A 129,342-nucleotide genomic window follows, 5' to 3' on the forward strand; every position below is an offset into this window, starting at 1 on the left:
AAAACAAAAAAAAACACACTTGGGTAGTTTCCAGAATGCTCTTTGGAAACATGGCATACAAATATCACATATTGTGAGAATAGAAATTGATATTTGGCCTCACTCCTTCACTGAACGTGGGACTCTGACACGTAGCACAAGGTTAAAGGGGCTCCCATGTGCCCCATTTGCAGGAAGGTTTTTAAAGAGCTGCTTGCCACACATGGTCCACGCTACGCATCCGCAGGGGCACCTCAAACCGCTTGGGAAGGAGATAAGGAACTAGTCAGGCAACTAGCAGCACCTAACGCAGCCCAGGGCCCGCGCCGAGGAAGGAGGTGAAGGCGGTGCAGGCAGTTTCCCAGGTGGGGTGCGAGGAGCGCAGTGGGGCCTTGCAGGGAGCCCCTGCTCTGCTGAAGGATTCCCCATGGCCCTTGGGGTCATCACTTCACCATGCCTCAATTTTCCCCTTTTTAAGTCAGAACTAAAAAAAATTTACTATATAATAGGCACCAAAAAATCCAGTGTTGTCTCCATTACCACCATCAGTGAATGATGGACACTCCCCTTTTCCCACCACCTTATCTGATCTCTATCACCTCACGGCTCAACCAGTTCTCCATCACCCTCCAAACACCACTCAGAGAAGACAAAACCTGTCCCAGATACCGCGGGGAGCCCCGGAGCACCCGCTGTGGGGACAAGCAGGCCACCAGTGCAGGCCTTGGTGCTTCACACCCTTGAGGCTTTCAGTAGTCAGCATCTCCAGAGCGCTAGGAAAGGCACGAGCAGCATTTCTGGACAAAGCCAGGGAAGTGGTGCCAGTTTAGGAGGTTTTCGCATGGGCACGCAGGAAGGCTGCAGTATGGTGAGCACACAAGCTGAAGCCAAAGGGCAGCAGCTTCGGAGAGGCCGCCGGAGCAAGCCTACGTCGCTGCCTCGGCCCAACAAAGCTGATGACAGAGCGGGGAGCAGCTACAGCGGCGGCACACTTGTCGTGAGCGCTAGAGAGGCCGCGTGCCACAGACAGATTGCTCTATCCCCATAAAAGAGGAAAAGCTTCTTTTGAAGTTGGGGGCAGCCGGGGAAGCACCAAGCAGAGAGATGCAGAAGCCCTCGGGTTCATGCAGAGTTTTATGAGGAGAGCGGGAGTGCACTCAGCCTGTAAAACGGCGCAGTGGGGACGGCAGGCCGCGGCTTGACGCACTGTCTAGGCAGAGGTATCTCCTGACAGCATATAATCAGGAGACACCGCGAGTTTTATGAGAGGGATACCGCTGTCAACAGGTGATTGAATAGCTCTTCACACAAGGAGCAAACAACGGACCTTGCCAGGGAGCAGCAAGGGGAGAGACAGAGGCTGCCATTTACCTTGACATGTATCTTCCACACGAGCTAAGCTAATTGCACATGTCAAAAGGAAAAAGCAACGCATGGCTTTCGTCCGCTCCAGATAACGATCAGATAGGGCCCTTCCTGTCTTCTCCAGCAGGCCCTTTCTCCAGCATAGCATGTGGAGATGGAAGAATATACAGCTTTTGAAGGTTAGGTAATGGCCCAATTAAAGCAGAATCCCAACTCCAGCTCTGCCCTTTTAAAACGCAGTGCTGGGTCAGGCTGTCAATTCTAGTTTAGCGCACGCGTGCTGCTAGCGCGCCCCTCGCAATATGCTCTTTGGCTTAATGCAGATCATTTTACATGCAGGCTGTAAATAACTTCAGCAAGTGCAAAGAGATACATGTCAACTTAAAAACCTGCTGCCTCGGGAAGGGGCAGCTGGAAGCAGCCCCTCTAGAGAAGCAGAGGGCTCGCTAGGGCCACAACCTGAGTCTGCCTTCAAGAAAAGCATCCGCAAGGCAGATGGTTGGGATGGGGACGTTACAGCAACCTTGGGGCAAGTGGTGGGGTAGAGTTTAGATCTTTTGCTTGCCCCGAGGCTGCAAAAGCGCACAGCAATCCTGCGTGCCCGGACAGGCAGCTGTGCTGTCTCCGGCAGGGGCAGCGCCCCAGGGCCCTCGGCTTGCACGGTCACGTACTGATGGCACAGCAGTACTGTTTAGAAGGTAGGAGAAAGCAGAACGTTCCTCCTGACTGTGTAACTGCACAGCCAGGGCACAGGTGCTCTGGAGCATCATCTTTTTGGTTAAGCAGAGGCTTTGAATACATAGCATAAAGTTTCTTGGGCATGATTTCAGTACAAAATCCATGTACTTTCCTTTTCTATGGCTATCTTTTTTTCCCCTGTGTTTTTTGAGGAAGTTATAGCAAACACACAGAACTGCTACAAACTCCCATCGCACAGAACCGCAGAGGCAGGGATCAGGCGTGGGAGAGAAAAACAGGCGCAATCGCCACCCTAACTCCCCGGCACTGCCTGCACATACAGCTGTGCCTTTGCTCTCCCTTCGCCAAATGAGCCAAGGAGCTGGTTCCAACTTTCAGAGAGTTGCCATTTGTTGCTTTATTCCGCACTTCAGGGGCTCAAATTCAACCGTCAGCCTTAGAGAACAACTTCTCGAACCCTGATACAGCTTCAGCCAAGAGCACAAAGTTCAAGAAGGGATTTATAACTCGTGAGCAAACAGAGAGCTGCAAACACGGTGCTCCTCAGACAGCCTCACCTGCTCTTTGACCCATTCCTGTGCCTGGAACATGGCAGGCAAGTACAAAAATTAAATTCCATATCAGAACATAAATTATAGTGTTCCTATATTAAAATGCTAGAGGTTAGCACATGTTAATTGGGAGCATTAGTCATGCCAAGGTAGAAAGTTACAGGGGGAAAAGATTGCTGAAAAGACCTAGGAGGAGCCCCTGCAGGACTCAGGAGACCCCCCTCCCTCCCCTTTAATTCCGTGCTCCTCCACAATGTTCCTGCAGGACTGTAGTCAACTCGCCTGCACCACCGGCTTTGCTGCAGCTCTGGGGACCGCACTGCTGGCTAAAGAGTACAGTGAAAAATCTGTTCCCCAAATCACACTTATTTCAGACTGAGTCAATATGAAAACACTTGATCAAAACACTATCCACCAGGCCAAGACCTTGCTTGTTCCTCAAAGCGCCTCTGCAGCCGTGCCCGGCGGTCTGTGGAAACGGGAACGCAGCGGGGCTGTCGCCCTCGCGGCCCGGTGCCGTCCTGCCGCGGCTCCGGCGGCCACTCTTCACCGGGCTCATTGAACCCGCACGCGGGTGACAGCCAAGATCAAGGGGTGCAGCTCTCAAGACAGATAAATCCCACTAGTGTCTCCCCTCTGGTACACGATAACAGTACCAGCTCTTCTAACAGCAGCATTGCAAGGAAGAAATACGTTCTATTAGATATTATCTGGTAATAGTCAGATATGAGGGCAGCGACATGCCAATATCAATTACAGATTTCATTTGATCTACTGATTTACGTACTAATATCAGGACTGATAGAGGCAGGACGCTGTGAATATCAGCAACAACTACACAAAGTCATCTACCAAGAACAAGCTTTGCTTGCACTTTGCTCCCAAGCTCTGCTTTCTGCTCACTGCTCTTTTGCTCTGACCGCTCTTCGCTCTGCTGCTCCCAAGGAGGTGAAAAAAGCCCTTACCTGACACAGAAGCTTCTCTGCAGCAGCAGATGGTGATGATCATAGGTGCTCAGAGGTGGCCAGAAGGACAAGGAGTGCAAGATGCAGGGATTCACCTCACGTGTCTCTGTTTGGCTGCTTGTTTCACATGTGCTGGCTGATCCTCCGTCTCCAATGAGTAGCAGCAGGGAAGGAGCCTAAACTTCTGAGTTAGGCTCCATGACATCCGATAGACTGGAAAAATCATTCCTAAATGAGACACTGGTTCTCCACTATGAAGTCCTTTCGACAGGCAAGTTTTTGTCCCGCAGCCAGTTTTTGCCCATCACTTACAGGTCTTCTGTGGAACTCAGGAATCAGAGAAAGGAAGAAATACAGCTAATTAAATTTGTGATTTGAAACATATCCCTAGGAGAAGAAATGTAGAGGCAGTAGAAGCCTAGAAACTGATCCTAAAAAAATCTAATCTGGACAGACACTTTCAGAAACTTGAATTACACTGCTTTGGAAGTGTTGTGGGGATCTTCTGTGTTTCTCCTTCATTCAGAGGAGCAGGGGGTTATTTTGTTCCCCCCTCACCAAATTTGCATGTCTGAAACAAAGAATTTGACTTTGTTTCTCATTCATTTTGCTTCAACAGTGTTTCTCAACATTCTTAAAGATTTTGTTGCCTTTTTTTTTTTTTAATAGCTGTGACATCATAGGAAAAATAGCTATTTATTCCTTGCGGGTTTGCCCTCCCCCGCTGCCTGATTTGGGAAGAACAGCAGTATGGGTTTTTTTTGATTTATGTGGAAAGAGGAAACCACCCTGGGCAAAAAGTCTGCAGTCAGCAGAAGCAGCACTTTGTCTTCAAAGAGTTATATGCAAGACTCCCAAATGATTAATGCTGCTAACTCGCATTTTTCTTGCGGATACGATTACAAAAGAGAATATCAAGAGGAAAAGATTTTTTTAAGTGATGTATTTTCATAAGAAGCAGCAACTCTGTAGAAGAAAACAACTTTCTGGGTGATTTTAGAAAAATAACGTCAAGAATTTCAAACTCTGATGCCAGACTGTAGACACATGTTAGGCACCAAAACCACATTTTCTACCTTCCTAGATACATACCTTGATATTTGCTTAATTTGGAAAGATACAAAAAACATTACATAACTATATATTAACATATATTAGCCTAAACTCACACTCCAGCTTCGAAACATTGACAGCTGCTATAGCACCCAATTCACATTGCTCTCAGCCATGGAGCACCTCAGATTCAAAGAAATTTTAGAATTCCTTGAATAGCTGCGATATCCATGTCCCCATTTCCTAGTTTCCTGCAGGATCTCTAGGACTAGGCAGTTAGAATCCAGTTACCAGTCATTTGTATTTGGATGAAGATGATGAAATTTGTAGTAAGGAAGAGCCAACTAAAAACTGAAAATATCAGCACAACATATGGAAAAAAAAATCTTGTTTCAGATATTGAATTTTTTTCAGTGAATGTGATAAAACACAAGAAAAAGAATGAATTTAAATCAACATGCATAAGCAGAACATTAAAAAAAATATATATTTGAACAAACATCTCAACATCTACCATAAACGAAGATACCAAGATTTCTCCCTCCTCTCTTAGCCATACGGTCTATGGTTGACTTAGGATACTCTTCTTGCTAAGGGAGCAATTAGATCTAATATAGAGATTTTTCACTGGAGAAAGGTCTTTTAAATTTCTTTCCTGGATATTAGAAGCGAGCAAATCTAGAACTGCCCTGCTCAACAGTGCTTTTGGAAGGGAGCCTGGGCTTGTTTCACTCCCTCTGACTGCTGACAAGGTTTTCAAGGTGGGTTCCCGAAAATGTCTTCAAATCTGACTTTTTAGCTTTGTAACTAGCTCCCCCATTATCTTGGCATGACCAAATGATACGACTCACGACCTACATTCACACACATCTGTAAGATGCCATTCCCAGCCACGTGAGCTGAGGAGAGGTGTGAGGAGCCATAGCAGTGCTTAAACTGCACACGAGCAGCCTAGAGAGTTGTTGTGAATAGGGCTTGGTCATTGCAGGCTCATGTTCTCATGCAGGTGACCTGCAGAAGAATATAAAATGTGCAGGGGGAAGCTAAAAATCCTCACCACAGTAAGTGGCTGCCAGATCCGCAAGGTCTGGGTACCCAGGCTGCTCTGTGCATATTCACTGCTTCAGCACGACACGTGAGCATCGCTGCCGCCGCACAGGCCCGGAGCTCCGGGACCCCCTGCTCTCCAAGGTGATCCTGAGCAAACACCGAGTTCGATAAACTCCGCACTGGATCATGATCTCATGTCTTACAACAATACCCGCAAGATAAGACTTGTTCTCTACAAGGCTGGAGAAGGAATGAAGCGTATTACATTATCTCCCAGAACCAGCTGAGAAAAGGGAGAGGCGGAATACAGATGTCATACACGTATTTTTCCATCTGCTTAGAAGAAAAAAAAAAAAATGTCATTAGCAAAGGGTATTTCCAAGATTCGGGGGGTGGGGGTAGTGACATTTTCCTGTTTGCTGTTTTTAAGGGAAATGTTCCCTGGTCTTATCTTCATTAAGAGGGAAAAAAAATCATTTTTTTCCAACAAAGTTTCCTGTAAAGACAGTATTTTCCTGTGATTTTTGCAGCATGTAAAGCTCAGATTTCCAATCAACTCCCAGAAGTAGGATGTAGCGTTAACAGAAGCCTGTCTGGGACCTGCCTGAGCCAGGGAACTTGTTCAGCACAGACACACACAGAGACACAAAATCCACAATTTTTGCTGCATTCAATGTGAGCTGTTTTCCTCCCATACTTCATTGTTTGGCTTCCATCATGCCATGACCGACCACATTATCTTCCAGAAGCAGGATCTGAAGTGCAGAGCAGAGAAGCCTCCTGGTCAGTGTAATTTGCTTTTTCGGATCCACAGCTCAGCTCCCTCCAGCACTTTGCTCAGAAGCTGTTTGTTTGGAGTTTGAAAGCAAGAGAACTCTCACGTGTTGGTGTGCAGGCCTTGCTTGTAACAGCTGTGGAAGAGACCTTGAATTTATTAACTCAGGCTAGGTAAGGAGGAATATCCAAAGCAGGCAACCAAGACCAAAATAAAATAAAATGGAGACACACACAGAGGCACATCACATAGTGACTTATATTTCTGCATTTCTGTATTTGCTACCTACTGTCTTCAGAGATGCAGACGTACACCTTACAGATGGTGCTGACTGCTTTATAGAAGTGAGTTTTGCCCATATATTCACTCATTATTGCACGCCGCAGTGAGCTGGTCTTAACGCCAGCTATTAACACAAGTCTTCAACAGCAAAGCATTCCTTATGCCCGTGCCAATTTGCAATGTCACACAACATTTTAAAAGTTATTAAATTCTAAATAAAGGAGCTTAAGGAAGCCAAATCCTATTCTGCGCTAAAAATGACAATCCATATGTGTCAAGACAATAATGTCTTTAGGCCCGATCATTATTCTCTAGACTCATTTTTTTTCTTTTTTTGGTAAAGAGACACTTCATAATATATTCCAACCACCACTGGATCAAAACAAGAAGCTCTGGTTGCATTAGAGCATTTACAATACCAGACCAAATTAGGCATGTTGCTCTCTCAAAACAGAACAGAGTTTTCCTCATTAACACTGAATTTATGTTTGAAATGCAATACTTTTTCAGTCAAAACACAAATGAGTTTAAACCAGCAAGGGGGAGAAACAATCCACGACCACATACAACCACGGAGTCAACCCTGTACAAAAATATCAGGTGAATGCGACACCTGTATGCTTGAGCTGTGATCACAGCTCCCAAGAATCACCATTTTGTTGTGGGATCCTACTGTTTAAATGAAGATAGGTGGTTCTTTGTGCAATTACTTATGTTTGTTATGAGAAGTTAATGCCTATGCGCACAGCAAACCTGAGACTGTTATTCAGGATAAGCCTTGTAAACACTTAGAAAAGGGGCAGAAAATGTTTATCACCATATTTTCCATTTTTATGAGAATGTAGTTGGTTATTATGACAAGGTGAAAGGTCTCAAAGCCTTCATTTTAGGCCACAGGTGTTCTTTGTAGAGTTTTTTTTTTTTTTTTTTTAATAACAAGTATTATTAGTCCTTTAAATTAGCTCTTATTGAAAATTGCCACATCTGTGTTATGTGGTAATGGAGCTGGGGGGAAGTCATAGCAGGGGACTTGTGCACGAAGAAAACACCTGGACATTGCTTTGACATACACTAGCAACTTCTTGTATTTGATTAAGTAGCAAGGAAATTATACTGAAATCAAATGCAAGATTTACGCAATAAATAATAAAACAAAAATGTGAAAGATCTGCAAAAAAACCTTAGATTTGAAAAAATAACTTCCCTTCCTCATTCCTCCCCTTAATTGCTACGGAAGAGATTGATTACCTGTGCTATGGCAGCATCAGTTAAAAAAAAAAAAAAAAGATTCCACTACTAATTAACACTTATGGGTAACAGTGCCAGCACTTTCCCTTTCACAGTGGAAGCAACTGTCATTTTAATAGGACATTTTCAGCCCTGTAACTTTTCCGGCTGCCGCTTTGCTCACAGCAGCGTTTCGGCAGGCGGCACGCGGCCTTCCCGAAGCCTCCTGCACCCCTTCCACAGGCCGTGCGTTGTTCTCCTCATCCCCCTCGGCTATTTCAAGCAGAGGGACTTGGCGTCCGTACCCACCACTCGCACCCATCCCGCCTGCCTGCCAGGGAGAGGGGTTTAGGGACCAGCCCAGCCTCACGTGGAGGTTGCTGAAGATCCGCACGTGGTTCTAAACCGCCACGGCCGGCACCGACCGCGCGAGGAGCTGCCTGCTCCGCGCCAGCATCGCCGGGCATTGTATTACTTTAGGCTCTCACTCACAACAACTGCAAACCACATTTCTATTCCACTCAAGCTCTTACACCACACTCGTCACGAGTAACAGAGCATTTTCCAGTACCACAGTAATGTGTCACATGTCATTTGTTCTCTCAGGCAGACACGTGTGCATAGCGATTCATTGTTTTAAGGCCGATTTTTCATTCTTACAAATCTTAGTTTTAATATTAAAAAACATTTTCTCCTCCTCAACACTTCCAGTACAGTGTATACACACTGTAAATATATTACATTTCTGTCTAGAAAGCCCAATGCAAATTCTAGAGGCTTATAAATTGTGTTTGGTTATAGCTCTTTGAAATCATTACAGAAGAATCACACTGCAACTCACCTCCCCTCCACAAACACAATAGCTGCAAATGAAGTTCAGAATATTGCATATCAACATCTTCTAGCAAAAGATCATTTAATGTGAATGTGACATGCAAATATTAAGACAGGACACCAGACTCTTTTTTCCCCTTCCCACTGGGTGTTTTATTTTATAGCATTTGCATTAGGTAATCAACTAAAACACTTCAACAACAGAAAGCTGGCAGCAGAGTAAGGAAGAATGGAGATTATTTCTCAAACAGCTGTGACAAAATGGTTTCAAATTGGAATAGTATTGCACAAACGAATCAATTTACGGAGGGTGAGTGGGAGCGAGCATCTTCAACATGGATTGTGAGGAAAAAAGGCACTATTTAGCTGTGTGTGTGTGTGTTTAAAAAGAAAGAGTCATGAAGCACAATCCATGTTTTTCAAAATTACATTCAGTACTGCTTTAGAAATGCTCACAAACCTGTCTCTCTCTACAGAAAGCTGATGTAAGTGTAAAACAGTACAAGTGTCTAAACATTTATAGTTATGTTCCAGTAAAGTGTTCACAAAGATGCCTCTTCTTAGAAATACCGCTGCAAAGGTTACATAGTTGCATAGGCTTGCAGTAAAGGATGTATCCATGCAACTAAGCATCCATTACAGTTGCCTTAAATCCAATCTCTAGTAGTCATAAAATATGCTCCAATTCTGAAGAGCTAAATTGGCAGTGCACTTGAGTGAGGTTTTTCAATGGACAGCTTAAACAGCACAGCATAGACAGCATCATCCATACGCCTTTTATCATATAGCAACACCAGGTAAGCTTAATGGAAACTTTCAACAGAATTATATCAGAAAATAACTGAATTTTCCCTGATTTGAAACAAAACAGATCTGAAATCATAAACAAGCAAACACATATTCCTTGAAAGCAGAGTAGCAAAGTACCTTTAGAAATGCTAAGTATCCAGACAAGGCTTTTTAAGTGACAAGGATGGACTGCTTCTACCTTTGCCATATTCTACAGCTTCAAATTGTCATCCCTGTTTAAAAATCAAGCCGCGGCCTGGGTACCATTAATGAGGAGACTGTGTGAAATTCAAGGCAGCGCAAGCCGAAAGGCCCAGGCGGGCTGCACGCCCTGGCACCGGGGCCGCTCACGGAACACGTCACCCAAGTGAGAGCAAAGGGCTCGGCGTGAGGATGAGAACCGGCCCGGGAAGGAGCCGCGAGCGCTGCCTGGGGCGCCCCGGGCTCTGCAGAAGCCTTGGTGTTAATTCTGTGCAAGAGAGAAACGGGGTGCCAAAACCTACCCCCAGCTGTGGGTATGAGCATTTCAGCACCTTTCGGACTAGCGTACCCCACCAAAAAGCAAATCTTTCTGCCACGGGTCTCCTCTGCAGACACTACAGTGACTTCGGCTGCAAGATCGGTGTTCAGGTGCTATATAGTAAGTTTACTGATCACACCACCTGCAACAACAAAATCCCATGTATTGCTGCTTTTCAGGAGTACTCATTAAGGGAAAATACACAGGACAAATTTTGTTTATATACTGTAAAATACTTTTAATGCCAACAATTTGGATTGTTTCCATTTCTTAATAGAAGATAAATAGAAGATGAATTGAGCAGGTCTTTAAAAATTGTATAGCTCCTTTTCCTAAGCTTTCTGCTTTTAGGAAATCAAAATTGGATAGTTCTTAATTCAAATGATTTCAAAAATGTTCACAGTTGACTTAATGGTTGCACTAGATATAAAAGCAGACAGGCTTATTCCTTCCATTTGCAGATTACACGTAGAACAAATCTTTCTCCACTTGAAACAGGCCTTTTAAATGTTTTTCTATACTGTTTTTCATTGGTATAACCAATTTCAACCCAGCCAGTTCACAACAAAGAACATAAACTGCTATTATCTGTTGAATTTTTCTTCTCCTATATGAACTATGAAAAATATATTGCTCTTCTGAAGTTTAAAAATGCATTTTTCTGTATTTTTGTTACTGAAGACTTGCCTATGTTTCAGAAGTTTTAAATCCTGGCCAAAAATAAAAGAAACATAGTTTTAAAAATTGCTTACAAAATAGAAAAGGTTTCTTGTAGGTCGTACTGAAATCAGTAGATGTTTCACTCTTGGCAATACAGAAGCATTTAAGTCTAGATTCTTACTTCATTAGCTAGATAAATATTTTGAAGGAAATTCAAGGAATATAAATGGATCCAAATTATACTGAAGAAAGACAATATAGCAAAATAAAATCTAACATAAAATCTAGTAGAGAATCTTTATTGGGATTATAAATATTCATTTTATTTTCAAAAAAGAGTAATGTTTTGTTAAAGACATTTTTAGAACTCCTAAAGGTAGTTCCTTCTTGTATACAGCTCTACAAACTTCTTCAGCTAGAAGACATGTCCTCAAATGTGAGCTAGCACATCCTATTCCCAAATGTGCTGGCATCATTAATGATGTCAATAGAAAAAAAAAAGGAAAAAAAAGAAAAAACGAGAACAGGAAATCTTATGTGTGGTCCATGCTATATAAACAGTGAGCTACCAGAAGGAAATTCCCTGATTATTCAAGAAGAACAGAGCAAGATCTATTTTTAAAATTCAAAGAGGCAGGTCAAAAAACCCAAAGAAAACGCAAGATGTACTTGATAGTCTCTCATTATCCTGTCTGTAACTGGACTGTTGCTTTTGGCTGCAAACATCCAGTTCACAGACCATTTCCCATTTCCTCTGTTTTCATTACAAGAACAAGCTAGTTAAAAAAAAAATTCACTTGGCAATTTTAAACTAAGCCTTCAACATCATTCCTTAGGAATTTAAGCCTTTACCAGCATTCTTTACTTGGTCTCTTCAGTGACTTCCCCCGCATCAAACCTTGTGAAAAGCACTTTAAGAAAGGCAGGTGTAAGATGTGTAACTACTCAGATCCTGAAGAAAATTCAATAGGAAACAAATTCTTGGAGTTCTCCACTGCCAGCTGCTATAAGGCAGTGGCTCCAAACATCTGTTCTCAAATCGCAATTTACTTAATCTACCAGGTGTTTCACATTGTTAATAATGGCAACTCACAAATTTACAATAGTCACATAAGGCAGTTACATAAATACAATTATGTCAAGCTCACTGCATCTTTCTCAATCAGACTACACATTTTTCTTCTTTTCCTCTTAAGATAATAAAAGGATGATGACTACATTTCTGTAAAGAGAATCCCTGGACAGTATTCTAGTATAAAGTCACTGAGGTCACTGAAGTGCTTTTCAGCCATGTCCGACAGCTAACTCAACCAGGAAGTTGATGTGATGTTTTCTTACTTCACATGTAACAAAAGTGGTGCAAAAAACACTTTAAACTAGTTACTTTAAACCTTTTGGTCCAAATACGTAAAATAAGCAATATTTACAGCATTTTTCTTTTGTAAATGCAATGCTTTAAAACACATTATAAAGCACCTTAGTAAAAATATTCTACAGGTAAAAGTAGAGTAGAAGTAGGAAAACCCTAACCATACCACAGCTCACTAATGGAGTCATAATATGGATTCACCAATATCTCAGCTTACAATTATTAAAAAGAATCCATGGAGAAACTTGGTACTGAATTTGCTATCTTTATGCTGATGTGTAAGCACCAACTAAAACCACAGACAATCCCAACTTTCTTTGTAGAGTTTTCCCAACCTCAGTCAGTGGTCATGGGGATAATGAAAACAAAAACTATTTCTTTTAACTTTTTACAATACTACTGTGCAAATGATGTTTTAACACTAATGATCAGTTGTAGCTTTCTAATAAAACCACATATATATAAACACGGGCAATTCCAGCAGCAGCAGCATTTCTCAGCAAAACATGATTAACCATCACAATTAATATCATGTAACATGACATTTTCAAAAACAAAGCATAGATGTCAACCAGTTATTAACACTACTCATTGTATACAACCAAAATTTCCATGTTGAAAGCTGGGAAAAATGATTTCCTCTTCATAGAAGTATAAAAGAAAATAAATTGCTCCAAAACTTAAAAAGAGCATTAAGAGAAGCATTTTTGTTTGTTTATATTTTCAACTAGAACTGCTGTGTGGTTAATTGCTGCAAATTAAGGTGTAGTTTTCTTCAGGTAAGGGGTATTAACTTCCACTGAAAATATTAGTTTGATAAAAGGAAGCTTTTGCTTCTGGATTACCAACATAGTTAATCAGTATCCAACTCCCTGGACGTGGTCCACAGCCCCCTTCGATCTATAGAGAAATGTCTTGGAGGCCTACAGCAATTTAGCTTCCAGAGCTGAGGACTAACATGATGATGTGACCACAGGTTTAGGTCCATTGAGCTAACAGTAGTGTGTTCTTAGATTGATTTAGGATAAATCTTTTCATAGAAAAAGTTTTGAGCCAGAATATACAACTCGCCATCTTTTTCCCGAACTGCATGTGCTCTGACAAACTGAAATTGCTCCAGTGCAAATTCATAGAACTCGTTCTCCATTTTCCAGATTTCAGACTGTTGTAGCTTGGCAATAGTTTCTTTTGTGGGAAGTTTTTTCTCGGTTGTTTTCCTAAGATGAGACTTCTTTCCTGAATATAAAATGAAAACAATAACTTCATTTTAAAGTTCATGTGATTAAAAAACATGTGCAATTCTTTTATTTATTTTTTTCTTACTTTCAGCATTCTGATAAATTGCATTAAAAGTGACAGAACTTAATCTGAAATTTATTAATGTAACATGTGGGATTGGAAAACTGCAGCCTCTCTCACGAAATGTTAATGCATTTTGCATCAGTTCTTGCAATTCTTCCTCCTTACTCTAATAAACCCACAGAATGAACACTTCATTTAAGGAACAAATTACTTCACATAATGTACTTGGAGTTAGACTGCTCTTTCAAAATTAATTATTTAGATGTTAATCTGGATATTAAATGTTAAGAATTTTATAAACTGCAGGACCAGCAACTTCTTTCACAAGATACAGACAACCCAAGGGATGACAACATCTTCCCTTCCTAAGGCATGATACCTAGTGCTTTTATACCAAACGTGTCAGCATTACATATGTAGCCTTCATACATCAGCCCCATTTCTCCTGCTTGCAGATAGAACTTTGCTACTATGAAGGACCTTAGCCTCATCACAGGTTGCATATCCAGCTCCTAGAAATTGAGCTATTATTTATATGACAGATATGTTATGAGCCCAGAATGATAGCCATGTATGTGGACCTTGGGATCCCAAATAATCCAATGGTTTGTAGAAGACAGAAGACCTCTCAGAGGTCCTCACTGAAGTGTAGGAAGCAAGAAAACTGGACTTTTGTTGAACAAAGACAAAACCTCCAAGCTAAAAAAAAAACTACGAGGTTGCATGTCTCATAACGATTTTAATGTGCTTCCAAGGTAACACACTTGCAGACCTTTTCGCCTACAAAGGTAGCATTTAGATTTAGCATACTGAAATTGTATGCTTGTAGGAGAAGGGAAGACTTCTATCTTTGAAAAATAATTTCTTGGCAGCTATTACAGGCAAACCAGCAAACATCTGCAGGAAAGGAAGTGAAAATAAGAAAACAGAAAATAACATAATATCACCAAATAAGCCCACAGTGAACCTGAATGCGCAAAGGCGCAAAGGACAGCGCCCCGGGTGCTAGAAAAGGAACAGAGAAAGGCAGTAAGGGTGATCAGAGATTCCATAGCCCAGAAAACAAGTGATAAAAGGTGAACATAATGCAGTCTGTAAGATAACAGTAGCTTGAAAAAGATTGATTGAAATTTAATGTTCTCAAATTCTTAGTAGAAGAATCAGGGTACTTAAATGAAACTGGATGACAGGCTCAAGACAGAAGCATGTTATTTTCATACTGGAATATATGCTTTTTTCAACTTCACTGTGGAACTTCTTAGCATAGGATGATGTGGCAATTTTATGCAAAATTTTTAAAAGTCGAGGAATGGAAGAAAATTAGAGGTTATCCATTAAAGTGTACTTCATTCACTCTTGGGACCTGCTGATGCACAGTTCTGACTACCATATACTTGCCCTACACCTACACGCTTTTGCTGACACCTGCCATTGGCCACTGTTAGATAGCAGATGTAGATCCTTCTGTCTGCCCCTAAATCACTACAATCCCCACAGTTCTACAAAAAACACCATTCCCTTCATGAGAAGACCTCCTCTCTCCTCCATCCCATCATCCCAAGACTTAAATTTTGTGCAGGCACTGAAGTGCCTGCAAGTGCAGACAAGCTGAGCAATCAAAATTGATTTTGCACAGCCAAGCTTTTTTTTTTTTTTTTTTTGTATCAAGCAGTGCTTCAGAAGGAAAAGAAATCTACCCACTATCAGCCACTATACAGAACTGTAGCCCTTAACATAACTTTCTAAAGCGTTTTGATAAAGACCAGTCCAATTTGCTGAACATATACCATAAGCTCAAAATGTAAGTGTGGCATACCTGCCTTTGCCACAGCCTTAGAAGTCTGCAATTTTTGGAGGACAATAACATCCTTGGGCTGCCCTCCAAAATTGGTATGAAGACTACTTTAGAGAGCTTGTTCCTTCCACAATAATCTCAGTCACCTGACAGGCAAATTTGGCAAAGACTCAGAACTAGCCATCTAGGTATACAGAACTCACTTTAAAAGATGTGGATGAAGAGGAAAAAGGTTAGCAGAGATCAGCTATTTAGGTACCTGTTCGATACAGCTCTGTAGCACCCCTGAAGAACCGGGGCAACGCAGCCTCCAGTAACATGATAAAGTCTTCAAGCTCTTCAGTAACTCCTACTAGGAAGTACTCATTAATTAGATTGTACTTGGCTTGGTCCAAAGCCCATCTGCTTCCCACATTCCTAAAGTGAGAGAACACAATTAAAGTAAATTCTGATGTCAGTCAACAAACCTTGCTCCCTGGACAGAGATTACTTTGCAACATGACCCTTGCATAAAAAAGTCAAGGTTCTTTTTAAGTTATAACTGTTTCTAGATTAGCTTACTACTCCAATTTCTGTCATTTGTATTTGTATCTAATATCTTGTCTCTTCAAGGCTACTCAAAGCCACTTTGTATTAGTAACTTATTGACAAAACAAACAAAAGTAGCACTTATGGTTACATGTATATGATTCCTGCCTTTATTAATGCAGTTTCTGGAGGGTATGTTTTCTCTGTGTCCATTCTGAGATTCTCTACTTTCATATTAGATATCTGAAAGGGTGCTGGTGAGACTACATTTTCTTCTTGTGTCCCCTACAAGAATAATTCCATGTTATGAAGTCATTGTACTTGGGAAGACTGCCCTGATCAAAGAAATATAGAAATTTTTCTTCTGCTTTTTAATAGCTTTAGACAGGGTGAGGAGATGCATTCAGAGTTCTCTGCTTCTCTGCCTAGCCCAGGTGTGAGTAGGTCTGAAACAGAAGCTCCCAAGTGATCATTTGCTTTGTTTATGCTTAATTTAATTACTGCTTATCTGATGAAAGTTTAAGATGAACTTATCCTGATCTCAAATATTTTATTTGCCCCAGAAACTGTAGGAGCTTCAATGAAATATCTCCATTCAGACAAATATCATAGCCTGTCTTAACAAAAAATGTCAAGACTCTGAATCCACAAAAAATATTTTTAAAAGTGAAAGCATCTGTTTTCTCTCAGAGCACTCTCAGCACACGTGCGCAGCACCCTGCCGTACTGCCTGGCTAAACAACTGTGAGACTGCTTCAATACAGTGTTTTTCAAACCAATCTCCCAAAAATACTTATTAGTAAAGCACTGGCTGCTGCCTTTCATTCAGGCTCTCACACTTGTTAATAGAGTATATTATTACCGAGACGTAAATTTAACAATTTAACCCAAACCTCTCTCCCTACCAGCATTCTGAGCTGTGGCCACAGAAGAATGGAATTTGAAGCCAAAGTTTCTCTGGAGCACAGTCCGAGCCTCCGGCCGCTACACATTCATCAAAGGTCTGCAACATAGACAAAATGGAGCTGAGCTTTGAAGTCCAACCTACGTATCCAACATCTTAACCTGGTTCGTTGTTAAATGTAGTGAGAACAGAAAAATGCACGATGTGAGAAAAAAAGGTACTTTTTTCAAGCTTTGTCTTCACAAGGTTTTATTAGAAGAACTTATTTGTCTTAACTAAAATAGTACTTAGTCCTTTATGGCAAAAACTAACCTACAGTTTCATCTTAGACAAGGGTTATATTAAAATAAGAAAAAGACAGTCAAAGAGTGCTGGTATCATTGTTCTTGCCTTAAAAAGAGTGGTCATCACTACCCACAGTGTCAAATGCCATTAACACTTGTGCAGTACTGGGACAACTGGATCTTTCCCAAAGAACATTATGCATTTTGTTCTGGATAAATCAAGTTTCTACTACCTTTTAAATATTACAACAAAGAAATACCATTTCAGAGGCTAATTTGTTTTTGGCTTCCAGTCAGTAGACAGAAAAGCAAGTTCACTAACAGGCTATTTCATAAAACGTCATTCTACGTGCACAGATAGCTGCAGTAACACACAGTTTCAACTGCAGTGATACAGTAACAGTAAGACCTCCTCTAGCATGGAACAGAATTTACAAATATTTTATCCAGCTTAATGGCATTCAACCTAAAAGACAACTTCTAATTATACAGAAGACATTCTAAAAAGCTTCTGTTCAAACCAAAGTGAAAATATATTTGTCTAATTATTCCGTGTTAGACCAAGGACAACAGGATTGGCTTCTATTCCTGATAAGATGAATTATTCCTGAGATATGCTGAAAAATGTATAGATAACAGGATCAATGCAGGGATTAAGTCATGGTATCTTGTTCCACACTATACTTTTACTGTAGCTCATGTTACTTAACCCAGCTATACAGATCACACAGCCTACAAATGTCTAGTTTCTGTAGCTCTCTAGAGAAATTCTACACTGGTCCACCATGAGTATTTTATGGCATCAACATTTACCTAAGACCTAAGTTGTTCTGAATGTATGTGGCTATATTTATAGTTACTCTTAATTTATAAAAATATGTACTAATATAAATGGATATTTGTCAAAGAAAAGACTTCTGTGAGGGAAATTTACAGATAGAGCACCTAAAAAAGGAAGTGATTTTCCATGTAAGATGAAATGGAACAAGTTTTCTTCCCCATTTCCTCTACCACAGGTATCTCAATGGCTCCATCCAGGGATTTTGGCTGGATTTTTTTAATACAAAAAACTCTTTGTCTTTACAGATCCTGTTCTTGGAGCAAAGTTGTCTGTAACTTCGAGAGTAGAGACATAGACTAGGAAAAAGGTACTCTTCCACAAATGCACTATAGTATGGGTGTAGGCATTTGGGTATAAGGAACATCGAGATTCCGCTCCATTCAGTAAGGGCAAAACTGATTTTTTTTTCATAAGATCGCAATATTTTACCTTCCCTGCTTTTTATTCAAAGCACTGTTGTGGTACCTAGTATAACGCAGTCTCGAGTGAGTGCTACAAGACACCATCTAGATAGAAACAATTTTATAGAAAAACACAATAAATACAGAAACATTAAATTATTAATGCAATGCATTAAGACACTATAAATTGGAATGAATTTCAACTTCTTCCAGGAAATTAGAGCTACTACCTAAAGTGCCATCTACTGAGCAGCAGCATTGGTTTGTTTTGGCTTAATACTTCCCCGTAATTATCTAACAAGTCTGTCCAGATTATACTGAAAATTGAAATGGCACTTTTTATTATTATTTAAATAGTAAGCCCTATAAATAGCTTGGACTTAGAAGCCTGCTGAGATCCCTAACTGAAGAGAATTCCACTGGCCAGGTAAAGCTCTTCATGAAAAAGGATGGCATAAGTCTCCAAAGGAAAAATCTCTGCCTTTACGGTACCCACTGCATCACATCAGCTCTGTAGCCAGTCTGTGGAGAGAGGTGTTTACCCACATTCTCAGGTACTGCTCTGCTTGACGTTTTCCCCTACCTCAACAGGAGGACATCTGGATAAGCTGGAGTGCAGGAGCAGAAGATGGCGCCAAAACCTCACTAACACAGAAGGGTATAAGCCGTGGAGAAGAGAAAATGGTCTCTTTTGGGTATTTGAAAAAAAAAAAAAAAAAATCACCCTTTTGGGGAGGTGGTGGGGCGGGGAGGCAAAGGGGAAAATCATTAGCCAATTTTTTACTCATTATGGTGTTGTTTATAGACTTGCACAAGATGCATTTGGTGTGATTTTTGTACCTAAATTTTCATTGTCTCTTGCTATTAGCACAATGTTATGTTAAGTTTCAAATATTTTTTAAATGAAAGAGTTTAAGAAAACATATTTCTATTGAAATTTAAGAATAGTGTTTTTACTGCTGTTAAGAACAAAAAACCCTTATTGTTCTAAAATTCTGCATCAACTAAACTCATTTAAACTCTACTTATATACACAACACCCTACTTTTCTTCTTGATTTAAGCAACAGTGAATGTCTTACTGGAAACCATTACAATGAATGTGTACCCCCCCTAAAATGAATATATTATAGTACTCAGATGAGGTTGCAGCTCTGAAACTGTAGTGTTACAAGGGTATAACAGGCTAAACTCAACTACGCGTAAACTCCTTAACTTATACAAGAAGCACAGAAGTTAATCATTCATATTCCATTGTTTTCAAGACACTTCATATGTTATAGTCACATCGCAATATTTATATTTAAGAAAATGAAAGAAGGTGGGTTAATAAATAAAGCAGATATAAAAGCTAAAACATCAGCAATCTTAGAGGATTTGGTGTAAACTGTATCCACCTTAGTTTTCAACACAAATACAGATTCCTAACACAGAATGATAAGCTTAGCTGGATACTAACATCTTCAGTATATAAAAAAACATATTTTAAACAATTTTTTAAAACATAAAATTAATTTATGCAGTTACAAAAGAGACAGAGTTCATATTTAATTTTGGTCCAGTACTGACACCAAGCCAAGAATATCACCTATGAAGTCACCATCATCATGAGTACTGATACAAGAACTATTCAGTTTTTATCAGGACATATTTTTAAAATTGTTTTAGCATTACCTTCACCATGAACAGCACATAAAACAAAGTCTACTTTACCTTTTTATCCCCCTGTTTTCGCCTTCGCAGCCCTGGTCTGTAATCATCTCCAAAGCGCAAAAAGTAGTAGTAAGAAACCAGTCGTTCTATAGGATCTCTTATGACGTTTATGTAAATTGGTTTCTTTTTAACACCAAATCTAAAATAAAAGGGGGGGAGGGGGGGAGGAACACACACACAAATCAAGGTCAAATCAGAGTTGCTCATCCAGTACTCTCACACCTATCTCTAAAACTAAAACCTGCAGAGAAAGAAGTTGTTGGTGGGAAGAAGGTTACTGCCTGCTTTAATGCACTGCCATATGCATCCATGCAATGAACTGGGTAAGTCAGTTCAAACTCAGTATTTCTAGCACTGTTTTTTTTGTTTAGGGAAACAAAATATCAGCATGTGCTTAAAACATTCTGCTTGTGTGTAAACTGTATGTCACACAATGGATACAAGCAGCGCTGAAACAATTCTCCTGACCATAGAAACGTCTTCAACAGTTTAGCAGGCACTTACTGACACCAAGGGGGTACCCCAGAACGCGCGGTGTCCCGCTCCCGCTCCCAACGCTGTGCTCTGCAGGGTGGCACGTGCCTTTCCTGCCAGGTCCCCAGAAGTCAGGCACGAAGCACAAGGAAGCCCAAGCTCGGGGCACACTCAGCTCTTGCACTGCTCCACCATGACTGTGTGTGCTGACCAGGACACAATATCTGGGACCATACTCATTTGTCTATCTAAATGTGTAAAACACTCAGGTTTAGGCACTTTGCAGGTCAGCAATTTCTCCTTAGACATTTACCTAAGGAAACATTAATTTACTGTGGTGCAAACTGGAAGCCTGATTAAAAAAACGTTTTGATAAGCTCACAGAACACACATGAAAGACTTAAGCAGCTAAAACTGTTCTGTACAAATGCTGCCTTTCAATGGTTCATGTTTAAGGCAGCTTTTGCAATAGATTTGAGGGTTTTTTTCCTGCTCCCTTTGAGACATTTTTGTGGCAAATTAATAAATACGGCATTCAAAAATTAAAGGCAGGATATCACAATGGAGATTACTGCAATAACATAGAGAACCCTGAAAACAGAAATGAATCATAATAAAATAATAATAATAAAGATCTCTTAGGTTTACATGCAGTCAAACTGTGAAAGAGTCCTGAATTGACAAAAGACTAAGCCTCCTAGCTGAGCTAAAATGGAGCACTCATGGTTTCAAGATGCAATATGGCTATTGCTCAAGTAGCATTTGCTAATTTATAATACCATGTACTGCTCATGAGGAATCTTTGGTTAAAAAAAGTAAAGAAGAGAAACATAATAAGCAAGCTAAACAGCAGGAATGAGGAAGTTGAGCAAAATGTACTTAAAAGGTATTACTTTGGCAAAAGACCTGCACTACAGGTATCAAAGTCGGATAAGAAACAAGTGAGTCTTGAGGTGTTAGAGCTGCAGTTACTCACGCTATAGCAGTTACAGTCATTGCTCTCAGCTGCCTCTGTGACAGCTGTTACCCTCAAAAGGCTTTAAATGGAGTTCCTGAATACTTGAATCAGTTTGACACAAGGTCCAGAACCTCCGAGCTGTATACACCGCCTTTCAGGCTCACTGAAATGTGCCCCTCTCTACAGACACTACAGTAAGTGCAGCAGAAAGCTGTAACAAATCATTTAGAAATAGTCAGAGCCTCAATATGTATCTGTGGGTTAAGGAAACATAAAGCCCTTGAAATATTTGTGCAGGGTTGTATATTCATGTGGAATTGCATACTAGCTCACACCACTAGCTTCAATTATGATAATATAAATCACTTGTTGGAATAATGCAACCATAATGATTCAGCAATTGCATTATGTCAGATGAAGATTTTTTTTCCAAATGATCATGAATGAGAAGATTATGAAATGAAGGTGGATCAGAAATGGGGAGGGGATAGGAGGAGAGGAAATCAAATTTTTTACTGCTATTTCTAGGTTGATGGACTGTTGTAACCTGCCTTTCATGCCATAGCTCACTGATTGAATTCAGTATTTCTAGTCTGAGCATAATTTAAAAAACATTTATCATATATCACAGTGATTCTAAGTCTGATGTCTGCATATAACAAGCCGGAATAGACTTTTATAAAATATTTTACACTTCAGAACTACAAGAATATTCACTTCAAGCAGGCTGTGTTTGACCTCACAGCTCAAACAGTAGGTCATGCCAAATGCAACCAGAGCATGCAATATATTACTTTAATAATGAAAACCACAAGTATGACAAAAAATAAGCTGCTGCAAGGAAAAAATAAGTCATTTAGGCAAAAGGATAACAAACACAAGGATAAAACAGCCCTAAAGGGAAGTATGCAGATGAGTGAAACCTGTAAAATTGCTTAGATGCCTTTGTAGAAGCAAAATAATTGTATTAGTTTAAAAAGTTCCACTGTGCAAAAATATTTTCAGCTTTATAAAATGAATAATGTATAAAATAACATTCATCTTGGCTGTTCCAGAGAGCTGTTATTCCAGCAGGGGTTCAGTTCAGTGGTTTATTAATGCAGCATTTTAACTTTAAAAAGCAGATGGGAAGCTGATAAAATTTGATACATTTGTTTACTTATTTGCAATTAGGATCTTTTGTCTGTTACTTAGTGCCATTGGAAACTTCTGGTTTACATAATCTACTCTGGAAATCTATAAAATTCTCACTTCCTCTTTTAATTCTTTAAAATAGAAAGCTAAAATTAGCACATACAACAGAATGGGAAGGTTTCACAATGCTGAACTACGGAGGATGTATTCCGAGTTTTGTGCGCTTAACTGCCAGTCAAATGAATAGTAAGTCAGAAAAGTCTTTTAAAATAACTTGTAGTATTTTGATAAAGCATAAAGAGATATTCTTAAAGTGAAGAACTACATAAGAGATAGGTGGTATGACTTTTAGATGCAGCATATTTGAGCTAAGACTCCAGACAGAAAAGCCAATGACTAACAATGAGTGTGCAATAAAAAGAAAAAGGAATATTCAGGTAGAGGAATCTTGTAATTCAGCCACAGAATACTAATCTTGTAATCTGCACCTTGTTGTGCAAAAAGTCATGACAAAACTCCACTGAAAAGTGAAACTAAATACCACTCATCTGAAGGAAAAATCCAGTAGTGAAATTTTTCTTAGCAGAAACTGTCGGATTGTTATCGCTAGAGGGCAGTAATATCCCATATGGACCCAGGCAGCAGCATATTTAAAACTCCTATACTACTCAACAAATAAATCCACGGGCAACATACTTTGCAAAATCCAAATAGGAAACATGTCCATGGTAAAATCCTGGTTTCATTTCCTTCCAGGAAGTCACATTCTTCACGAATCGGACCTGTAAAGGTAGACGGCAGAAAATGTTTCTGAACAGCCAGAACACATCGGGCTATGGTGCTTTCTGTTCAATAAGTAAAACCTGACACTGCATTAGGAGAAAGTCTAATATTATTACAAATATTACCAAAGAATTTTCTCCAACTGAAGCAGGTTCTTTTGAAAGCATGCAGACAACTCACATTACATCATTATAGCTTAATGATCAGCAACTAATAAAAAGTATAATACGGAAATCAGACAGGCAATTCAAGGAAAACTGCCACGAAAATGCCATCAATACAAACATTTAATTTTTTATTCATCTTCAGTTCATCTTATTTGTAATTTGAAAGCAATGTATAATTCTGTCTGCAACAAGCAGAAATGCAAGTACGCTTTTGAAGAAATTCTCTAACTTGTATTTAGTCTCTCAGATTAAAGTGTACCAGATTTGCAAGTATATTTACAGACCTATTTTACTGGGACATAAGAAACAAATAAGAGGTTTCATTTGTTCCCTTTTTCCAAAAGGCAATGTAAATTTTAGAAAATGTATACAGTGTAAATTAGTTACACAGTTTATCACTTTGAACAGTTACTTTTAAGCCAAACATCCACTCAGTACAACTTCCAGAAGATCATGTTGAAGCATGAAGTAGTCCTTAGACAAGAGCTGATAAAGCATCTACTGGCAAACTTCACAAAAAATAGCAATAGTTTTACATTTCAAAGATAACAAAAACAAACAGACTCACTCCCCAAACCAGAAAGTATGAAGAAATTAAGTGGGACATGCAAATGCTGATCTTGCTGGGCTTCATTAGATGAATAGAATATTTTAACATCAAAGCATTTAGCTCTGAAAGTTACTTCAAAACTAGTGAGTTGGATAATAAAGAAAAGATGATAAATTTGTACTGCTTGAGCTGTATGGCGATGATATGCCATTTCTGAAGCCAAGAATGAGAAGATAGTTTATTTACATAATAGGAAAGCACACTTAAAAGTCATTTAAAAATCACTTGGAAAACAAGCAAGATACTACAACTGAAGCACAGAAACTGCAAAACACCATGCCATAACAAACCTCTGTTCAACATTTTGGCAATACAAATTCATGGAAGTATCACAGAATACTTGGATTTCACAGTGCACAGAGAAAAACAAATAACTGCCATTTTAGCCTTATGACAAGTATAGCTCTACAAAGAACAGATAGCCTCTTTAATTAACTTAAATAGTTAATTTAATTTTAAAGAGTAGAACACACATGACAGGTTTATTTACAACTGCTCTCTAACAGTCTCTGCACATCTACAATATCTTATAGATGTGCCTTATAACATATATGTGCCTTATAACAGATAACTAGAAAGACATTGAGGCAAGACAGAAGAGTCAAAAAAGTCTTGGAGCTCAAGCCAAACAGTAATATTTTGTAAAGTGTAATGGATTGAGAGTATCCTGAGAGCTGAATTTTTAAAGCTTGATTTTTATTTGCAAGACTAGCCTGCTACTGTTTATACAAATGTACAAAATTTGCTGCCTGTTATCGGAAGAGGTTCATCATCTTTACCTCCATGAACACTGGCTTTTGGATGCTCGGGTAAAAGAAAACGAGACTACTTTTTAAAAACCGGCAGCAGTCATTCTTTCAGTGATACAAAATACAACAGTCTGTGGCACTTCGCAATTTAAATTATATATTGCACATGAAAATTGACAAATCTGAGAAACACTCCAAAAATGTTTTACAATTGTTTTGCAAACTGTGTTGGTTTCCTGTCTCTTTCTGGGTATAACGCGAAGTGATAATGCATCGAGATGACTTGGAATCCAGTTGTACTACCTACACTGTTCAAACAAACTACACTTTCACTGACTATACCTTTCAAAGGTTATTTACAAGACATGTTCAGTGAAGAGCCTCAGCTATGAACATATTTTTTCCCCCGTTAAAGAAGTTCTCTAAATACGAGTGTATATTCTCCTTCATCTCCACTCCACCCAATTCTGACTTAAAACACCTTTGTCTTCTAAGGAAGAATCACCATTTAAAAACATAGGATTGGTATATATGAAGCTAAAATTTAAATTATATACCAGAGACTTAATGTGATGTCTACCCTTTTATTAGCTTACCTGGTTTGACTGATAAGGCTCAGACAAGGCTAGGAAGGTTTTGTGACAGCCATGACATTTACATCTACTCTAAGAAATAGGACAGCAACAAGCTGCACCACTGAGAATTTCTTAACTTTTTAACGCCTGTACCTAGCCTGCATGCTAGAATGTTTTTCTTCCCATACTTTGCAGCATTCTAAAAGTCAAAATTGTTCTGGTCACAGACAGCCTCACGAGTCAGGATTCGCACATTTTAGGGCAGATGAATCCTGCATGCTGGTTCTTACTGTTAAATATGACCAATGTCACCTTTCTTTTCCGGGCTCAGTGAATACTGGAGCTTTCAAGAGAACGAGCAAGCTTCTGCATCTGAACTCACCTGAACAAAACCGGAGGTTATTTTAAAAGTTCAGATAAATGCGAATGGGATTCCTGTGAAGCTGCTTCATGGTGCTTTTAAATAATCAGCTACAAAGTTGCTTCATAATCTATAGTGAGAAATCAACTGAGCTTCACTGAATTAAAAAGACAGATGAAATGTACTTAGACTATAATAAGTCTGAGAAAGGTAGTTTAAATACATTCAATTTTTAGGACAATTAGAATTTAAAACAAGTCCCCATGATCCCAAAGGAGGAAAAGAAACGAACAAAAAACAAAGCAAACAAAAAAGCACACAAAAAAAACACCAAAAAGACCTAGTACGAGCAAAACGCCTGGGGAACCCAGGCAGGCAAACCGAAGTGATGTTCTGACCTGTCACTTTTCCTCTGGCCACCAATTACACCAGTTAGCAAAGGTGATGTGGTCCTTGTCCTTCTGGATACTGAAAAAACCCCACTTTTATATTATAGGTTTGATTGTCAGCTGCTGAATCTCCAACTTAAAACTATAAATAGACTTTGCCCCTCTATCAGGAACAAGCAATGAAATGAAAGCAGTTTGATGAGCAGTGGTTGTGTTCAAGCTGCTAGTCAGAAGAGGCCATGAAGGTTGTCCTTTCTTTAGGCTGTATGTTAGTGACATGATTAGTGTTTCACACCACATCATTCAAAGCACCATTGTGGCCTGAAAATTGTGAGAGCGCCTTTGGAAACAAGATGGTTAAAGTAGGATCCCACAATTTGTTTTCTCACCCTTGGGGCAAGATGAGGGAATACATACCACGAGTGCCGTGTGGAGAGGATGCATAAGAATTTTCCATTTTGAACTACAAAAAAAACAACTCTGGAGCTTTCAAGAAAGACAGCAAGTCACCAATGCCCTCATTCAAATAAAATCCAGATTCAGATTTAATTTCCAAGCACAAGGGGATGATTGAATCTAAATCCCTCCACAGAAATCCCCTGGTAACTTAGCTACACAAATTGTCACCCAAGCTAATAGTTACCTCTAAATTACAGGATCAGGGCTGCTGGAAACAGGCTAGCAGCACAGCTTCGGCTTCGTGCCATGAGAAGCCACAGGAAAGCCCAAACCAAGGCAGCAGAGAAGCAATTTTGTGAGATGGTGACAGGACTAAGTCTACCAGTTCAGTCAACCTAGATCCCTGTCTGGTATCAACATTTCTTTCTCTGGAGGAAAAATACAACTGGCACAGGTATGGAGGCGGACACCATTACACACCAGGATACCTAACTCAGAGAAAAAAGTTCTTAAATGCTAAACACTGTTAAACAGTACTCTTACTTCTAACAGGGTTGCTCTAAAGTCTTTCTAGTTAATTTTTCTACAGACAGTGCAGTCTCCAATCAGTTGACAAAATTTGTATTATTCAAGACAGTATGAGAGTGCTCCCTGGCAGACCACTGCTCTAGAAGAGATTTCAAGTTGCTCTTCTGAGAAAAATGGAACAAGACATTGGGTGAGAAGAAAATAAGAAAGAACAGATATTCACAGGAACAGTATGCAGCATGTGTTCTCATATCCTCTTTTCTAATATTTTATCAAGAATATATACTGCAAGATAGAATATTAATTTGCTTTGACATGCGTTAATGACACAAATGCACAATGCAACAAAGGTTTATGTGGCTAGAATGCTATCCAAGCAGCCGTCCACAAAGGCATACTTGTATGGACAAAAAATATCAGTACTGAAACACACAGGCAACAACTAAAATCCTGTCAAACGTCTACTTTATTTCAATTGAAGCATTTCTGTTATTCTAGGTCAGAAATGCAATATGGTCAACAGGGTACTCAGCTTGCTACAAGAAAAGGCCAATCTGTGAAAAGAGAGGCAGTTACTAAGATGCTGCTGTACTGTGCAGAGAAGAGCAGTAAAAGAAAGGAGTGCTACTGGAAAAATCTCCATCTGAAACTAAATTGGATGTGTTAGGGACTTTTATTGGATTATCTAAAAGCAGATGCAGTTTATATTTGGAATGGATTTTCAGTAGGCTTTTTTTTTTTTTTTTAGATTACATCCAAGATATAAAGGTTTCACATATGGGCTAAGAACTTGAAATCCATTACAAGATTAGAAGAGTTTGGAAAAAACACAGTAGAAATAGCATTTAGCAGAGGGATGGCTATTTTAAAAAGTTATCTATGTATTCTCAGCTTGCTTGGAGAGATTTTTTTTTTAAGAAACAGTATCACTGAAAAAAAAATTTGCCTTTATGATTTGTTTACATATTTTATTCCTGGTATATATACACTTAACACACAACTTGGCTGTACTAATGAAGGTGGTACTGAGAATACCACCTAATCATCTAGTTAAATAACACTATTTACCACCTTGAACAACAGCAAAGCACCAAATGAAGCTAGGACTGCCAGTATCATAGACATGCCCAGAATTGGTAGATTTTCATTTTTCAGTAGGAAATTGTTGAGGGAAGAGGGAGGAGTAGAGGTTCTCCAGACAAAACCAATTCAGTAAAGAATGAATTTGATTTGAATGAAACAGACATTTAAGGCGAAGTTGTGAGAAAAGCACCTATGTTCAGTCTACACCATCAATCTCTCCTACGTCTAATACACCCATCAAGGTCTATCCTTCTGGAGAGACCGTTACTATTCAAAGACACCTCTACAGAAACAGAATCAGTGGTTGCATGGGCAGTAGGATTAAACTGAACAGGATTTTTAATTAAAAGATAATGGCCTATTAAATCTTTTGGAAATGGCTCTGCATGGCTTTTTAGTACTTGCTTTCCCAATGGACAGGATTATAGGGATGGTTACCCTATTTACTCCTTAACAAACTCAGCAAACAAGCCCAGTTTCTGGCAAAACATACAGTATCCAGAATGACGGGACCTAAAGTTTAATCCAAACACAGACAACACCATACCATAACTCATCTGAAAATTAAAATAGGGCTAAGAAGTTATTTCCAGCTACCACTGTTGAGAGAGAAATAATAATAATAATAAAAGAATAAAAGAGACAGTTGGCTCCTCATGTGTACCCCATTGCCTTCTCAGATACTTACGTTACTAATGTTATCTGCATATTTAAGAGGGCATTTTGTGATACCAAAAAACTAATAGTGCCGCAGGTCTACTATCAAATAACAGGTCCCAAATGCCACCACAAGACCGTACCCCTCCTCTGAGATTCCTACCTCACTCACACCTTGAACTGCAAGCAAAGGTCCAGGTAATATTTGCCAGGCAATATTTCCACCCCTGCCCCAGACTACTCCAGCTGTGCTGGGCTGCTTCTGCCTGTAGGCACAGAGCAGGAGGAGCTGGGAGCCTCCGTGCAGATGTGCTGCAGTGCAGAACAGCTCCTGCCTCTGCTGCATATCCTCTTAAGATGATCTGCTTGCAGCCAAAAGTCTGGCAACATCTGCTTTATAGCCAGCGGACACAAAGATGTTTTAGACCTGACTTTCTACTTGGTTTCTGTGTCTGTACTCTCCAAGAGCAGAGGCTTATTATAAAAAACAACAACAACATTTCACACAGGACCCAAGGGAAACGGAGCACTGACCACTCATCGCGTTTGGTACCCAGGACAGCAGTACAGCCCTGATGGCATGGTGCACTAGCTATACGCTACGGAGAAGCGAGCAAGCAAGGCTGCAGACACTTCAAAGGGAAATGCCAGACAAACGTTATTGCACAGCCAAGAGATGTGCAATAAAACCACAGACAGATGACAGTACAACAGACCTTTGCATACACTTTTAACAGAGGTAATTTCTGCCCTAATTGTGTCGTTTTTAAGCTTAGTTTTAAGCCTATCATCAGGTATTTACCACTTGCTGTAGCACAGCAAGCCCTAAACCTGTTATTATCTAATGAAACAATATCCAGTCTCCTCACAAAAAGAAAGGGCAAACATTATGTTGAAATCCATTCATTCTGGAAAACATAAAATAAAGGAATAAAAACCACTCCCATCAGATCATGCATGCTTACAATTGCATACAACCACTCTTTTTTCCCTCCCATTGTTCAATGAAAACATCCCAAATGCAGCAGCTTACCTGATCTTGCAGAGACATAACAGGATTGTTTTTGGTTGTATTGATATGTAGAACATGATATTTGTTCTTTGCACAAAGATCATAGGCAATATTTGTGAAGGATGTGCTTGCAGTTTTAGGTACTCTATTGTAAATAATCACCACATCGTCTTCTTCATCCAGGGTCACATCTTGTCGGGGGCCATCTACTGTGTGGCGTTGTTCTATTTCTCTGACTTCGTGCCTTGCAATAGCCCTTTCTGTTAAGAGAAAAAAAAATAGTGCCCATTTTGAAAATCAAACCTCAGAATGCACATGACAAGTTGGCAAAAAGCAACACCTCACCAATAAAGGAAGCACTTGCTGTTACATAATTCTGACACATATAGAGCAAGACTTGACTTAATTTATAAAGTTCATGAATAATAAAAGGTAAGTTAGTCTGACAGAACTCAATGGCTATGGAACAATGTATTTAGAGAACACATATGACATTTAGGGAACACTATGACTCATGATAACACTACTGAAAGCCATTATCACTAAAGAAAACTCTCTACTGCAGGTAGTGACTTCTTTCCAAATAAATCCCAATTAACTTCAATGAAATACTCACTGTTTAACAATTACGAAAGGAATAACTCATGAAAATTAGAGTACAGAATATGAATTTTCCAAAACCAGTAGAATCACTAATAGTATGGGTTTAGTTGATTAATTTTGTCAGAGGCACTGCAATTCAGACAAAATTAATATTGTTCTTATTCCAGTTAAGACAAGTACCAAGCGTAAAGCATCACAATAAACAGTTTTCCAAAAAATTTAATTAGATTTATTAATTTGAAGTTTGATATGAACAGAAGCAAGAGATGCTTATAAAACAGTCAACGTTAAAATGAAAAGTTACCTCCGAAAGCTGATACATAAGCAGTTTAAAGTATGGAAAAAACAAGCTATGAAAAAGATATATTTTGCCAGTGTGAGTACTTTATAAACAAACCATTTTCCCGTTTGTATAAAAGGTGATATTCTGAGTAGTTGAACTCTCCTTTAAGTGCAAAAAAATCTACTTGAAAATAAGAAGCAGACTATTGCAAGATTACTTTTTTTCCCCCCTCTTTTGCTGTGGAATACCAAATACTTTGTGCCGAGTCAGACAAATCTTTGTTCTTTTTTAGGTAAGCTCAATTCAATTTAAGAGAGATGCCAAAGCATCTTTCCCAATTCCCTTGATGACACTACTTTTAATAACGTACTTAAAGAAATCCATGTTGGCCAACAGTGCAAGCTGAAGTTGGCACTGTGAGGCTAACCTGCCATTCTCCGTATCAGGTTCTCACACAGGCTCTGACACTCTGCATTACAGAGCAGCTGTTGGTCTTCCCATCTCTCACTTCCCGTAATTCAGTTCCTTCTGTACTCTCTATTCACATCACTCATTCAAATATAAAATCACTTTTAAAACAGAATCATTAAGCTGTGAATACCACTAGCCTATAATTCCACAGAAGTTGTCTTCATCCACAAACTTCCATCTGTCTGAAACGCTTCAAAACTTAAACTCTCTCTCTCTCTCATATGCTTCTATCTCACACCCCATAGCTAAGTTACACCAGTATGAAAATGTTTGTAGAAGAGGCTTATTGAGTACATCGCAATTTTCCATATGACATCTGGTGCTCCCCACTACATCAGACACAGTTTTTGCTCCTTCCTTTCCCATTTGCTACCACTCCCATCACTGCTGGCAAGCCTCCTGTTTTGGAAAGGGATGAGGCAACTGGCTCAGGTTTCAGATAACTAAAGGTGGCTACAACCAAATGTAAGCAGTGACACTCGCCACGACCTGCTCACCAGCTTAAACTTATTGCCCAGTAGAAGAAAAGGAGACAGATTGAAACATCACTCACACTGACTTGATGGAAAGGACCTGGAGAGCTGGACCCGAACAAGCACAGCAGCTACCACCTAACCAGCCTGTGACACCAGGAAGCCCCTTCAAGCCTTCAGCTGCTTCCTCGCACGGGAAGGGTGTCCCAGCCGCTGCCTTCGCAGCCCCTTCGCGTGGGCTGTGCTCAGGCCAGGCCTGGCGCAGCCGGCAGCCTGGGGCAGGGCGGCTCTCAGGCTGCCTCCCTGCCCGCGAGCTGCGCTGAGCATGTGAGCGGCCTAAATACCCAACTCCACCGGGCTGAACACCTACTCAATACTGACTCTATTCTCCTCGGATGGGGAATGAAAACTGAAGAGCAGATTAAAAGCTAGCCATAATTTTGTAGCAATGCTCCACCTCACTTTTCAAATCACATATACGTGCTGCAAACACGGCCCTCATCCACTACCGAAACGCAGCCTCTGCCGGCAGCTGTTTTGCAGCATCCAGCAGCACTGCTCTGGCTGACAAGCAGTGCGCGGGTAAGAACATTGTGGGGATGGACAGGAAGAAAGAACCACAGGTGCTACAACAGTTTATCTACAGAGGACGTGTATCACTACAACCAATTGAAACAGCAGGAAAAACAGATAGACAGAACATAAAAACCCAAAGCTGAAATTCGTGGTGAGTATTCTGAAAGGAAGAGCTAATTTCTCAGCAAACTGGAGAAACTGGCCGATTTCAACCCTTTCAGACACCTTTAAGATGAACACCTCTGCCGTCCTTTGGTTTTATGCCTCATTCAAGGCCAAGTGTCACATTAACAGCACAACCACTACATTGGTTCTTTAGCAACTTTATGATTTAAAATCCAACATAGATTTTGACCAAGTCTTTACTTTCCCTTTCTTTCTCCTCCCCATTTAAAAGCACTTCAACACGTTTGCTCTTTACTGCTGATTAACCAAGTTCACTGCTTTCAAAGACAATTCTGGGTGAGCCCCTGGGGCGCAGCAAAATCTTTCTTCATACTTCTCTAACTAAAGTGCTCTGACACTTGTCCAAGGGACTTTGGTGCTGATCATCTTGAGTGACTCCCTGCAGCTGTCTTAAGTGACCATCCTTAACACTGTAATTAACTAATCTGATCCTCATTTACATATGTAAATATGTTGCAATCAATACTAAAGTAAAGAAAGCAGAACATTATTCCTGTGTAAAAGAAGAAACACTGTTGGTCAGGCAAAGACAAAAAATGGTTGCTTTAGTACTAGAGGATTCTAATAACTAATCTAATAACTAATTTTACAAATTTAATTCCAGCTTGCTTTTTCCCACTGAGGCATGAACAGGTATAAAAGACTTTAAGATTTTCTCCTATGAAAAGCTTAGCCTAGTGAACAATTAGAACTTGCTAACATTGCCAAACATTATCTTTAATAACGGTTAATGCACCTGCAGAACAGCAGGAAAAAAATAGTCCAGACAAAATAATTATTTTCAAACTTCAACAAATGCACTTGGTGCTTCATGCATCTGTTTAGAGAAAAGAAAAAATAAAACACACACGCACACAAAACAACAACAAAAAACAAGAAACAGCAAGGAGGCAACTACAGCTAGACATTGAGATCATTAACTAAAATCTAATGCAGCAGCTGTCTGAAAATTAGAAGTAGTGAAACTGAAAAAACTGCCACAGTTTTATTAGCATTTGATACTCATTATTTCATTTCAAGACAAATTTTTTGCTAAGTCTTTATTTAGAACATGAAGGTAAAATTGTATTAATGCATGATACTGTTAAGAGTTTGATATTAAATGAAAAAAATGTTTACCCAACAGTAAAATCACTATCTTACATATACCTACATATATTCTGAGCAGATTTTACATTGCTCAGTTTTCTCCCTATTTCTGAGAGTCAACTACATTTGTAAGGAACACAGTATTTCCAGATTAAGTTCTGATCATGTATTTCCCAGTATTTTTTTTTCTTACTATAGCTGATGTGCAAACTTAAGCATTTTCCTAACAGTTTTCTGTTGAGCAGAGTAGTTGAAAGATGAAATCCGCATGCTATGCCAAAGCTTTTGCTGTTCCCAGTCACCTTCCTACCCTTCATGTGCTTAGAAAGAGCACCCAAAAAACATTTATTCGTAAGGTTCCCAGGACTGAGGCTAGGCTACATGTTTAATATCTTCTTTCCCCTACTTGAGTGGAAAAAGTCCTCAGACATCTTCATCAAATACACTGCTACGTCACCACAACTTTTCAAAGCCCTTAAACATGGTCCTTACAGTGGTATCAACCAGCTTGCTCACTGCTCCTTAAGGCATCCTGTCTACATCCCGTCTTTTGGAGAGCTTCTTAACTTTGCAATCTTCTGCACAGGACAAAGCTTCCCTCTCATATTTGTGCTGCTGGCTCAGGGACCTGGGAGATCTGATGGCAAAACTCACCAGTAAAAAATGTTACCTCAACCTTTCCCGAACACTTTGCCACACAGAGCAGCATGCCCACATTTTTCTTAGCCTCCCTTCTGACTGCTATTGAAGTCCTTCTGATCCTCTTATGGTTCAATTCTAGCTGAGTTTTGCTTTCCTAATTTCACCTCCGCACGTTCATGCAGTTCTTCTGTTATCAGTAGCTCATCCCTGATTCCGCCTTTCACAGCCTTTCACAGCTGCTTGTTCACCCACACTGGCCTTCTTTCACATTTGTTTGACTTTGAAGCATCAGCGTGGGTTGCTTCTGTGCTCGAAGGACATGGTTCTGGATAATCATTAAGCTGAGCCCCTTTGACTTCTTGTTCAGGCCAGCACAGGACAGTAACAAGAAGGTTACTCCTGACACCTGCTCTCCTGAAGGCCAGAGCTGTGATCTGTCTTACTCAACACTGTAATAAAAATTGTCCTTGACATTCAAATTCCCAACCAATTCTTCCTTCCCATCACTAGCGGGTCCAGTAAAACACACCCCATGTAGGTGATGTAATCACCTACACTGATCACCATCAACATACTCCAAAAGTGTCCTGGATTGCTCATATCCAGCCACATTGCTCCAGGATAGTTAAACACCAGTACAAACACTTATCTTTTACGCAACAGAATATCATGCAAATCTTGAAAACGGGTAATTACTTAAAAGGAAACAAAATACATCACAGACCTTTAAAATGAAAGGATCAGATCAAATTTTGCGTCTATAGTAGTCATCCGAGTTTATCAGAGGGACTAGCACAGAAAAGAGGAAAGTTAAAAGGCAGTGATATTCAACGTGCTAGGAAGACAACCTTATAGTTTATTTTCATGAAAGATATGCTGCATCTCTTCTAATATGTGACCAGACACCCCATGCATGTTGCATAAAGTCAATCTCTGTGTTAGCTATATGACACACATGCCCAGGTAAAGAGCCACCTCTCAGTTTGCCCCAGTATTGGCCAAAGTAACCAGGAAAAAAAAAAAAAAAAAAAAAGGCTCAGGCCAGAGGAACTGCATTTATAGAGCAGAGTTTAAGTACTCCAGCAAGTGAGATTTCTCCTGGAAATAGTCCTTTTAGCAGTCCTTTTGCATAAAACCGTCAAACCAACTAAAAAGAAAAAATGATTTCCTTCTTCTAAACACAAGTTTTTGAAAAATTCATAAATGTTTGAAAACAAAAGGTCCATATTAAAAGCATATCTTTAGCTACACTTACAGAATCACTATATCACAAATAATATTCATTAAAGTTGCATAAAAACTACAGATATATTTTAGACTGCTTAATGTAGTGGAAAGATTTATTATTTTAAAAACAACCAGATGTCAAATAGCTTCATAAACTCCCCAACATCAGACTGACCTTTTTAGTTTGATACAAGCAAGTGTCAAATTCAAGTCAATGAATTAGCATGACAGCAAGTGCAATAGACACCATTCATCCCCCCCTGCCCCACACTCGTAATTTCAGGATTCTTTAAGATGACAAATCTTGGATAATAGATGCACATAAAAGAGAAAGACATAACCACAGAGAAAAAGCATTTGAGGTTTTTGAAAATAGCACATGCTCTTTATGGTGAACTGTTACAAGGGATTGTAATGGCAAAAACGGCAATGAAAAATACTAGCAAATCAGGGATTTGTACTCTAAATAAACCACAGTTTAGTATATAATAGAAGGGCTTCCTCTTACTTATTATACTATCTACACAGTGTTGTAATACAGGCATTTAGGTGTTAGCAAAAAAAGTTAATGGAATTGTTTTATACATGGATACAGTTGTCACAAGTGTTCCACTATACAAATGTGCATGTCACTCCCTCAAGCAAAATCCAATTTCAAATAATGAAAGCAAGCAAGATCAATATAAATCATCTGACTCCATTTAGTAAGAAAGGCTGGAGACAGAGTTTCTACAAGCTTTCTCCAGACATACCCTTCTAGAAAAAGTAAATTATTGTATTAGCTAACATAAAAGGAAAAAAAAAAAAAAGGATCATTAAACTGTCTGTTAAAAATCACTTAAAGACCTATATTTATGGACAACTCTTTATTAGAATAACCCACCATCACATTCTGTAAAACTAATTCCAAAGATATACTGTTATTTCCAACACACTATACTTATATCATCACTTGTCTTCACTATTCTTGGCTAAACTAACCTAAACTGGAAAATAAAATATTGCCAGTTGGTCTCACAGCCAAAAAAGGAGAAGCGCAGGCAGCGCTGCGCTTGGAGCAGAGCAGCGGCTGACGTGCTTAGGCAGAAGAACAAAACAGTTTATTAGGAATCTTCGGAAGTTACAGTACCAATAAGCAGCTTATGATAACTATATCTGGTACGAATAGATACGGCATGACATTTGCTTAATTAACATTGGATGTGCACAGACTAAGCATTTACTGTGATAAACATGATTTCTGATTTTAATGTAGTTATAGCGGTTTCTGTAAAGTCCTTTGGAAAACAAAATAAAGGAGTCTACATGCTGAATGAGCCTCTCTATTGTGGAAAGTCATAACAGAATTAATTTTAATTACATTTTTATATGCTTACCAGATAAGTCTGATGATATTTAAGTTTCTTTTTCCTGTGAAACTCATTTATCTTGCTCTTTCTTGCTTATAGAACTGCAATCTAATTCTGATCATCACTGCTTCATAGACAAACCCAAACCCTTATTTTCCTCTAAAATCTGCAACCTAGTAAGCCAGATTTACCAACTGATAGAGCTTAAAAATCAATGTACGTAAAAAAAAAATAGTGCTGGTATTGTCTATTTTTTTTCTTCTAATCTTAGGCTTTGAGTCTAAGGATATCATATCAGACGGAGAAGAAAAAGATAAAAATGCATAAAGGTAACCTCTACCACATACAATACTGAAAAATTACATTTGAGTTACTTTTTTTTTTTTTTTGAGCCAAATGCTGGAACTACAGTAAATTGGTTCTTAAGCTACTTCTGCAAATCTCTCCTTGTATATCCCGTATCACTCAACACCTTGGGGTCCAAACCATTTAAAAAGAGCTAGAAAGAGCAAAATATGCATCAGTGACCTAGTTCTTTTCTGAATAAGATGATCTAATCACCAACCTTAGTAGTAGTCCTTCACCTCTGACTTTCAAAGCAATGAAAGGAGCAGTGGCCCCCAGGACTCAAAGAGGCACTAGAGGGAATATTAAGGAGGAAAGCCTGCAAGTCCTTATTCCTGAACTATGTACCCTCTCTGGCCTCACCCTGCAAGTTCAGTGGAGCTTTCATGCAACCCCCTGGATTATTTTCAAGTCATGCTTTAACGTACCCTTACGACACAACCAGTAACCAATGCAAACCTTCAATGTTTGTTCTCTCTGTGTTGAGAAACAGCAGAAGTAACATTCAGTTCAGTTGCATACACTTGCATACCAATACCCACCACGCAAAAACTCTTCACAGCCATACACTTAATGAAATCAAAATTACACAGCCAAAAGCTTTATCTAGTGATAAAGCATCATATCCATGTGATAAAGAGCTATTACTCCTCATAAAACAGGAACAGCATAGGTTAGGTGTACAGGAAAGTGTATTTGTACAAAAAATACTCTCACTGGTAACAGATTCAGCAGATTCAACAGATTCAGATTTACATTGGATTAAGTTTTAATTAAAAAGAAGTCTCGTGCACAAGATATTTTTTCTCCTTGTTCAAAAATAACTGATTTATGGTGGTGATGGGGGAACTGTTTGATGAAAATTGATCAGAACAAAAGGGGCAGAAGTTTACCCATTGTATTTTGAAGAAGCTATTGCAGAAGTTCTGTTTTTCTTTTTAAAAGTATTTTCGGTAAGGATAAAAAAACAAAACAAACAAACAAACAAAAAAAACCCCACACACACAGAAAAAGGAATACAATAGTTTGATATCAATCAGTCTCCAACAATTCATCAAGACCATAACGCAGTTATTGGAAGGTGCATCCTCTCTCAGGCCACCACAAGCCATAATTGCAGGAAAAAAAAATGCAATGCCAAAATAAAAGTTAAGAAGAATTAACACCAAAAAATGGGCATACCTACATATTCAGTCCGATTATCTTTTGTAAATATTAAGGCTGTAAATTGACAGATTTTATTTTATACAAGCAAAATAATCTGCTCCCAACAATAGTCGATAGCATAAAATCTAGCATTAACCCATTTCTAATACGGCTGAAAACTGTGGGGTTCTGCATTGGAATAATCCTTCTAGTGTCATTCAGAGGGAAAGTGATTTGCATTGCTACTACTGAGCCACTTAAGCGTGCTGACCATCTTGCCCATGATTTGAAATTAAGGTAAAATATTTAAGAGTAGTAGTGCTAAAATTATTTTGAAACAAACATTTGATGAAATTTTATATTATTAAGCCTCTACCTAATGGTCTGCCTCCCCAAAGAGACAAGGTCCGAGACTTCAAAAATGAGGCCCCTGTGCAGAGGGGCAGACGCTGGTCTCACCTCAGCTTTCCCCATCAAAGGCTACAGACAGAATCTCTTTCTACATCGGTGATAGAGCTAATGAAGAGGCATCTAAAATAAGCCCTTGCCCTCTGTTCTTCATATCTCCATACATGAATCCCAAGTTTCCCAAGCTTCTTTTGGCTTAAATCTGTCAACCACAGATGGTTTCCATATGTACCATTTAAATTTGCCCTGCTGTTACATTAAGTCATCATCCTCAAATTCCATTAGCCTCAATTACCTATTTTAGTGTATATGAGTAGTAAGGTTGAAAAGTTCATTTTTATGCTAACAAGCTATACCCATGTAAGGATTTTTTTGGATCTGCTAGCAATTCAAATAAAGCATATGTGAAAAAAAACATGCAAACTTTCCTCTTTCGTATATGAAATGAAAGTTATTTCTTTGGAGTATTAAGTCAGAGATATTTTAATGCAAGTCATCTTCTCCCACTTCTGTGGGAGGACATATTGACTGATACAGTTTTTCATAAGAAATAGGCTATTTATTTGGGATACTTAAAAGCAAAAAAAAAACCACTGGTGAATGTTGTTTCCAGGGAGATGACATATTACATTCCAGAAACATGTCACACACTGAAGTCATTTTTCAGAGGAGTGAGAAGAGCAAAATACGAGAAGGACTTCTTTGCCATGACACAAACTCGCTGGCAACATCGTTACATAAGGAAGAAAATAAGAACAAAGAAGTCTGACCCACCATTCTCAAATTTAGTTGCTGGGGTTACACAGGTAGCTACCCATATATCAACAAGTATTAATGTAATGTTAAATATGTTGCAGCTGAAAATGAAACCTTCCACCCCCTTCCCTCTTTCACAGTGGTGATAACACGGGGCAGAAGCGACACACATTTCTTCTACTGCTGCAGGCAATTCAATAACTGTAATGAAACGGAGCTTTAAGAACTCCACCGCATCAGTAACAATCCTGGGACAAGGCTGCACAGGAACGGGGGAAGCCAAAAAGGCCACAGTCATTTATGGCACCGCTTGCTTCAAGCGAAGGCCCATAGTGCATAAGAGCAAAACCCCTTCCTTCATTTCTTCCCAATCCCTGTTGTACCTCTAGCTACAAGTCATGTCAGGTGTAAGGTTATCACCCTTTCTTTTCATCTGTGCCTTTCTCTCATCCCTGGGCTTGACTGCAATCTTTCTGGAAAACATAAGCATCATATTTTTTAAAGAAGGGAATGATTCACATTCCTCCTCAAATGACAATACAAAGGAACCAAAGAGTTGCACAAATGGTGGGGGGAGAAAGGAATCCTTCAAAAGGAGGAACATTTGGGCTGTATATAAATTGTAAATACACATCTCCCTTGCTCTTACCAAAATAACTCCTGGAGTCTTTATTGCTTTTAGTTCCTAGATAAAAGTAACTTTTCTTAGTCTCCTCAAAATGTTTTCACACCTCTTCTGACACCTAGTTCATACCATGCTATCTTCTTCTCAGGAAGGAGAGGATAGCATGGGCTGACAACAATTCGCGGGCTAAAAATTGACTCAGGGTAAAAATTCTATGTTTCATCCATCACCATATCAGTGAGAAATTGGGTCACTTTATCAAAATGAAATCCAGTATTGAAATCATTGCAGATCGGAACTTAGCACTTCTGTACACTACTTACCCACAGTCATTTGTATGGAGAACTCTAAAATGATGCAAAACTTAGACTTCTTTACACACATATACCTTTTTTTTCCTCTCCTTTCTCACCAAATTCATGCCAAAGTTTTTTTTTTTTTTTCCTCTTCTTCTCTCTATCTAAATGACCTTTCCTCTCTGTTCCCCAATATGGGCAAAGGTCCCAATGACACAGTGATCAAAAAAGTAGCTGCCCCTCTACAAGAGACTCCTCTTGGTATTTCGTATCATCAACATCTAAACAAAACATCCCAAGACTCAACTGCACCAAAATTATTAGTTTCTCTTGTAGTCCAGACAATAGTTTTCTAGAAAACATGAAGACTCCACTAATTACATCAATTACTGAAAAATCCACCTACTTTTAGAAGTTGTCTTTTTGCAAGGACTTCAGCATTCCTCCTTGGTTAAGCAATGAATACCAGCCACTTGCTTTTGATTTTGATATATCAGCAAAAAGATGTTAGACTGGGGGAAGGGAAACAACTCTGACAGAGAAGAAAACCTCATGAAAGTATTTCTTGCCATATTAAGTCTTTGAAATCCAAACACCAAACAAATACAAGTATTCAACCAATACCTCCACTACAGCTAGTTTCTGTTTCATTTGACTTTCTCAAAATGTTTATGAAAGACAACATAAATTACAGGCAGGACTGTTAACATTTAACAGATGGAGAAACACAAAGATAAATAATATGCCTCAGGTCACAGGGATATATGGCAGAACCAGAAAGAAAAGAAGAAATCCCTACTTCAACATTATTTGTAAGTTGTTTTTTTTCCTTCTCTTCCACATTTGGATAATTTTTCCCTCTGTAGTCAATGGCATAAGCATGCAAACTTAACCATTTGCAGAAATTTCACTTGACTTGTACATGCCATTTAAAAAATCCTAAACACACATGAACAAAGCAATTTTTGTATGTCCCACAGACTGTTTTTAACCTGTTCTTCAGCTAAAGAACTTACGGAACAAGCTAACTTCTAAAAAGTATGTCTACAAAGGCAGAAAACTGTTTTGAGATATAGCACCTTAAAATTGCACCTTCTTATTTAACAAAGGAATAGAGCTGCCACAGCTCTGTTGTGCTTTAGTTTCCTACAGCCACTTGAGGGAGAAAATCTTGTTGATTTAAGGGATATGTTTTTTGAGAAAATCTTTGTTCATAGCAACTGGGATGCAAAAGCATTTCCCACAAGTGATGAAAACAATGATACTGCATCAGAGCACAGCCAACATCTATCCCTGCATCAGGGAGCGTGGCACAAGAAGCTGTGATGGGGTTGGGAATCACAGCACTCTCAGAAGTTGAACAGTATTGCCCAGCCCTGGGCGTCCGGCTCGCCGTGTCTGCACATCTGGTGTGGATATAAGCACACGAGAGCTCGCGCTGCTTTCAGGCCATATCCTAACTAGTTCGATACATTCATCAAAAATGCAGCTGAATCCAGGGGCTTTCATTCTAAGAACTGAGAGGCCAGCAGCCCCTCGTGGCCGCGTGCACCAAGGGCTCCAAGCTCTGCGCTTGGCTGGGTCGCTGCTCGAGCCCCTGCACATCCCTGCCCTGAGCCCAGCGCGCAGCTGCGGAAACCACGCAGAGGTGCTGAGCGTAGCTAGAGGGAAAGGAACCCAGCACACATGTAAACTGCTGTCTACCAAGTGGGAACTGTAAATAGCTTTTAGGCTACTATAAAGCTAATGGCTGTGAGGGGGAGCATAAACACCCTTCGCAGAGGTGCTTTCAGTCCAACTCAGAAGCCACAGCACCCTGGCTTGTTCAACACGCAACACAGCTGTCTTAAGTCAGTCTTGTGCAGTTTTTATTGAACAGCTTTTTCATGCTAATTTTAGCTTTGAAAGATGTGAACTCTCAGGTAGCAAATATATTTGTAGTAAAGATATTTAAAGACAACTTGATAGTAAAGCTTAACAAGAAAAGCAACAAGAATCTACCCTTTACAACGGTCCATGTCAAATATGCAAAAATTTCAGTTGAGCAAAAATCAAGACCAACACGTGATGACAAAGATGAACAGTACAGGCAGGCCATTTTTTTATTTGCCTTTCTGTTCTTCCCCTTATCCCCATCACGACAGACTTTGGTCCAGTTATCAAACCTTTCTTCCCAGCAGTGAAGGACTGAAACCCACATTGTAAAAAGGATGCTGACATACGTCCCTCAAGAGGCAGTGCCTCAACATCTCATCAGTTACTCCTAATACTTGGGAAGGTCATCCGAGCTGTCCAAGTGCTACCTGCCATCCTTAATCCAGCCCTCACAAGCTGGGTACCACACTGCCAAGCTCATGCAGGGTTTTGCTACTACGATGCATCTCAGCAGCAATCTTTTCCTTCTCTGCCTACTTTTTCTTTCCTTCTAAAGCTAGGGATGAATTTTGTGTTACTATCATATCACATTATATGTTATATAGAAAACCATGGAAGTATTTCTGGTAAAAAAACAGGAAGGCAAGGCCTTATTTTAGTTCATTAGAAACTTTTTGCATCAAGAAATTTGCCTTTAAAATAGCTTACTTTTCTTGGCAAATAAATACTCAAAAATTAATTAGGCTTTCAAGCAACTGCTATACATGCTACCACCTATAATGTGATGTCGTACATACTACCTCCTATGACAGGATCCATCAGATGGCAAATCTCAACTGCATTATAAAACATTATTCTACATGAACAGATGGAAATCATAAAGTGATATTTAGCTGCAAATTTCCTGTCACAAACTTACATAAAAGGGCAGTGGGGGAGGGAGGAGGGAGAAAGTATAAACTCAACATCTTCCATTAGCCAGGATCCAACCATGGAAAAAGAACTGAAGGAATTCATGGATGTGTCCATGGCACAGCAATCTATTTTTAAGCAATTTTTTTTCAAGTCATGTGTGCGTAAGATGAGCGTAAATACGTGTTTTCACTTCTAAGCTTACAATATGGGGTCAAAAATATCTCCTAAAGAATGCATGTGAAAACACATTTTAGTTGCAGCTACCAAGCAGACTTGTTGGATTCAATTATTACTTTTGTCTTTGCAGCAGTGGAAGATAGTAAAGCTCTATGAAGCTTCAGATGTTTTCAGAGAGTTGATTATAGGATCACAGCCTAGGAACATATCAAACAACATTTAAACATTTCTGCCACCAGCTGTAATAAACTGCGTTGGATAGAGCAGCAAACTCATTCCTCGTTTCATTCAGATAGGAAAGGGAGTAAACTTCCAAAGATCAAAATGCATATGAGTAAGTTAAAGCATAAAAATAAGTTGCTTTCTTAGTTTAAGAGCAACCATTATCAGCCGTTGCAATCAATTCGACCTCTTTGAAACACAGTCTTGTCTTGAACAGTATTAATTTAATCAGAACCTTTTGCTTAACAGCCAGAGCTTTAAAAAGGGATAGTTTTTTGGTTTTGTTTTTCAAGTGCAATAAAGAGGTTTTTATAGAAAGGTTACAGTAAAAATCCAAGTCTCAGAAGAACAGGTACCGAACATGCCATCTAAGAGGCATGTGGTGGTAAAGGGAGATTAAAGATAGACCAGAAGGGTGAGGCATTCCTTGAAATACTTCACACACCGCACTCAACTTGGTTGTGAGAGAAGTCTAAAGCAGTCGCCTGAGTTTAACGATTGTTATATAAAATTACCTGAAAACTAGCAAATCTCCAAAATGTTATTTTGTGGAAACTTGAGAAAACACTAAACGCTACAGAAACGTTTCCTCTAACACGCAAGTCAACAAACTTTAATCTGCACTTACATGAGATTTACTTTTATTTTTCTCCTTACAGTCAATAGCTAAAACTTTTAATATTAGTCTTTGATGCATATTTATATTTGTCTTTCCACATAAGTGTAATAAAAATGAATACAAAATAAATGCAACACAAGTTTCTTAACTGTTTCAAAGGTCATAAACACAAGGCAACCTTCAAAACTACTGATGACTTTCAAAAGCATTTAAGTATCACAGGTCTTAATATTAGTTACTCCAGCTAACCATAGTTTGTAATTCAACATGAGGTTCTTAATTTCCTAATCCATATAGCGAATTCAGGAGACCTAAGCATATTAAACATTGTCAAACAATGAGAAAGAGGGAAAGGCATAGGAAGGAAAACAACATACAAGTTAGCTATCAATCAGAACATGCTGCATTATTGCTACTCCACTAGAAAACAAAGTGCCTTTTTTTTTTTTTTTTAAAAAAAAAAAGGTGTATTCAGTGGCATAAAAGTACAAAAGTTATTTTGGTGAAAGCTGGCAAGAGTGTCTATGTAAAAAGTAAGCCTAACAGCTCACAGCTATCTAGAGTTTACCCTTGAGAACGGTACCAGAAACCTGCAATATGCCTGGACACAGTTAATGAACTGCTCATCCATAATTAATAGCGTTCTCTGTCTCTCTTAAAAAAAAAAAAAAAAAAAAAAATTAAGCAATTGAATAACAACTCTCCCATTATCCCCAGTCCAGACAAAATGAGTCCTAGGCTTTATTGAAAACCATCATTAAAACACAATTGTAGAACAAGCAAGTAAGTAAAATAAAAACCAACCAAGAAACCACTAAAAAGATGGAAAATCACTTCAGAAAGCACAAAAAAAAAAAAAAAAAAAATCAAGAAACCAGCTGTGATGCTATTGCAATGAAAGAAGAGCAGAAGCCCTTGAGGTCTAACCAGGTGCACTGACTGGTGGTAAAGTAATTGTTCTACTTCCATAAGAAAGCAGCAGTTTCAGAAGCTTCTAGAGGTTTTTAGATAGTTTTTAATAGACCTGAATGAAAACACTAAACAGTGAGAAGAATGAGTCTCTCGGCCATCACTATTATGCAATCCATTGCCTCTGTCTCTTTTCTATAGTTGCTTTGTTAAAGAATGAGCACAAATGCATGTTTAAAAAGCCTCGGGAATTTGAGGAGAGAATGGACATTTGGCTTTCTTCATACAGAAAAATGATGGACTAAGACCATCTTATGTATAAGGTAGATGAGATAACATCAGGTCTTGTCTTAATGGATTTTGTTTTAGTAACTCTCAACTCAGAGTTAATATAAGATGACATACAAATAGCTCGTGGGCAGGCTGAAAACACCGGGGACATCGCTTTAGCCCCCCTTGAACTCTCTCCCCATTACAAATTTCTGTCCTACAGAATGCATCTATTTCTATAAATACAATCAAGCCATTCCTTTGCTTATATATTAGACACTGAAATAAAGAATCAAGTACACAAATCCAATCTTCTCTTCAGAGAGAGTGCATGAGTATTCAGCAATATATCAGAGTGAAATAGTGGAACCAGAGGATCCTTCAATACTCTTGGTATTTGTGCTGGCAGACCAAAGCAAACCAATTCTGGGAATGCAGATCCTCAGGCTAAAAGGGAACAATGTATCATCCAGCTCTGTGCTCCTCAAAGCTGTGTCTGTGGAAAAGAATTTACTTCTTTATAGGACTTTGGAAACCTGTAAATCACTTCACTTGCTTTGGCTTCCTGTATCCTGGTATTAAAAGATATAGAGCAAATTTCAGTCCCAAACTGATGAAAATGAAAGGTGAAATCATGTAGGGGGAAAAATATAGATAGATAGGTACATACATACACTGTAGTTAAGTCAGGTTTTGCAATTCAAGCCTTTTATTTTTCCAGCATTTGAGTATCTTTGAGTATCAGATCTTTCCCTCTGACCTAAAAATCAATAATCAGAGTTCCTCAAAAAACGTAGCAAAAACCCCTCCTTCCACAACCAACACTAAAAACTGCTCACTAGTGCACTGTTATGCCAAATATTTTGTAATACACACTACAGCTGTGAGTTGTTTTTTTTTTCCAGCTACTATGGCCCTATGTCTATCATTCACAGCTATTGGTGTCTTCTCAAGCACCTCATGCCATTCTTTGCTTGAGCACCCAAGGATATTCCACTTCAGCTTCCAGTTCCATCTAGCACTCCATAAACCTGCACCTGCTTCTTATTCAGCACACTGAAGCTCCAACTCCTCTGTCTTAAAAATGCCTAGATCCAAAGGGGCCTGTGACCAAGTTGCTGTTGGGTTAGTTTCCATTTACACTTAAAGCAATGGGAATGAAGAAACTAAATACTTACACGTGGATAACAGTTTCAACACTATTCTACTTATCTGGAGAACACACACTATCAGCTGTTGCTGTCAAAGGTACCTGCATTTTCAGATAACAGCTAGTGCAAAATGGTTCCCTCAGGACAAAGTCATCTATAGAAAATACACAGGAATTAAGCTTTTGTGCTCATTAGGAGAACAGTTTTGCTATACTTTGTGTTTGATATATTGGTCTATATTTGTTCCCTCAACTTTAATTTTTAAGCATTTCATCCAATATTTACTTTGGATAACACATAGGCTACCCTGAAAGATCTCAAAATTTCTTCAGTGTGAAAATGAACAGCAGACAAACAGAAATCTCTTGGAAATACTATTTCTAAAGCCCTCTTTTGTACGTCCAGATCTGTGTAGCCACAAAAGGAACTTTTGTTTTTCTTCAGTTGTATGTCTTTTCTGCCCTACAGTTTGATTTGCCATATTGTTGGGGATTTATCTATTATCTATTATATATTATATATATTATAAGATATATTTATTTATATATAGTATATATTATATATTTATCTATTTTATGCCTATACTTGGTTAAATAAATAATCCCACACACAAACTATAAACAAGGGAAATGTTCAAGGGAGAGAGCAGAGAACTGAGGGGAATTGTGGAGACAGATGCATTTTTTTGAACAGTCACAGCAAAAAACATAAGAGGATTATGAGTTTTGCTCTGTGTAGCAATGTTCTGAGTAGAAGAGAAGGTTTGGAGAGAAACATTTTGTCTAGTGTCTGGCTCTAGAAATGCCACAGCACTTTGGACTAACAAAGCTTGGGATGAGCTTGAGGTTGAACTTCAAAAACAAAAGCTATTTGGTTCTGAATAAATACAACCAAGACAATGTTGAAGTTCTCAGTAATCTGTGGGCTCTAAATCAAGCCATACACAATAATAAAGACACTGTGCATGGCTGAATATAATCAAGAGAGCAAATTGTTGTGCTATTAACCGGTATTCAGGCCTTTTTGTTCCTGCTGTTGGCCTATACCACGCACACTGACATGCTAAATTTCCAATAGAAAATAACTTGGGCAAGGTTACCACAGAGTAAATGGTGCAGCCCAGGGCTCTACACTTTTAACAGTGACACAGGACAATTTACCTTAGTGAGAGGTAATAGAAAACAGTGGCTTCCACCTGTGAGAATGGAAACCACGGGCAGAGTTGCTGTACACCAGGATCTTTAGGACAACTGAAAACCAGAGGGCAGATGAGCAGCTACCTCAGATGCTACCTGATTCTGTTCACGGTAGGACTGAGCTGAAATTTCAAAGCCGGCACAACAGGAACAACCTGGGCACAATTACTGCTAAAAGGTGAAAGTTTTACCTATTAAAGTTTTGCCTACGACCATCCCTTTTCTTTTCTCCCCTCTCTTCCACACTTTTCACCTTTACATCACATTACTTCTCCGTGCATGGCCACATTGCCTTTGGCCCAAAGAGTTCACTCTCACTTAGGAGCCAATACTCCCTTCTCTCACCACAGCAGCTCCTCTGACAGAAGCAACCTTCCCCCAGAATACGGCAAATGTGCAGTTCGCTTTTGCTCCCCAAACCATTTGTCACTTAAAGGAATGAAATGCATGAAGATCTTCTGAAAGGGTGCGAAATACAATTAAATTCTCTCCCAAAAGCCCCTTCAAACATTACTTAGCCATAACAGCCTATAAATGCCTTCTTTTTTTTTCTTGAAACATCACAAGTTATTTTCTTGTGCTTCCTTTTATTGCTTTATTATTTTTAAAGGAAATTTAAAAGGCAAACAAATGAGAACTGACAACACAGTAGGCTAAAAAAATAGCTATTTTTAGTTCTAATCCTATTTTTATGTTTCTCTCAATCCTATATTGATTAGATTTTCACTTTAAAAGATGAAAAATGATGTTTCTTTTAGGCTCTGAGACAAAAAACAAACAAACAAAAAACCCACAAACACAAAAAAAACACCACACACACACAGATCTTTTTTAGCACTTTTTTTCTCTGGTTCTGATCAAGTGGCACCTGAACAGCAAAAAAGAAATATGCTTCCATGAATAGCTAAATGTTGAGCAAGATTAGAGAAAGTTTAGGTAATATTTATGTCTACAGAACAAAAAGTGGCAATGAGATATAAAATATAAGCCTATAAAATATCTTAAAAGAATGTTTAATACAGAGCTTTGAGCAGAGACAGTTAATATAGTCAGTTTTCCCTGAGATTAACTTGTAGTTTAAACTAGTCACTAAATTTGTGCTAGACAAATGCAAACACTAAAAATTAAAGTCCTGCCCTTTCCCTAATGCTAAAAACAAGTGCTTGATTAACATTATGTAAATGTATTCCTATTTTGATCATGACCAAGCAGAAAATGTTAATTAAGATGCAAACACAGCACACTGAGAAAGTGTCAGTCCACTTCTTGTTCAAATTATTCATTAGTAGTCAGACACTACATTAACGCAATTAAATTTCTATGGTAATAAATACCCAGAAATCTTAAACTTCATCCAGGATGAAACAAGAACACCAGCATTTTAAGGCCAACTTTAATATACGGCTACATAAAGTTTCAAGACTTTGGTTTGATTTGGTGGTGGTTTGATTTATGTTTTGTGAAACAGCATATTAGATAAGGTGTAACTTTTTGTTTTTTTCCCCAGGACCACTATTAAACTAAAAGTTCGTAAAATACAAACCTGGTAAAAACTGCTGCATATTTGCACAATATTATACACTAAAACCCACAAGTGCTAGAGTTATTCTAGTTCAGATTCTACACTGCACTGGAAAATAGAAGCCAAGCTTAATGAATAAACTTACAGAGCTTAAGTAGACAACATTTCTTCCCAGAATTTTACACGACATTCCTTCCCAGGGCTTTCTACATACATTAGAACAAGAGAAGAAATACCTGTCACAGAACAGGTATTTCAGGTCACATGAAAAATAATAGTGTTCAGTGAGAAGTTTTCTCCTGCTGGAATCCCTATAGCTTTGCTCACCGCAGCCGTTTGCGGCTGCCCAAGGACGGCAGCCAGGGCCTCGTGCTCATCTCGCCTTGGCATTCTCTCAGTGTGTCAAACTGGTAGGCACTGCAAACTAAACTTGACATTTTCGCCAACTAGGTTTAAGAAACAGTGTACTAAACTGTAAAATAACCCAGCTCAGAATTGCTTTGTTCTGCTAATTTTCAATTAAGGTTCTGCTTTCAGACGAAAAAGACCAATGACATTGTTTTGAAATCACACAAACATGTTTTTATATATACACATTTCAGTTTCTGCTAACTCTTACATCTAGTTTCACACTTTATTCTAAAAGTTTCAAACACAGATTAACTGAAGACCTCGAAGGAAAGTTTGCTTCAAAAAATAACTAATAGTTAAATCTCCAAAAAATTAATCTCAAGAGCTCTCACAGCCATCTTGCAATAATCTTAGGTGCAGAGATCTGAACCCAGCACATGGTTTCCCTTGGAGGATGTGAGTGTGTGTTCCCCTCAAACAGAAAAATTCATTTTAAAACTAGAACAACTTAGTTTGACCTGACTAAAATACCCTAAAGAAATCCCTAAATTATTCCACTTTGTGCTATACTTTATTCATTTTCATCAAAACAACAGATCTTGATTAAAAAGTTACTACAAAATCAGAAATCAACTCAGATTAGATGTAGATTTTTACAGTATTGTTTTTGTAGGAATGTTTGATATTTGTTTAGCTTGCTATAGCAAGCTGATGTTTAATGGTTTCAAAATATCTGTAGTTATATTGGGGCTACTACTCCCACCATTGACAATTCTACCAATTATACTTCATATTAACACTATTAACAACACTACAGCCTTGCTACTTTAGGTTCCTCCTCTTTGGATCTTTCCTCATTGATTTCAAGAAGACTAGGAGGGCAGGGAAGAGGAATTTTTACTCCTTGCAAAGTTAATTCCCATGAGAGTGCCTGATAGCCTGTACTGATTGATTGCTCATCACTGTTCCAAAAAAATCCTCTCCAAATCCACAGTGATTTTTTTCCTTTGGAATACCGCAAAGGGCAGGAATGCATAATGGAGATGTGCCTTCCTGCCCGGAATCTGCTCCAGTTTCTTCTCTTTAATCTCCGGGGAGGGGAAACTACCGAGCACAGTACGATTACCAAATTTAGAAACAAGTACAACTACTTACTAAATGAACAGTGGCCTCACTGCTTATATTTCTAGCAGAGTGCTTTTAAATGTTGAGCAGGGACTCTATTATAGAAGTCATAAGAAAGAATAACACAACAAATGCTAAAAAAATGGATTGCATTGGTGCATGCCCTATAGTTATTTGCTTCCAAGCTGGTCAACTCCCAAAAGGATGGATTTTCATATAAACAAGTTTTAAAAGATGAGAGGGAAAGAAGATATTATGTCCAAGAAAGACATGCTCCTTCACATGACCACTGCACACTGAAGGCTATTGAGGTGCAGGCTGGTACTCTCCTCCACCTTGGCCCTTTCTGTAAGAACCAAATTGGCTGCATGTGCCATGAAGTCTGCAGGTCTCCTGAATGTCTGGATTTAACGCCCCAAGACTTCTTTGAGATTGGAAGTGGTATCTCCCTTCTAGAAACACAGATGTAGTCAGGCACAGAGAATGAAGTCATTTGCGCACACACACACACAGATTTTTAAGCCAAATTGCACAAATCTTGGGCTTAGAACTTAATCATAATATTACTTTACCTTGTCATATTTTTCTATAGCACTGACTCACAAGAATCAGTTTGATCTATCAGACAGTTAACAGCATTGCAGAGAAAGCAAAATTCAAAAACAAATTTCCCCAAATGCTCAAGTAGAGCCCAAACAAAGGAAGCAAAAAAGGACAAAAAAACAAAAACACAAACACACAAAAAATGTAGTACATTATTCACTCTGAAAAATATGTATTCCTTTTCAAAAGGATGCACATTTTCCAAAACAAAATCCTGAAATTCTGAATCACTGGTTACCATGCTTACTGCCACTGCTTTCTAAGTGTTAATACTCTTTCCCCTCCTCCCCCTCTGTCCTCACCATAAAGGGGGGATGATAATCTTTACAGTCTTTTTTGAAGATGCTAATGTTTAAAAACTACTGCAATGCAAGTGCTCAAAACACAGCCTCATTCCTAAACTCCTAATAATATATTCCCAATCCTTACTAAGGGCTACATTTACCAACTTATCCATGAATGATAACTTGTTTCCAACATCAGCCATCATTCTACTGTCAACATGCTCAACTGGACTGTAAGTTAACTGCTTAGCAGCTTTAATATTACATAAGATTTCACTTCTATTATCAAATGATATCAAATATTTTCTATAGAATTATACAAGATATAAATTATATATTCAATAAAATATTGAACAGTATTTTGTATACTATATATAAAATTATATGATTTAACTTCTAAGACTTTTCGACACATTTTGGAAACCTCAGCCTTTCATCTCTGGTCAGCGAACCATAAGATCTGTGTGCTGCAGAAGGCACCAAGTTTGACATTCACATGTATTAAAATACTTCCTGCCTCTCCTTCAGCTGGTAGGTTCTCCACTTCTGCAGACTTAATACACACATTAAAACCCAATATTCAGCAGTAAAAACTTCTTCCTGAAAGCACTCAAATCTTAGGCTTCCTCTACCTGTTGGCAGAGGCTTCATAATTTGTCATTTTTCCTTTGCAGTAATAACGTGGTAATTTTCCTCGTTGGCCTATTAAGATCAGACAACAGCCCTTCTATATTTTCTCAGACTGCTGATCCGAAAGAGCAGCTGATATTTCAAGGAGGCCCTCTTCAAACCCCATTCAAGTTAATTTCTCAGGAGGACAACTTCAGCTGCATAACAGAATCCACAGTTTATTTTCTACTTCTTCCACAGAATATTTTCTCAAATAGCTCTACAGGGCTTATTCTGCTGCTCTATGCACACCATTTTTAGCTTCTAATCCGGTCCTCCAGCATATACAGAATGACTTGTTTGGGTACGTGACACCGGAACAACTGGTTTGAAAGGACATATGGGCTCTTGCCAAAGGCTTTAAAACTCATGTTCTGCAGACAGTCAAGATGAAACTGAGACTCAGGGAAAACTATCCAAAAATGTTACAGCAAAAAGTGTAGTATCTTATCAAAAACAGCTTAATCACTGCTGTCCTTTGAGGATGGCAACAAATAACAAAACTGTCAAAAAAAATCTATCTGTAAAAGTTTACTTTACCCTATGCATTTCTCTTGTTTAGTTCTTATTAGACCAAACGACATACTTGGGGAAGAGGTGGGTAGTGAATAAGTGCTCAGTCCCTGAGGTGTCCTGTCATCAGGTCTGACAAGTGACACTATCCAAACTAATTACAATTTTACAGAATTGTGCTTAAACATCGCTATACTAATTAGCCCACTTGAGGGGGGAAAAAAAAAAAAAAAAAAAAAGAATAGCAGGCTTCCAGTGAGATTGAAGCAAAGGGACAAGTTGCTAGCACCTGCAGAAAGAGTCAAAAAGGTGTTGCCTATTAGAGTGGTTATCGGGGTTAAAAAATAGGCAGCAAAATGAGTGTGCAACTAAGCACCTGAAATCTGGTATTCAAGTGATTTTTAAATTTCAGTTATCAGACCTTACTTAGATATTTTGTAGTTTTCCCCAAGAATGAGGCTCTGTGTATCAGTGATGCAGTACTGCTTTGCAAATGGATGCTTTTACATCAATTATTTGAGAATTCACCACAATTTCCCTAAAAGAAGTCTTTCTCAAAGTCATGCTAAAACTACACAGAAGAATGGCAGGAGTTTTAGTCTCAAAAACAGATGCAATGTTCCATAGGAACCTGGCTGTATTTCACAGCTAGTTTAGTGGTAGACAATCGGCTTTGCCAACAACCCCCTTGTTAGAGAAGGCTCATTACTCTCTATCCACTTTGATGCTCAGTGCTGCAGTTGATCTTGAAAGACTTACGGGAATCCCTTTCTTGTGGTCCTGGAGATGACAGCTATTTTTTATGGCTTGCACTTTCTCTGCACAATATGGTCACCTGTCCGTTGTACCGCGGTGGTGAGGACACCTGCAGGCCCAGGCAGTGACACTGCTCCTGCCCCAACCCCCGCCATGGGGCCAGGCAGGCACGTTCTGTTTTGTCAACGAGGTCTGGTAGATTCCCGGGCAGCTGGGACTCAAGGTGAGCGCAGCTGAGAAGGAAACACTTCCAGCAGATGTAAGGGGCATCGTGAACAGCAAGTAAGGTCCTGCCCACGTATCCAGCCCACATGTCCAACCCACACCTCAAGCAGTCTCCCATCAGTGACCTGTCCTCTGGGGTTCCCAGAGCATCCTGTGCAGTCTGGAACGCATATCCCTTATTAAGCCTATCCTGTTTAACCCTGTATAAACCTGGAGTTGCTCTCTCCACTGGTATCTGACCGCCTCTTGGCCAGCTTGCAATCATGTACACATTACACAGCGCAATTTCCCCCCTGCCCCAGTAGTACTGGGCAAGCTCATCCTCTAAACACTAACCAGCTTACTCATTTAAAAAAATGACTCACTGTTGTATTGCTGCCCTTCACAGAACGAGACAAGAGAGATAGAATTAATAGTTTTAATGAAGATTTTGAAACATATCTAACACTGATCAGTTTATCAAACTAAAGAATAAATTTCATTTGCTGTTTAGAATCAGAAATCATTAATCCATAATGTAGTCTATCCAATGAATTATACATGGCAAGATACCATTAGCTACCTAATCAGCGCTTCGGTAAATGATACCAGAAAAGTTTCCAGCTGTAGGAACACATGCGCTCTCTCAAACTATGTACTTCATCGTTCCAGACACTCCCAAGTCTTGCACAACTCATAGCCACATGCTCTTGCTCAGTGATTATTCTTCACTTACCCTTACTCAGTCTAACACTTCAGCCTCAAAAGCTGGAGAGCTTTTATTGTTGTGTAGAACACTTACTGTTCTAAAAATCTGATGTTATAAATCATTTTTTGAAACTATAAGCCCCAAAAGTCCTACAAGCACTATATATTTAGGATGTAGAAGTCTGCAACAATTGTAAACCAACCTGATAAAAATGTAAATAATAAGGCTGTATCTATTTTTTTTCCTGAAAGCTCTCCCTATTTTCCTTTTCTTCTGCACTCCTGATTAGACACATTTACAGGTAGCAATCAGTAATCCTAGAACAGGCCCAATCAATACGATCAAGAACTATAATTTATCTAATTGAGAATTACCTTCCATACTTGTCAGTCTGAACCAACTAAAACCTATTAATCATTTGACCATGCACATAATTACTGATTTGTTTTATAAAACAAATACAACCCTGCTGTAATGGATGGCATCAATCAGCAGGCAACCTATCTCTGTCTACACACATCACATCCAATTGACTTCTAAATACTATGTAGTAGTAGTACTTACATTATTTACATTAATTTCCTTTTATTAAGGATTCACTATATGTATTTATAAAGTGCTACAACAACAAAACAGCACAACTAATATAGTTCCATATATTACTACAATCAGTATCAATTTTTTCCGGCAGCAGAAAGGAGCTGAGCTAGTAATATCAATGTAAAAACTATGCCTTAATTCACCACTGCTCTCAAGAGAATATATTGTTATGACTTGTTTACTCTATATTTTAAGGTAACAGGAAACGGAGTAGAACTCCGAGGAAGACAACAGGCATCTCACAGTAGCCCCATCGATGCACTGGAGAGCCTGTCGATGTATTCTGGAGTTTCATTAAAACTTATGTAAGACAAAAGGTCTCCCTTTGTATCTCAATATTCTGTGCAAGAAAAATTACAGTATAATTTAGTTTTCTTACTCAAACACTCTTTCAAGAATTTAAGTGTTACTACGTACCAAGTATGATGTGAATGCTCTTATTCATCTCTTCTTCCCTCACACAAGCAGGGGAAGAAAAAAAAAAAGAAGAAAGAAAAAAAAAGCTAAGTACCTTAATTTTTTAAAGCCTTTTTAAACAATTATTTTTAAAAAACTTTTTTGGGGGGTAAGTCAATCATGAAAGTGTCAGACAGGGCTGGCATTCTCCATCTCCACTGGAAAGGAACATCGGAGTAACAGGCCACTCTGCTACTAGTGGTGAACATAAGTTTCCATCACGGGTTCCATAAATATCTTCAAACCCAAGCACTTAGTCCACACAAAAGATATCTCAAGCAACAGTCCTGTCAATAAAGAACTTATTTTGTTGCAATATATTAAAATTTGACCTCGTTTTGCTTCTTAGTTGGGTTTTCTTCATCCTACTCCCTTTTCTCAGATGTCCAAAGAAGAGACAAAACAGTCTGCATTTCGCTTTGCTGCTCACCAACTCAATAAAACAGGATATATGGGCAAAATTCAGTATAAATACTTTAGCTGCTCTCTTTCTTATTTTCCATTACAGATTTTGAGAGAGAACTTCGATGATTTCTTTTAAGAGTTGTATTGTTTCCCTTGTGTCAGACTGTCTTTACTGGCAGAAAATTCTCCAACAGATACATAAGGGATGTCCCTTATGTTAAAACGCAGTCTGGGGGATTTTTTGCAAAGTATTTCCGCTGAGAGCCAGCCTCAATAGCAGGGGGGAAAAGTGTTCTCATCTGTTTCAAGCTAAAGTGAGAGCAAATGCAACATGTCCCGCTGGACTACAACTACAACAGCCCAAGTACATCAACTACCAGGACTGCAGCCTAAGGGCCTGCAATTTATCTCAACCAGCTAACATGCTAAAGCTATAGCTTTCCTTCTTCATTCTACAATTTGTAGTTGGTTTCAACCAAATAGCTGAAATATTAACCCACATACTCCTAAGGCCTGCACTCGGCCTAAAAACAGACCTTGCCCATTTGCCCTGCTGCTGCCTTCTCCTCTGCCCAGCCCATAGTGTGGAGCAGAGACAGCACCGTTCTACTCCACAATCTGATTTTTTAGTCTCCAAAAGGCAAATGGAATGTATCAATTGTGCAATAGAGATCGATCTGTGCAACTGCTAGAAAATGGGTGGCTGCATTTCTTCATGGCATTAGTGTGTCACATTGTGCCACCACAGTTCAAGTATGTAAATGTTTACTTTGATCTCACTAGTTTTCACATGAACTTACTCAATTTAGAACTGAAATATGTCTTGTTCTCACACCTAACCCAGAAGAGTCTTCTAAGAACTGGGGGCAAAGGGGAGAAAGCAAATCACATCAAAACAAGGATCTGTTCTCACACCTCACCTCTTAGAAACTAAAAATGCTTCAGAAGAAGTAGTAGCTGCTGTGACAAGTTATCTCCATCTCCTCAAAATCATGCTTTTGGAGAACTATCAAAGCCAAAGGGAAACGTCTAGGAGATAGTGACACAGATGAAACATACAGTACTTTTTCTCAAGGCAAGCAAAATATTTCTTAGACCTGCTACCTGGTATGCTAAGTAGCCTGGGTATCTCTAGAAGAAATAATCTGTAAAGCTTGTTTAAAGATTATTTTGTTTTAATCATCTGATTTTAGTGAACTACTTTGCTGGATGCGTGGAAAATATGCTCCCATCTAGAAAGAAAAAATAAAAATAGTAAGAAATCCTCAGTTGTCTTAAACCATTCTACCACCATAAATTAAATCTCACCAAAAGAATAAACTAGGTATTACTTTACATTTATAGCCCTATTTTATGTAATACACATAAAGAAGTTTTTGATAAATAGTTTGCTATGAGCGGAATGCTCAAGTTTCTGTATTCATCAATAAGGGGGTTTTTCCACAGTTTGGCGGAATGCTCAAGTTTCTGTATTCATCAATAAGGGGGTTTCTCCACAGTTTGGCTGAAGAGCAGGACAAAGGGAGGGGAGACTGAGTGGAGCCATGAGCCCAGAAGGACAAAAGGAGCCATCTGCAAGGAGATGGGGCCTTTACAAAGAAGGGAAATAGGGCAATTGCCCCACATTCTTCAGCAAGGGGGACAAAGGAGTTGGTGAGCTCAGGTGAGAACAGATGGCGGGAGGCCGGAGTTCGGTGTAGGCGGGCCGGGAAGGCTGTAACTTCTGAGTACCTTGGCCAATGGGGAAAAGGAGAGGGCGTCCCTCGGTCGGGAAATTAGGATAAAAGCGGGGCTGCGTCCCCCAGCATTTGGAGAGAGACCCCACAGGGATATGCCCGGTGGACTCTCCCTTTATTCGAATAAAGTTTTAGGACTCCTCTGTCTCCTTTTTGGACATTCAGTTCTTGACAGCGAGATTTTCCGCACAAATGGGGGCTCGTCCGGGAGCCTTCCACCTTCCGGGAACGGCAGACGGCGATTGGAGTCGACGGCGCGCCTCACCATAGCTTTTGGTGATCGACTCCCTTCGACGGCAGCCTGTACCGGACGACTGATTGGGTTCCCGAGACTGTCCGGAGACAGACGAGAAGCGGATCGGGGGATCCGCAGGTAGGACCGGGAGGGGGTCCTCAAGGGGTGTGACGTAACGGACTAGGTCTGACAGAAGGGACTAGGTCTGACGGAAGGGACAGGACTAGATCTGACGGAAAGGACCTCCCGGTAGCGCTAAGCCCGACAGAAAGGGCTAGGTCTGACGGAAAGGACCTCCCGGTAGCGCTAAGCCTGACGGAAAGGGCTAGGTCTGACGGAAAGGACCTCCCGGTAGCGCTATAGTCTGACGGAAAGGACTAGGTCTGAAGGAAAGGACCTCCGGGTAGCGCTAAGCCCGACGGAAAGGGCTAGGTCTGAAGGAAAGGACCTCCGGGTAGCGCTAAGCCCGACGGAAAGGGCTAGGTCTGAAGGAAAGGACCTCCGGGTAGCGCTAAGCCCGACGGAAAGGGCTAGGTCTGACGGAAAGGACCTCCCGGTAGCGCTAAGCCCGACGGAAAGGGCTAGGTCTGAAGGAAAGGACCTCCGGGTAGCGCTAAGCCTGACGGAAAGGGCTAGGTCTGACGGAAAGGACCTCCGGGTAGCGCTAAGCCCGACGGAAAGGGCTAGGTCTGAAGGAAAGGACCTCCCGGTAGCGCTATAGTCTGACGGAAAGGGCTAGGTCTGACGGAAAGGACCTCCCGGTAGCGCTATAGTCTGACGGAAAGGGCTAGGTCTGACGGAAAGGACCTCCCGGTAGCGCTAAGCCCGACGGAAAGGGCTAGGTCTGAAGGAAAGGACCTCCGGGTAGCACTATAGTCTGACGGAAAGGGCTAGGTCTGACGGAAAGGACCTCCGGGTAGCGCTAAGCCCGACGGAAAGGGCTAGGTCTGAAGGAAAGGACCTCCGGGTAGCGCTAAGCCCGACGGAAAGGGCTAGGTCTGACGGAAAGGACCTCCGGGTAGCGCTATAGTCTGACGGAAAGGACTAGGTCTGAAGGAAAGGACCTCCGGGTAGCGCTAAGCCCGACGGAAAGGGCTAGGTCTGAAGGAAAGGACCTCCGGGTAGCGCTAAGCCTGACGGAAAGGGCTAGGTCTGACGGAAAGGACCTCCCGGTAGCGCTATAGTCTGACGGAAAGGACTAGGTCTGAAGGAAAGGACCTCCGGGTAGTGCTAAAGTCCGACGGAAAGGACCAGGTTTGACGGAAAGGACCATTGAAATCTCACTGGTGAGTACTATGGGACTGGGGAACAAAAGGGGTGACGACCCCGATATGGACAGCCAGGGAAGGCAGCAAAGGGAAACCAAAAGAGGGTGCTGGGAAAAAGGTATGACCACCTCGACTTATACCTATATAGTCCCTTGGGAAGACTTTTGAGGGTTTGGGATAACTTATGCATTCCCCTAGAAATAATAAAGGAACTAATGATAAAATATTGTTGTTTTGTTTGGCCAGAATATATGTTACCAGGGGGATTTAGGTGGCCCCCTGTAGGGTCGGACGACGATCCTGGTCTTTGTCAGGCTTTGTGCCAGTATCTCAATGATACCGAGAAGGGTCTCATCGAGAAAGAATGTGCGTCAATATGGTTAAGGGCAACATCTAGAGGAATCTATGTAACAAGAGAGGTGGGGGGGAAAGGGAAGCAGGAATCTGAAGAAGGAAAAAAAAAAAAACAGATAGGGAGGAGTGGGATGTCCTCCAGTACCTTCCCCCACCTTATCACCAAAATTCATCAGGAGCCACAGCTCTTGTCCCCTCTGCACCTCCTGCTTCTAGTGACAGTGAAGAGGAGGAGGAACAGGACATTTTATCCCCTTCAAAAACAAGAAAAGGAACCCAGTACGAGGTGCCAAAAACTTCTAAAGTTCCGACAAAAATTCGGCAAATGCCCCTACGACAGGTTCCATTGGGAGGTCAGGATGGGGGATTTGGATTTGTAATCGTGCCACTGACCACCCAAGATATAAGGGGATTAAAGAAAGAACTACCTCCTTATTTAGATGATCCCATAGGAGTAGGGGAAAAGATAGATGAATATCTAGGAAATGCAGATTACACTTGGAAGGATTGGGATTTTCTTTTAGGAATCTTATTTGGATTCCAGGAAAAGAAAATGATCTTGCAAAAAGCTCGTCAATTATGGGAGGACGAACACCCGCAGGCAGGCCAAAATGCGATAGATGCACCCACTGTGGATGATAGGATCCCAGTGGGAGACCCCCATTGGGATCCAAATGATCGAGTCAGTTTGACCCGTCTTCGAGATTATCGAGCATACATAATCAGAGCCATTAAAATGGCAGTCCCCAGAACTAATAATATGTCAAAGGCTATGACCTTGGAACAGGGAAAAGATGAGAGCCCCTCTCATTGGCTAGAAAGAATTAGAGATGCTTTGAGGAAACAGGGAGGACTGGACCCTGAGGGACCAGCCTTTGACACATTACTAAAAGTACAGTTTGTCACTAAATCTTGGCCTGATATAAGAAGGAGGATGCAGAAGGATGAAGAGTGGCAGGATAAACCATTAGAGGAATTGGTAAAGAGAGCACAACAGGTGTATGTGAGAAGGGATGAGGAAAAGGCAAAGACAAAGGCAATGATTATGGCTCAGTATATAAGACAATCACAAGGATCTGTGAGGCCCCCTGAGGGACTCCCAAGGGCCAGAGGAAGGGGTCGATCTCAAGGGCGTAGTCAAAGGCAGGGCAGGGGGATGGTCTCTTCAACAGAAGATATCCATCTAAAACAAAAATTGGGCAAAAAAAAAAAAAAAAAAAAAAAAAAAAAGAAAAGAAGAGGAGGGATTGAGCGGAATGCTCAAGTTTCTGTATTCATCAATAAGGGGGTTTTTCCACAGTTTGGCGGAATGCTCAAGTTTCTGTATTCATCAATAAGGGGGTTTCTCCACAGTTTGGCTGAAGAGCAGGACAAAGGGAGGGGAGACTGAGTGGAGCCATGAGCCCAGAAGGACAAAAGGAGCCATCTGCAAGGAGATGGGGCCTTTACAAAGAAGGGAAATAGGGCAATTGCCCCACATTCTTCAGCAAGGGGGACAAAGGAGTTGGTGAGCTCAGGTGAGAACAGATGGCGGGAGGCCGGAGTTCGGTGTAGGCGGGCCGGGAAGGCTGTAACTTCTGAGTACCTTGGCCAATGGGGAAAAGGAGAGGGCGTCCCTCGGTCGGGAAATTAGGATAAAAGCGGGGCTGCGTCCCCCAGCATTTGGAGAGAGACCCCACAGGGATATGCCCGGTGGACTCTCCCTTTATTCGAATAAAGTTTTAGGACTCCTCTGTCTCCTTTTTGGACATTCAGTTCTTGACAGCGAGATTTTCCGCACAGCTATTTGCAGTGAAAAACATGTTAATTTAGAGTAGCAAAGCAGGTCCCCAATGTGAAGGGCAACAATAGTTTAACCCAAAGAGAAAGAAATAGAGGATGGAAAAATACAGGAAAGCAAAAGTGAAGACTAGTGTGGCACAGTTTAGCAAAAGCCTTTTACAAAAGTCAAGAGGTGAATCCAGGTTTTAAGAGGACAAAGATTTATACCAGCTCAATGTCATAATACCCTCCACTAAAAGTATAAGTTGTGAGAAAGTTTATTCCCACATTCTTTCCAGAGAAGAGATGGTCCATATATCTGTGAATACAGATACACTGTGAAGCAGCTTTATTTTTTGCTGTCCATTACAAGAACAATATATTTATATGATATTAAAAATGTTTTTCCGTTATGTGGTATGTACATGAAAAGGCAAAGAAATCAAAAAGTAAAAAATTCAGCAAGCTTCCTGGGAGAGAGGAAGAGTATTGACATAGAGGACTTTGCCTTTAATACGTTAGTAATGGGTAAGATAATAACAATAAAAATCATTTTAAAAAAGCATTGTCATACAAGTGCAAATACTCCTTCCATCTGACTATTTTCAGAATTTTTGTATCTTTTTTCTCAAACCCAAACCTTGAGGGCCGTTCTTTGTTATCATTAACAAAGATGCAATGAAAGCAAAGCGGTGAGTAACCTTTGACAGCAAGCGCGGAGGAAGAGCAGAGTTAAGTAATGTGCACACTGGAACACGCTCAGCGCCACGAGCGCCAGCAATGCCGAACGCACTGCGTCCACCCTCCTTCCTCACGAGCACAGGGCACTCTGCAGCCTCCTTTTACAGGTCAGTGGGTTTTCCTCACAGCTATTGCTGAGAACTGGGACTAAAGTACCTTCTCAAATATGCTTGTCTAAGTCTGTATGTCCGCTGCCCAAGTAAGCTGTCAGGCAATAAATGCAGCAGACTGGCAAGGTGTTCATTTTCTCACTGTTTATTGCTTATACTTGCTTATAGACATGATCTGTAACTTCTGCCAGAAAAGGAACACTAGTCAACGTATCAACAACTAGTTTGGCTGTTTTCTTCTTTTAACGAAACTTACAGATTTTGAACCTTGGATTTTTTTTTCCAGGGGGATAAGGAGCGGGGAAGGTATTAAGTCACAAATACCAGTTCCAACAGCTGCAAATTCCTGATACAATCTCTAAACTCCTCACTCCTCAGATTCTACGGTTATCGTAACTGAAGCGTCACTTCTTAAGTGCAGAACTGCACATATTTTCAATAAGAAATAGTGTATTAAGAAGCTCTTACTTGCACAATGGAAAAAACAAAAACTGAAGAAACTCTGTGCAAGCTAGAAAAATACAACATGCAAGGGACTCACTAGGCAGGTTTTTTGTTTTTTTTTTAAATAAAAAACAAGGGAAAAAAACACAGCAACAAAACAACCAAATAAACAGTTAACCCACCAAGACAGCTCAGATCAATACACCAAGCTGTGGAAGTGGCAAGGATGAGGCTCTTGGGGGAAAATGGGTCCGTTTCAGTTGAGCAGGCTGCTACTTGTTTCCACAAAGTCTCAAGAATTATTAGAACTGGTCAGAACTGACATGGCGAGGTATGACCAAAACATATCAATCTTTGTCCTATAAAGATCAGTCTTCGGGTATATGAAATGTCAGATAATTAAATACTAAGCAATTTCAAGAGTAAACTTGTAAGTAATGCAAATTATAGAGCACATTAGGCTACGAAGCCTGATTATAAACAGCTTCACTTGGAAATGCTGATTAGAACAAACTGTCAGTCATAAAGCACATGCAGAAAGTGTGTGCTATAGTAATCAAGTCTAAAGATGACAAAGATGGATGCCTGCAGTTTTGTTCAAATCCTCAAAGAAAAGCTGCAATCCCTTGGCCAGCTGGAGACAAATGTGTATTTTTCTGGCCACCCACGCTAACCAAAAAAAACAAGCAGTAAATCTCAGGCTGCAGTTCACCTTCACAATGGAAGCACTTATACCTTCAAATCAAGTTAGTTACAAATTCAGCTAATGTTAACACAGCTGCACCTTCTGCCAAAAATCATCACTGTCTTGATTGAAACTAAGGCACATTTCACCTAGCTTTCCAGTTCCCCAACTCTGTCAGATCCTGGGAAGGCAAAGATGGGGTGGGTAAGAGCATACAGCGTCTCAACCAACCTCCCAATCAACAAGTTTCCAGAAAAGAAGCAGATATCCAGTAACAATGCACAGAAATGCATGAAACAGCTTCCCAAGTGAAGGAACAGGGTCAAGAAGCTTGCATCAAATGCAGGTTCCAGAGTCGAACTACTAAGTGCTTTCCTAGGACCTGAACTCAAGTTTTTCACTTTTTTCACTTTTTATTTTCTCCTCATTGAAGTCCTGACTCCGGTAACTTCTGATTAACCTGCCACATTATTAATATTTTTTTCACATAAACTCTTGCTACTTTTCTCTGTATATCAAAGTATGTATTCTAGGAGAACTAAAGAAAAAAAAAAAAAAAAAACAAGTCCCCAATAGTACAGCCATAAGCCATACCCACATTCCCCACTGTTCACTTCTGCCCTTATTGTGCTATGTGGTGAACCAGTGCCCAGATTCCCTTAATTCTAATATTCCACAAAGAGAAGCTTGTTCACTCTCAATGTAATACTAAAGCCAACTAATATAATATGTAAAAACAGCACATAATATCAGTTAGCTCCTTTAAAACATCCAATAAAACATGATTTCCCATTAAGATCTACATCTCATTTTCTCTAACATCTTTCAGCTCTCAAGCCTATCAAAAATTAACAAATATTTCATGATATGTGATGAACATTTAATGGAAAAGTAAACAAATTTAACCTCTCTGTTTTGAGATGTTTGTGGCAGCACTTTCCAAAAATAGAAATTATAATATTGTAAGACGTAGCTAAAGCAATTTTGCAAGCTACACTTATCCTCATAGAGGAAAGCTTGGCTCGGTGTTCCAGAACACAATTAGACAGCCCCTTTGCCCTGCTCCATGTCCCAGGAGTTCAATTCCTCTTAAGCCTGGATCTCTGCATGCAAGTGAGATAAACATCTAAGTCTGCACTAGCTGAAGATACTCTTAATAATTTGGTTTCCCATTCAACTAGACAATTAAGCACACGAGTAGTTCTGCTGACTTGTACTGGACTAGTCATGAGTAACATGTCAATGAAGCAATTTTAGGTTTCTGGGGTTTAGTTACTGTTTTGCTCTCTAATTCTTGTGTGCTGGAGAGACTTGCATACCCAGAGCATCAAAAGAGTGCTTATGACAACCCAAAAAAAATGCTTTATGTAATATTTATATAATAGAATCTTAGAAATATTCTGCCTGTAAAAAAATCATTTTGTCAATCACCACCAAAGCAGAGACTGAATTTTGATACATTTGTCTGAAAGAAATAAAACCAGTTGATTGGTATCATAGGCATTGCTTATGCAAACACCAAGGCCCAAATTCACAAACGTATAACCCAGAAGTGCTATGCTTTCCTCTGTTCTTAGGCATATAGGCTAAGAACTTACCGAAGTTGGCAGGACTCTGAATTTAATAAGTAGCATAACTTGAATTCTGTCTAATCAAGGAAATTGACAAGTTATGGCTGCACAACCCAGTATACAATAATTTATTTTGCTGGAATTTCTTAGTTTTGTTTTCCCCTCAGGTCACAGGAAGATGTTGACCTTACAAAAAATATACCTTGCAGTTCTTCATCGCCACCCTCTAGCACATTATCCACCTCCCCTCTGCAGTAAAAAAAAACATGGTTAAGGATCATGTGAGCAGTCCCAAAACACCCTCCAGCAAGGTCACATGAGCTCATACCAACTTTGTCATTTACTTTAAATACCAGCCTAGAGCAGCAGAGGAAGTGCTCGCAGAATCCCTCCTGTCAGCAGGGCAGGCAGGGCTGCAAGCTGCAGCCCACGGGCAGCACAGGGCTCTCATCCCTGCAGACCTTAGTTCCTGAGGGGAGCATCTGCATCTGCATCTGCATTAGCACCTATGACTGATTAGGTTTAAAAATCTCCATCTGGGAGTCTCAATAGTGATAAAGAGGAAAGTTTTCAAGTTTGTCAAAAGGCATGGAGGGCATGACTGGTTATGCCCATCATGGCTTTGGGAAGAACTACCTCAGATGGATTCATGGATCTCCTGAGCGAGTTCCCATGGGCCATGTGCATTAAACCACCACCTATGTCAGGGCAGAGCTTGTGTCCCCTATCCTCTCAACCAACTACAGAGCTGCAACTGCCCTGAAAGTTACTCCATAAACAGCAACTGGGCAGTCTGCTTCTGCTTGGAGCTTCTCAATGACACCTACCGACACACTCAGAGCACCAGGCATGGACCCTCTGTGGAAAAAAATGAACATTCAAAACAGCAGGACAGTCAGAGAGCATGTGGACAAATCACATGCATACTGTGCTCATCAGGATCGCAGAAGCGCAAGGCCCTCTTGCTGCCTCCATGCAGGAATGTTTCAGGGAAATACCCTTTCCTGATGGGGCTGTGGCTCTCCTGGCCCATTGCCCACAGAGAGCATCTCCCCTGGGTTCCGTAAGCACAACTAGAGCACACGGCCTGTCCTGCACAGGCAAAGCCCTCAAACACAACGCAGCAAGCAGGCACCAGCGTTACGGGCAGGGACACCCATGTGCTGCCTACCATTGAGTCACATCATGCATGGCTACAAAAAACAAACAAGCAAAAACACAAAACTTTAAACTGGGCTTGCAAAATTTTCCATTAACTAGGCTTACAAAATTATACTAGAGTTCCCAATATTTAAGACCTTTGTTTCATCCTGTATAGGCTAGGAAATAGTTTATTTTCCACAAACTAAAATTGACTTCCAGATCCCAGATCCTATCACATAGACTTGCTATGTCCCTCTCTGCTGTAAATTTATCCTAAAAATGCTGAATAATCAAACTGACAGACAGGAAGGTTTTACTTTTAGAAAGTGTTTTCTACATTATCCCAGTTTACACAGAAACTAGATCCTACAACTGTAACAAACCAGCATATCCCCTATGAAATCACCTGCAGAATCTGTAAAGATCATTAGGTAAAGGCATTTCAACTCAGAAACATTACATTAAAAAGATATTTGACTACAACTTCTAAAGAAAAAAAAGCCAGTGAAAATGCACAGAAAAGATCAGAGAGACACTGCTTTACATTCACACAAACTCCGCTCACTAACTTGCATCAAGGGAGAAAATATAATCACAGAGAATTGATTACACAATTATGATATGATTATGATGCGTTTTCCCTCTTGGTACAATTTAGTAAACGCATGTTTATGCGAATACTAAGCAATATTCCACAGGTAATGCTATTTACACTCGCTTTTAAAAATATATATCTTTAACGGAAGTATCACCAGAAATACAGCAGTTGGGAGTAAATGTTCTATGCCTTGGTAAAGCACAACACTTTAAATAGGCAAAACTGAGAATGGTTAGGCTATCATTATTCCTATTTAAGTAACTGTGTTTTAGCATACATGCATGGTATATATTTTGAAAAGCAGGGCATTTTGCCACTAACTCGATGCCTACAAGTGTCATAGTGAAGAACAACCATCAAAGCTCTTTAAGTGGCAGTGAGAAAATGAGATTTCTATTTGTAAGCTTACAGAATGTTCTTTGTTAGTAAGCCCATGTGGTCTGCAGGCAGACTTAAGTGTCTATTTTCTATGCTGCTTGGCTTCTAAAAGCAGAGATTTGTCATGTGCTAAAACTGAATTAGAGGAGATACTTAACACAGAGTGACAGAGAATAGAATAATACAAAGTCAAGTCATTTTCAAAAATCTGAAAAGCACGTTGCACGTTTCTGATTTCTGTTAAGAACAGAAAATGAAAAGTTGCCCTAGCGGACAGTTTCCAGGAAAAATTATTTAGCACTAACCCCTTTCAGAATACCATTAATAAGTTGTGTGTTTTTTTTTTTTTTTTTTTTTTTCCTGCTAACAACCCTCACAGTATGGTCATGAAAAAGATCCAATTTATCGAAAGGATTAAGCAATGGATCTGTTTCCCTGCGATGCGAAGGCAGTACACAGAGCTAGGGAGTCCGACTTGTTTCCAAGAAGGATTAATAAATTAAAATTAGTATATAGTTCAGATCATGATCACCATCATTAAAATACAACACACAAACAAAGCTGATTCTGCTTGACCCAGACCACTGTTGGAAACTTGACAACTCATTATTGTATTAAATATTTATGAATTCACCTGTTAGCTAAGAGATGACCCTTATTTATAAGCAACACTAGATCATACAAATATTCTAAGACTTTTCAAAGTGTCTGTTCCATGTAAACTTCCAAATTCCTAGACAAAGTTATACTGAACACATCAGGCAAAAGTAAAGCAGTTAACTTATTTCATCATGAAAACCTCTACTTAAAAAGCCAAAGTTATATTTGTTTATTTTTTCCCCACCAATATGTAGCATTCACTACCTAAGTTCACATTTTAGCAATTTTTTCTTCAATGATTCATATGAACTTGCCTTGCTCTAAAAATAATTATTTTGATTATCAACAGACCTTGCCCAAGGACTTTATTGAAAGAAGTCTTGTAAATATATAATTCTATACCATAAACAAGGACTGCTCCTAGCACTGGCCAACTTAACAGCCGGCTGAACCAAGTCAGCACTGGCAATTTCCTATGTAGGTATCTGCTCTAAATAAAGAGAAGTTGCAACTGCTTAGTTAACCAACAAGTAGTTTGTACTGCAGTTTAAAACTACAGAAGTTAAAACTACGGTATTCTACTTTTCTTTCAGTTTAAGAACCAAAGGACAAGTTTGGAATCCATCCATCATACCGTTTTAAATCTCTAACAAGCAGAAATATAGCTGCATTTCAAATACTGGATAGATTTCAGTAATCATCATTAGAAATGTGGATTCTGAACTGCGAAATGCTGTCTCCTGTGGTTAGTAACATTCATAACAAAAATGTGCAAGGCTTAGGGGAATATATTCAGTTACATCCTTCCCCAGGCAAAAATCACAGTTAAGGAAATGCCCTAAAGCCTCTGTGATTGAACACGGGAGTTAAGAGTTGTACTTCCATTATTCATTTTAAAAAAAAAAAATCCTTAAAGGTATGGAAAGAAGTGCGTTATGTAAAGGGAAAAAAAAAAAAAAGGCTGCAGGGGAAACTGTTGATAAAACAGAGCAGCAGTGTGCTAAGACTTAAAGGAAGAAGCATTTATAGAGCTTTGGGGTTAGAAGACTCAGCCCAATAGAGTACCTCAAGCCCTTCCATGCCTTCTGTACTCAAATATCATGCTAACTGCCTCGTCAATGGTAATTACCTCTCTCTCAGCAACACTCCTCACTTGTGTATTGAGCTAGGTTAGATAAATATCGACTGGCAAGAGACAAAACCTAACTATTTTAACAAAGATATTTGGAATCTATGTTTTAAGGATTACTTTTAAAGGAAGCTTATCTATTATATATACGTTGTTCAAACAGAAAAGCACAGCATTAACTGCCCTAGAAACACATTTTTATCTGCAAAACGAAGCCTGAAAAAGCAGTCAAGAGAAGTCCATTTTGTTACCTGATCAAGTGAAGTACTGACCCCCCCCTTTTTTTTTTTCTTTTCTGCTCTTTTTTTTTTATTTAATGGAGAGAGAATTGATGCTGCTCACCGCTTCTGTAGCAGTACCTGCACAGTTGTGACAGCGACAACATTGACACTGCCTAAAAGCCTACACTGCTCAGACAAGATGCAAGTCAGCTGTGACGTGATCTGATATACTTTAAAGAAGTCGAGGAACATCAACAGGTTCTGAGTGAAGAAATTCTGAACTATTTTCATTTCATATGGTTCTGAGAATAGCATACAAGAATTTTGTTTCATTGCTCCCCATGCTTACTTCATGATAGATCTAGAGCACCCTAAGGAACCAGAAAAAAAAACAAAAAAAAATGGCCACACTTTTCTTACGAATGTCAGCTACAAATTCAGTTTCAAAACCTGATGCTAGAGGCAAGACTTTGATAACAAAAGTTACTAAAAAAAAACCAAAACAAAACAAAAAAAACACACACACACACACACAATTTTTCAGGACCATTTTAAGTATGCACTCCCAAACCAATGTCACCCTAAAAAGAGAACTTTTAAGCTTATATTGCCATTTTCATTTGTAACATTGTAAGCAAGAGGGTGCACTGTACTCACTGGTAACACAAAGCACTCACAAGGGAAAATGGGATTAAATGGCATCCTCCCCAAACCTTTTCTAAATTGTGGAAAGCAGGAGAACGCCCATTACTAGGCATTTGCTGCTAGTAATTTTAATCTTTCTCCTGTTATTTATTAATAAAAGTTCACTCAGGAATTTGTATTGCAGATTTTTCACTGGTGAATCTGGTCAGCTAGCACACGCCCCTGCTCTGACAATGTCTTTCTCTACACTTTCCACCCTCTAAATCCCTAAAAGTAGTTAGGGATAAAAAGCTCCAATGTCCTGGAGCTTTCCTCAGAGCAGGCAAAGAGCCTTCCCTGCTCCTCCACCACGGAGCACTACCTGTGGCAGAAGGGAAGGTCGGCTATTTGAGGAAGGGAATCTCCTAAACCAAGACACCAAAGTTCACCCAGGATTATGCATGATACCTCTTCTACAAAGCAGAGGCACCGAATTTCTCAACACTCAGCTTCCACCTACTGTTCTGCACTGACTGCTGGCCTCTTGTCAATTCATAACGACACATTTGGGAAGGCTAACCCATATCACCATGAGGTTAATTTTTCTTTGAATTAATATTCCAGAAATAAGATGGCTACTGAGATATGTTAACACAGAAGAGCCATAGCAGAAAGAGTATTAAGTCTGTTACTACACATGCTATCCCAGGAGAAAAGGCTTGAACTCTCCAATCAAAGTAACAACAACCAGTTACAGCAATGGGGTTATTGGGAGTTCAGTTACATTTTTAAGAGTGTTCATGAATTAGGAGATTGTTACTTCTTAATTGGGGGAAAATATGAGAATACCATTTTTTTTTATTTTCTCCTTCCCTCCCTCCCCTGTTTTAAATAGACCTTTGTTCACCAAAATTAAAGTCTCTAGATTAACCATTTTATAATTTTAAACTAAATATGTTTAGATGGACTTAGAGACTAGCAAGAGAAATAACTTGACATATTTGCTTCAGCTGAGTAAAATAAAGCTTCTCTGCTCTGCAGCCTGGATGAAGGAAATGACTTGCAGATGGATTTGGTTAATTCATGTTTAGTTTATCTCTGTATCTGGGTACTTAAAGAAATGTAAGTAGTAAATGATCTTATAAAATTTCTGTTCCAGTATCAATCTAAAATCCAGACTAACCTGCAATTAAGTGCAAGAAACATTAATGCAACCCTACAGTTATACAGAACCGGCCATATTTAGGATACTGATTCCATTACTCTGCTGTCTTGACTGACTGTGGAAGATAAGAACAGCTAAAAGCAGCTCGGAGGGAAGAAAAATTAAATCTCCTCATGATATTACTGAAACAGTGGCAGTGAAGTCGAAGATAAAATAAAGAATAATGACAGAAATAAAGATTTTTCCATTTAAAACTCCTCTTTGCCACAGTGCTAAACTTCTTAGTTTAGTATTTCCATTTCCAACATGTCAGACATCAACTAGGTCTCATAAAAAGACTCTTCTCCCATCAGTGTGTTTTGTAGGCAGCAGCTAGGAACAAGTGACACTCTATGCTACAAGTGGATAAAAACATAAATAGCACCTCCCTGGAGATCTATATGTGGACCTTAAAGCATCCAAGGAATCAGGCTCCCAGACTCTGAACTTCAGCTGCACGGCTGCTGTCTTTATGAAGAAGGGCTGTTTGGCTCAGCTAGAGTTGCCATGGAAACAACAACTTTGATTTTTAGGTCTTTGGAATATGTGATATTTCAGCCATATGTTGCGTGCATTTGAATTTTCTACATACTCTTCCTTTTTAAAACCAAGGGAAGTAATTCAGTAATTGCAACGTGCAAGTAAATGCATGCAATGTACTTCTCATTGTGGAGAACTATGCCTTCAATGCAGAATAAGCACAAACTTAAGCTACTGTGAACATGTACTTGATGTTCAATTCTGATTTTCCTCCTCTTTCCCAAAAGAATTTAGCAAAAACGCTTACTTTGGTCTTAATACCACAGTTGAATTTCTGACAACCCTGAACCTTAAAATTCAGCCTATTTTTCTGGTAAAGCCCATGAAGTGGGCTTCAGTTTGCTTATTACCACGACAAAATTGTGGAGCATTATTTTTTTGCAGAACAACATCTGAGAGAAGGAAGAGTAATCACTATTACAAAACAAGCTCCTCAACACTGTGATTAGCCTGTATGCTTACATCTCTCTCCAAACGGGAACAAGAGAGCACTTTACAGCACCTCAGAGGACACCAGTAAATTCATTCTCGGACCAAAGGCACCCTGAAGCTCTAATAAGCATCATATATACATTCTCTTGGTAAATAAATAAATAATAATAATAAAAAAAAAATCAAGTAACACACAAGACTGTTCGTCTTGATTCTGGAAAAGCAAAAACCAAATATCATCAAATACCAGCCTGCTTAAAGAAGAAAAAAAAAAAAAAAAGATATTTAACTGTGACAAAGTTAGCATTACAAATATGTTTGTTTATGCTTCCATATTTTCACCTTTAGGAGAAAAACACAGAGAATTGAGATTTTCACTATTATAGCTGTTCTATTCCTTTACCAGCCCCTGCCCCCCAAAAACAAACCACCAGCCAACAACTGAACAGGCACTGAGGAGCCAAAGACTGCCCACGTGCCAGCTCTCCCAGCACTCACGATGCTCTGTACTAAATGCCACTCTTGGACCATGAGTAAACAACACTGTAAAGTTATTTCTCTACAAAATAGAGATCACTTACTAATTGAGAAAATGATTAGTAGCTGGTACAAATTGCACTTATCAGAAGCCAGGAGCAGAAATACCTGACCCATGATTCTAGAAGATTTCATCCAAAGAAACGCTTTACTTATCCTAAGTGAGAATTAGTACGTGTCAGATCAACACTAATGGGCTGTATGGTAAAGATCTTCTGAAAGAGCTGACACAAAATTGTACTGCAGCTACCACTCTACTTCCATGATTAACCACAAATCCCACTGTCACAGCATATCCATTTGGACTATATTTAAAGAGATGCCCTTGCTTTCTTCTGTACTTTTTCATTAATGAGTCTCAGTTCTAATTAAAACTACGTAAATAAACCAGTCCCAGAGGATTTGTTCTTTTGAATTCAAATGCTATTAGGAAGCACACTCCTAAAGGAAAGATTTCCACCTCTGCAGATGTTTTCTCCCCCCGCCTGAGGATAAGTAAGCAAATGGATCAATCAATGGCCAAGATAAAAGACAAGACAGTAAGTTCCTTTGCCATGGGAACAACTCTTAAAATTCAAAATATATCACTTTCTCCTATTTAAATATAAAGGCAGGGTAAAGCAGCTGCTACAATGAATGACATGTTCTACACATAAGACTATTACCATGAGGGTTTCCAACCTCTAGTGTGTGACAACATCAGCTACACACAGCAGACACACAAGCTTCAAAATGCTGCACCTCTAACTGAAGCACATTATAAACAGAAATCAGGATGCTCGTGCAGGCAAGAAACTGCAGTTCTGCTCTCAAATAGAAGAACAGAATCTCAAAATATTAAGGTAGTCTTGTCAGCTGTGAAATCCAAACAGCCTATTTTTTTTCCAGGAAAACCAGGGGAAACTGTTTTCCTTGAGGAAAACACACATGAGAAAGGAGTATAAATGAGCTTTTCTTTCTTTAACTGTGCTACTGCATAAAATAGAGAAGAAACATGTTATCTTGAGATTTGTTATTTACTCCTCCAGCATGCTCAGAAAGCATTCCATCATTCTTCAGGAAACGCGCTCCATCACGTTTCACACTGCAATACCACTGAAAATCTACACTGTTTCACATTAAATGTTTGTGAATTTAGATTTAGTATTTAACACACCCCAAATGTTACCTGATTCTTTCCCATTTGCTTTCTACAAACCCTACCGACTTCCTCTTAAGATGCAATGGAACATCCAGGAAACAAACCCAAACTCAGCTGCAGAATCCAACATAACTGTGACATAAGTGGGACTCCATGCAAGCTCAGCTTTCCACCTTTTGGATGGGAACTAAAAACCCCATGTTACATGTAGTCACAACACTGTACGGTACTCAGAAAATGCAAGCCTGTACTGATTAATAGCATCTTCATAAGAATATTGGGAAATATAAGAAGAAAAAAAACTGCTTTTAAAAATTTTCACCGCCAGCAATGCTGTGGGTTATCTGAGGGGTTTTCTCCCTTCCTCTCTCCATTTCAGAAAGTACATTATGACCTGAAAGTCTCCTGTACAAAATCATCAAGTTCTTAGACAAAACATCTTTTTAACCAATGGAAGAATAATTCCAAATAATATTTGTACTAGGCCCTGGAAAAATTACTATCAGGTAAGCCCACATGTAAACATTTAAGGAGAAAATAAGTTCAATAGAATTGTTCAGCTAGGCTTAAGTTCAAGCTATAAGTTATTTTCTGGATAAACACATCCTTTCAAATATAGATGAGCTTCCATCTCTGCATGGAGTTCCCAGCATACAGAAAACTTTGGACCCTCCATGGCTGAGCACAGCTTTGCTAATAGTACTTGGCATTTGCACTGTTCATAATGCAGCCTGTTAAAATGGCTCGCATGAAATCTCCTGCTATTACAACACTGCACAGCTGCCTAAAGGGGGTCACTGGAGTTCCAGGGAACAAGGCAGGGCAATGGCTCTCCCTGTCTTTCCCTCTGCACCCTCATTAACCCATCCACTCCCCTGGATGATCTGCTTACGCTCATGATCTAGCATTTGCTCTGGGGAATTTTATCTAACAATGGAGTCTGAAGTGCAAGATGCTTTTAGAAACTAACACTACAATAAATCAACAAATACTAAAAGGGTCAAGTCGTCCATGGAATTTGGGGTTTCTTGAGCTCTATTTTCATTTCCATAGCCTAAAGTCCCTGTGTTTTGATTACAATCTCAGTCCCTACTATCTAGCAAAAAAAATTCAAACCACATATCCCCTTTGGTGCATTTTTAGCCTGCTTGGAGATAATGATACTTTCTCAACTTTCAATTTCCTATAAAGCTGCTGTTATCAAAGTTTTATCTACTATTTAATTTCAGTAAAAACTGAGAGGTATGGGAGGAAGCATGGGACTTGGTTAAGACAACAAGGCACTTTAGCAATGTCCGCAGCTGTGTCACACTGTCAGTCAACTGGCAGATCCTGGAACACTCTGCAGATGCGCCAAGAGGGCAAAACTGAGGAAGAACACGGAGGACGTGGCAGGAAGGAGGCTGCTGCTGGAGGACCACATAGTATTTTTGTCCATGTTTTTAAAGTGGATGGTGAATAACGGGAAAGCGTACAGAAGTGCTATAAAAATAATTCAAGGGTCAGAAAGCTACCTTAGAATATGAGGCTTAAAGAATTCAACATGTTTACTTTTCAGGGAGATTGAGAAGTGAAATGACTACAGAACACAGGCACTTTCACAGGGAAAAATAAATACTGCACAGGGAGAATATAGGGAATTATTAAGGAAGACAACAGAAAACAAGATCCAATAGTTGCAATATGAGAGCAAGCATATTCAGACTATTAAAAAATAAAAAAAGGGGGGGGAGGGAGAGTAAACCTTATGTCCAGACAGCAGTAGCTCCAAAGGTCAATCATAAATGAGCAAAGGAAATGATCCATTTCAGAATGATATTTTCAAAACAAGGCTGAATCCCCTTCTGGATCACCACTTAGTTTCAGCTGCTCTGAAACTATTAATCAGTAAGTTAATTTCTATGTGTTTTTGCCCTTGTATGGTAGGTAAGTAATGCTTGCTTCTTCCATACCACTCTTGCTTCCAGAGACTTCTGTCATACTTCCCTCATGTGCTTTTTCCAAGACTGATGAGTCTTGGTCTATTTAATCATTCCTTATATGGAGGATGCTCTCTATTCCTTTGATCATTCTCACCATTCATCTCTTTCTATTCCAAATCATTTTAAGATGAAGGACGAAAGGACAACATAGCACAACTGCCATATCCAGTGGGAAAATAATAAAAAATTATTTTGGCTCTTCATTTTTTTTAATAGGTTCCTGGACTCTATATGCCTTTTTGTTTTTTTTTTTTTTTAAATCACTGCTGAGTCCTGAGCTGGTAGTCTAACAGAGCTAACTTCTGCAATTCTAACATCTTCTTCCTCAGTGAGGACAGCTATTTCAGAATCTAATCAGGGTTAACTTCGGATTGTTTTGCTCCAAATTCATTTACATTACAAATCTCAACGTTAACTACTATTCAGTTCTTTCTTCAGTTCAGGTCTTTAATAGTATCACTTGATCTACTGAAACTTTCAGACAGAAAAGAACACGATCAGCTCCCCCGATGAAGCTCAGCCACCAACCACACAGAGCAGCGCCAAAAAGGAGGCCGCAAAAATGAGGTGCAAAAGAAGAAACACCTTCAGGGGTCACGTTTAGATAAGTTTCAACACTTTTTTTTTTTTTTTTTTTTTTTTGAGGCAAGGGAATGATCCGAGACCCACTTGCCTAACATTAACTGCACAGGATCATCGAGGCAGAATTTGAAAACATGCAGACATATCTACAGTTATCTGTTAATTTAATGTTACATTTACACACTGGCTTTTCTGAAATATAAAAACCTGTTCAGAGACTGACTAGACTAGTTTAAGTTGCAAATATCTGGATTCAGGCACCCTTCAAAGGCCTACCTATCCTCACCTCACAGGTTGCCACATGAGAGTCTAATAATACTGCAACTACACTCTGGCATTTATGGAGTCCTAAGCCAGAATGTCAAGGTTAGACTGACTTAAGTCAACATTTTTTGCTCTCAGATTTGCCTGGCAGAGTCATCTCTAGCTCCCTTGCTGGGTTATGAACATTGCCAAGTTGTGAAGCAACAGCTTGCTGACAGTGCAAGTAAAGCAACATGTTAGGCCAGAAAACACTGCAATTCTCTGTTCAGGTATAAAACATAACAGGCCTTCCTGTTTTGGGAGGAGAAAAGTGGGGAGAGAAGAAGAAATTGGCTTATTGCACACTAATATAAGTAATTTTTCCTGAATAAAATACTGCATTTTCTTGTGTTTAACACTAATTGGAAAGCTGTACTAACACTCATTTGGAAAGCTATACTAACAAGAAGTATTTTGATTAGTTCCCTCAAGATAAGCGGACTACTTTGCTGCTTTTTCCTGGAGCCTGACGGGCTTCCATGAAGTGTGGTAAGCAGCAGTGCTGCAGGAGTGGTCGAGAGCCCTTCCCAGGGACATCTGAAGTACTGGCAGGCATCACAGCTCATTCCTGGAGAAGCCCCTCACTGACTGTGTCACAACTTCCAGCAACAGAAATACTGCAGCAAGTTTTCTACTCAGCCAGGGGGGCCATATATTGTCATTAAAGAAGGAACACTTAAAATATGACTAATTTCAGCTGTGTGGTTTCAGATCAATAAACCAAGTCTTCAAAAAAACGAAGACGACTGTTCAAAAGACTACATTTCATCTCTGGAGACAAGGATGAAGGGATGGGGGGAAGAAGGAAAGAGATCAATAAATGAGGTTGCTTTTCTAGAATGTTATGAAATGTTATCATCTTACAAGCAATTTTACATGTCTTTTCTGTTACTAGATTCATTTGCAGGATGCTGCTCTCCTTGGCTGATTGTATTTAACTTACTGCTGAGCAAGTGGTATTCATGCTGCTCACAGGAAGAAACCGTGGAAGTGTCAAAGCAGGTTAAATTCTTGAAATACCCAGTGAGCTCCCAAAGCTGACATATCCAGCTACTGCTTACTTAATGAACAGAATAATGAGCATAACATGTTTGTCCATATGTGTGTTAGACACAAGATAGTCTCCAATAGCAATGATTTTAATATGAGGTACTACACAGATTACATATTGTCACTGAAACAAGTCTCATTTACAAATGTTTTATGACACAAGGGTACCAATAAGGTTTTCTATCCATAGCAGTATTTTTCGTAACTGTGCAAAGAAATACCAAGTTCACATTTGACTATTAATATGAATGGTAGCTTTTCATACATATTTATAAATATTCTCTACAAATTTATGATACCATATGTCTGCAATATAGCTATGAGGGACAGATTAAACAGACTATCATTTCTATGTTATGGTAGTCCTCATGGATAATTTTGAAACACCTTCCATCAGAAATCAGAAGACTTTTTCAATCTTGTCATTTTTTTCTCCCCATATAAGCAGGTTAAACATATCCTTGGGACTCCACAGATGCAGGATGCAGACAGAAGCATTACCAAACACGTCCATGCTTGGTGGCCATTGGTAGCCCACAGCATTAACGTCATCATTCTCCCAACCTGTCGTCTCTTGTTTGCTCTAAGTTATCAGCCACTACAGCCCCAAGCTACTCACTCTTTTGAACATGGACTCCTTAGAGGATGCCGGTGCACTACTTGGCCCAACAGACTCTGGCTGTTTTGTCTGATGGTTAGCCCATGAGGGCTGCACTTTATACTCTGTAAAAGCTGTTCTATTCACTCAGCAATTTGTAAATTAATCTGTGAAATGGCAAAATGCTCCATAAAAGTATTATTCATCCTTGCTGAGATTCAGAGTAACAGCCACACAACACACAATGCACTTCGTAGGGCTGCTGGTTGGATCAACCAAAATAAAAAATGTACGTTTCTCATTCATTTTTCATCCTGCAGATGGCATCAGTAAATTTTCTTCTCAGATTCACCTTTAAGAAAGCCTCAGAGTGACTTGGTTGCTCAAGAGCTCAACTTTGTGTTGAGATACAACTAGGAAAGACCACATTATTGTATGGCTTTATCTCAACAATTGTAAAATAAAAACTTGTACTTACAAGAGCATCATCAGAATTGATAAAATTGAGCACAAACAATAACTAATTAACTGGGCAAAGCAATCACCTTCTAAACAACAACAAAAATTGCTAAGTACCTTAAATTCACTTGAAAGAAGTCTTCAGTTAAGAAGAAAACTCTTCAAAATGCTATTTACCATTGCATTTAAAACTCACAGAAAAATCACACCTATCCATTTACACCTGTTCTAGAGTGGAAACAACTGTTTAACTGCATTGTATGATGACTGCTTGAGGTTACAGTCACAGAATAATTTACAAAAATAAGTATTAAAGAACAATTTAGGAAGTTTGCTTCAGATAAGAACATATCTTTACTCAAAAAAATCAAAGCATAATTCATGTTCACATTTATAAAATCAGTACTCTGCCAAGTCAGCAGTACAATAAAACAATAGCATTAAAATGTATGGTTTTTGCAGTAAGCCCAGTCAAGGTTTGGAAAACTGCCAACTGTCCGTTGTTTTCAAAAGAAAGAAACAAATAGCCACATTTATCAAAGACTATTTCTGACAATGAATTCATATCCTGTTTGGCATAAATGCAAACTCTTTTGACACACCCACAAAATTAAGAAAAGCTTTTTTTTTTTTAGTGCACTATTTTTCGAGAATGTCAGGAGTATTTTTCACCTCACATCTAAATCAAACAGGAAGCAATGATAAAATAATCATCCTCAAAGCTTTCCCCCTCTTTCTCCTGTCTGCTCATTGCCCCTAACAAGACCTTCTTTACTCTCAAGACAGAAAACAACAACAATCAAAACTTGCATGTGGGTCTCCCAGGGGAGAGACTTTGACATATATACAACCCATCAGAACACACTATGTGCACATACTCAATCTGGTACTCAAGCTTGCAGTTGCTTAATATAGGGCATTTTGTAGTGACAGGATTTTAAACACTACAGAAAAATTATAAGTGCTATCAAAATTACAAGACAGGTTTAGAAAACAATGCATTTCTTTTCCTTAAAAATTACAGTGCTTTAAGGTACTCAAATTCCTCAAAGAAAAAGAAAATACGAAGGTTTTGAGTAAAGATCAGCCTGTTTTTATGTCTTTAAAGCCTTAAGGCCTGTTAAGCCTTATCAGTTGGACAAGATGTAAACAATTTAGTTGGCCTGCATGATGTGAATTTGAGAAATTGAGTTTTAGGGGGTTTTTGTTTGTTTGTAAAAAGAGAGAATATTCCTGTCAATTTAGCTCCATATTTAATTGCAGAATCCAGTATAACAAACTGTAGATGATGCGAATCCATCATGGGCAGAAAACTCACCCAGAACAGCTCCTGAATATCTGACAGGACTTTCATGATTAATATTTAGGATATATCTTACATCTCTGCTGTACCATCTCACGTTTACATTTACATGGATATACTCAGTATATATCAGGTAGAACAGACCTGGAAACAATCACTTTCCTGCTGCTGATTTTATGCTTGACAGAGTGCTACCTGAGATGTCAAGTTCCACGTTGTCAGACATTTAGCAGGTTCTCATGGTTAAAAAAAAAAAAAAAAAAAGTAACTGATGTCAGCACTATTTTTATTTCCATTTGGAATTAGACTGACTTCTTCCTGTTATGTCATCTTAAAATAAAAATCAACTGTTGAATCAAGCACTTTCCAGTTTTGATACTTGAAAACTAGTATTTTCATCTCAGCTACTATTTCAAATCTTTTGCCACCATTTCCACCAAAACAGTATTTCTGCTTAAATTTTATAGCACTAGTGCAAGAAACTTATTACATCCCATTACTTATCACAAAATACATACCTTTAAATGAAACATTAACAAAAAACTTACAGTCAGCCAACTTACATTTAGGAGAAAAAAAAAAAGCCACCCAATTCCTGAAGGCTCTGTCATTTTCTTACATGGTAAAGAAAGAAAAAAATATCATCTTTCAGTACCTTCAACTCCTCCTTTGTGCATAAGTTTAAAAAATAAAAAAAACACGATTTAATATGTGAATAATTTCTCACTCATTTCCTCTGTCCTAATCCGCATACTAACATCGCCCTGCATCTGCAATCAAACGTCAACAGGCACATAAAAATCACTATAAACGACGCTTTGGCTTGCTCCAGAGACCACAAATACGTTAGCATGACCATGTTTGTCAGAATATGGCTTGGAAGGCACAAACAGGAAAACCAGAAGAATATCTATATTAACATATTGCTATTTGATTTATTGGTTCTTTTTGTTAAGCCACCATTTTACATTGTTTTTCACGTCAGAAAGGAGAAAGGGTTTAACAGTACCATAAGGTGTAACACAGAAAACGATGCCGGCAGAGAGATCAGAGCCAAGCACGGGTTTTGAATGTTAAGCTCCCGGAAAGCCAGCCTCAAAAATAAGCATATTCCCCGATGCCATGGGCCCTTTTACTGGCATCAAATAGACTGTGGTGAGCTCATATGTACAGAAGTCACATAGGTCCTCACAAAAACATCTTTCCTACTGCTCGTTTCCCCTTTTCCAAAGTTTAGCTTTAATACTCTCCTCTAGGCTGGCCACGCGCTTACAAGATAAATTCGTCTGTAGGTCCAATGCATTTAACATTGCTCATGAATAACTAAGGAGCCTGGCGAGCACCCTCTAGCAATTTTCCTGCATTGGATGGAGGAGCTGCTGTTCCTTCCTGCTCAGGAGCAAACATATGCCGCCCTCTCAGCCACTGCAGCTCAAAGCCCAAAGCATCAAATTAACCCGAAATCAAGAGCACTTAAACTTGCCACCCCAAGCTCTGATCCCGGCTGGCTGGGCACTGTCGGGTTCTATCCACGAGCGAAGGGCACGGGCGCTCCCGGCAGCGCGCGGCCGCAGCCTCCGCTGCGGGAGCCCTTGGGGCTTCTGCGGCTCCCTGGGGCAGCCCAGGGAACACCCACAACATCAGGAGCTGCTCAAGCAGCGTGCTGGGATGAACAACTTGAGAGGAGTTAGAGGAAAACCCCAAAGGATCTGAAAAATAACGCTTATTTGAATACAAGTAGGTGGATAGTAAAGACAAAATACTGATTCAGCAAAAGGTCACACTCCAAAAGGTCATTTTGAAGGTAAAAACCAAAGAAAAGCATCTACTTTTGAAATGTTATTTTGGTAAATAGAGTGTAGTTTTTTGTTTTGTTTTTAGAGTACATTCCCTCTTTATATGCTTTGAAGTAATCAAACTGGACAGCAAGATCTAATTGCTTCCTCAAGAGACAGCAACCTATTTATTAGGTATTTATCTTGAAAAGATGGCTTTGTTCACAGTACCACTGGCATTAATACAAAATAGTTAATTTTCCTCAAAAACCTATTAAAAACCACAAATGTTTTCAAATAAGCAGCAAGGCCTTTGTGAGGGTTTTTGCCTTAAAAAAAAAGGCAGTGACCTACAAGACACTGAGCATCTACAACATTCACAACAGTTCTGACTTGATTATGGGAAACCACTTTAGCATCATTGTCATCTCAGTTCACTGGACACTGCATCTGGACTCACATGCAATTATAGCCATTTTGCCAGCAAAGTAGCATTTCTCCCTTTTAAGGGCACAAACATTGTTCAAGGTTTACTGCTACATCAGACACTTAAAAGTCTTGGCCCCAAAGCTGTCAGGAAGAGTTCTGCTCACTGGCTACACTTGAGAGTGGATCCTACAGATGACCCTTCAGTGAAATAAAGATCCTGTTGAACCAAGACTTCATCAATACCAAATATACTAAAAATAAAAATAATAAGTAAATCTGTTATCATGTCTTCTATTCTAAAAATCTTATTTAGCACAGATGCTAAGACAATGGATTTAGTACCTAGTACTCAAAATACCAACTTCAAAAGTGATCATACACTTGTGACCAAGAAACCTTGTAAAAATGAACACACATACTTTGGGCATTTTGGTCAATATGCGTGACTAGACATAAGTCACTTATGGGTGACTAAGGGTAAAGTTTCCATCCTTTTCCCCACAGCATAAGGGCTTAAGACATCAAAGCCTTCTAGATAGTACATTTACCACAGACTATGGAAGATGACGACTGATCATTTCAACTCTGATCCCACCAGAGACAGAATATTTACTCTGAGAACAAGAAATTGCACATTAATTATGGCCAGATCAGGAGTGCCATTGTTTGGAATGTGCTATTCTTAGTTTCCTCAAGAAATACACAAAAGAGTTTCCAGTGCTTCCAGTTAGGCAATTAAAACATTAGAATTTTTTTTATAGTAGAACTAAAAAGTGGCTTTAAAAAAAAGTTACAAGAGTCAACAATTTAAAAATCAGACCTTGCAAGGAGTTACTTTATGCTCCTCAGAGTAATACATCATTCACATATCAGAGTAGTCAAAATTATTTTCACATTATACTTGTTAGCTTCATTTTACTCTAAATTTGCAAATTCTCAGAATTAAATAAATCAGCTACACAGAATGAATGATCATAATTGACTCCAATACAATACAATCAGCTGCTGGTTAACATTTTGCAAGTTCAGATATTTGCAATATAATAAAGCCAGACTGATTTCACTGCAAAACCTACTCTAAAGTAGGCAGACAGCAAAGTATCCAAAGAGATGCAAAAATATCAAAGAAAAATGCATATTTGCTATTTTTGCAAACTTTCAGAATATGTTCAACATTATAGCCAGAAAGGAAGATGATTATTGAAAATAGAATGATAACCAAGCAGAAGTTTGAAGAAAAGATGCTAACACTAAATTAGCCGTCCACTTTTCAGAAGTTCAGAGGAACAAGCATTACCTCTGTTCAGTTGCTCCCTACCTCCAAATTGCTTCAAGCTCTCAACATCCTTTTTGCACCTGATTCAAAGAGAAATCTGCTCTACACATCAACACTGGTAGATACACACAAGGGGAGAAAGATAGATATATACATATACACACATGTGCAAATAAACTAATATCTTTTGAGATAAAAAAACAAAAAACTAAAAAACCAAACAGCCATGACAGAAATAAATGGAAAGATATGCATTTTAAAGAAGCTAAGAGCCCATCCCCACACTCTTTACAGTTTCACAGCAATTAAGCACAAGGTTTGCATAAACACTTCAAAATCATCAAAAGCTGTTTTATCAAAACAGCACTTAAGTTTTACATATGTTTCAACACAAATTAGTATTCAGAATTAAACAGCAAAAAAATGGATGTCAGCTGCCTGTCATTTTAAATTCTAACAGAGCTAGAGAGAATGGACATAAGGGAAGGGAGACTCAGACTGGGCCAAAGTGATGCATTGCTTCTTTCCAAACACTTTGTAATTTAATCAACTTATTAATTCTTCAACTGCCCTACACTCCTAGCTACTCATGATGAATTTTATCGCTATAAGAATGCTTGAATAATAATTACTACTGCAGTAACGTTATTGGAATCACGATGACCAAAGGATACGGCAAAGTAAGGACAACAGTAGAACACTGAATCCTAGAGAGGATGAAGTAGCACTCAGATGTAGTTTGCCTTCCTGCAGACGCATCCACAAACAGTATCTATATGGTAAGAATATGCCTTTAATTTATAGCCAGGAAAAGCTAATGCACAGGAACAAGTCTGTTTTTGAGGAACATACAGATACCCAATATGAGCCTTAGTACACATGAGGCTCCATGAGAGATGGAGGGCCAGACAGCCCTAGAGAAGGAGGCCCCGTTGCAGAGCTGTCACTTTTGTCCCTGTGGGAAGCTGACTGTGGAGGCCTCAGGAGCCCCTTGCAGGTGTCTTGGGGCCCGTACCTCGGGGCAGCCTGTGCAGCACGTGCCTGCGTGCGCGGTGTTGGCTGCGGCCGCCCTGCTCACCGGGCGCAGGGCTGCAGACCTGCCGCACAGCACAGCTCCCAGGCACACTGCTCCCCACGCGGCTCTTGGGGAGTTCTTCCCCAACCAAAGTTATGGCTTAAGGCTGCTATATATTGCTCTGTGAGGATTTTGGAAGAAAAGGAGGATTGTTCCTTTAAGCAGAAGAAAAAAAATGAGATGGGAACACCACACATTCAATCCACTGATTCACAAGGCTTTTTCTACATGTAAAGAGTCTAATTTAACTTCCAATCTCTTAAAGAAGACTTAATCCTCAAATGCATATCTTCCCTTTGTTTAGAGGGTAACAAGGATTGCTGTTTTAAATTAAGCAAGTAAACTCTGGTTTCCTATTTAAGACAGAAGTATATTCCATCTTTATTTGGAAACAACCGTCCAACAGACCGTGCTGCTCAGCTCTCACCCCTATTCGTGTCCTCAGCATGGACAGCTCCCAGTCTGGGCCAACATTACTGTAAAGTGCCAATTTAGAAATTGATCATCCACACAAGAGAATGAATTGACATCACCAACCCATCTCACAGGCTGGTGCCAAACAGCTGTGATACAAGCAATTTTAGGTACTACCACCATTGACTGCTTAGATGCTACACAGCTTTTACTAGGAGGAAGCTTGTGCTTATAATTAAGCTATTGTATCAATAAAGGATAAAAAGAGGCAATCAAATTCTGAGGTGTAAGTCCTGCTTTTCCAGCTCTGCGTGGTGTGCATCAAACCTGTCACAGGCAGACACTCTCTTCTGATCAGAAATTACAGAGTATAACCATGCAACTTTGCTCCGACTCCTGTCTGCACTTTTATACATTTACCATTCTGAATTCTGTGTCTACTCTAGTGCAGTCTCCTTGCTAGCATGCAAGTTTTTAAGAAAGCTCCTATCAGCTTGCAGGAAAAGCAGAGAGACAGAGCAACAGAACACTTCCACAACAGCATTTGGCTATTTTTCTACAGCCCAAGTTCATGTTTGCTTGGTTAGTACTTACTATATACAAAGATAAATAGCACCACATTTCAAGAAAGCACTTATCACTGTTTTAATACTGTTCTGACAGGATTTAAATATATTTCAAATAAGTGTCAACAATCATAGATTACACACAATTCCAGAAAAAGACTGCCTTTTGAATCAATTAAGTGGCAGCATGGATAAGCCATTTTACTTCCTAAAGAGAAGTAAGAGTTTGGGGGAGGGCATTCATTATTAGAACACAAGATAAGTTTCGCCAGAATAATTCTAGCAATGACTCATGGTTGCCAGTCAGTAGATATGAAAATGACTCGTTCATGAACAGTTCAAATGTCTCAAACTCCCAGCCAGGGGCAAAACAAAGCTGAGCAGGAAAGAAGCCTGCATCTGTAAAGATGTCAGCTTTCTGAAGGAAGGAAGGAAAAGCCGTAAAATGCATTTCATTTCAGATGTATATGATAAACTACAAAGCAATAGTTCTGAAAATAAAGTGCACAACAGTCAATTTCAACTTTAATTTGAGAAGAATGTAAGGGGAGAGAATGACTTTGGTTTTGCTTGTCTTTTGCTTTGTTTTAAACCAACGCTGTCAATGAGAACCTCTAGTCAGAGCCAAGAAAAAGACATTGCTCTCTTCAATCATTCACTTTCGAGGACACTTGAAACATGTGCAGACATGAAAATTTTTGCTATTTTTATCATACTCAGAAGTAGAAAACAAATAAGAAAAAATGAAGGGCGTAATGACATGGCACTACCTCACAATCTCAAACTTTTAGTTTTCTTGAACAGAGAGTAATTGCAAGTTACCTTTTCTTTTGTCAACAGTTGCTACCACATTTCCTTTCACAGTGCCAGGTGTATTACAGAAGCAACCCAATCTCCCTTACTCTGTAGAAAAACAACCATATGGACAAGGAGGACTTAAACACTTTTGAAATGATTCTAATTCCAGAGTGAATTTCTTAATCTCTCATCTGTACTACTGCGTTTGTTGAGACCAAAGCATAGCGCTTGTTCTCCTTTGGCTGTCCTACAAGCCTTTCCTGTCCTACCAACACTGCCGACTGCAGTTGCAGCTCTGTTTCAGGATTTCCCTGAAATACAGTATTTTAGACCCTGATGCTCTTCTACAGCTCTCTTGAATTTGTGTATAAAAAAAAAAAAAAAAAAAAAAAAAAGCACACATTGATGCTTTAGCCCAAATCTAACCTTTTCCAATAGAGTATACAGAAGGACTAAGTGCTTTATCTGGTGATTACTTCCCCCACTGCAGTATGTGGCAGGAGGGACTGGAGCCGAGTGCTTTATCTGATTACCCAAGTCCATTTCATTTCTATTCTCAGCAGTCTCGAAATACCCTTAACACAAATATCATCCAGTAAAGCATGGGATATCAGAAAGGAACTTACAGCTCATCTTGTTGCTAATGTTCAAACCTATTTCACCAAAAGCATAAGCCTGCAAACTAGACACAACACAGATACAACAATATTAATGATTCTCATGGACAATTTTTGAGAAAGGGAGGAAAAAAGCAGGGGAAAAGAGAGAGAAAGGGGCAGGAAAGGCTGTGTCTGTTTATTCTCACTGCCAGAAGCAGAGATACAGGAGTGTCAGCAAAAAGAGGTAACATCAAGCCCCAAAGCCAATAAAACACACCTAAAATGCCTTGGTGTGTGCTTGGGAAGATGGACAGCTCTGTATTTGTCACAGTAAGCAGTCGGAATCCAGACATTACGAGCAGTCCAGTTTCATACTGAAAGCACAGCAGCTAGAACACTGATTCCAAGATGCAGACTTTCCAGGTGAAAAAAAAAGTTTCCATATATATGTTTGAGAGTTGTCAACATTATTAGACACTGTGGGAAAACTTCCTTACACAATCCCTCTGAGCTTATCCCTCCAGCCACCTTTATAAACTCCACTTTTACCACTGTGAAAAGCTCATCGATCAACTGCTTTCCTTTTTAGGACATAAAATAGCTACAAAGCTGTCCAAAACTACATTGAGACAAGCTGAGCAAAACACACAGCATGGAAGCAAAACACTGACACAGATGCACTAAGGAAAATACAACTCTGTGTGACATATGAGAACCTGGCTACTCTCAGCCTCATGAATCTAAGTAAAGATTGAACTCAATTGTTATAAACCTTATAAAAATCACAGTGAGATCCTAAGCAAATGATAGATAAGCACAAGAGAGTTTACAGACTACCTTGGTTCAGGGAATTAAATTCTATATAATCTCTCTATTGAGCACTTTGCAACGAGAAGGAGAAACATAGTGTGGGAAGGGTTTACAATTTATTCTGAAGCTGCTGGGAAAAAAATAGGGAAGGGTGAAGGGGAAGAGTGACGGGGAATAAACGAGGAAAATATGAAAGAATCAGCAAAGCAAAGGGAAATGGAAGAATATTTCACCAGCTAAGGATATACTGACTTAGCAACATTAATGCTCTTATTTCTAGATATATGGTACACATAAACACACAGAAAAAACAGCTTCTGAAAGGAAAGCCTTAAGTTATTGAGAAGAAAATAACTAATGGGCAACAGAGTTATATTTGAAAAGAATGCTGGTATATTATTTTCATAGCTCTATGTAGCTAAAACTACAGTCACCAACTACCCTTTATAAATGAAGTTCCACTGTAAAAAATATACTAAGGAACCACAGACACTGTTACAAGAGGCAGCTTAAAAGGTTTTCTGAGAGATTTCCCAAACAGATGCAACTGACCAGCCTAAAGAGAGCAGATTTTATCCCAATGAAGGAAATAAAAGATACTTTCCACAGCCAGTACCTTCACCTTGTCTCAATCCCATAACCTTCTCCTTAAATAAGGCACCATCGTTCCCATCCCTCATTCACACCTTTAATTGCTTCTACTAGTATAGAACACAAAGATTTTAATATAAGGAAAGGAAAATTTTACAAGCTTTCCTCTTTCCTTCTTCCCTCACCCAGCATTTCAAGGCTTTTCAAGGGCAGGGGGAGAGGAGGATTGCTGGATTGCTTCCAGCTGGATCAGTTCTTTGATTCAGCTTACAGTGAACTCTAATGGAAGCCCAGGAGATGGGTAGGCACATGTGTTTGGTGTTAGGCCAGTTGAAAATAGACGTTTGGAGGCCCCACCAAGCCTACAAAAAGTCAGAGGATGGTCAGACCTTATTTCTACTCCAGGACTGATGCTTTAATCCCCAACGTTTACCTTTCACACGCAGGTCTCTCTCTGAGGGGGTTGTCCCCTCCTGTAACTGACGGGCAAGTGCCCACAGGAGACTTGAGACAGAGCCCTTACAGGTCCCACGAACAACGAGGAACCACCTCCCCCTACATGTACACAAGAAATAGTGCTAAGGAGTAACAGCTGCATGAACAAATCTCACCAAAAAAAGTACTTGAAATTGGCTTCGGTGATGGCTCTCAGTTTGTGTTTTCAGCACGAAGAACAATTTCTGAAGAGCCTAGAAGCTGCATAGGGACTTTCAAATATTATTTTTATTTTTGAATTAGAGATATATCTTTAATATAGAAGAGAAACCCAGGAGTATATAAATACTTAGAAACAATATTAGTATCACAATAATCTTATGTAAATAGAAAAAAAAAAAAAACAGGCATTTGTGATGGTGGCTTCCTTCCCTCTCTTCCAGTTTGCAAGCAAGTCATTCTGCTTTCCTAGTCATAGTCTAATTCCTACAATTAGTTTCCAAGATGACAGTTTATCATCTGACATATCAGAACAAACACATAACATAGTTCAATAAAGCAGCACCCGAACAATATACAAGATATGCAGATGGCAAGATAAAAAGCACACCAAAACATAACTCAAAGGCAAAAAAAACTTCTTTGTTGTTATTATGAAATCTTAGCCTTGTTGCATCTTTAACCCCCGCCTTTTCCAGGACGGAAGGACTAGAATTCAAGCGCATCCAGCCAACTTGTTAGTTTGATCTCCAGAAAGCCATTCCCCATATTACGGCTCAGGAAAAATATCACCAACTCAGCCACGTAATCTTTTGCAATAAAACTTTAACATTCACTATTTAAAAAAATACATACCAAATATGTAAAAAGGGATGCTTTCAGACAGCTAGGAGCTTTTTAACTAAGCATGCTTTCTCATTAAAAAAAAAAAAAGCCACAGATTGAGATCAAAGCTATTGCAGGAAGCCTTTTCTCCTCTCCTTTTAGAGGATCAGTCAAAAACTTTTCACAAAATAAATCTTTCCATCATATTTTTAAATAGCCTTTGCAACAGTTTTCCCTTCTAAAAAATAACAGAACACAGTAATTAGATTCTTGTCCCAAATTGGAATGAGACGTGTATTTTAATCCTCTAAATATGTAACCTGATCATGTCCTCAACAAGGAGTGACAGGATGCATAACCAGCAGAAATCTTTATTTTCTCATTACATTATGTTAATCCGTTCATACCAGGAGCTGGATTCTCCTCAAGTAACATCCCCTGCCAGCAGTGGAGACACTGAAACCGCTGGCATCAACTAGTTTAAAATACAGCGATACAAAATCCCACCAAACCTTGAGCATTATCTTAATGCCTGCTTGGAGTCATTCTCTAATATAATTTATTTTCCTCTTCAAATGTTTCTTTACAGTTCCCACAGAAAGTTAAGCCTTGATGCTAATTATTATGAACTTCCCAGTGGAAAATGCACAGAGCCCAACTGTCACATAACTCCTGCAGCCTCTGCTGCCATTTCCAGGGTTTCCATCTCTAATATCCAGTTGAGAGAGAGGACGATGGGAATGCTGAGAAGTAAAACCCCACGGCATTCGCCTGGCTTCGCACTAAGTCACGCTGATTCTAGCTCTATTGGAAGCTCCCCCTGTGAAACTCCCCACATTGCTCACAGCCCCTTTCCGGCTTTAACACCGGCAGGAATGTCCCACGTGTGGGTTTCTTCGCGCAAGCATCAAATGTTCATGGTCTAAGTACTTCAGCACAACCAGCTAACACGAGAGGACAGCTCAGCGATGTAAGCCAGCCCCACGCACGGCTGTCGACACGGAGTCTCTCTGCTCGGTAGCAGCCGCGATTTAAATGGCTTTTTTCCCACCTCCCTGCGACTCTGGAAGGCTACGATGTCCATACGAGTTGTGGAGCCTGACACGCAACGGAGCGAGACGGAGGGTGGCACTTACCAGGCAGGTACCAATCTAAGAAGCTACTTTACAAGGCAGAAAAAAAAGCGGAAAGGAAACACCGAGTTTGCAGCGCAGCCCCGCGCCGCCTGGCCGCGGCTCAATGACAGCCCGGGCTCCGTGACCCGCCCGGGGGCCGGGGCGCGCGAGGGCGGGCGGAGCGGAGCGGAGCGCGGCGCGGCGGGCGGCGCAGGCCGAGGCGGCCCCGCAGAGACGCGCGCGGCGGCTCACCCAGCTTCCCGCGGGACTCCTCCAGCTTCTGGATCTGGTTCTCGAGGAAGAGCACGGCCACGCCGAAGGCCAGCACGGCCAGCAGCTGCAACTTGGGCGGCAGCATAATCCTGAGCAGCCCCATGAGCAGCCGCAGCAGCGCCCGCCCGCGATCACGACATAACGCGGGGCCCGGCCGCGGGGGCCGGCGGGAGCAGCGCGCGGCGGACACGGGGCGTGCGGCAGGGCCCGCCGCGGCGCTCACATCCCCCGGCGCGGCGCGGCCCGGCCCCGCCGCCCCCCGCCAACCGCCGCGCGGCGGCCCCGGCGCGCCCCTCCCCCCGCCTGCGCGCGCTGCTCAGCAACCGAACGCCCGAGCGCGCGCGCGCCCGCCCCGCGCCGCCGCCGCGCGCCCCGCCCACGCGCCCTCCGCCATTGGGCGGTGCCGCCGGCGCCCCGCCCCTCCCGCCAGCGCATTGGCCCCGCTCGGACGCAGCCCCGCCCACACCGGACTGGCTCCTCCTCCTCCCCGCCCGCCCGCCCGCCCGCAGCCGAGTCGCTGTCCCCGCCCTCATGCGACCCTTTGCGATTGGCAGGCCGGGCCTGAAGCCCCGCCCACCCGCCCCTTCCGCATACGGTCCCGGCACCGCGGCATTCGGCGAAGGTGCAGCGTGATTGGTTGGACTGTCTGTCAATCAGCCGGGCAGGGACACTCCGAGTCGAGAAAGGACCCCAGCTCAAGGCTGTTTAGGCTGTGCCTGGCTGAGGGGAGGAACGGGCGCGGCCGTTAGCATCCCTGCGAAGCGCCCTTCTGGGCGCGGCAGAGCAGTGTTGCTGCGGGCTCCGCGTTGGGCCTCCGCCTCAGCCTCTTCTCGTTGCGCTGCCGCGGGTTTAGGAGGCAGCCGTCACCTTCCCGGAGCGGGCGGCGCACGGGCACCCGTCGCGGCGGGGTCCTCGTGCGGCTGGCGGCGGCGATGGCGGCGGGCGCGGCGCTGCGGGCGGGCGCGCTGTGGCCATGGCCGTGGCTGTGGTTGGCGGCGCTGCAGGCGGTGAGGCGCCCTCGGCGGCCGCTCGGGCCTGGCCGCGCCGCCGGCCCTGGGGGTGAGGCCGCTGGGCAGCGGCAGCGCGAGGCACCGCAGCGCGGGCGGCGGAGGCAGCGGCCTGGCCCGGATCCGCGGCTCCCCGGCGGCCGCTGCCTCCTCCGCGCTCTAGCTCTGCCCTGAGCTCTGAGCTGCGGGAGTTCTGGGGCCTCTCCGCTGTTTTTTAGGAGATTTTTGTGTGTGTTGTAATAAACCTTGTTATGTGATTGTTCCCGAAAATAAGAATGGGTTTGGAGAGGAGCACCAGGTGACAGACGCTTTATAGCTCGGGAGTGTCTTGCGAGGACTGTGCCCTTCCGGGGACAGCGCAGCTGCTCCTGGTGATGGGGGGATTGCCAGGCGATTGTTTTCCTGTGTTAAAGCAGCTCATGCTCTTTGTTTCGCATAAACTGCAGGGATGAAGATTACATAGAAGGCCTCTCTACATTTCTTATTGAATATTTAGTATTTAAGGGAGTGTATATTAATGCTTTATTTGCTTTTATGCATCTTATTATCTAATATGAAACCAAAGTCTTAAAGGAGACCGTGTTGTTGCACTGAGGCGCATCACTCCCTACATAACCAAAGTTACCTTATTCTGATGGGAACCCAACTTCTGAAATGCAAGAGTTTTTTTCTCAGCCCAAAGATCAACAATTATTATCATCACTTATTGTTGCAGGGTCATACAATAACTGTACTACTAAAATTGGAGGAAAAATCTGTAGAGAGCTAGAAACTCTTTTATTTTTTTCATTTTTTTTTCCTTTTTGCTGTCTTTGCACTCTGTAGCAGTTTTGAGTCTGTTAAATAACCAGAACTTCTCCCTCAGAACACTGTTCTGATGGAGATTTTTCTTGGTTAATGACCCCTCTTTTTCCCAAAATAGGACAGTCTTGGTCTGCACTGAGCAGAAAGATATGAGGAGTGTTGCTGATGGAAACACAGGGTTTTATCTGTGCTTTTGTGATTTTCCTGTAACACTGATAGAAAATTAAAATCCTATCTGTGAGTGGTACAGTGCAGTTGGGAGAAGCACAATCAGGGAGTGATGAAGCAATCCAAAGGCCAGGCTTTGCTGTTATACTTATTTTTGGAGTGCATTTTCAGTGATATGAATTTACTAAAGTTGCTTCAGGAGAGGATGCTCTAGAGAACTCTACCTTTGTGAATTTCCTCAGATTCAGATCTGATCTTTCTTGTGCTTGCTTTAGAGCTGGCAATATAAGGATACTAGGCTTGTTAGACGTATACATAAAAGTGGATTTTGACAAATATGATCAAATATGATACCTGGAGCACATATGTTATTGCTGATAGCTAGAGTTTGCTGTTCATGTTAACACTGTTCTTCAAAATTAGGGGGTGTTTCTTGTCACTTAGGAATGAACATGTTGTGGTAAAAGGGTTGCACTTGTTCCTTCTAAGGGCTAAAATGTTTTTTTTAAAAAATCTCTATTTACATAATTAATTCAATGCTAAAGTGTAGCATTACATTCATTTTCAGGTAACTGTATATGGAACACAGTTGTCATCAGAAGCTTGCAGAGAACTGGGCTTCTCCAGTAACTTGCTCTGCAGTTCTTGCAACCTTCTGGGACAATTCAGTCTGAATCAGTTGGATCCGTTCTGCAGGCAGTGCTGCCAGGAGGAAGCTCAGCTGGAATCCAGAAAGGTGAGTTTTGGACCTCTGTAGAATATTTTAACATATAATGTGAAATTGATGGGTTGTGTTTTATGCATAAAAACTTGGATTATAATCTCAAGTGGAAAATGCAAGTTTTCTTCATAGTCCAAAATACACAGGGTCTAGATTTGCAGGCTTGCCATATTTCTTGCTCCAAAAGAAGTCCCAAATTGAGCAGAGGGCACCATTGATGCTGTGATAGCCATTCTGTGTTAGGTAGTGATTAATGGGAGCTGTGTCCAGTTTTTCATGTTGAAAGATGCAAGGGATATGAAAAGGATAGAAATACAGGATAATAAGAATGGACTTACTGATCACAGCTGTTGCACAGCCATTGACCCATATTGTAATAGCCAAAATTCTATAGACAATGAGAGCAAAACAAATAAATCATTGAACAGACACACTTGGATTAATAAAAGCAGAAGACTTAAGCACAATTATTTCTGTTATTAAGGTCCGACAATTTTAAGTTTACCTGTTAACTTCCTTTCGTAGGAGCCTAACAGAAACAGCTCTTCTCACCTCCTTTCTGCAGTGCAAGGGTTATAACAGCTAGAAATAAGGTACTAAGCAAGAAAGAGTACTTGCACATCTCTTGAAAAGAATGCATACTTTCAAATACATTTTAAGAGTTCTCTAGAACTCTGAAGTTCTAGACTCTTAACTCTTAAGTTAGTGGTAGAAGACCACTTTAAAGAGTAGAGAAATCAAGAAGTTTTATTGACATTACTGTTAATGGTTAGGAGGGTAGATAAATAACTGACAACATGAAATGAATGAGGAAATGTAGTGGTTTTCTCATGTTAATCAAATTCAGCACAATAAAAAGTCCATCAGTTTTAAAATATCACTAACTACAGTGTTGAATAGAACATAGTAGATATCAAAAAGCAAATGTTTGAGAATTCTGGAAAACAAGTAATTGTTAGTTCCTATTAAAATTAAGGTACTGGAAGATAATTAAGGTGAGAGTTATGCTTCTGTGGAGGCTTAATCACACTGTTTGATATATCAACAAAGGAAACTTTGCAGTAATATTTCAGTACTACCATTATGTGACTTGACATCCAAGACTTTCAAAAATTTCTCCTTGCCAGGTAAATGAATTTTGTAAAGGAAAATTTAATGTTATCTCTGGAAAATGCTCCAGTTATATATGAGTGTATGTGTGTATAAGTAGTGATGGTACTTCCTGGCTTCTCCTCAAAGGGGGGAGGCACTAATATTTGCTCAGGTAGTGATCCTGAATTTTGCCTCAATGTGTAGAATGTACCATGAGACGCGGTGGAGCAGGATAATTAATATTGTCATTTGTTGGGAAGCTACCGGAGATGTGTTGGGTTTTTGTCGATATGATTTCTTTTGAGGCAAAAAAAAACATTCCACCATCAATTTATCAGTAATTTACTCAGATGTCTCTTATTTCATATTCTAAACATTGTTGCATTAATAAACCTTGAATCAAAGGTCAGAGTTTAAGTAGGTTTTTTTTTTTTCCTAGTTATGATGAATAAGACTTAGATTTCTTCACATGCTTGTGCAAGCTGTTTGTGTAAAATTGATCAAATTCTGTTTTGGGATCAGGCCCTACATTAGAAATATTTATTTCAAGATATTTTTACTTTTTAGTCATTCCAAATGTAGTTGACTGAAGGGAGTGCTGGGAGGAGGGTCTGTAGGTTGTTTGACATATCTCTTCAGGGCAAGCCAGGTCTTAACTGTATTTTCAGAGGAAATGTAGAGATTGTTTAAGTTTGCTTTTTCTGACGTATTTGTGTTGGACTTGGTAGCAAACAAAACAGCTCAGTATGTTTCGTATCCTGGTCTTATTCTTAGTCCAAAATTCTGTGAATTGACATTCCAGAAAATAGCAAAGAGATGCCCTTGTTATCTGGTATTTTCCTCATTCTAACTTCTGCTGACATCTGTCCCATCAGATGTTTTAATTACTTCGTAATTTTGCTATAGTTAAACAAACAGAAAAAGGCATATTTTCTCTTCTTCTGGAAACTTTGCATTCAGTTTAGGACTAATTCAGAAGCTAGGTTAAACAGTATTGCTTTTGACAGCTGCAAGTTTTCAAGTCTGTCAGCTGCAGAGTACTGCTGGTGTGTAAAATGTAGAAGGATGAAATGGAGGTGAAGGTAACTGTGCGTGAAATTGTAGTAGCAGGAGGGATTGTCCATATTTGGCAGTAGCTGAAAATAGCAGCACTCCATCTGCAGGTTCACTTACTCTGTGTGATCATTTCAGACATACATATAAGCATATCTCATTAACTGTATATTATAATCTTCGCTTTATCTGCGACAATGTATTAATGTCAAAATGCAATTTGATTTTAAGGATCAACCATGCGATGAAATCTGCAATGTATTCCATATCAGTAGTTGTAGTGTGCAGGATTTCTACAACTCTTAAGTCATCAATATGATTTCTAAATTGAGCTTGTAATGTATTTTGCACAGTAAGGTGTGTTGAATTTTAAGTTTCCACAATCAGTATTTGCAATATGGTAACGTTATGCAGTTTGGTGAATTGCATAACTTGACATCAAGTATAGGCAAAAGTTTGCCAAGCAATCTGGGGCATTAGAATACATGGTTGAGGTGGCTAATTGTCATGGGTGACATGGGTATATGATTTTGCAGCAAAACAGGATAAGCATTGATGCAGAAGTCTATATGCATGATTCTAAAGTCACTCAAGGATGGACAACTGCTCCATTGTAGTTTAGCAAAACTTGTGAAATCCTGATGTCACGAAATGAGTGGTAGTGGGGGTGAGTGACACAATGCACTTCACTCATGGGAAAGAAATAGGAATAGGTTTTATTGGTAATGACAATGGTTTCACAAGATTCTATGGCAAGGTCACTTATTAGTTACTGCGTGGAGGTTCAAGATACACACAGAATTACCAAGGACACCCTCCTGTTGGGTCACGGGGTTCAGATTGGACCCCCTGCTTTCCAAACTCCTTCTGAGAGGAGTCTGGGTGCGGCTGGATCCAGTCCTAGTCCCAGACCTGGTCAACGGTTTATGTCTAAGGGATTTGTGCACAGTTGCAAAGTAAAGTTTACAAATTCAAAAAGAGAAAGGCACACTATAGTCACTTACCGCGAATCTGCAGTGGGAAGGATCTCTAACCTCGAGGAGTATCCTTGAGAGGCATCCCTGCTCAAGGGGAGATCCTGGCATGCAGGCCACTGCCATGCAAGGAGAGCTCAGTGGGCTCTTGGGCTGTCCCCGTATTTATAGGATAAGATGATTGACTGACAGTCATTCTTTCAATTCAGAAATGACTGTTGGCTGGTGTACCTGCTTAGCCTTATCTCCCCATCAGGATAGGACCATCAGGACTGTTATTGGTGGTTAATGTCTGGGTGGGGGAAGAAGTCAGGGAGGCAGCTACCAGGATCAGATGATGTGGTAGTTAACACCTGAACAGGGCTACCTGTGAAAAGTCAGGATGAGCTGGGGAAGGAGCATGTCCATCACACCTGAGACTTTTAGCATTTTTTTTTCTCTTGCTCATATTCAGGTCAAAACATGATAAAATGTCAAAGTATAGTTTAGTAATTCATTAGAATATTTACCCTAGCCTAGAACATTGCTAGCATCATTAGAAATTTAGAGTTACTAAAATTAGAGAACTACTAAACTTCCTGACAGCTCAATCTTATCAATATACATTCTTTCCCCTCCTTTTGTAGATGATACTCTCATTGAATAAAAAATAATAGTGACAAAGCTGTCCTAGATAAGGAACTTAACTAATGGGTCCCTAAGACTTTTACCATCTTTCAGTTGAATCAGATTGACTCAAGGTTCATCTCTGTCACATAAATGAAGATGAAAGGCATTCATACTCTATAGGAGGGGAAGCCCAACCTACTGCAGACCTCTTTCTAGCCCTATCAATGAATGTTAAAGAAGAGGTAACGAAAATGGTACATGCCAGAAATGTGACTTAAAATCGATGTGCATCTGTGCTGGAAGATAGAATAAGTTCAAGTCTGAACTCCTTTCTTCATCTGGATATACCTATCTGTTAAAATAATAAATTAATTAAATGTACAAAGTCAAATAAAAGGTTGATGAGCTCCGTTCTCAATGTTTTCTTTGCAATTCTCATGAAATGCTTTTATAAATAAAAGAATTTCTGAAGAATAGATGTTCAGGGATTTTACTTCTAGAGGTAAGTAGATGGTTACGTTGTGAAGAAAATTATTCGGACAGCACACTGCAAAACTGGAACATGAAAACTGCCAACTATCTCAAGATTTTAGCTTACATAGTTCTGTTCGCTAGCCTCAAATGAGAGCACATGAGCTTCAAATGAGTAACACTACAGTTTTGCAGAGGTCTAAATTGCTGTTTGCTCAGCTCTTAAAGGTATCAGTATCTTTGTCTTTCTTCCACCCAGCCTCATGGCAGATCTTTTGCTTGTCTGACCTTGCATGAAGCCATTTCAGAGTGCTAAGTTAGCAAAAACTCAACTGTTAGGGGATGAGGGTAGCTTTTTCTTTCTTTTTTTCCTCTCTTGTTAGTAGTTTTTAAAGAGCAAAAATATTTATACAACACATCAGAGCCAGTTGTTTAATAACAGAAATAGAATGGTTTTATGTGGATGCCATATTTTCAGCATGCTTACAGTTATAATAATGCACAAATATGCAAGTTTAATCTCTTGTTCAAAGGCAGGCTCAGGGCCATTTCTGGTCAAGCTCTGAAGATCTCCAAGGAAGAAAATCCTATAGCTGTTCCTGGTGACTTATTTCTGTGCTTAACCACTCACATTGTGCTTTTTTTTTCTTTTTCTTTTTCCCTCCTCATATTCAGCTGCATAGTTTGCTGCAAATAAATCAGAGGCTAGATTCTACATCGGGGTTTTTCAAAAGAATTTCACTATCATAAATCACTCTGGTTACAGAAATAGCTCTTATTCAGACAATACTGTCTTTTGACTATTTGAGTCTTTGTTTCTAGACTTGCATTTAGTTAGGCATCTCCCTGCACAGGATAAGGAGTTGTGAATGAGAGCGGCTCCTTTGTTGCTAGATTTACTGATGACCTCGGCTCTGAATGATCTGTGTGTGCAGCAGTGACTTCATTGGCTCTATGCGTTACAGAGCAGTAATTCATAATGCGCCTGGCAGTAGGCTTTCTGACTCGTGCTCTGTTAATCTGCAGATTCTTCTCAATTTTTGTCTCCAGGGAAGACTAGAGTGACTTTTGTCAAGTTCTCACCTTCCATATGAATACCCTAAGTTCTCTCCCCTTTATGAAATAAAATATTAACATATTTTGAAATTTGGTCTAGTAAAAATAACAACTGAGTAGATGTACTAGATGTAAGACTTCAAGAAACAGGAAAAAAATGTACCAAAATCTCAGAAGAACAAATATCAATTGCTTACCTGCCTTTTTGCTATTTGGGGATGGGTGAAGGGGACACAATTAATTTAAATTCACGTTTAAAAGGAGGTAATCAGCTCTGTGCTAAAACAATACCTGTCCACACATACCAAGCAACCCTGCTAATGAGAACAGCAGTAGTCATGTTCATACTGACTTTATTGATTTGTTTTTATTTTAAGATTAAAAAATGGTGTGAGTTTACCTGATGAATGGCCTTTTTTTTTTTTTTGGTCAGACTGGCTTAAATAGTACTGCAAAATTAAAATTTCAGTGAATTTTGTAAAAACAGATTGTTCACGCTTGAAAGAGATTAGCCGTTGGATAAATATTTAGTGGGAGTTTGTCTTGTAATTGAGGCAAGTGACAATTCCAGGGTTTTAGCTAGAGGGATAATTCGTGCTTTTCTGTTTTCTTAGAGCTTAACATTATTTTTAAATGGTTCGATATTAGGAAAGGAAAATGTGTAGGTATGGGAGAGAATTGAGATACCCCAAGACAGCTGTTTGTCGGTGTGTGGCTTTATCGTAGCACCGCCTTTGGTTGCACGTTCTAACGCATTCCAACGGGACAGTTGGTATAAACACAGCACCCAACGATGATCACGGGGCAACCTCTGAAGTGGCAGCTCTTCTGTTCTGCTTGATGTGAATTCCTGCGTGGCTGTGAGCACTAACTGTTCTACAGCAGCTGCAGTGTTTTTGTTTTTTTTATATATGTTTCTGTGCAGTTCCCATAAATAATTGTGATTACAGAACATGCTTATAAATGAATCACTGCTGGAATTTCATGCAGGAATTAGTTAATTCCCTTCCTAATAACAAGTGAAATCTTAGTTTTCTCTCACCTTAATCAAGATTTCTTGTTTTTAATTGATGGAACAGATACGTTACAGATTTTTACCTAACACTGTTATTGTGTAAATGGTGTTTTGTTTTATTACAACTTATCACTTTTCCTTTAGCGGTCATGTTTGCCTTAATGATGGTGTGTTTTTCCTCCTCTGAAGAGGATGGCTCTTCTGAAGAACCATCTTATTTACAAATAAAAATAGTCTGATTTTTTTGGTACTTCCAGAAAACATTTGAGTGCAATTTAACCAAAGGTGATGCTTTATGAAAGATGAGGGCAAAGTTCACATCCTGTCATGGTAGCCTTGGGAAGCATGCTGTTGGAATGCCTCACACAAGCCAAATTATTTTTGTGGATGCAGACATGAATCAGCCTGGAAACCATAACAGGACTTATTGTAGATGTTGAAGTGGACACCAGCAATAGTTTGAGAGCCTTGAATTCATTTCTTATAGTACTAAATTGTCTTTCATGAGCTCTAAAACAAGAGAAGCATTATTCTGAAATGAGCTGACTTATAAGTATTGTGCACTGAACTGGTTTGTGCTATTTGCATGTCTGCACACTGAGTGGTACATGTCATTGTTAGTAATATGGAACCAAAGGCAGTTTGCAGGACTTCTGCTATGCTCGTGATGGGATCATTGCAGCAATCAGTAATAACAGGCATACTCTTGTGAGCTTTTGAAGTGATGCAGATAAACTCGTGTTTCTTGCAAAAGACACCTTTGTTTGGAGTTATAAATGAAGCTTTCTTCATTTTTGTCTAGCCATCTAGTGAGACAGCATAGAGCAGCTGGTTCTCTCTGCATGAATCTGAGCCCTTTTGTATCGGCACAGTTGGGCTCAATTGTGGCAGATTTATAAGCTCAGAATATAGACATCAGTGACTGACCTGTTTCTGTTGTGAAACCGCTATCGGTTAGCGGCTAGGGGTTATAAATGGGGAGGGTTTTTTTTTGTTAAAGCGAATCTTGCATATTGGAGACCCTTGCTTCCATAAAATCCTTGTTTGAAGGGAAGACATATACTGTAAGAATAACACTTGCAGTGCTGAGAACTGAAAAATGGTCACTGTTATCGTAAATATTTAGCTCTCTACACACATATATAAAAATAATCAATTAAAGTGGTTAAGGAAAGGTTCCGTATTCCTCTGACTACTACTACTTCATAGAAAAGTGAAGACTGGTGTCAATAGCATAGAACCACTATACAAGTTCAATCTATTAGTGAACTTGCAATTTCTGAATCTAGGTTTGTTGATAGAATTAACTGTGGGGTTTTTTGTCTTTATTATTTTTTTAAAAAAAACATTGAATAGGAACAAGGTAAGCAAAGTTTGTAATGACATGAGTTAAACTTTTATCTGTCTTTGTTGCCATTCTTTTTTCCTTTTTGTTTTTTTATCAAGTCTGGAGGCACTTCAATTTTGCAGGCTGGTATCTGACGTTAGCTATTTATCAGTGGCTTTGTAATTAAAAACTCTATTTGAGGGTAAAAAAAATCTTTAAAATCTGTTATTTTTAATCTCTCAAGTGCTCAAGTGTTGCTTCATAGAAAAGTTATGGGATTCAACAATCAAATTTTAGTTTTTATCTTAAATCTAGTGTTCAGTTGAAAATGTTAATGTAGTTAAGCACATTTCTGAGATGCTGTTCTGAGCAGATAATGCAGACTAATACTTTTAGTTCCATTTCCTGGGGATGTAATGATACCAATTAGTTCAGGTCTGGCAAGAAGTCATAATTTCCCAGCAAATGATTAGAGCATTTGATGTGTTCTGATCCGTAGTACTTAAGCAAATGTTGAATTTGACCTGAATTCAGAAGATTGATATTCCCGAGATAGAAATGTATTCCTGGCTGTCTGTAATACCTAGATAGATCAGTGATGAAGTTTAAATAAAAATGTCTTATTTTGAGGTCTCTGCCATATTGTATCTGGTTTACTTTTATGACTTGTCACTCCTTGTTCAGAAGTGCTAATACTCATTAAATTTCACTGTAGAAATTTAGTTTTAATTACATGAATTTACGGCTCATATTTTAAGTGAAATGTGAGTTTTCCTTGATTTTAATAAGGTTGTATTTTTTTTCCTTGTCATGCACATGTATTACAAAAACAATCTAAAGGAAAATGGGAGCAGAGGCCTTATTTACAGTATGTGATGAATTGGATTAAAATTTTTTAACTGCAGCTTATTCTGCCAGCTCTTGTGCAAGCAGAAGGGTTTCACAGTTGGAAGGACATTACTTGGTAGATGCTATTGCCAGCTATATGCAAGATAAGTGTTAAAACACCTAGCTTTGTGCTGTGCAGTTCTGTTTTAGAGCAGGAACAATCTGTTGCTAACTTACAGTTAGATTCAGCAAACTATGGAATCAAATCCCATTCCTATATTGCTTTCCCCTCCACCAGCCCCCAGAAAACAAAATGTTAAAAGCTAGGCCTATGCAAAATCAATCAGGTTGGTTTAAATAATCCTCAAATTGAAATGATCTTAAGAAAAATGAATGCTAGCATCTTAGCTAGCTGGCTGAAGTGATTAATACCTGAGCACAAGCATGACAGTTAGCTCAGCCTGTGTATATTGCTCCAACTAAGTCCTGCTCATGTGATCTACCCTCTTTCTGCATACATGTGTTTAGTAGTTAGCCCTAGTGAGATCGGAAGCCTTGTATTTATTATGAACAGTATTTCACTGTCTGAAGTTAGACTTAAAATAGAAATTAAAATTTCACCCAATGAGAACTTCCTAGTGTCTTTGGGGAGAAAGAAATAAAGCTTTCTTATTCCTAGTCCATAAATTCCCTTTGCAGGCACCTGAAAAAAAAAAACTGCACCTGCAGTTTTTTAGAATGTGAAACTGAAATGTTACTCCCAACAACAGTATTTCAGCTGTTGTAAGCATTACTTTTTTAATACAGTGATTGGCAATTACTGTATATTTTGAGTGAACAGTCATTTGTGGTTCTGTTTAGTATCTTAATTATCCCAGTAGTTACCATCAATAAAATAGTACACACTCTCCTCAGAGACAGTAGTTCAGTAGATTACATGTCGTAAGTAACCTAGTAATATATACTTTTTATTAACAGTTTCTGTGTATAATTACAGCTTTATGCAGGAGCTGTCCTAGAGGTGTGTGGATGAAAATTGGGAAGGTTCCCTCAAGTCCAGGGTAAGTAAAGCCACTGTTGTTTTCAATATATGAAATACTGTCAGAGCTACATGATCAAATGTGTTTTTTAAATACCGTTTACAAGTAGTCTTTTCACACATTGTACTGGGAAGGTTTCAGTGACCTGAGGCTGTGGGTCCTATTCTTCAGTAATCTTTACATACACATCTTTATGGCCTGCCCTTCGAGCTGCTTTCTTCTGCGAGATCCTGCACATGTTTGGCCTGGCAGCAGGTAACAACTGTCACCAGAGAGACTGGAACACAGTGGTGCAAGAGGGAAACTGGTGCCATCAGTGCAGGGTGGGAGGCAGTCTCAGGAGGAAAAATCTGTGAGAAATTCCAGCGTGGAACTTTAAGTGGGCCAAGAACTCACAGGTGATAGCACTACTTTGTTTTGTTTTTTCTTTTGTTTTGTTTTCCCCTAGTAGTGTATTTCCTAATGCAGTATTTAGTGTAGGTTGAACATAAGGAGAAAGGACTGATCTAGCTTTAGAAATAAAATTGCACAAAAAGTGCATCTCCATCTACCATTGCCAGGCTTAATATCACCCTGTTTTGCAGGCTGCCTGATGAACAAATAAAAAGAGTTTTAAAACAAGGTTACAGTTACCATAAGTCACTTTACCCTGTATGCTCTCCTGCCACCCCTTTCCACAAACAGTTCAGCTAGTTGTCAGCATTACTAGAGGAAGGATATTTTCTGTTCCCTGCCATTTAAAACACCAAAACAAAAACTATTTAAAGGGCTTTTCCTGCTTTAGGCGCAGGAGTGAAGATATTAACATGGTGACCTGTAATCTCCAAATGTCCATTTAAATTTAGCAAAGATAAAAACATTCCCAGATGCTGTTGCCCGTTTACCCAGCTTCTTTGTGGACCTGCATCTGTAAGAGTTACATGCTCTTTGAGTTTGCCTGGGTTGAGGTTGAGGTTTGGGGGGGATAAAGTCAAGCTGTTCGTCTGGCTTCAGGCTCCACCAAATTCTCAGTGATCTTTGCATATTGATTCCAAAAGGGCAAGGCCCTTAATTTTTGCTCTGTGTACAGCACTTGTTCCAAAATAGCATAACATGCTTAAAACTTACAGTACAAAAAGAAAAAATTGAAAATATAGCATTTTCCTTGCTTTTCTGAATCTGTTCAAAGATTTAAATTCAACTAATCAAATCGCTGGCTTTTTTTTAAAAAAAAAAAAAAAAACAATGAGTTTCAGTGGATGTCAGTAGTTTTTCTGCTTTGACTACAAGATTTGGTCAGTATAGTGAGAAGGAAGGCAGGACTGACTGGTACACTGAAGTATCTCAATTTTCTCTTCATCACCGGTTTCTCTTGCTGAGGTTTACCACTACTGTATCAGAATAGATTGGAAGATGTCTAGGAGTATATTTAAAAATACAAAATATTTCTTCAGCTGCTGTTCACCTTCACACTAGTATTAATTTGAAAATACTTTTGCTTAGTTTTTTTTTCTTGATTTTTACTTCTACTAAAACAATATTTAATGAATCCATCTTAGAATATAACATTGGAGAACTGTTTCTGTTTCTGCTTTTCACTTGGATGTTACAGCAGTTAGGCTGCCTGAAGGTCGTGTGGCTTCTTGTGAAGCACTGTCTTTGCAGGCTTCATTGAACTGTGTAGTTTGTCATTGTCAACATGTCATTGCAAATACTTCTTTTTTGATTCCTGCCTCACTGCTCCCACTAGGATTTTATTTCCTCCCTTGCAGAATACACACAAAATGGCAGCACTAATTGCAGGACTGGACTGTGTGTGCATTAGAACTGTGTGGATTAGCCTATGTTATTGCTGTATCTGACCTTCAGGTCATCTTTAATACTTCTGTAGGATGTTTTGCAGCTTAGCTTACTCCCACAAACTTGATTTGTTGCAGACTTGTCCTGAATTACATTTCATTTGGAAGGAGGGTGAACAGTGTTTTTTATAATGGAGTTCGTAACTTAAAGTATTTGAGGAGTAAAATCCTCAGAATTAATAGAAGTTCATAAAATTTGCACAGAAAGGGAGGACAGTCATGGTTATCAAATGCAACATTCTGTGGTAGTTACATATCAAAAATTCCACCAGAATTACTGGTTATATAATTTTTATCCACAAATAGTGTTTGCCTATGCCTCAAAGTGAATATAAACATTTCTGTGTATATATTACAGGGAATATGTTTATTGATACTGAGCAATAAGACAATAAGTGACAAGCAAAAAATCTAGTCCTCAGCAAGATACTTTCAATCTGTTTAAATAGAAAATTGTTCCTTGTAATATCATTTCAGACTGTTAAATGCTTTTGTGAGTATGGCCAAGGACATCTGTTATCATTTTCAAATATAGGTTGGTATATAACAGTCTGGTAAAAAAAACTACACGTCTGTAAGTCTGTTTAATATGCTTTGTTATAGGGCAGTATAGATGCTGTACTGTAAAATTAATCCCTATATTATATATAGCTAGTTTTTTTTCTCTGTAAAACAGCTCTTAAACTTCTATCATTTGAAAGCGCTGCATCAAAGTAGACCATTGAAAACATAAGAGACAAGATTTGTGGATGAAGCGACATCTTATGGGATCAGCTAACACAAAATCTAGCGCTGTTCCTAGCTGACATGCGGAAGGCTAACGGTGTGTGGCCAAATGCTGAATTAACGGGGCCACCGACTAATCAGGTGCATTTGTTTAAGCTGACTCTTGAACAGCAGCTGTTTCCTGCCCCTGACAAGACACGCGGTGACGACGTCCCGTCTCGTGCCTGCTTTGCAGCTGCTTTAGCACAGACTGCCCGGGCTGGGTCTGTCACCGAGCTCTTCCCTTGCGTTGCCCTGCTGCCTTCCACCTCTCCGCGTGACTCAGTTAAGCAATGAACCTGCTACGGAAACAACGTTCCTGATCGTGGAACCCCATGGCATGCAGCTCCCTTAGCTCCCTAACTCACTTAAGAGGGTTGCTAAGCACTGTGTTGCTCAGGTTCCATGAGTGTGATGGGATTCTTTTAGCTGCCAAACAAAACTTGCCATAGGACTGTACTTTTAGGTGAGATTATTTTCTGATTATTTTTATCTGTAATTCTTAAATATGGGTGAAAGGTTACAGAGCTATACTGGGCTAAATCTGACATTTTGTAGAAAAATTACTAAAATGCTTAGCAAGATATTTAGGATGCTGCAGAGAGAGAAGTGGGAGTTATTACATGTGCATTTTTTATAATTGCAAGTAGATGATATGCAAAGTAAATTTGATACAAACATACCAATTTCACATGAATGTTCTGTCCTAAAAATAGCACTCTTCTGTTCCTTTGGTTTTGATTGTTTTTCTTTTCCATGGCTTTACTTAAAAATCTGCAACATTCTGTAATAGCATTCAAGCAGTTGTGGCTAGCAAAATGATTGTTTTGCTTTCAAAATGCTTGAATCCAATAACTCGGGGCCCAATTCCATGTAGTGCTTAAGCCAAGTACCTCTGATGTCGTTGGTTTATTCTAATGATTGAGTTACACTTGTGTCCTCTCTTTATTTAAATTAACTCCTACCAACAACCATTTATATGCAATCTTAGATGTACTTTAATCTTCCTCTTGTGGGTTAGTATCAGGTCACTTCAGTTATTCCCTATGCCTTATTTCATGTACATTTAGGCCTTCTTTCTTTTGAGTTTTAAAAATATGAATTGCATATGCAGCATTCAGAGTTATACAAAAGACAATGCTAGTTTGCAACAATAAATTAGTCCTTTGAAAGACAGTAATAACTCAGATTCTTCTATACTGTAAATTAGATTCTTGCTAGAAGACATGCCATAGTTTATCCAGAAGCAAAAAGTTGGCAATAAAAACTTATTTTCTACATTATGCTAAAGATTGGATTAGTTGTCAATTTTTGTTGCTTCTTTCCTGGCATTCAAATCTAAATCTGATAGAGTTACTTAATGTCTTCGAAGCCTTTCTGACTCAAGGCTATTAGGGTCCTCCTGATGTGTGTGTAGATAAGCGATGTTCAAAAAACACTTGTGTCTACAGAGCTGTTGTTTGAAGACTAGTGTGAAATTTATTTGCCATTGTATATTGGCTTCCTCATTCAAATATTAAGAGATGTATTTTTTTTTTCTTCGATATCTAGCCCCAGGTTCTTTCATTCGGCCTTTTTTTTCCAGTTACAGATCAAGCAGATCTTTCCTCCTAAACAAAGGTTGTAAAGAGTGCTAACATTGCTGAACATCGGCATCCTTGGCAGTCTGGGTCGTGCTATCAGTAGGTAACACCAGGTAGTCGAGCCTGCTGGCAAAGGGCTTAGGCCGTGCATGTAGATCTGAAGCTTATTAGAGACAGATCGAGAGTCTTATTATGAGTCAGAGTTTTTTAAGTGGTCTATCCTGCTAGAATAGCACATCAGCTGGAATAGCACAGAGGTGTGTGCATGTGAATCCACGGGCTTCCAGTTTGGGATACTTAAAGTTCTTGGGAGTCTTCATGTAAGATTCCAGGTTCTAACCCCAGCAGACTGGCGCTCGTGGCCTTCCTCAGAACTGAGGGATGCTATCAGGCCAGCCAGGAGATTTCCCTTGTGCTCTGCTCCTCGGCAGAGGTTGCTCTTAGTTCCTTCAAAGCGTTACTCAGGGCTGGGCTTTCTTTGCAGGGCAGTATCCATGCACACTTAATCCTTCTTTCCCTCTCATTGTTGGCAAGATGGCCTTGGAGAGCTGCTGGTAGCCCCTCTAGTGCTTGGAATAACCCTCTGGCTTGTCTTTTGAGGACAAGCTTTAGGGAAATCTGGCCGCTTAACTATGAGCCTGTGTTCTGCACAGCAATCTAGTCTGCTTTGGAGGCACACATTAGGATTGCCTTCGAACTGCAGGCACAACAGCATATGGTAAAGTGATTTTCTTAAGATTGCGATAGGACAGTTGCAAAGCTGGTGGTAGAGGAGGTCTGAATTAGAGGAGGATAGCATTTAATTTACTTGAAACAGTGTTGTAGCACAAAGTTCAGAGTTCGTATCACAGAAGGAGTCAAAGTGGAAAATTCCTTCCCCTTTCACCCATGGATTATATAACTTTTTTAGTGTATAATATCTAAAGCAGCTGCAGGGAGAGGAAGACTGGAGGATGGCTGGGATTGTAGTATTAAACATAAGGCTATTAATGATCATATAAAAATATGCAGGAAGCCCTTAGGCAGGATTATAGGAAGCAACAGTGTTAATGTTGGGGTAGAGAGGGAAGAGCGTTGGGGCTTTGCGGAACACGTTCTGCACAGCACGTGGCACAAACAGCTGCATCTCCCAAACGTGCTCCGGGGCCGCGGCCGACTTCCGAACCCCATCAGCTCTATTCAGAGGCTGTGCTCAACTTGAGCATCATTCTGTGAAAGATCGAGTGCTTGACAAGATAGTGTGCATTTTTAACAAACGTCAGTATTCTTGTTTCTCACTTCAGCTTCCAAAATTTAGAATATGGAAATTAAGCTGCTTGTAGAGTGACTGTTGCTTGTTGTTGAATCACAGAAATTCAAGCGAGTAGTGCAGAAAGTCCCTATGATCAGCATTAGGAATAAATATATCAATAGCATAAAATAATTTTGTTCCAGCTGTCTAGAACTTTAGGAAAAATGTTCCATAGTGTTTCAGCTTTCAGTAGATTTAGACATTTGACATGGATACAAGTGTAATAGCTACTTTTAAAGTGACAGAAGGTAATAAAACCTATAAAAGACTTTATTCTTCTACCTCATTCTGTGCACATTTTATGCAAGTTTGTTCACCCTGCAGCAATGCAGCCAGAGTGGCAGCCACTCGTGTCCAAATGAGCTTTTCTGTGTCACTCAAGGAACAAATCCTCACACCTGTTAAAAGCCTAAAGTGCTGTAACCCAAGTTACCCCCTAAAGACTATTCTTTAAATGTGGTTGAGTTAAACATTTCAGCTTCTGAAGCTGTATCCCTTTTGCTATGCTGCCTTACCACTTTTTTTTTTGAAGCTTTATAGTTAAGTTACCCATTCTACTCACTTTGGGCAACTTCTGTTTCATATAAAGCCTTAGAGATTCATTTCACATTTCAGCTTTAGGTTTGAATTGGGGAGAAGGGTGGGGGGGGAAAAGTGGAAGAACCCCCTGTGAAAGTAGTCTGGCTTGCTTGAGAGAGGAGGGGAAAAAAGTAGTAGTAGTAGTAATAATTTTAAAAAAAAGAAGTTATTGCAACTTCACTGCATTTTACTACTAATGACAGTTAAGACAAATAACAAGTCACAAGGAGATGGGAAACGCTAATGTTAGGAATGATCTGTCTTTATGAGTTTAATGAAACTCACATTCAGTATATGAGCAAGTCCTGGTTACTTAAACTTTGCACGCAGTCGTATTTGCATTTTGGTGTCAGGCTATATGCTGCACAGATGTGCGTATGCAGTGGGAGCCTCTGCCTCTTCTGCAGGGCGTTAGTGCAGGCAGGAGCTCATGGGGCCCCTGGTATTGGCCCCGGTGGTTGGTGCAGTGGAAGGTGGAAGAATGTATCTGTCTGACCTGTAATGGGTGCCTGGGGAGGAGAGGAGGAAATAAATGTTCCTCTGTATATGCATATACACACTGAGAAAATACTATGGTAGGCAGCAACAGCAATGCGAAGGTAGGTATAAAGATGCTGGGACATCTTTACAATCATTGAGGAAACTGCTACATTGTATGAGGCAGCATATGACGTTTTAGCTGTGAGTTGCATTCGCTTCCATGCAGGGTCAGGATGCAGCTGCAGTTTGGGGGAGACTTTGTTGTTTTAGCTTCAGGGGGCTGCTTCAGCATGCAGGCAGCATCTCTGCAGTGTCAGCCCATGCCGACAGGGATGGCTCTGGGGGAGACGCTGCAGGCAAACTAAGAGAGGGTCCTGCATTCACTTAATGTCACTACAGATACTAAATGCAGCCTTAAAAAAATACCATAGTGTTAATTTCTCCTTCTTGCTTTCAAGTTATTCTAAATAACTTCCAAGTATTTTAGAACTTGGACGTTCGTTAGGCCAAAGAGTGTTTGAAAGCAGAAGATTTATGCTCATGATCTGTCCTGAGATAATTCATATTGCCAATGTTCTTTCCAAGTCAGTGTCAGCGGGACCTGATGTGCCGTGGGAATGCGGGGACTGAGCTGCTGCCGCTCTTGTTTGCTGGGCAGCAGCCCTAGCAAAGAGCTGCCCTCAGCCACCCACCTCAAACCAGCCTGGGCTCCACGTAGCTCTGAGAGGCCCCGAGTCCATCTTAACACTGATTCCTGTGGGGGTTTTTGCAGACAAGATGTACTCTCCTCTCGAGGTTACGCATCTTGTTTTCCAAGATATGGTTTTGAGATGTCTGTAAGACAAAATGGTGTGTCTTGCAAACAAGAGCAGCAACAAGAGCAGCCCCTCTGCCTGTGCTCGGCTCGGCTGCTGCCTCCCTTCGCCAGGTTCCAGCACCGTTTTGCTTCTCCTCAGGTTAAGTAGCTGTCAACGTGTGGGCCAAACTGTGAAGGGCTCTCAGCTGTAGGTGCCGAGACACCAATTTAGACAGTCGTAGCACTGTTTGAGAAAAGTCTAAGCATATAAGAAGCTTGTCTGGAAAAGTGGCAAAACCAGGTTTTTTTCCTAGGGCAAAATGTGCTCTAGTATTATCCTTGTGAGGATACTCAAGGGTTTTAGCATTAAAATGACTTTCTAAAGCATCATTCCAAAAGAAACAGTCTAACGTACGTTAACTGTAAAGTAAGTCCACTTGATGCAGGTGGAAAAGCACTGATTTGTTCTATTTTGTTTCCTCTCCCCTCTTGTCTCTAAATGGTAGCTTTCGTCAGGAGTGACAAGCCAAAGCTCTTCAGGGGACTTCAAATCAAGGTGAGTAGTAACCCAAGTGGTTTTTATTTGGGATGCTAGGAAGAATAAAACTTAGCAGAAACATCCCTTTTGTGGATCCTTTTTGTGTAAAATGTTTTAGCAGAAGGCAGGTTTGCATTGCTGGTGTAAATTTTTATAAGCCCCTACTGCTAATGTTGTTTGGTACCAATTTATTATTCTTTCTAATCCAGCAAAAAGTATCTGTAAGTAATAGCAGATGGCAAAAGAATGTAAAGAGTATTCCCATCCTGTCCTGATTCTGGAGATATCTTAAATTTATTAGAGCTTCTACTATCACTTCATTCCTGTTCTCCCCTCATTTTCTGATGCAACTCGCACTTCCCATAAGTTGTGATTTGTGTCTCATTTCTCTCCCTTCCCTTCTCCTCCCCTGGTACGGGTCTGTCGCCCTGCCCGTCGCGCCCTGCTCTGCAGGGCAGTCACCAGAATCCTGCACATCCTGCGCGCTCAAAGCGGTGCGAGCTGCGACGCCCCAAGCTCAGACAAGTCTTTGCTGCCCTCTTGGTTTCAAGATCTATCCTAAAACTGCCCCCATCCTCCATGGACTTGAAGCGTTGTTTCACACACGCATCGTTCCTCTTGCATCTTTGTGCTCCCATCTCTCCTCACCCATCGGCACCATCTGGAGTCGCTTCATAGCTGTGCGCGGCTGCTGTAAGTGATTTGTCTTCTCAGCAGCAGACTCCATCCAAACCAGACTTCATCTGTCTCATGTGTTCATGTTGTCTCTATATGTGTCCTCCAGTTTCTTTCAAGAGCTCTCTCTCCTTCTGTGTGTCTGGCTGTTTCATTTTTATTTTAAACTTTGTAGCTATGTTGAATTTCAAAGCAGTCTGGACTACAGTTGACTAGCAGGAAAAAAAATCTTCCCTGCAGATGGATCTGGTATTTATTTTCAAGACTTGAGGAAAGCTGATGCCACTAGCTTCATTAAGTGAAACCAACTATGTTATCTCAGAAGGGAAAGCAAAATACTTCTATGGAATTCTTTCTATAAACTTAAATGCTTTAGATCCTGCTAATACTGTTAAAAGCTTTTATTTGCATTTATATACTTAATGAGTAAGTATTCAGAAGCATTAAAGTGTTGTGTTACCAAAAAATCCAATAGGCAGAGATGCAACACAGTAGGCAGCAATGTGAGCCCATTAGAAAGGGGTAGTAGAACTTTGAACTGCTAATGTGACTAGAAATTTCTAAAAATATGCCAAGCAAATGGTGAAAAGCTGTTTGTTACAGCAAAAGAATCATTTAGCTGCTTTTGATTCAAAAGTGAAGGTTTCAGTTGCTTAAAACAGTTGAATACCCATCTTTCCAAGCCAGCCCTTGGATATTGTCCTTGGCATATGAATCAGCTTGTATAGGGGACCAAGGCGAACAAGTAGTTATTTCTGGTGCATACATATGTGCTTATTTGTTTGACCTGTTCTTCCACCATTCTCTTTGACATTAAATAGAGGTCAAAAGACTGATTGGAAACTGCTTTTTACCCTTTTATTTAAGGCAACTAGCAATCTTTGGGGAGATAATTATTTACTGCTGTCAGAGTAATGAGTTCAGATTTTCCATGGAATGAGGCCCCTTAGTGCCTAAGCCTCCTTCTCTTCTCCCACCTTCATCTCTTAGTACCAGACACAAAAGCACCTGCTGCAGAGCAGGGAATGCTCTAGATCTGCTGCCACGGGAGTGTGTGACCTGCAGCGTCCCCGCTCTGAGGGGGACTCCCTTCTTGCTGGCTGCTCCTCTACACGCGCCCGGCTCTAGCTTTAACCACCCTCACTGGGTTTCTATAGGTCTGCCCTTCTGAAGGAAGGTAGAAGACTGCATTGTTGATAAACACTATCATGGTAAAATTCATAAAAGCAGAAAAATACATGGCATTGAAATATCCATTGCATTAACTAAGCATTATCAGAAGAAAATATCTGATCGTATTTGTTTCATTTTAAACCTAAAAGTCTAAACTTAGGCAATACAGCTTGTGCAAAGAAATCAATCCAAGTTTGCTCAAAATACTCTGAATTTCACTCTGCTTTTTAAATATGCACCCTTTCTGGTGCTACTTATTGAACTTTTTTCTATTTTTGCTTATGTATCTTTTAAAGTGATATAAATCACTTTGGGAGCAAGTATTAAAATCGGTAATGTATTTCCCTGCCCAAGAAAACTGACTTTTCTTCTTTTCTTTCCCCAGTACGTGCGTGGCTCTGACCCTGTACTGAAGCTGCTGGACGACAGTGGGAACATTGCTGAAGAATTGAGCATCCTCAAGTGGAACACAGATAGCGTGGAGGAATTTCTAAGTGAAAAACTAGAACGTCTATAAAGTTGTTTTCAGTTCTCTTCCCTTTTTATGTTTTGTCATAGTAATCTTCTCAGATGAAGTTTGCTCCAAATGAAAAACCATTCCAGCTTCTGTATTATTTTTCTTAAATATGTATTTTGCTGTACTAAATGCCTCTTATTAGAAGGGGAAGCTTCAGCACACGCATCTGACAAGCTGACAAACAGAATAGTTCGTCTTAATATATTTCAGCTCTTAGTGCATTTATCACTAATGAAATGCTTTGTTACAAACTTAATTATGCAAACATCAATTCGCTATAATTTGACCTGCTTTTATGAACACTCTTAAAACTAAAAAGCTTCAAATATCTGAAAAGATTACCATGCTTTTTGTATGCTGCTCTGTAAAAACAGCAGAGCCAAATGCAATGTACTGTCTCCAGCAGTCCAAGAGGACAGCTAGTGTCCTCTTCTATTTTGTAGTTGAACTGTCTTTTTTATAGAAGAGTTGTTTACAATAAGCGTCTAGTTCACAAATTTTGAAGCAGATGGAGGAACTCATGCTCTGGTAATAGTGAAACATTTAGTAAGTACACTTTAGTGAAGACTCCATAGAAAACCTCTGTGGTGTATGCAAGTCTGATGTCTGATGTGCTTTACATGAAATGTTTTGCTTCGGAAAGCATGAGACAGAAGGAAAGGCTTTTCAAGACTATTATAAATTTTCAGAAGTTTATCAAGTGAATTTATAACCGGTTCTTTTAAAATGCATGTTTTTCTTTTACAGTTAAAGTCTATGTGAATAAAGGGAATATAGACAGTAAGTAATGAGTCCAATCAATTATAACTTGTCAGATTTTCTTCCCCACTGAATGAATGAATGAATAAATATGGTAAGCAAGATTAATGTGGTTTCTTGAAGTCGGACGAGCAAGTGGAGGTCTTTCAACTATTTCATGCTCATCAGTATTTGGTTGGATGGCTATTATAGCAGGGTCTGAATTGTTATGTGTTGTTTTGTTTTGTTTTTCTTCCTTTTCATATACCTTTATACTTCAAGACTTATACTTGCTCTTCAATTTACAGATTTATTCCAAACTTCTAGCAAATTCATCAGTTTTAGTCATTACAGACAGAAACCAGGGGATTGATAACAGACTAACATACCAAAAGTAGATGCCCTAACAGTGATCCTCTAGGTTTAGCTTTCAGAGTTTTTTTTTTCTGAAACACTTAATAAACTGCTAGGAAAAAGGGCACAAAGAGCTCCTATGTTCTCCTGCTTGGTCAGTCTCTCCATTTTATTGCGTGCCTGCCCTTCCCTCTCTGTATAAAACATGATTTTTATTTTCCAACTCACTCAGTGTGGGGCAGCTGCAGTCTTGGTCACCACTGTCTTGGCAAAAGATAAATACAAACTGCACACAAAAAGCAAACAGCTTGTGCTAACTGGCCAATCTAAAGTGGATTTGTTTCTGGGTCATGCAATATACTAGTCAGCAGAGGAGTTATGAACAAACTGTGGCATGATAACCCTGTATTTTGTTAGTAAAAGCGTGCTGCCATCCACTGGTCTTTTAAGTATATGACTATATTCCCTACTTTGGTGTCTTACATTTGCCTATACCAAGATTTCTGTTTCTCTCTTGATAATTTATCATGCAGTTTAGCAGAATACTTGTAGTTTCATACTTCTCTCCATGCCCTCCAGCCTCAGATCTCTTTTGTTGTTCACTAGAGGGAGTGTTTACTTAATGTGCTAATAACCAAATATTTGTCTTTGCTTTGATTTAGAAAGGCACTATTTCCTACTTTCTGACTGTATTTCCTACCTCGTTATTCCTGACATGACGAGTGGGTTGCTCACTTTCTTGCTCACAAGTCAGCCTCTTCTTTCCTTATTTTCCTGCTCCTAGTGCAGGAGCCTGCACACATTTCATCCTCCAGCACCTGCTCTTGCTATTGCTGTTCTTGTTAGCCTTATGAAGCAAGGAAGTCATTCTTGTACGAGAAGATATTCATGGAGGAAGATGACAGGCCACAGAGGCCACAGAACTACTCCTCCCATGGGACTAAGTTTCATGCCAATAGGCCTGTTTTGAAGTTCCTGCAGCCTCTTATCTTTCTCTGCACCAGTTCTCACCAGGTTTCCTTGAAGAGCCTGGTAATGATTTTTTTTTCCTCTAGAGCCTTGCTCCTAGATCTCCATTTGCTGATTATTACTCCATATGCTGATCTTCCCTCATAACACAGACTTTTAAGCTCTTATCTTAAGAGTACACGTAAAGTACATTCCTGCCTCTTGCTTGTATTCTGCTTTATCTACTCTGCATTTAACATACCTGGAGATCTTCTGTTACTGAGCTATTGACTCTGAACCTACATGTTCTGCTTGCTTCTAGGAAAAGCTTAGTTACCTTCTGGACCTGCTGCCTGCACACCATGGTGCTCGTGAAGTCTTCCTTCCACTTTCCACACTGTCCTTGCTTTGTTCCTTTTCAGTCTGCCCTGTGGTTTGGATGATACTTATGTCCTCAGCTCTAGAGACAAATGCCAGCACCCTTTAGCATTTGGGCAAAAGGAGCTGGGCCCTGTGTTAAGAGGGAGAGTGGGAATGGAGAAGCAGGTCTGGTGGAAATTCTTTATGAGGTTGTTGTACCCTGATCAGGGTGTTATACCCTGATAAAATACCACCCGATAAAACAGCACCCCCCTGGAGTCACCAGCTGTGAAAATGCAGAGAGCTCCCAAGTTCAGTTCCAGTTGTGGCCATTAACTATAGAATATACAAGGTTTAAAGCTCCTTTTAAAAAGGAAGTGATTCACTTGTAGCCCTAATAAGCACCCAGTACTTCATGAAAGGCATTCACTCATTTATGCAAGAATGACCTAGTCCTACATAATGCTGCTCTTGTGCTAGATCTTGAGAAAGTTAATGAAAGGGAGGATAGAAGCGGCAAGGGTGCATGACCGAGCTGAAACATTAAGTGTCCGTCTATCCAGCTGCTCTTGCTGCAGAGGGTGGCGGCACTGTTAAAACCAAAGTGTTGCCCAGTCTATTTTCTGTATGTGCATGAAGTTGAAGTCTGGTGTACAAGCTAATTGAAGGGGTTTCCTGGGCACCCGGTTCCTATTGCTGAACTGTGAACCAGTACAAAGTGTTTGGCGTGGGCAGTCATACACTAGTCTGCCCTGAAAAATCCCTCAAAAAATCATAGAAAAGATGAGAAAAAATCAAGTTTCATATTTTCATAGACATTTAACAGTATTTTACATTTAGTAGTAACAAGGGCATGAATTGTGGGCAGCAGAACAATGACAATTGAGCAGGAACATGGATGAGGATTGTTTACTAAAAAAAAATGGATACTACCAAGCTATTTTCCTTAAATATCTCATTTTTTGATCCCACAGAAAAGATCTGCACTCAAAACAGACTGTCAATCTCTTTCTTTAAAAACCATGGTTAACAATGAATGATACAGGCTTTCAAACAAGTAACTCTTCTAAAGAAAAGTAGTTACAAGCTCATGGAACAGGAGAAATATATTTATGGGGAAAAATTATTATAATTACTATATATATATTAACAAACTAGCAGAAACAAACTGCAGAAACTTTTGTTTTGTTTTGTTTGCTTTAAGCACCTTTTAATACCATTTCGGTTAGCTTATCAGCAGGAAAGTAAGCACTGAGTGAGTCAACATCTTACCAGCACACAGTACGAGTTTCTGGATTATAAGCCTACTCCCAAAGTTTTTACACTGGTGAAATCCCACTATAAATCATGCTGGATGGAATGGGAAGGAGTGAATCAATCTTAACTGTAAACCCACAGATTCAGCTGATATATTTCCTGGTGTCTGTATAACGGAAATCCTCAGAGGAGGCTCTGTTGGCAGTTGATATATGGGAATAACCAGATAATGGATTTACAGTACAGAAGTTTAACATTTCCAAAATGATTCACTAGAGCAGTTCCACAGCAGGCCCTTCTTGGCCAGCATCCAGTATTGCAATACAGTATATGGGAGCTAAGAATATACCCACTTGGGGGCCAAATGCATCAAGCACACAAGAAAGCATCTCCCAAACATAGGCAAAGGCCACAGTCATCCCCAAGAACAGAGGGAAGAGAGACTCCACAGCACATATTCACCTACATCTTTCATCTTTTCCTTTAGAAAACTGTCTGAGCAAAGTCAGATAGTTCTGTGTGGGAAGGTGATCATGATGCATCCCAATAACTTCAGAAAAAAGGGCTCCACAATGTGGGTAACAGCAGCAGAACCAGCAAGCAAACACTGTCGAGATCCTGCTAAGCCAGAAGGAAGGAGAGCCCACACAGCTAAGGTTAGGGGAGCAATTCACGTTTTGCTCTAGGCTAATTCTTCACAGCACAGTATCACCTTGTGCCCTGAGCCCTTGTTTGACCAAAATCACTCATTAAAACACTGAGCCCTTAAATATGAACAGAGAAAAGCTTTCCGCTTGGAGAATCTATGCAATTTAAAGGCAGAATAGTTATCAAATGTATTTCTAGGCTACAGTTCTTGATTAGGATCTGAATTAATGGGCAAACACCCTTCTGGGCCATGAGGATAAGCAGAGAACAAGGTAGTTAATTCTTTACCACACCTCTTCCCCCCTACCTCTGTCTCCCTGTTTCTCCAGTAGCCGCATTTTGGCCTGCCTGACCTGTCTTTGGAGAGCAATGACCTTTGGTCACATCTTCACCCAGCAGCTGCAGGTGACTCACGCGAAATACCTCAGAGCTGTCGTATTTGCTCAGAGCAGAGGATCCGGCCTGGCGGATTCTTGGTGCCGCCAGCTCTGTGCTGCCCTCCCGGGCTGAGGGAGCGGAGCTACGGTCAGCTGACAAACCAGTTTCCCTACAATCCGGCCATGGAGGAGGGAGCGTCCACATTCACGCACCGGCTGTACGTGCCCCAAACTCAGTAGCTTTGTCTGCAGAGCAGAGTCTCACTACTGCTTTTATTGGATTACTGGCATCAGTCAACATCTAGTATCTGGTTTTATGACTTTCCACTTCTGAACTGTTAACGACTCACAGCCACAAGCAGACCTTGGACTGTGGCCACACATTTCAGTCTTCACACACTCTGCTTCCCAACAGACAGTCTCCTTAAGAGAAGTGAGAACCTGGGTGGCACTGGGCCATGTGACCTTTGTCTATCCCAGAAGATCCATAATCTTGAATGTTGTATGGAACAGGCAGGATATCTGGGTCACTAGACAGGACACAATTTCCTCGTAACATCTTGGCCCCAGCCTAGGTCTTTGTGATCTGCAGTAATTCTTTCCAGAATGCCTGCACTTAAACCCAGTTTCACTTACATGAGAGACCATGGTTGGTCAGAACAGCAAATCCAGAGAAACCGTAAATCAAAGCAGAGCTTTACTTCTTAATCCTTGCTGCAAAGATTTGGAATTTCCTAAGAAAAGTGTGGCAGCTGTTCTTGGCCCTGGGACAGATTTACCTGGGCCAAGAAGTCAGCCTGACAGATCGATCGCTTTTGCTGCTTGTTCCATCAGGCAGGGCAGAGACTGCCAGTGCTTGAGGGGTTCGTACACTGGGCTGAGATGGGAGATTTCTCGCTATGAAAAAAATACTAGGACACTGCAGTCACAGGACGAGGTGTGCACATGCACAAGTGAGGTTGTCCTTGATCTGCAGGAGTCTCTACGCTCTTTCCAACAGCCACGGCAGTTCTGCTTGCTGCCTTCTCAGAGCTCTCAGAGAGTTTGTCCCTCATACTCGTGTTCCAGATCACCAAAATGTGCCTGGTCTTCAAGGCAGCTGGGCATAACGATGATTATAGAGGCAGAAGCTTATAAATAAGTAGTTCTAACAGTAAGGTTTTCTTAGGTTTAAAAGAATTGCAGTAGCAAATTAAGTTTAAAGCTACTTTCAGTTGTTTGTCCTAAACTTCAGAGCTCCATACAACTTCAGTTCTAGCCAGCTGCAGCCTCTGCCTGCTCACCCTTTTCCTAGTTTACTCATACCAGTTCCTCACCACTGAGCTATTTGATTTGTCATCATTTATCATCCTAACAGCTGGGGAGGGCCATAAATTATTTCTGGGAAAGTGAAACTCACACCTTAGTCCAATGTCAGCATTGCCGCTGGTCACGGTTTGTGCATGTGCGAGCAAAGGAGAAGCCAAAGCTTGATCACAGTAGGAGACTTTGTTCCTCCTGTTCTGCCATTGGGCACCTCCTGAGTCCTGTTCAGGGTGACAGGGCAGTAACTCAGCTCTGACTTTGTCCCTGGAGCAAAATACCAGCTGCCACCTGCCACTGGCGGTGGTGCCATGGCTCTGCTCGGGCTCTCCTCCTGCCCCCTCACCCACTCCATAGCCCAGGTTGGTTGGTCGGTTTTTAAACTAAGACACACAGAGTCGTACCCCTCCTTTCTTTTTTTTTTCTTTTTTTTTTTTTTTAAGGGATATTTAAACGGGTCAGAAATGTTGTCATTAGTTCAAAGCAAGGTAAGGCTAGCTCTGCTTGGTCACGCTAACACCCTCTGGACAGGAAATCTTCCACTGCGATTTTCAGCCCGACAGACGCCCAGCTCAGCAGCACGGGGCAGAGGTTCGATACGCGCTATACGTAGCAGCCTACACATCTGTGAATGGTCTGAGCAACAAGCTGCCTGTTACCCATCTCATCCTGTGCAGACACCAGGCAACACCTAGAAACCTCCTCCAGGAAGAGGAGGACCGTTCCAAGGAGCAGAGCCTCCCAGGACCATCTCCAAGAGATCTTCTGTTGACATCAGAGCACAGCATGAAGAGGCTGGTGTTTTAAGTGGTTTCTGAGATGTGCTAGTGACTGTAATTTTCCATCTGAGAAGAAAGGAGGCTGCCTTTGTGTTAAATGACAAGCTTTTGGAGACAGGCTAAAGCTGTGCTATTGCTTAAAGCAGTATCACTTTAAGAAAGATCTAAAGACTCTGCTAAAAACCTTGATGGGAGCTCAGAGAGCTGTCAGACTTCCTGAAGAATTTTACCAGCCTTAAGTTACCAGTCACAGCCTATGGCTACGTTAGAGGGCACAGAGGGAGGGATGTGTAAAGCAGAAGAGGTGGCTCTGAGAACCTGCCACCGACCCCATAGCACACGTTGGGAACTTCAGGTATGCGCCTGGAAAACACCTCCCAGCCTCAAACCACACAAAAGAACCCAGCACAAGCAGCAAGCACAACTGAGATGTTCCTGATCTGAACTAACACGCTAATCCAGACACCCAAACAGAGTCCATTGCCAGCTCTGCCAACTCCCTTTTCGATGAGCACAGTCAAATAACAAAGAATAACACTTAATCCCTGAAGGTAAATATTTAAGGATGAACCCCATGATCCTCGTGGGTGGTTTTTGTTACACTGGTTGTTTGTTGCAGAAGATACAAGATGGCAAGAAGTTGTGCATTGTGCAGATTCCTAGTACCGTAATCACCATTAAGGGAGTCAGTATTTGTTGACTGCCACAGAGCAGTCCAAGATAACACAGTTTTCCACATTTTTTTCTCTCCCCAAATAGGCCACACTGCAAAGCAGGTAGCATTTAATTCTATACAGCAAAGGCCTTACAAACACCAGTAATCCAAACACATGAGCAAGCCCATTGGAGCAAATGCAGGCTTAAAGGCTTTGCTGGACTCTGACTTCTGTGGATGCTCTGTCTTGCAAGCGCAAAGAGACACATCTCTTTTTCAAACTAGGGCCAAAAAACATTACATTCAAAATATGTAGGACAAAGTTTTCTCAAATGTTTTGCCTTAAATTTGCTTGTGAGCATGCAGTGGCTACTAGATGCAGAATTTATCACAAGATGGTGTTTGAGAGAGAGAGATTTGTAATTCCTATCCCTGCAAGTCCAAGGTGTTATTTAAAGTCTACTAACCTCCATCACCAAAGTCCTGTCTTCTTGTGAGGTACCTTTACACACAACAGGCCATAGGGTACCCGAGATGAGAGCAACAACTATTTGGTCATCTTGCTGAAAGATTTTTGTGATTTCAGGGTCACATCCCAGACTTATGCTAAGTAGAGCTAAGTTATTTTTTCGCAAGTGTGTCAGTTCTGTAGCTTGATCTGCTCCAGCAGAAGGTACAGATACTTCTAGGAAATACCGGGTTGGGATGGGAGTATAGGAGGGAAAAAACAAACAAACAAGAAACAACAACAAAAAACCCACAACACCCAACCAGGATTATACTATGAGGAGAACTTCCAGCATAGGAAGTGTCACCACCTAAACAAGTTTCATTACACCAAAATCTTAAGTTTCTAAGTTCTCCAGGACAGTTACATGAAACTGCCTGACCATCAGCTCCAACCTGGCTTAGCCAGCACCAAAACTTACAAATACCTTTAAGATCCAAATTTAACATGTCTTAAAGACATTAAGCCACAAGCGTAGTTCAGTGCACTTTGTCAGTGAATCATATTCATGCAGACTCTCTTCATTTCGAATCTTAATCAGTTTCCTCATTTACCCCCTCAACCATTCCATGCTAAATTTACCTAAACCCTGTTTATCTTTAAACTTGTCTTAAATTTTTAAAAGTGTGATATATACATAAAGACTTTTTAAAATATAACAAAGTTGTTGAAAAGCTGGGCATTCCTCCTCTGAGCAACCTCAGAGAAGCTTTTCTCCAAGCATGAACACATGCTACCTAATAGCCAGGCTGGGGCAAAAAAATGGAACCCTGGGATTCTGCTGGACTTTGCTTCTCCAATTACTCACTTCCCACCATTCTCAGCCCTCCAGCCCCTCACCTTCTTTCACATGGGTGATGACAGGGTTTGATAGCAGGTCTCGGCAGCTGGACAGAGGAGAGAAGCAGCTCTTCCAAGAAGCCATCTCCTGCTGTGCTGTGGCACAAATGGGGGCTATAGCACTGCAGAAAAGGAGCAAATGCTCTTTGGAGGAGGTGTGAAACCCACGCTTTGGTTCCCCACTCTTACAGCAGCAAACTCCAGTGCCACCAGCTGTGTGAGCTCAGGCAAGTGCTGCTTGGAAAAGCCTTAGGGTAGTCCTGGTAACTTGCAGACCTTCACCTGATGCACCAGTCACTGCACACTGCTTTGGAGAGAAATGCTCTCCTCTCGAAAAGTATGATAAAGAATTGCAAACGTCTATGCAGGGAGTGAAAAACAGTTCTATCTGGAGTATTTTTTTGCTTCTGTTGTTAACACAAAAAGTGAGCACAGCCTCTGAGATCTCACCAACAGGCCACTAGGAAGCAGTAAGCTCAGCCACCGAACCACTGAGAAGATTTGGCTGAGTCACTAACACGCTCACAGAGTCATGCTCACCTTCCTGAAGGTTATGATAAGCCCTATGGAGAGTTAGATTTGAACCACTTCTGTGAAGGGGAAGCATCATTGGAAATCCATAAACTTTGCCAGATGTTTAGTATTCATAGTGGAGTACACCAATGCTATTTCCACTGCACAGGGCCTAGAAAATAACTTTCAGTGGCACTGGCCTCTTCCTTTTCCAAAAGGTCAAGGAAATGTAACCCCCCAAAATCTCCCCCAAAGGGGATTTCAACTTTTTAAACAGTTCTAAGATACAGGAAACTCTATTTGTGAGACTTCTGATCTCTATCAACATCACTGTTGAATGTCAAGAATTAAAAGCAGCTTAACACAGGAAAGTAAAACTGGAAGGACATTATTTCTGGAAAGGCAGTTTTCTAATTATTCTCCTTTTGAAGAGGCAATTTCCTAGCTCATTATTTCAATTCCAGCACTTTTGCTCCTGTCTATAACTGTGTAAAGACATTTTAATGCTTTAATTCATTTTGCAGTTCTAAATAGTTTCCCTTAATTGTTCATGTCAAACATCTATTTCACATTTTTTAAAACATTTATAAAACAATTCTGTGCTGTCAGGAGGAAAAAACTCCTTAGCATTCAGATTATTAAGTGGATACAGGCTCTCCATGCTAATGTGTTTGCTATCATTCACTGGTAGCAGGAAACTATTTCTAAAAGGCGTAACTCATGCAGTAATATAGTGTTTGCCCACACGGGACCATTTCTTCCCTCAGCTAAGACGCAGTGTTCCTCGAGCCACCCCATTTGTGTGGGGGGGTTCACGTTGCCGGACGCCTCGTGCTCCCTGGCACGGCACGACGCTAAGGGCAGCGCTCGGAGCGGGATGGAGGACGTCCCCGACAGCACGAGCGACGCCTGCAGCTTCACCCGGCCCCCGCGCGCCTGGCTAGGGAAGCTAACAACATCCGGACTTGCACGTCAGTTAATAGCTGCAGAACTCCTTAGGTTACAGCCCATTCTATTAGAACATATCCAGTTTGGATTATTTTTTTTTTTAAATGAAGAACAAAGGAAGACACAGTTGTACTCTGTTACTGTTCCCAAAACCACCCCAGGGTACTGCGTTACCTAAACCAGCCCTGTGATCTGTTTTACAGTGCCAGCTCCCAAACCCTTCTAGCGCTGCTGGTGGGAGAACCACAGCTCTGCTATTGTGATGCGGGTGTTACTATGTAGGTATCTGGAGAAAAACTCTTTACAGTGAATAATAGTTTTGATTCTCAAATACTGGACAGTGTGTTTATACACCAGTGGCAGCCAGTGTGAGTCCTATCAAGGTTTATATTTGTTCTGGTATCTTCTCAATTGTAATGTATTCTCAGTGTGGCAATCATTCAGAAAATTCGTATCAGCTTCTTGTAAAAACTGGAGTCTCCACATCTTTGCTGCACAAAATACAGCTGAGGCCAATTGTGCACAATGTGTTCAATACAGCAACATATGCAAACCTTTGGGCTGTGATGCTGCATGCAAAAGTAAAGACCAGGGCTACCAAAATTAGCTTGTCAGCAACCTACTAGACCCTCACGAAAACTGACAGGAGTCCCTTCATGGGAAGCAAAATGAGACTTCAATATAATTCTCCTCTAGGTTTGTACTCCAGATCTCTGTGGCTTCCTATAGCCTGCAAGAGAGGATTTTTTGTGCTGTTCACAATGGGGAAGAAATCTGTCGTTTGCATACCCTGCTGCGTGGTGCCTACGCTCACTCTCCTTCTCTGCTCTGCAAAAATCCACAGCACAGACTGTGCTCAGGCTTTCTTCCATCACTGCAATATTTAGGAATTAACAGTTTCAGATTTACTGAGCTGTATTTCTAAATTCTTTAGTTTGTTTTGGGGGGAGTTCTTCAAAAGCTTTGCTCATCAGCTTCATATCCAATAACAAGCGCTAGAAGTAAGCTAAGAAAGGAAGATAAAGCAAAATATATTATAAATTCCAGGCATCTCTCCACCGAATTCCCCCAGGTATACAGAAAAAAAAAAAAAAGGCAAGAGAATTAGCCTAAGATAAATCAGATATTTTGGCTAGACAGAGTCTTAGAAAATCAGAGCTTGGGTAACACCAATCTAAAATACATCACTATTTTGCTTATGTTTGATATATTATGACTTACATATTTCTTTCAGAAATTGCTGGGAACTACTGTAAAATACTACAAAATTTTAACACAGAGCAGACTTCCTGCCATTTTGACAGGGCCTTCATGATCTTTAAAGACATAATAGCCCCGGAAAGAGCAGAACTATTATGAAACAACCCACATGCCACTGGATTCTGCAAGGGAATCAATGGTACCTTGTATTTAATAGTATATATTGTATAGTTAGATAGTACTTACTTGAATCATAGACATATTCTCAAATGTCTGTGCTAGAAAGGGTACATCATTATAACGTGTGTGATGTTATCAAGTCTAAAAGACAGATGGACAAGCTGCCAGCGGCAGAAACTAGTTGCTGGAACCATGTAATCATGACCATAATCTGGCAAAAGCAGCTAGATACTTTGTGCTTCTCATGCCTATTCTGCATCATGACTGATTGAAACAGCAGTAAATGCATTGTCATGGGACATTAAAATGACAATTGGCATTAAAAGCAGATCTACGGATGCTCTTCTCAGGCAACTATTAAGGATGAACAGAGAGCATTTGTCAAACTCACAGAATGAACTTTAATGAAGCTGTTTGGCAGAAGGCTTTTTTTTTTCTCCTCTCCTTTTTAAAGAAGTAAATGGATAGACCAAGTATAATGTATGAAAAGTCACATTCTACACAAGATAAATCAAAGATGAGTATTGTACATCAAGACTTTGTAATGACAATTGTTTCCAAACATGATGGAAACAAATGAACTATTTTTGCATATATTACCATATATAATGGTATAATATACCTCTTATATAATATCCCTCTGGTCTTGCTACTACGAAAAAAAAAAGTTGATATCTACAAGGCCATTAGTCAGCGCTGATAAACAAACACTTGGGAATTTAATTTACTTCTATTTAATCTCCTACTATTGATGCCTATAATTAACTCTGATTAAATTCTAATGTATTACTGACAGAAGAAAAACATTATTATCAAAAGGTCCTAACTGAGACTGTGAAGACAATTTCAAAGGTGATATAAGCTGCTATAAAAGTAATTTCCAGTAGTTAAACTGCAGGAAGACACAGTAGATGCTCAGTAGTACTCCTCTTTGCACTCATCAATCCTGGAGAGAACATATCTCCAAACTACTAATGAGACTTCCGTTTCTTACCAGGACAAAATTTGGAAAATATTTAAGCCCGTGATGAATCGATGAACATTAACATCAATTAATGGGTAGTTTTGAGAAAAAAATCCTCTTTATAAATCATACAGAATATCAAAGAACTGCAAAGAATCTCATAATTCTCCTACCACTCTGTTTTTAGATATTATATAAAGTGTGAATGCACAACAACTCCCAATTGCTTAACAGTATTTTTTCAAAACCCCTTTTTAACCAACTTTACATCACGCTAAGACAGAAACCCTCTAAAACCTTCCCAGAGAAGCAGCAGCCTTGGTGGCTGTTGTAGCTATCTTAAAGCAGTGATCCAAAGATCCCAGCAAATGAAAACTTGAGTAAATTACTCGTTAAGTGAAAATACACTGGAAATCAAGGCATGTCCTTTCTGTAGTTTATTCCAGGGCTTTCTTAAGGTACAATCTGCACAAGTTCGGAGCCACAGCACTGTATGTCTGTCAATGAATTCAAGACTCTAGAAGGAAAATTCCAGCACTGAAAAATTATAGTAGACTGATGACTGCATGTGGGTGTCTCCTCCTCCCATCCCTTCCAGACTTCAATGTCTGCCAAATCCGATGCTTTACTATTCATAATTTCTACACAAGTACTTTAGTAGTATGCACTCAACTGTTTCAGAAAATAATACGAATAAAGATGATACAGAAAATTGTTACCAATTGTAACTTTGGACTACAAGCAGGCTATGAATTACTTCTGCCATCACTAAGGCAAACAAGCCTGAACAACAGACATTTCTGAGAAATTCTGCAATTGTGCCCAAAAGCACAAAGACAAGCAACTTGGATTTTTATTCCTCAACTATGCATGTGTTAGCAGAATAGTGCTAGTCCCTGGGTTAATTAGAATTTCCCTGCAAGGTTTAAAGTCACCTGACAAATGGTTGAAAGAGTCTCCCTACAAGGCAGAAGAGCTGAGCACAGAAATATGAGATAGAATAAGCAGATATTACATAGTATCTGCGTAAACACACATGCTGCAATCCAGAATGGTAGCTACTTCTCACAAGAGGAAAATTTGTTTCAAAACCCAGGCCAAACACTGAGATTTGGATGAGATTTTAATCTATGTGCTACTCCACACAAGATGGACTTGAGGGTTCTTTGCCTGCAGGAAGGAAGTGGGTTTAGTCTTACTGTGTTAAACAGGTGTTACTTTTAATCTAAGTTGGGTCTGGGTCCCTGGTACAAATTAAAATTAGTTGTTAACTGGTTGAAACAGCAACAGTCCAAAAACATTAAGAAGGCAGAGTTTTTCCTCTTTTCAAAAAGGGCCATACATTCATGAAAAACCTATAATTCACATACATACATTTTAACATGAACTGTAGCCAAAGATTGAAAAAAATAGCACATGTCTCTTGCATCCTCCAGTAACTGGCTCTTCCACTGACTAGTCTTGGAAAACCAGAGTTCACCCATTTGCTAATTGCTTTACCTGACTGTTCCAACGTGGTTTTAAACCCACCTCTTCCCTGGAGCGGCCTTAGCAATGGAACTGCTCTGCCTATTCCTTCCTCTGAGAACAATACAGGAGACAGCAATTATAAAGCTCCATTCTGAGGCCAAACTTAGGGTCCAGTTGTACTGCTACCTATAACCAAAGAATTCAAGCTATAATTATTTTTTTATATAATTACTCAGAAACACTATATCATGCATTCTGCTAATGGTTATTTTCTAGTATGCACCTATACGTTTTCAGTGGTTACCTATTTTAACCTAAGCATATACATACTCCAATCATTTGCCTGATTTTGTTAAAATACATTTAGATTCCACATGTGGGCATTTCCATCCTGACATCACGAGTGTCCTCTGCACGCTGCTGTTGGACTTGGCAACATGCAGCTTGTAAGTCACTCCCCCAAGCTCTATTTCAACAGAGCATTTACAGTTTGCCAGAAGTCCAGACCAGCATTTCTGGTAAGAATCCACAGGGGTTACTTTTCGAACTTGATCTGATTATGAAAGCAGAAAAACAGCAATTATGGTAGAAATAATGGTAGTGTTTAGCTTTCTGAAAGCTTTCACTTACTTTATTAATGATAGTGCAGCGTATTATCCCATCTGCCACAAAACCTCATAAACTTCGTTGAGAATTCACTCAATTTTGTTACAGAGTATATAGGGGATGGCTATCCTGGTTGAAATTTTCCAAGCTCTTAGCATTAATTAGAATAAAGTAGTAAAAGGCCTGTAAATATGGGAGGGAAAAAAGGTACGCACTGAAGAGCAATGGAAAGTGTTTATCCCCACACGTACTCATCCTTAAGTAAAAGTTCAGAATACAGTTCTTCTGCCAGAACAATAATTAAATATAAGCTAATGCATATTTTTCACTTCTATTCCAAGTGCGATATTTAATTTCCCAAATGTCTGCAACATCCGTAGTGCTTTTTGGTGGGCTATTTTATCTTTTTTCCCCTCCAAAATAAATCTTATTCCAAAGAAAACAGGGAATTAAGAAAGGGAGAATCAAGAAGTGACAGACCAATAGCCAGCTGGAGATACTTACATCCTTGTGCATAACATGTTGAAAGGCAAACTGAAGAACTCCAATTTAAATTTAAGTTTGAAATTTTTCCACAAAATGACATCCAAAGAGGCTGAGTTTCCTGCAAAAAATTCTCTCCCACTTAATAGCTAAACAAGCCTGTTTCTGCCAGGTTCCCTTCTCAATGGTACAACAAAGAACCCCGAGGAACACCGAGTTAGCACAGCAGTAGCACCTTTTTAATTAGTGGAAATTTGTTTTTGGTTTAAAGAGAAACAGACTTGAAAATACCAATTTATAGTTTTGCTGGACTAAAAGTCTTGCAATTCCTCTCACACATAGCTTAAGCTACTGACATATCAAATCTAATACTTCTGACTGCTGCTAAATGCTGTTTTCATACAGCTGTAGTATTTTATTTCACTAAAACCCTTCTAACTTTTTCAATGTTGCTCTTTAACATGCCATAGCATTTTAACAGGAAACAAATGATTCAGTTTAGCAAAGAGTCAATTAGATTTTTGCATTATTTGAGATATGTAGTCTTAAATATTCTATGAGGATACATTTAGTCAAATGAATATTGATTTGAATTTAAGCACATTTGGCGACATTCACCTTGAAGTAAAGACGACTGTAGGAGAAAGCCACGGAGGTGACTTTCCCTGTGGTGAAATTATTGGTGTGTTTTTGTTTGTTTGTTTGTTTTTCTCCCTCGTTCTTAATTGTAGGACTATGTCTTCTTACACATTTTAATGCATTATGAATTAGTCATGATGAATTCCAATTCATAAGGAATTATTACTGAGGTGTCCTCTAGTCTTTTCAATTGAGAGACTCAATACATTCAGGATTTTCTTGGTAGTTGCCATGAGAAGGCTGCAACAGATGAACTGATTTAAAATATTAAAAATCCAGAAGACTTAAATAAAAACACTTTTAAAAAAAATCACTTAAGTAATTTTTATCACAGAAGGCTTCAGCAATATACATTTGCAATGATAAAGAACCTTCAATTGTTGGTCAGAAGCAGTTAACTAAGCAGCTAGTGCCAGTGTCGGTTGCAGAGTCCAAATAGACTTCTGTAAATGTTGCATGTTCTGCAAGAATGATTTCCTTCCCAATTCTGTTTATTGAACCAGTCCAATTGCATGAATTAAGTTTACTGGACCTTCAAAAAAAAAAAATCCCCTTAATCTATCATTTTTATTCTTGTGCAGAGGAAAAACAAACAAACAAACAAACATACCCTGCCGCTCCTGAAATGTTAGTGGCTGCAATGACAGGGAGAAAAAAGAAAAAAAAAGTTATGTTAGTTGTAAAAGTAATTTT

At 39.9% G+C, this 129,342-nt stretch overlaps 2 protein-coding genes across 4 annotated transcripts; one reads left to right on the plus strand and one right to left on the minus strand.

Moving 5' to 3' along the window:
• Nucleotides 1–11,768: 11,768 nt before the first annotated feature.
• Nucleotides 11,769–90,637, minus strand: HS2ST1 (heparan sulfate 2-O-sulfotransferase 1). 2 transcript variants are annotated; one of them, XM_088526052.1, is made up of 7 exons: nucleotides 90,460–90,637; nucleotides 29,786–30,024; nucleotides 23,148–23,233; nucleotides 19,886–20,024; nucleotides 16,649–16,746; nucleotides 15,475–15,632; nucleotides 11,769–13,354 (listed from the first exon to the last, which is right to left on the minus strand). In XM_088526052.1, the coding sequence occupies exons 1-7, from the start codon at nucleotides 90,581–90,583 to the stop codon at nucleotides 13,128–13,130; spliced, it is 1,071 nt and encodes a 356-aa protein (XP_088382178.1). In that variant the 5' UTR covers nucleotides 90,584–90,637; the 3' UTR covers nucleotides 11,769–13,127. The 2 variants fall into 2 exon arrangements, with proteins under 2 accessions (XP_088382178.1, XP_088382179.1); XM_088526053.1 differs by lacking the exons at nucleotides 11,769–13,354; nucleotides 15,475–15,632 and having other exon boundaries at nucleotides 16,645–16,746.
• Nucleotides 90,638–91,408: 771 nt separating this feature from the next.
• On the plus strand, nucleotides 91,409–113,747 carry SELENOF (selenoprotein F). 2 transcript variants are annotated; one of them, XM_088526012.1, is made up of 5 exons: nucleotides 91,409–91,487; nucleotides 93,028–93,195; nucleotides 102,603–102,666; nucleotides 110,484–110,533; nucleotides 112,749–113,747. In XM_088526012.1, the coding sequence occupies exons 1-5, from the start codon at nucleotides 91,413–91,415 to the stop codon at nucleotides 112,878–112,880; spliced, it is 489 nt and encodes a 162-aa protein (XP_088382138.1). In that variant the 5' UTR covers nucleotides 91,409–91,412; the 3' UTR covers nucleotides 112,881–113,747. The 2 variants fall into 2 exon arrangements, with proteins under 2 accessions (XP_088382138.1, XP_088382139.1); XM_088526013.1 differs by having other exon boundaries at nucleotides 91,409–91,463; nucleotides 93,016–93,195.
• The last annotated feature ends 15,595 nt before the right edge of the window (nucleotides 113,748–129,342 follow it).

Source organism: Tinamus guttatus, unplaced genomic scaffold (assembly GCF_059628265.1).
Source record: "Tinamus guttatus ecotype Peru unplaced genomic scaffold, ASM5962826v1 Tinamus_guttatus_pri_ptg000242l, whole genome shotgun sequence".
Classification (NCBI taxonomy): domain Eukaryota; kingdom Metazoa; phylum Chordata; class Aves; order Tinamiformes; family Tinamidae; genus Tinamus; species Tinamus guttatus.

Excerpts from the sequence above, each read along its gene's own strand:
- HS2ST1 (XM_088526052.1), bottom strand. The coding sequence starts at position 90,583 with ATGGGGCTGCTCAGGATTATGCTGCCGCCCAAGTTGCAGCTGCTGGCC. Across the intron at positions 20,025-23,147 it reads TCCTATTTGGATTTTGCAAA|ATTTGGTGTTAAAAAGAAAC; the intron begins GTATGTTGCCCG and ends CTTTTATTTTAG. Across the intron at positions 16,747-19,885 it reads GAAAACAGGGGGATAAAAAG|ACCTTTGATGAATGTGTAGC; the intron begins GTAAAGTAGACT and ends TCTATGTTGCAG.